This window comes from Lycorma delicatula, chromosome 4, assembly GCF_047948215.1.
Source record: "Lycorma delicatula isolate Av1 chromosome 4, ASM4794821v1, whole genome shotgun sequence".
Classification (NCBI taxonomy): Eukaryota; Metazoa; Arthropoda; class Insecta; order Hemiptera; family Fulgoridae; genus Lycorma; species Lycorma delicatula.
The window spans coordinates 81,035,909-81,157,804 of record NC_134458.1 but is presented as its reverse complement, the minus strand read 5'-3'; the positions used below and the strand labels follow the sequence as shown (position 1 = coordinate 81,157,804).

Here is a 121,896-nt window from a genome sequence, read left to right as displayed (position 1 = left end):
TAAAAACTCAAATCTACTATTTTATTTCTGAAAGTATATCTGTATAAAAATTCTTCTTCTTTAATATTTAATCCCTTCAGATATTTTTCATTTTCTTAAACAGTTATAGTTTTTAATTTTTAACATATCATTAAAAATTCTTTTTTTAACCAGTTGTCCTGCATTCTTTTTTTGAACTGTTAAACTTTAATATTCTTTTTCTTAAAGAGTCAGTTATTTTTTTAAACTTCTTAATGTGATCTTAAGATATTTTGATTATTTTTACATCTAGGTACTAAAATCTTTCTTATAAATTTCCTTTATTTTTTCCATTATTAGATTCTTTGACTTTCATCATCATTTCTGAAGCATTGGTATTTTTCATTTTTCCCTAGCAACACAAATTTCAAACCATCCTTTCACAGATGACCACCCCATGCCCTTGAGAATCATGAATTAATTTTTCAACTGTCGTTTACACACATAATTATATGATTTAATTTTTTATTTACCCTTAGCTAAATTGTAAATAATAATTTTTATGTTTATATCCATAATTTTATGTTTACATTTCTTTATATTATTTCATGGTCAAATATAATAACAGCAACTTTTATTTTCAAAATATTTTAGATTTCTTGTTTCATATAATATTTTAATAGATAAATATCTTGTGAACCCTTTCTATACATTTTTTTTTCTTAATAATTAATATTTTTATTGTCTTCATTTCAATTCTTTGAATATTTATGGATTTATCAACCCATTCTCGGTTTGCTATTCTTAAATAGTAGGCATACACATAATAATAATTATTATCTCAACCTTCCAATCAAATTAAAGTTTTAATTTCTTAGAAGAAAGTTGTAAACATATAATTTCATTATGTTAACGCTTAAAACTGTTTGCTGAAATACAACATTAATATGTACATAAAAAAAAGTGTTACTAACACTTAATATACTAATTACTAACTACTAATGTTAATATTTATAGAATTTAATGAATGGGTTTTTCCATGTTGTTACTAAATATTTAAATATAAATTAAGGTTTAGTGTAACTGCTGATGATTTTATTTGAAACCAACAAAGTATTCAAAGAGTTAATTATTATCTTACTGTTTGAGATTATGATATGATAATATAATTATTAATTATATTATAAGAAACTCCTTGAGAAGTAATGTTTTAACTTTTTTCATCTTTGGATTAACTTTTTATAAAATATTTATAATAGAATCTTTTAATAAAGTCATTGTTTTAAAATTAAGAAAACAAATATCAGTTCATATGTCCACTGAAAAGTTTTTTTCTCTTTGATTCTTTTCTTTTAGTTACCACTTTGAGAAAGAATGGTAACAAAAAACAAAATCTCTGCTTTTCATCTGGAAGGCTCTGACCCAGTTATTTTTTGTAAGGCAAAGAATTCATTTTTTTCTTAGGCTTGTTTTACTAAATTTAATACAGAATAAATATAGATATATTTATATTTATAAACAGATAAAATACACATTTTATGCAGAAAATAGTTTTATCCTACCCAATCCCATTAGTGTAGCTGTACAATATATTGACCAAATGTTATTTTGAATATGCTGCTAGGTGAGTTGTACAATTTATCTGTAAATTTAGAGATATTTTTTTTAAATTTTATTGACAGATGCTGGTAAAATATTCTGCCGTACACTCGTATCTTCATTCAGTCAAGTATATTACGTTTTGTTATTCTAAGAAAAGAACTCTCAGAGTAATTTATTTATTTTTAATGGTATCATTTTATTGCTTAAAATTCTAATAAAAGTTCATTATTCCCTAATTATGTATATTACATCATCATTTGAAGACTAAGTTAAGAAAAAGGATTCAAGTGGCAATGCATGAAGCAGTGTGTGGAAACTTCTAGAATGATAGAGATGACAAAACATGAAACAAAATAAACTTTTGATTAAGAGCTCACCGAGTAGGTATTGGATTCTTATTTGTACCATATTTGTTTAATCATTTAAAACTCAAACAAATCATAAAATTAAAATTCAAATGATTCATAAAATAAAAATTATCAGGAAGTTCAAAAAAAAGTTAAATCCATTTTTACATTCCAGCCTTTAAACACAATTTATCCACCCTATCCAGCAAACTCATAGTGAAATTGATATCGGTAATTATTTCTGTGGTAATTCATGCAAATGCATTACCCAGGGTAAAAAAAAAATGAGAACAAACCCTGATTTGAAAGTTTAGTTTTAAGAATATAGCACTCCAGTTGATTCTGCAACTTATTTCCAGTCTTATTTTGCAGTTCTTCAGGATCTTTATCCACCGGCACAAGCCTATGCCGGTGGATACCACTTGTTCCGTTCCACATTGAGCCATCCGGTGCTGCAATCTAGTGGGTGCTAGCGCTTACCGAAGAGTTCCGCTTGTACTAGCATTCAGCGCTCGAATCTGATTCAAGGCGGTCACGTCATACTCTTAGTCCGGATGGACTCCATTCTTTGTTCAGATGAATGTTAGCTTTAATGTTTTATTTAATTTTATATTTTTTATTTTTATATGTCAAGTTATACATTATGTTACAATTCATTTCATTAACTGTCAAAATGACAATTCATTAAACCATTATTCAATAACAACAAGGTGTTGTCTTTATTCATCACCTATGAACATACAGTCCAGCCTCGCTCTAAAATCTACCACCACTAATATTCTGGTAGATCTTGAAGCAGTTTGTTGTTAATTTACTGGTTCACTTAGATTATAAAAACAAAGAAAGAAGATGAATCAACCTGGTTGTTATTAGTACGGCTGCAACTATAAGACTGCAAAAGGAAGAGGGCTAAAAAATTAGCTAACTTTTACTCTTTTCATCTAATACATAATTATGGTATTATTCAGATCACATGGCAGTAAGAACATTCAGTGAACCGATGGTGAAAAATTCCCTTTGCTTCTTCAAATTTCCCACCTAATCTTCATATCATTTCATATTTTATGATTTTTACCTGTATTTCCAATTTTATTTTTTTATTTTTCAGATTCTAATTTAATTGAATGGTAAATAAAGCACATAAAATTAGAATTGAGTATATCTGTATGGATTTAATGAATTTATATAGGAGCACAGCTAAATGATATAATATTTGGAGAAGCGTATATTATAAAAGATGTACAGTTATGTAAGTAAGCAAAGCTTATGGAAAAATCAAGCATTTACATTTTCCCCTTTAACACATTTGTAAATTTTATAAATAATTGAGATATTTACTAGTAGCATTATAACTAAACCTAAAAATCCATCTTACCTTAACACCATTAATAAACTATTATTCAGTATTCAGTAAATAAAAAATAAAACAATATAACATAAATTCATTATCCAAATCGGAAATGATGCTAATGATTACCACTTTTGTAATATATTGAAAAAATTTCTTTATACTAATAATAGTAATTGTAGTCATAAGAAAGATGAGAAAAAGAAGAAATTTCCTGAGACATTTTCCTCAAACATTGTTCTTCAGGTCAAATTATGAATATCAGAAATTTATATAATTGTGTCAAATTAGTTAATTTTCAGTGATAAATGTATTACTTAAAGTTCAATGTATCAACAAATCAGGTTTAATGTTATCAGGAAAAATGAACATTTTGTTCAGGGAATTGTAAGATAATTACAATATATATATATATATATATATATAAACTTAGTAATAAGAAATAATAACAAATAAAAATAAAAAAAGCATATGTTAAACCATGTAAAGAACGTTAGGATAGATTAGAAAGTGATAGACTAGAGTGATTAATTAGAAAGATTAAAAGCGATTAGCTTAAGAATAGGTTTAAAGCTCAGGTATTTAATATTGTAAATTTACATTCCAACTTCTTTAACAAAGGATGAAGGTATAGAAAATATACATTAAGAAATAGAGGATTAAATAAAACATAAAAAATAAGTAATTTATTTTTATGTTTACAGGAGACTTGAGTATCAAAGCCGGAAAAAATGGGAAATAATTAGGAAATACAGGCTAACCTCAAAAAATAAAAGAGAACTAGAGTAATAGAATTTTAGACAAAGAATAAACTAATAACATCTAAAAATCCATATTTAAAAATCATAGAAGATGATATAGATGTGTGTGGTCAGAAAATACATAAAAGGATCAGATGGTCTATATAATGGTTAGGCAGAGATAAACCAAATTACAAATTGTAAAATGTAATCAGAAGTACATATCAATTCTGATAACAATTTAGTAATGATTTCAGAAAAGTAAAAAAAAAATTGAGAAAAACAGATGAAATACAGTCATACTAAAAGAAAATTATGTAAAGTTAAAAAAAAAATTTGAACCAAATATATGTTCAGATCTGGAAGTTTTTATATCATAATTGTACAATAATAAAAATAAATAATACTGAATTAGAAAAAAAATTTGGGGGAAATGAATCCAAAACATAATTTCAGAAGCCTAGGTAAAGAAATGATGTAAGAGAAACGAGTGGCTGAATGTGAAGAAGCTCAATAAAATCTGATAAAATACAAGAGGGAAAAAGAAATTGATGATGATTTCAAAAATGATTCTGCAATTTGAATTCAACAAAAATTTTAACAAAACTAAATCTGTAAAAAATGATGACTTAACACCTAAATTATTATGCTGCCTAAGATGTAGGATTAAATAGGCTGCATACATTATTACACAAAATTTATTAGCCTTGACTCATATCATCAATAAACACATTTTTTAAATATACAAAAACAAAAATTTAATCTGCTTCCAAATTACTGGAATATGAAAAGGAATAGAACAAGAAGTAGAAGCTGTAAATTATGAAGACAAATTCTCTTTGAAAAAGCATGGGAACACAAGAAACAATTTTATCACTCTGATTAATTTTACTAGGGAGACTAAGAAAAACGAAACTACTCAGATTTATTGAAAAGGTGTTTCATACTTTTGAATGAATGTAATGTTTTTTGATTGTAAAAAAGTAGGATTAAAATAAACAAAGCTTTATTTATGATTTTTATAATATGAAATTTTAGAATAGAGAATAAAGAATATTTATTAATAAATAATAGAAAAATAAACAAAAAATTCTAAAACAGGAGCAAGAGTGCAGTGATTTACTCTGTCTCCCCTTTATTTCTAAATCGATGTGGAAGAAGCAATTAAAAAACCAAAAGAATGAAAAACTGAGACCATAAAAAGAAGTAAAATGTTTAAGATACACCGATGATGTTTTAGTTAAAACTGGAAATGAGTTAAAATAAATGAATTATAAACAGATTGTAAGTACAGAAATTCAAACTCAGGATTACACTGAATAAAAAATTGTGACAAAATAGGGGTTAACATTAAGGTAGGGGAACCCAATGTACCAGAAACTGAAGAATTTTGTTATTTACAAATTATGCACAAATTAATGAAGAAAATAACTTAAACATTGATTTAGGTTATAGAGATTGATTAGAAAAATTTTAAAACATTTATACAGAGTGAAGCATTTTATGACAACCGAGTACGATTATGGAAGTCATAAAAACTAACAGTAGAGTTTGTTTTGAGATTTGATGCTACAAAAGAATGTTGAAAATTTTGATGAGTTGGTAGAGTATGAAATGGAAAGATTTTGAGAGATTGTTTAAGTTTATGGGAGAAATTTATAAAAAGGAAAAGATGACTGTTGGACACATACTAAGATATTCAGGATCAGTGAACTATATTATAAAAGAAAGTATAGAAGGTAAAACGATAAATAAAAACAAGATTTTAATTTATGAAAAACATAATTATATGATGCTGAAAGAAGAGAGAAGTATTTGGGCTAAGGGACTGACACAGAATAGAAAATAATGAACTGCATTAAACCGATCAAACGATTGAAACCTACCAGTCCATAATCTGTAACATTTTTTGTGTAATAAATTAGATAATATGTATCATTCATTTTCATAAATGTATGTAAAACATGTTCAAATTTTGAGAAAGATCATACTAAATTTAAAAATTTTAAGAAAGATGAAACCAGAACAAGGAAAGAAAAGTTGAAGTAGAAGTGGAGAAAGATGAGCTCTGATTTGCATAAAAGTCTACTGTATTTTCTATAATTTTTCTACGTGTACATGGAATTGACATAAGAGTTAAAGAAAAAATCTAACAGTACATTACTTATTCGAATAGAAAAAATAAATATGTTTAAGATTCATTGATAATACTGTTCTTTTGTCAGAGCCAGAAACAATTTAAAAAAATACTGAAGAGCAAAGATTAACTGCTAGGATGGAAATTAACCTTGGAACGTAAAAAACAGAGTAGTATAATGAAGAATTAAGTGTTAGGAAGCAGAACACAGCATACCAAATGTTCTTTTTTATAGTCAGAAAATTACAATGGATTGACAAAGTAGGGTTATGTCAATAGTGGACTAGTACAAATAGGAAGGGTTTCATGCAGAAAGAAATCTGCTAGTATCAATTGTAGTTGATCTGGTAATTCTTGAAAGTATTTATGTTAATAGTAATGCTTTGTGACAGAAAAATGTGAGAAATAATAAAAACAGTACATAAAAGAATGAAGGCCTTTGAAACATGGTATTGCAGAAGGATGTTGAAAATTAAGTGATCTGCAAAATCTAATTGAAGAGGTTTTTAAGACAAACAGGAGATGTTGGAAATTTGTGGCAGAATCTTTTAAAAATATAAAAACAGTTGGTGGGTCATGTACGAAGGCATGCTTTTAGTTAATTTGAAATGAAAGACTTTTGGAAAGTAAAAATCATAGATTAGGACAAACACTGGAATATATTAAACAGAAATCTAAGGAAGTAGGATGTGGTAAATAAATCAAAATTAAAAAATTAGCACAGAACATAAAGGAATGTAGAATTGCAGAAAACCAGCCAATAAATGGTCAAATACTTGTACATACATCATACTGCACAAATGTGCATGTAAGTATTTATTTGCATAAAAATTTATAAGTATTTATTCACAAAATAGCAAAATACATTTTACTTGTATAAGTGGATGTATCAGGCTAATGATTAACTAAGTGCTTCAATGAGGGAGGCCATTAGATTTCCTTGCTGAAATAGTTGCATTTCAATATTACTTACTTTAAGTTTTGTCTCCTAATTATTTGATGCAGATTCCTATATCTACCACAATAAACCCAGGTAATAACACAGCTAACATACACATCCTTCAATCATTGGTGAGTGAATGAATTTATTAGTTATCATTGTCTCAAAGATTTATCATATCTAATAATACTCTTCTTTGCTTACTGCGATCTCTGTGTCAGTTGTTGATTATATTTCCTTGTGAAAGTGACATTCTTGGTACATTTTGAGTCAAACTTTGTTCTGAAAGACCTAATTGTCTCATTTAATAAAAAATATTTGTAATTCTAGCCGATATCTTAGTTTGTTGATCTATCTAAAATGAAGTGAGCAAAGAAATTTTATTTTTCCTGATTACGTCATGTTTTTACTCATCTCCCAAGTTTTACTGAACAGCAAGGTGCAGTCATTGTTTTACATAATTTCAGCATAAGCATTTTTCTGAATTTATTCTAAAACACCCCGTTTATCATCATACATATTACTTCAAATTTTCTAATTTTTTTTTATATCAAAATCATCCCACAAGATAAATCATATCACAAATAATAAAGTAACTCATCTGTTACAACACAAATTTATATATTATTTTTTGATCTTGCTGTAAATTATTTGCATTCCTTCAAAGTACAATGAACACGATTTCACAAAGATTCTTATGATCGCTCAATCTAATAATTAAACCTTTTGACCTTCAGAAAACACCATTTGATGGCTAGTGATCATCATCATCAAAGCTTACTGAAATAAATTTTTTTAAAGATGTAAAATTAAGGTTAAAAACAAATTTGGATGTGGTCACCATATGACTTCCTTGCACGCCTGTTTAAATTACACATACACATTTTTTTTAAATGAAAAGTACATAAAATTTTATTTCATTAATAACTTCTGATATTTTTTCATATTTTTTTTTTTTTTTATTGTTATTGATTTATTATTTATCATAATTTTTTTTACAATCAGAAGTTATTAATTATTAATAAATCAATGAATTTTAATTAAAAAAAAGTTAAAAAACAGGAGGTGAGATCGGATTCGAACTGATGTGCCTTCCTCCTTTTGTAATCCAAATATTTAATTAATTAAAATTTCATTTGACTATAGCTTTGGAACCATTAAAAATAAGTAACAGTAACATTGTTGAAAAGTTCTCAATGATGGCTTATTACTACAATTAAGAAAAAGTCCAAAATCGAAATTGTTTTGGATTTTGGGTGTTTTTGGACACTTTTCGGTTTAGTCGATTGCAATCAAAAGGGAAGGTGGACAAATAGATGTTACAACAGTTAAATTCAAAATTTCAACATCCTACAGCTAATTGTTTTTGATTTACGTGAGATACATACATACATAAGTACAGACGTCATACCGAAACTAGTCAAAATAGATTCAGGGATGGTCAAAATGTATATTTCCGCTGAAATCTGAAAACCAAAATTTTTCACAATCAAAATACTTCCTTCACTTCAAACAAGGAAGTAAAAATAGGCATAAAGTAGAAAGTTGTTCCATGTTTATATATATTTTTTTCAATTTAAAACTGAATAGCTTTATAAAAATAACTATGAAAATTATTACAGCAGGATTTTATTTGTTTTTATGGCTTACTACATCAAAAAAACCCAGCAAAATGCCAAAAGGTAAGTTAAAACAAAATCAATAAACTTTATCAATAAATGTAGTATCACATATTAGCAAAAATCCTGTTTCATGCTGGAAAACTAAGTCCATTACAACTGTTGTTGTGAAGATGAATGGTAAAATGAAGTGAAAAGTAAAGAATCGATTAGTTTTTTCAGTAGTTTATTATAGCTTATACAGTAAGCAGTTATATCAGTCAGTCTTATATTTTGAGAATTAGAATTTACATATTAGACATATCATCTGTTATTGTTTGTGCTAATATTCTCCTTTTATCTTATTAGTCAGATTTATAGAGCTCAGTCTAATACGTTAAAAGATTGCAGTTTATTAGTCCTTTGGTTTATTAGTTCTGGATATGACAAAAAACTACATTCCAATATATAACCATATGATCTAACAATGATTGAAATGTCTCTGAGAATATCATCCTATAAATTGAAGGGTTGAAGTAAGGCCAAATTTCAATAGCATTAGCCATATAAAATAAAACTGGTTCCTGTAGATCATGAGTTAATTACTAAAAAAAATATATATATATCCTGTTGGAATTTATTAGTGGATAATGACACCTAAGTGAAAATTCCACTTAACATTTATTTATTTTTTATTTTTTAAATCATCTTTGGATTCCTATACATAACATTTAATTTTTACATTAACTAATGGTTTAATTAATTATTACATGTATATTTAACTTACCTTTAATAAACAGTATTATGTTTACTTATTTTCTTTATTACGGTTTATTTACTTACTGTTTAATTAATTAATTCATTTTAAAATCATTACGGAATTATTAATTTGAATGTTTAAGTCGTTTGAAATTATATCATAGTCATTCTTTAAATTTGATAAAAACATGTGTAAAGTCTATTTACGTAGTTTTCTTGTGAGCTTTTTGGGGTAGAATATTCAATCTGGGCTAATTTTAAAACTGACAAAATATTCCTCATATTATTTTTCCTAACAAGTATGTTGCAATCTGTTCAACTAGTGAACCATAAGCAACCCCCCACAGGCCAGTGCGATGATGATTTGTATGGCATGTAAATGAGGTGTAGTCTTGTACAAACTCAGACCAATCATTTCTACTATAATATCATTCTCACCATAATTTGAAATAAATGAACAGATACTAGTTATACTAATTATAAATTTAAACATAGTGGGAAATTCTAATTATAACTAAAATGATAAGCCAGATAATAAGAAACAACTTTCTTAAATACTTGATGAAGGTTGACAAAGATATTAATACTTATTTTTCTGAAACCAATTAAGAAACAAAAAGTGAAAAATATTTTCAAATTATCAGTAGACAAATTTTATTAAAAAAATTCTCTATTTAAATGATGTAGAAAAACTCTTAACCATGTATTATGATATTTATAATGTATATTTTCAGTTTGACCTTGAGAATCTGTTCTTTTGAAGTCTGTTAAAAAGAAGCCATTTCTACAACTGCTTCACACAATAAGTGAAAGGTTAGTCAAAAGATATAACAAATTTAAAGTTAATAATATTAATTTTACTTCATATAAAATTAATTACAGAAAAAATGTATTAAAAAAATAAAATAATAAATAAAACTGAAGAATTACAGTTTAAAATTTGTATAATTTTATTTTTTTCTAAATGATAATTGTTTCATACTGTATAGCTGCTGCACCACTTTCATAAATGATTTAAAAAACATATATAGAAAAATTTTTAGATAATAAGTGTATTTGGTGGAGGAAATGGACAGCAAACACCAGCAAAACTGGAAAAAAAGAATAAAACAAATTAATAAACACTGTTAGCAGTAGCGCTGATAAATTCTAATTAATAATAATTTGTAAACATTTATTTATAAGTCAATATGGAGTAAAAAATAAAAAGAAGTTAACATTTACCTTAAAATAGTACAGTGGATTCAAAGCATCTTCTAAAAAAAAATTATGGAAGCACAAAAAAAGTCTTAAAAACAAGCTACAATATATAATAGTTTTACTACAAAGGGCACTATTTTGCCCCATGGCAAATGTTTATGTAAACCCAAGTTGGCTAAAACTCAACTCTGTTGTATTTTAGCAAGCTGTTGAATTAAAATATATATTATAGATTTAGTTGAAGTAAAATACAACATAACGTTTTTATTCCAAATTATGAGACATTCAATAATTAGAAACCAACTCTGCTTTCCAACATAATCTCTGGTTACTTGTCCCAGGGATTAGTAGGCACTTGTCTGAACTTTCTGTGAGCTTTCTTAATCCAGTAGTAAAGAATTGTTCACCTTGGTGTGTCATGCTTGTATTCACCCGTTCATTGTTGCCGAACTTGGTGGGAAAAAAAAAATCGAATGGTGTGAGGTTAGGACTGTAAGGTGGATATGGCAATGCCTCCTAATCTAACTTTTAAATAACTTCTCGTGTCTTTTAAGCAGTATGAGGGTGGGTGTTATCATGCAGAAGAATTGCACCTTTTAAGAGGAAATCAGGAGGATGTTTCCTCATTATTGCGGGTTTTAATTTATTTTTTAACATGTCACAGTAGTATTCATTGTTGATCGTAAGTTTTTCTTCAAATAATTGCAAGAAATTAGGCCTTTATAGTCCCAAGAAAACCATTAGCATCACTTTGCCGGCTGACATGTAAGAAGTTTTTCCTGCAAGCAAACTCAGATGTTTCTATTCAACATTCTGACGTTTGGATTCCAGCTTAAAATTATGAGTCCAAGTTTTATCACCAGTTATTATATGATCTAAAAAGGTTATTATAAGATCATTATCTTCTGCTAAAAACTGTTGTCTATATAAATGTGAATTCAGTTGTCTTTGCAACTTTGGGATGACTGTCTCCAAACCCACTTGGAACATGTTTTGTGTTTATTCAGCTTTATCATGGGTAAGGAATAGATAGCACTGATACTCGCACTACAAATTTCAGCAATTTTCCAAATTTTTATGTGTCATATAATAAATAAGATATTAATGCAATTTTGCATTAATATCAGTGATGAAAATCTTTGACACTTGTTTTGCTCGATTTAAACTACTCAAACCACTTACAAAAATTTCTACAGTTAATACACTCTTTACCATCTGTGAATGAATTTCAGTGTTTTCAATATTGAAAATTCTTTTCAAATGGCTGATATTTTTTATGTCACAGGTGCCAACTTGAACACTGGACAGTTACAGCTTATTCTATTAAATAGGGATATGAACAGGAGGGTGGCAACTGGAATCGTCACAAGGTGGGTGTCTTCCCCTATGGGGGTTGGGATGTCTCTTTAATGGCAACCTTTGTACGACCCTCATACACAGAGGTACATAATCTTTCTGTATGGTTAAAAACTTCCATGTTTTGTGGATCTATAGTTAAGTTTTGTTTTGAGTGGAATTGGTCAAATATATAAAGCTAAATATAAGTAAATGGTTTAGACAAGAACTGTCATGAATTTGATTCCCAGCAAGGGTCTAGAAGTTTTCTTTTACTGTTTCATACATTTCAGCTTCTGCTTTAAAATATGTATATATCATGTTCAGGGTCATAATTATGAAATATATTTCAATAATTATTCCCTAAAAAATATGTGTATGTACATATGGGTATAAAATACATGTTGAAATTTTAAAAGAATACAAATAATGGTAAACAACAAAAGAAAATAAAAAAGATAAACATAGTAAAAAATTATAACAAAATATAAAATAATGGAGAAGGTGCATCAAATAAATGATTTATGTCATGTCTATTGAAACTTAGTCATCCACATACTGATGAAGAAAACTGATGTAAAAACAAATCTAAATTAATTTAAAACTAAGCATTAAGTTTAAATAATGCAAAATATTACAAATTACAAAAAAAAATATATATATTTTTAAAAAAGTATTACACATTTACCTGCCAGCCATTTCACAAAAATACGGTATATATTCTTCAATTGAATTTACAAAACGAGTTAATGCACAGTACTCTAAATGACGGCAATGGCCTTGCTCATTCTTATTAGGTAGTTGACAACTGCTGCTTGATACATCGGTCTAAAAGAAAATATTTATTAAAATTAATAATAAAAAATTATACAACTGCATCCTTAAACTAATGATACTGCAGTAGACTGAACACCTCAGGAAGAAGTGTCCTAGAAAAGAAGGATGTGAAGTATGGATAAAAGGCCAACAGCTTATAAATAAACAAGCCTATTATAAAATTGAAAACCTCATCCACTTATTTCATCATTCATTTACTCATTACTAAAATAAAACTGAAATCAACTTTAATGCTAATATTAGGTATAATAACATATCATTCAGTCATTCTATGATTACTCTATTAGCTAATAATATGACATTCAACAAATGTAGTTACATTTCATACAATAAATAATGGCTAAAATCTTTTCTTTTTTTAAATTCCATAAATAATTTTATTAGTTTTAACTCTTCATATATAAGTTGTTAGACACTTTTAACAACTTTTATATATATGTATATATATATATATATATATATATATATATATATATATTATATTCAGAATGTATCACAAAGTTCTGCCGGGACTTTCATAACTACTCCACTTATGAAAATAATCAAAAACCCTCATATAAACATATATTTTAAAATGCTTCATTTGTGAGTTATGGCTAGTGAAAGATTTTGCTTGGATATCAGCTACCCTGGTGAAATGAGGTTGTACTGACATTTTTATGACGTTTATTAAGAGCCAGAATTAGTGATTTCTTATGGTTTCTGACCTGAAAAATTGAATAAATTAGGTCCCACAACCATACGTACAATAGTTTTTGAGAAATCTGGGGTAAAAACCCCTGTTTTTTTATGTGTGATGTACAATAACTTTCTTAAATGGATAACAACACTTAAGATTTTAAAAAAAAACTTGTAGAATGTTTAATTCTGAACAAAATGGTTAATAGTCCACACCAATTACACTTCAAGAAAAAAAATTGTTACCTGGACTTTTATAAATGGAAATGGTAAAGGAGCTTATAATAAACATAAAAAAAGATAAACACATGAGCGGAGGTGGTAGAGGGTTGATTTGGGGGTGAAAAGGGATGGAAAATGGTATGATTGTGATTTCTGGCAAACGTTGATGTCAAAAAAAAGTATCCAATACAAAAGTTGTAGATCTTGCAAAAATCTACAACTTTTGTAGAGGTCACTTTTTAACATAACCTCAATATTTCTGAGAAAAATGCGTAAAATCTTTTTTTTGTTTTTTATTTTTCATCTCTGCAAAAATAATTTAATTTTGGCGAAGCTTGGTGAAAATATATATTTCTGTGTCTTAAATAACCACAAATTTTTTTAGATAAAAAATCAAGAAGTTTCCGAGATATTAATTTTTTCCAGTCTAAAACATTTTTTAAAAAATTCTACTTAGAAAAATCATTGTACAGAATACTGCCGCCAGTGCTCATTTTTTTCATTTTGACATATTCTTTTTAGTAAAATAAAAAACTAATCTATAATCACAATTCAAAAACATATTTAAATATGTATAAAAAACAAAAAATGACTTGCAACACTGAATTTTTCAGTAACTGTTGATAATTTGTTTGAATTTAAAAAAAATTCAAATACTGATTACACCATTCAGTTGTATAGAAAAAAGTACATAAGAAACTGTGTATCATTGTTTGACCTGAAACTTTATTTTTATACAGTATTGCTACAAACATTTAAGTTGAATAATTTTGTGTACTGAAGGATCTAAACAAAAGAGGCGAGTAGGCGTGCAGCTTGTGCAGTGAATTTTTGAAGCTCTAATAGCCTATCTTAGACAGGATTAGGACCCCGGTCTCTCTTTCAGTTCTTGATTTCATTCCAGAGCAGCTGGAATGAAATCCATCTTTTTTTTTTTTTTTTTTTTTTTTTTGAGATTAAAACCAATCTCTCTGACCCTCTCAATTCTGTGACAAACTATTAAATTTCTCCAAACCCCTAATAGTGATAATTTAACACACCCACTCATGAATATATAAGTCAAATATTATTAAATATCAAATTATTATATCTGATTAATAACAATCTGTACAGAATAATTAGTTTATACATATTTATAAAAATATTTATAAAGCAATAACTTCATAAAAAGCAGTCTCTAGGATCGTGGTTATTACTGTCAACTAAATTCAGTTTTTCAATGTATGTCAATGTAAATAAATATTTATTAAATTTTAATAATTCATTTACAAGGGTCTCGATATTAGTTTATTTTGTACTTCCCAAAGGATTTCCCAAGTGCTTAGTTTCAGATATGTTTATTATATCAGAAAACTTTGAGTTTTCTTTTTACCTATCATGAGTTTCATACAGTCAACTGGAGGATCTGATAATCTATACAACCTGATAATAATAATAATGTTTTTTATTTTGTTCTAATAAGAAAACTTAGAAGTTTTCTTCATTAAATAAATATATTCTTAAATATTTTTCTTAACATGCTCACAAATTTAGATTCCTACTCCCCTTTTTAACAAACGTCTTGAACTTCCTTCCCTATCAAAGTGTCCCACTATTTACAGATGACCCATTACATCTAATAATTGTTTTTGTATGACAGAACAATGTTCTATTTGGAAATCAAAGATACATTTTGTATTTACTATATATCGACTATATCTTCGATTTGGTGAATGTTGTACTTATCGCAACCTGATATTATTAAATAAAATAATCAAGAATTAACAAAAAAAGTAATAAATTACCTGATTAAAACCGACTGTATAATTTCCATGATTAGGAATGTCAATAAAGAGAGGATTATTTTCATCGACTTTATTTAACCAGCTAAGAGATTCTAACTGAATAGTGTGTACATCTGAAAACAGAAACACAATCATGAAAATATACAAATACAGAATAATTAAAACACTATCAGTTCAATTACACTAATCCAAAACAAAATATGTTTGTTTCACATTAGTGGAATTTCTGGATTACAAGAGTACATCATGCTATACTTACCACTCAGTGCATATTTTTTTTAAGGTGTTTTTATTTAACTTTAAGGGTGGACTTTGATATAAACTTGTACATAAACACCATTATTGGGTAAGCAGTTAGGTTTAAACAAAGATACAGTCATTTACAACAGTATTCTTTTAATTGCTGATTAAATTATGTTTTGTAAGACAGTGCTATGACTGCCTATTGTGGTTAACTGCTAAAGTAATAGTGTGCTTTTCCACATGTGTGTGCATATGCGTGCATGCGCACATGGAAAAGTTAAACATTATAAGCAAATTGTTGTTGCGCAAGTTATTTATGTTATATCTATTAATGGCTAGTAACCTTATGAGACTAAAAGTAATATTAAGATATGTAATGTCAATTTATAATTCATTAAACAAATTCAACCATCACACAATTCACATTATAAATATACTTTATTTATAAGAAAATAAAATTTATATTTTAATTTTTGTCCCAGAAAATTTTATTAAACTATATTATGTAAATCACAAAAATGCTATGACAAAACCAAAGCAAACATAATCCCTTTTTGAAAGTTCAAAAACGTCTCTGTGAAAAGTTGTATATAATTCTATTTGCCTTCACTTTCATCAGTTTAGACATTTTTTCTAAAATGAATAATTAGCAAGTAAATTATAAAAAAGGTTTACGCTGAAGGGAAGAAATGGATTTAATTTTTTGTGCTATTATAGTTTTCTGTTTTTGTGAAGAGCATACTGAGCAAATAAATGAAAATATGTATTTTTTTCAGTAGAGGTGGTCTGCTGATAAATTTTAATGAAGATATTTCAGTGAAGATGTATAGAAATGTGTAGTAAGCAATATACAAAAATTTCAATAATGTAATTTGCTATGTCTAGTTAAAATAAGTTCTTTCTTCAACTATTGTTAAAACAGATTATTTTGTTACGTGTAATCCCACACAATCAGTAAATTAAATGCAAATTGAGATAATGAACACAAACTGAAATAAACAACGGCAGTGAAGCAAGTTATTTTTGCTTTAGTTTAGTAAAAAATACAAAAACAACATGAAAATAAAATGTGTAGCAGTTATATATAATGTTAATTGTCAAATATACCATTTTAAAAATGAAAATTACATTATTCATGTATCTACAGTATAATAAAATATCAATATAAATTTCAGTCTTTTTTCTAAACTTCACTTATAGGAACCAATTGGCTTTATGATTTAAATAGTTCAAAGATAATGATTTAATTAATTCAAAACATGATTTACTTGGTAGTTTATAAATGAAAAATAAAGCTATAAAAATACATGTTCTCTGTTTAAATTTCATAATTCAACCATTTTAAACTGTATAAATTTATGCCTAAAATAATTCTGAAAATTCAATGAAAATAATATAAAAGAATCATTTAGATTTCACCCAGTGATTCTTGAGTTTTATGTAAACACAGTGGTAAAAAAAGCATATTACATGCATTCCGTTGTATATTTATAAATAATATAAATATATTTATACATTCTTTTTTTTTTTTTGAGAAAAACATTGATTAGATTACCAGGTTCATTTGATGTTGGTGGAGGTTCAGGTGCTGGAGTTGAAATTGCTTCTTCATGCACTACTCCTGCACTTTCTATAAATATAAAAAAACAAAAATTTAACATTCATTTGTAAAATATAATTATATTCATTACATAAAAATCAAAGTGACATTATTAGTTTACATAAAAGTTAACATATCCATACACAAGTTTACTTTTTATTAATTATTTTCCTCATTCTAGTATTTTTATTTTATTCATAACTACACTACCCAGAAAAACAGTTAATTAATATTTTTTTAAAAAGGAAAATAAAATTACACAAAATAAATTCAATGGAAATTATTAAAAAAAATGTAAATAGAGCTTATATGTTTTCCCAATAAAAACACTTTATGATTGTTGTAAACATAATCATACAGCAATTTTTAATACAATAAAATTAAACTATTAAACAAAGCATAAATTTAAACTAAAAACAAAGATAAATCTAAAAATTATTTTTAAAAAATGACACAATTAAAATTAAATATTTAAATCAAATTCTGTTATGTGAAAAACAATATTTTTCAGATCCTAATTTGTATTGAATGCATGTTAGAATGTGTAGAAAGCATGGTAGTGAGTTTGTCTGCTACCACAAAGATCCTGGCTTCAATTCCTGGATAGGGTTGGTAAAATTTATAACAAATCAACTGTCACTAATAATCTTAAAACTTGATATAACTTAAAGAAAAAAAAGAACAAAAAGTAAATAGATGCTTAGGCATTTATTAATAGCTTAAAATCCCTTAAGATAAATATTAAAAAAAAAAAAAAAACTATAAAGAAAGATGAAATTCCACATGAATAGAACTAGGAAAACGAGCTAAGGAAAAGTAGTAGACAAAATAATTGAAAAAAATGACAAATTTTTGTTAATATCATTTTTCTCAAAAATTTAAAAATACAATGTTACAAAATGATTTTCAAAGTAGTAATTATTTATAACAGAATAGTATCTAAACTTCAAAATACAGTTGGGAAATTCTTGACTAAATGCTGGGAACTTTGGATATTGCAGGCCTTGATCTTAAGTTTTAATACTCTTATAAAATCATTTTCTGTGGTTCAAATCCTAGAAAGATAAGTTACTTTTATATGGATTCAAATATTAGACAGTGGATATGGATATACTTTGGTGGTTGGGGTTTAATTTACCATACACCTCAGGATTGGCCAACCTCAGTCTGTATAAGACTGCACCTGATTTGAATCATTGGGCCATGGGATTGCTCATTGTTCAACTTGTGACTAGAAGGAAAAATAATAGGAATATAAAAAAAAAATAAATGAGATCAAAAAACATTGATAAACATTGATTAAAATTTTAGCCAATTTTAATAAAACTTAAAATTCATGTATTTCTAAATTTTATAACAATAAAATATATCTTTAAATATTTTATGTGTACCTATGTAAATTATATAATTATAATTAAATACAGTGTTAAATGTTTATATGTGGCCTAACATGAGATAAAAATTACTCAAAAAAGTATGCATAGTTGCAGAGTTATAAGAGGTTTAACAGGGAAAGGGAGAAGTGAAATAATCTCCTATTGTTTTCATTGTGCTGAATATTGGTTGTACATTAACATGACATGCAAAAGTTTCAAAAATGAAAATTAAATTAAGCCTTACAGCGACTCCTTCACTCTGCTCACTAAAGGGACTGATTGTAAAATGTACATCAACCATACCATTTTAATACCATTTTTATATCAGATTTTTTTAAATGCATCTCTGATGTAAGAAAGACCAGATACTAAAAAACAACAAACTGTTACATATTATGTCAACATTTTTCATTCAGTAAGAGAAATTATCTGAGAAAAAATAGATTTTATGAAAGGAAAAAATGTTGACACCTCAAAACCATCTTGAATCTGAGAATTGTTTTAAAAGTGTATATTGTAATGTACTTTTGTATAGTAGTGAAATTTTTTATGGTAATCAATTTAGAGTAGAATTAATTTGAAGTATGGTACATTTAAAGAAGTAGGATGAAAATTAAGTGGGCTAAAATTACAAACATAGAAGTTCTCAAGAAAAGGGTTGATGAGAAAAAATGTATATGTAAGGCATTTAACAAAAGATGACAAACAGTAAGTAAAGACTATTTGAGTACAGAAAAGGCAAAGGTGTATGATGTTTTAAGTATATTGACCAGATAATAAAAGGTGTGGAATACAAGATGAAACAACAGAAACTGAAAGCTGCTGCCACCAATCTTTGAATTTATCCATAAAGAAGACACAATGAAAATGCAATACACAATATAAGTTTTTTTAATTTATTGTTTTGATTTCAACAAAACACAAAATTCTACAGTCTGACAATTAAGAAGTGAGACAAGAAATCATAAAATTAATTAAAAACAAAAAAATAACTATATTTTATTTTAAGTATATCCCATTTGACTTGATGCCACATTCCAGTGATAGATTGTTCCATAGAGAAATACATGATGAATGATTCCTTTTCATCATAGAAACTCACAAGTGCTGTCTTTGGCTTCTGAAAAAAAACCTTCTTGTCTTTTGGTGATCGTGGTGACTTCTACACAGCATTGTCATGTTTTGTTATTGAATTGCACCACCAAAATTAAAAACCTTTTTGTCGCTATAAGAAGTTTGAAAAATGCCTCTTTTATATTGTTGCAGATGTACTATTAACATCAAAATTATCTACAATTATTCTTAAAGTTGCACAACAATTTTTTGAGTGTGTTTTTTACTTTGCCAGTTAAGTTCAGAATTTGTATACAGGCTGATTTAAGCACAATTAAAGAATGGTTTCCCACTACTGTGATGTTTTTTCCAGTATGTTTAACTTAAAGCCATGCAGTGTTGCCAAATTGTAGATTAAGGATATTCCTATGAATTGCATATGTCAATCACAAGATAAGATTTGTATCTTGATCAGTATAAAATCTAAAATCTACCTCAACGAAAATATAATTTATACATTACGTTTTTTTTGGTATTTACATTAATGTAAATATGTAATTTACGATACAGCACAGTACTTTGTGTATAAAAAAATAAATAAATGTTTTGTATGGTGAGATTTTTTCAATCATTAAGTTGTATAATCTTTGCTGATATAATCATACATACTTTAATCAGTTACATCAATCTCAGAAGCTTTTTCATAATTAGCATTTTTGTAATTTTCTATAATGTGGTTCTTAAACATATACCATAAGATTGCAATCATTAACCTAGTTTGAAAAACCCTGGATGTTTAGTTAAGTGAGTTTACTAAACCATGGTGGTTGTATATTGTTTTCTCTTTGAACAAACATGTTTTTAACTCCTGTTTTATTGCATGTATTATTTTATTTTTTCAAATCTTTTCTTTCTTAAAAATTATCTAATGTGTATATACTTCAGTTTCTAATAAAACTTTCATCCCCAAATTACCTCTTATCATATTTATTGAATATGTTATTCCCTTTCAAAATACTAAACCTCTAGTTTTTCTTATTGGTAAATAGTATTATTTTTTTATTATATAATCTCCATCCTTTTTATCTCTTCTAGATACTTTCTCATTCATTACTCATTGTTCCATCTAACGTTTCTCATTTTCTTCCACTTTGAAACTTTAAACAACGAGAATCTTTCAATACAACGAATATAAATTCAAAATTGTCTTACAATAAAGGTCATCATATACACTGACTGTTGCAGTTATTATAAGACTGAACAAGAATATCATTTTTCATTTTCCAAAATCTGCTTATTTGTGGCATTAATGTGATGATAGATGTTTTAGAGATTAAAGCTTGCTCTGTAAAAAAAAAAATAAAAGTATGAAACTATCTGAAATAAAAATAACTTTTAATTTTATTAAATTTTGAAAGGTACAAAATACTTTGAAGCACACCCTTCACCAAAAATTCCTTTAAGTCTTATATTAATTACATTTTATGATGAATAGCAGGCACAATTTTACACAATAAGCACCTAAACCGCTCAACCTTTGGATAGGAAACAAAATCCTTATTACAGACAAAGAGGATTGTTAATCCAGTGAACCCTAATAAAGAAACAGCTGTCTTACTGGCTATTTGAAAGTAGCGAAATGATGCCATACGAAGCTGGTGGCAGACCCACTCATCCAAAAAATAAGGAATAAGGAAAGGCATACAGTAAAGAAGAAAATAAGGAAGAGAACTATCAACCAACACAGGAGCTGTCCCTCTGATAAGAACAGTTCACTGCTTTGCCCAGCATCAACATAAGTTAAAATAAATGTAATGCAAAGTTTACCTCAATGAAAATAATCTTTATTTAAATAAAAAACCATACATCAGTTAAAGCAAAGAAGCAAAAGGTGTAAAAAGCCAATAACAAAAGCAATTAGGAAAAAGCAACAGCCTAATAACAAGAAATGCAAATAAAAAAAAAAAAAAAATAGGATTAATTAAAATTACACCGTATCTACTTGAGCAATGTACATTTCTACTTTTAAGAATATGATACTGAGAAAAACGTTAAATGATAACTTGAGAATAAAAACATAATTGTTAAATTTGTAAATGAAATAGCAATTTTTAAAAATATTCAATTCAAAATTAAATAATTTATACTTAAGTAAATATTTTATCTTACCAACAGACAGTTTGTTAAATTACAGGACTATGTTGGTGTTACATTCCTATCATTGCTGTTATTACTTCCTCTTTGCACTCTTTCATCAGTTTTGATTTGACATAAAATATCATTATCACTAACATCAAAAGCACTTTAAATGAAATACTTTTTATAAAATTTCTCAACCAATTCTTTAGAAGGTTTCACTCCACACTTACACAATCACCACATAAACTAAAAAAAGAAAAATGGTTTCCATAATTTTTGTCAAAGTTGACATTTCATGGTATTTTTTTATCCAATTCAATTAATAACTCTTCATTTTGCTTTTAAATGGTCAGTTTAACATTAATCAAGTGCTTGTAACACTAACATCAAATATCCCAAAAAATGAATGCGAGATACATTTTCCAGAAGACGACTTCTTAATGCGATACAGCCAAAAATATCCATTCATTTTTGTAGCAGCGGTCCAGACTTCATTTTCTATATATATTTTTTCCTATTCTTGAACTGACCATTTATCTATCGAACCCCTAATTTTTTTGTTTGTGTATATATTATAAATCCATACAGAATAGCTTCATCCTTAGGAAACGTCTCTCTTTTATTTATAAGAATGAAATGGTGATAACATTTTCCTATTTGCCTATATTTTTGGGATAACATATCTTTTTTTTTATACACTGTTGTTCAAATATGAATAGTTTTTTTTTATTTTGAATTTATCAACAATCATTGGAAATAGTATTTAAGAGTTGCAAGAGTTTAAACATTAATATCTTTAACATCGATATACACCTCAGATAAGTATCTGATTTTTTAAGATCATTTTGGTAAAAATTGTGAATGGATTATTAAAGTTAAAGTAAATAAAATATAACTTTGTTTTCTTTATTTCATACATATTTAAAAATTGAATAAAGTAGATCAATTTTACCAAGCAATTTCTAATCAAAATCTGGAAATTTTAAGTGATCTTTTTTTATTTTTGTAGAAGACTTTTTTTGTGATTACAATGAAATTTTTTCAGATAATTTTAGTGAAACATTTTTAAAATGAAAAATTACACTGCCTACATAGATGATTTGAATATATTTCTCACTCTTTAGTCATCGTTGTTGCTTAGCATTGGATTTTTATAATGTAATGATGATTCAGTATTTTAAAAACTACATTCATTTACATGAAACAATTTCAACAAAAATGTTGTGATGTGGTCTTTAATGAAAATCATGTAGATATTACTACATTTTTATTAGTTACAAAAAATGGTGCTGATCTGTTACATAGATTCTGAAGTAATTTTGATATTCAAAGTATTTTTGTATGAAATTCAAGGAAATTAACTGAAGATCTGAGGTAAAAAAAATAATATGTACTCCTGCATTCCAGTATTTGTGGAGAGCCTCAATGAGTCTCTTTATTTACTTCTTTATTCCTCTTTTCTTTGTCAAATTATAGGTTTTTTGAACAGTTTTTTTTCATTTTATATAATGTGATTATGAAGCACCTTACTTATACAATATTTTTAAATTCTACAGTAAATAAAGTTGACAAATTTTTTATCAAGGATAAAAAATATTAATACAGATCAATATCTTTTGTTAGATATGAGATCATACTTCACGGATAAGATTTACTCATAATATCAGTTTAAGTTTCTAAGCAAAGATTTTTAATTTTTCTTAAATTTTTCTGTTATTTTTCATAAAGCAAATTTTAGAGAATTTAAAGAAAGAAACATAGATCAAGTCATTAAAATATAGACAATATCAGGTTGGGAAATGAAATCTACACACCAAAAATAGAAATCAGAAATGCATTATAATAAAACAGACTGATACACCATGCAACTTGAAGTTAATTTTTATTAAAAAAAGGTAAATAAAAATGTAGTCAAGCAATCAAAAAAGAAAAAACCAACACCAGCAAAAAGAAAATATGAAAAAATAAAATATATTATTTTGTTAAACATTTTTTAAACAAAAACATTTTTTATCAAATAAAATAAAATTATTTTATTTTAAAACAACAGACTTTTAAAATGACAAACCGAATAAAATTTTATAAATATCCTGTTTTTATCAATGTGAATTCACTGAAGGCAGTTACTGAAAATATTCACAACAGCGGCAGTTAAGTGTGTCAAAAATGTTTTTAAAGTGTATTTTATAAAATTTTGTTTGATTTATCAATTAAAAAGTTTTTTTATTTTAAATAAATTTTATTGCTGACCATCAGAACAAAAACACAGCAGATTATTATTTTACATTATGCATTTTTTCTATAATAGTGGACAAACAGATGAATTTAAAAAAAACTCATTTCAACGTTGTATTTTTGTAAAAAAAAATGTATACATAATGTTATTTTTAAAACTGACAGTTAAGATTTTTTTAAATAATGAACATTTCTAATTGAAAATGCTTTTTGCTAAAAGAATAAAGGAATTTCAAAAATAAAAAAAGTATTGAAAGTTTTTATGAGAGTTGCATAGACATGAAAAAAAAGAAGTTTTTTCAAAAGATATCAAAACGATAACAAATTATAAAAACACCAGAAATAAATAAAAAACTATTAAAACAAATGGTTTGTAATATATTTAATCTTGTTCTAATGTTATCAGTTAAAACAAAAATAACATAACAAAAACAAAAATAACATGTTTCTATAATTTTAGAGACTGGGCGTGAAATGCTACAAAAAAGGTTCATCTCGCCACTTTAAATAATTCTGAAAAGGGATGCTAAGAAAAATATATTACATCTCAGAAACTATTATTCATAAATATTTAGTAAATTTTGTGTAATGATTTTTATCATAAGACACAATGTGAACCAGGGAAGGTAATAATACAATACATCAATTAAATATAATTTTTTAAATTTGTAAAGAGCTTAGATTTTACTAACAAACACTAAAGAATATAAAGAATGCTTTTAAATTAAACTATGCCATACTAAGAAGTTATTCAAAAGCATACAAAGCCAATTACTGGCTGAGAATAATTTTTTTATGGTAGCAGTGTTTTTGTCCATCATGGTTTACAATGAAACTTATGCAAATTATTAATTTTTAATGACAAAAAAGCTTTTAAACAAGTGTATTTCAATATGATGGTTAGAAAATCACATCATATCATCTTTGGCATGTTCCAGGTCTGTTGCTGCTATTGTCCTAACATCAGCTGCTGTTATTAATAGTGGTTTTGTGTTAGGAAAAAATATATATATCATACATTGTGTGTGGTCAAAATATGTCTAAGAATTGAATTGTGTTCAGAAGTGAATTGAAATCCAATACACTTTTCTACCACATCAAAATTACAACATGTTTTCCTAATTCAATAAATCCACTAGCAATAACATCAGACTAGGAATAACCATCTAGCGTGTGTTGGTGTAAAGCATCAGCACACTTCAATGAAGATGGTTGAAAAGTGACGGAGACAAGTATATATGAGATTTTAAAACATTACATTAAAATAAATTTAGTTTGTTTAGTCACTAAAAATTAATAATATTGCATAATTTTTTCATGTTGTCACTGACTTAATTCAGCATCTGTCTTTTTTCTTAACAAAACAATAAGACATGTCTACAGTGGAATTTGCATTAAACAGAAATTAATCTGTAATGAATTTTTAATTATTTCAAGAATACAAACAAAAATCTAGCAAGCTTATAAACATAATAATTAAATAAATATACAAGAAAAAAAAGGGTTTAAAATTTAAGTTTTATGCAAATGCCAAGAAAATTCAACAACATATTGATTTATAATTTTTAATAAATGATTTATCTAATGAATGTAAGTAGGAAAATGTTTTCAGTCTATTGAATTGAACTGAGGGGAGGATAAACTATTATAAACTAATTTATATCCTATTTTAAAATAAAACTAAGAATTTATACTTACTTAGGCTTATGACATCATCTTCTTTCCTATCACCATTGAGTACACTTGAAAAAGAATACTTTCTCTTAATAGAAGGGAAAAAAAGTGATGATTTTGGAACAGAATAACTTTTACCAATAATTCCCGTACGTAAGTACGTATTTAATGTAGAACTTGGCTGATTATTGCTAATAAGAGATGATGCTGAAAATTGTAAATTCAAGTATAAATAAAAAAAAAAATAATGTACTGAATTTGATCATAATGTAAAAAAATTACTATTCTGACTAACAAAATTATATTCAATATATTTATTAAATACACAAAGTAGGAAAAAAAATCATCAAAACACAAGCTGTGTACACAGTATTTCAACCACCAGCAATTTAGAAAATTGAGTCAAGACTAATTTTTCAGTAAATATTTAGAAATTTGTAAAAGATTTAAAAATATATATAATATAAAAAAGTATGAAGCTTAAAAGAATGAACATGTTTGGTTTCAAGTTTCTTTTTTAGAATTGAAAATAAAACTGCAATTTTAAATTGAAAATGGTTACTGTACAGCTTAAACCAATAAAAATCACTATTTGTAAATCTGTTACAGAGAGATTTAGTTCTTTGTTTTTCTATACACTTCTTTTTGAAAAGTGGAAACAATGTTGTCATATTTTGTAATTTGGCAGGGGAGGTAGTGTCAAACATCTTTATTTTAGATGCATTTTTTTTTAAACAAACCACCAAATCAGTTACTTTTAACGACTAACTTTAGACAGTAATTTTGTATTATTTCAGTAAAATCTAGATAGTAAATACAGTAAATCTAGATACTAAATATTCAGTAAATCATTAAATACTATTTGTCACATGTAAAACATAATCAAAGCAACAATTTATACATTATTAGTGTGGTTAGTTCCCTCCACCCCTCCTCTATGAATCATGAGACCTTGCCGTTGGTGAGGGGGGCTTGAGTGCTCAGGGATACAGAGTAGCTGGACCGAAGGTGCAACCATATCGGAGAGGTATCTGTTGAGAGCCAGACTAAGGAATGATTCCTGAAAGAGGGCAGCAGCTCTTTCAGTAGTTGTTAGGGGCGTGAGTCAGGACGACTTAAACGGCCGTATCAACATCACTCAGTCCTCTGAGTACTGCGCAGCTGAAAGCAATGGAAAACTACAGCTGTTTTTTTTTTTTCCAAGAAAATGTGGCTCTGCATTTTCAAAAGCAATAATGGAGGCGCCTTCCTTGGTAAAATATTCCGGAGGTAAAATAGTCCCCCGTTCGGATCTCCGGGTGGGGACTACTAAGGAAGGGGTCACCAGAAAATTAAAAAATAACATTCTACGAGTCGGAGCGTGGAATGTTAGAAGCTTGAAAAAGGTTGGTAGGCTAGAAAATTTAAAAAGGGAAATGGGTAGGACAAATGTGGATATAGTAGGAATTAGTGAGGTTCGGTGGGAAGAGGAAGGCGACTTTTGGTCAGGTGATTTTAGAGTAATTAACTCAGCGCCAAATAATGGGCAGGCAGGAGTAGGTTTCGTGATGAACAAGAAGATAGGGAGGAGAGTGGAGTATTTCAAAACGCATAGCGATAGAATCATTGTAATAAGGATAAAATCAAAACCTAAACCGACAACGATTGTTAACGTCTATATGCCTACAAGCGCCCATGATGATGATGAGGTAGAGTGTGTATACGAAGAGATTGATGAAGCAATTAAACACGTAAAAGGAGATGAAAATTTAATAATAGTTGGAGATTGGAATGCAAGCATTGGAAAAGGCAAGGAAGGAAATATAGTGGGTGAATACGGGCTGGGCAAAAGGAATGAAAGAGGGGACCGACTTATAGAATTTTGCACAAAGTATAATTTAGTAATTGCCAACACCCAATTTAAAAATCATAATAGAAGAATATACACTTGGAAAAAGCCAGGCGATACTGCAAGGTATCAGATAGATTATATCATGGTTAAGCAAAGATTTAGAAATCAACTCGTTGACTCCAAAACTTACCCTGGAGCAGACATTGATAGCGACCATAATTTGGTGATAATGAAATGTATATTGGGGTCTAAAAACCTGAAGAAAAGGTGTCAGATGAAGCGGTGGAATTTAGAGAAGCTTGAGGAAGAGGAGGTAAAGAAGATTTTTGAGGAGGACATCGCAAGAGGTCTGAGTAAAAAAGATAAGGTAGAAAATGTAGAAGAAGAATGGGAGAATGTTAAAAAGGAAATTCTTAAATCAGCAGAAGCAAACTTAGGCGGAATAAAGAGAACCGGTAGAAAACCTTGGGTTTCAGATGATATATTGCAGCTGATGGATGAACGTAGAAAATATAAGAATGCTAGTGATGAAGAAAGTAAAAGGAACTATAGGAAATTAAGAAATGCTATAAACAGGAAGTGCAAACTGGTGAAAGAAGAGTGGATTAAAGAAAAGTGTTCAGAAGTGGAAAGAGAAATGAACATTGGTAAAATAGACGGAGCATACAGGAAAGTTAAGGAAAATTTTGGGGTACATAAATTAAAATCTAATAATGTGTTAAACAAAGATGGTACACCAATATATAATACGAAAGGTAAAGTCGATAGATGGGTGGAATATATTGAAGAGTTATACGGAGGAAATGAATTAGAAAATGGTGTTATAGAGGAAGAAGAGGAAGTTGAGGAGGATGAAATGGGAGAAACAATACTGAGATCTGAATTTAAGAGAGCATTAAAAGATTTAAATGGCAGAAAGGCTCCTGGAATAGACGGAATACCTCACCTGCGCAGTGCAGGTGAGGAAGCGATCGATAGATTATACAAACTGGTGTGTAATATTTATGAAAATGGGGAATTTCCATCAGACTTCAAAAAAAGTGTTATAATTATGATACCAAAGAAAGCAGGGGCAGATAAATGTGAAGAATACAGAACAATTAGTTTAACTAGTCATGCATCAAAAATCTTAACTAGAATTTTATACAGAAGAATTGAGAGGTGAGTGGAAGAAGTGTTAGGAGAAGACCAATTTGGTTTCAGGAAAAGTATAGGGACAAGGGAAGCAATTTTAGGCCTCAGATTAATAGTAGAAGGAAGATTAAAGAAAAACAAACCAACATACTTGGCGTTTATAGACCTAGAAAAGGCTTTTGATAACGTAGACTGGAATAAAATGTTCAGCATTTTAAAATAATTAGGGTTCAAATACAGAGATAGAAGAACAATTGCTAACATGTACAGGAACCAAACAGCAACAATAACAATTGAAGAACATAAGAAAGAAGCCCTAATAAGAAAGGGAGTCCGACAAGGATGTTCCCTATCTCCGTTACTTTTTAATCTTTACATGGAACTAGCAGTTAATGATGTTAAAGAACAATTTAGATTCGGAGTAACAGTACAAGGTGAAAAGATAAAGATGCTACGATTTGCTGATGATATAGTAATTCTAGCCGAGAGTAAAAAGGATTTAGAAGAAACAATGAACAGCATAGATGATGTCCTACGCAAGAACTATCGCATGAAAATAAACAAGAACAAAACAAAAGTAATGAAATGTAGTAGAAATAACAAAGAATGTCACCGCTGAATGTGAAAATAGGAGGAGAAAAGATTATGAAGGTAGAAGAATTTTGTTATTTGGGAAGTAAAATTACTAAAGATGGACGAAGCAGGAGCGATATAAAATGCCAAATAGCACAAGCTAAACGAGCCTTCAGTAAGAAATATAATTTGTTTACATCAAAAATTAATTTAAATGTCAGGAAAAGATTTTTGAAAGTGTATGTTTGGAGTGTCGCTTTATATGGAAGTGAAACTTGGACAATCGGAGTATCTGAGAAGAAAAGATTAGAAGCTTTTGAAATGTGGTGCTATAGGAGAATGTTAAAAATCAGATGGGTGGATAAAGTGACAAATGAAGAGGTATTGCGGCAAATAGATGAAGAAAGAAGCATTTGGAAAAATATAGTTAAAAGAAGAGACAGACTTATAGGCCACATACTAAGGCATCCTGGAATAGTCGCTTTAATATTGGAAGGACAGGTAGAAGGAAAAAATTGTGTAGGCAGGCCACGTTTGGAGTATGTAAAACAAATTGTTGGGGATGTAGGATGTAGAGGGTATACTGAAATGAAACGACTAGCACTAGATAGGGAATCTTGGAGAGCTGCATCAAACCAGTCAAATGACTGAAGACAAAAAAAAAAAGTTCCCTCCACCATGATGCAGTATTCAAAAATAAACAAAACAAAAGCTAAAATCATGAAGAAATACAGATCTGTGTCTTCAGATTTCTTCATCACATGTCTGTGTAATTGTTTGATTTATTAATCGGTTATATAAACTGCAATGATGATTTACCATGACATAGCATTGTAGATAGTTATATGCAAGATATTTATCTGCATCAGGTTAATCAGTTGATTAAAACAGATACAAATCGAAAGTTTCAGAAAATTTTTTTAATGATTAATTTTTCATGAATTTTAAGCAACATCAATTGCTTTGCTATGATCAGTAACCACTAAAATTCAGTGAAAGAGCATTCAAGGATTTTTAATTAATTATACATGATTTACTACATAAACTAATAGCATATATGTAAAAATATGGAAATTTTATAGAAAGTGAGAAATGTCATGTATGGCTGGGATCTAATCCAAAACCTTCTATGTGAAAGGCAAAGAGATACTAGTACTTCACCATGGAGGTTAGGTTTGGTTATCAATATGACTCCACTTAAAATAAAAAATTACACTTAAAAACACAAATTAAAAAGATATAGTTTTTTAAATGTGCATCTGTGTACATAAGAAATGATTACTGATCAACTGTATGGAAGGAAATTAAATTTGAAAAAATAAATAACATTTTTAAAGAAAAAAAAATAAGCCACCAAGTATTCTAGAGTAACAGCTTAATTTTCATTATTAAAAAAAATATTAGGAATAAACTATCAGTCCCTTTTATGCTTGACATATCTGAATACTTATTATTATTATTATTATTTTTTTTTACACATTTTTCACTGTTTTCAAGTTATTATGGAAATTCTGTTTTTTCCATCATGATGGTGGCTGAAATACTGTCAATGCAGTAAAATGGAAACAAAAATTTATGTCTTGGCGGACTTTTTTTGCCTTGGGTATTTCTTAGCCAAAGTTTGAGTTTTATATATCAAACTTCATACTGACTGTCAGAATAATAACTTTCAAGTTAGAGTAAATATCAGTACAAATATGTATTACGAGCATAAAACACCAACCATCTGTTGGGTAATATCCTGATGGTGGCAATAGCGAGTCAAATGGTAGCTGCATTGCTGGTCCAGGAACAAATGAAGCAGATAATGGAGTTCCTGCACCTGGTACACCAACACTACTTGCAGGTAAAAATGCTGTAATATAATTTGTATTATTTATTGCATACATATTTATAAAACTATCTTTTTATGTAATATATTACAAGCATAAAACACCAACCAGCTGCTGGGTAATATCCTGGTGGTGGCAATGGTGCTGGTAGAATTGGTGCATACGGTCGTGAAAAAGTTGATATTACCATTGGTTTAGCACCAAATGAAGCAGAAAATGGAGTACTGAAACCTCCTGCACCTGATTGTCCAGCAATGCTATTCGCAGGTCCAGCAGGTAAAAATGCTGTAATACAATTTTTATTATTTATTGAATACAATATACACAAAACAATTTTTTTACGTATTATTTATTTTGTTAAAAAACTTTTTTCAATAAATCAATTAGTAAAAATTAGTATTAGAAAAAAGAAACAAAGTTTTAATTAAAATTTTATTAAAATTAAAAATGCTGACTACAGCATACAAATTGCTTTTTTTGTACGCAAAAATCATGTGATCAAAGGTTGACTTTCATTTTCAATCATTTCTTACGAAAGATAATAAACTATGTGATCCATCCAGATAAGAGGCAGTTCCTTTATGGATTGACCATATTTTCTCTTCTTTACTCCTTTCTTATCCATTATTAGTCCTTCCTTGGATGAGTGCTACAGGAACTGGGTCAGTTGCTGTTTTGATTCCTTATTTGGTGCCACGCTGGCACCCTCTAGTACTCGGCAGGATAGACACTTTTTCATTGGGGCTTAGTGAGGTAGCAACCAAACTTCTGTTGTGAAAATTTCCAACAACTCTGTTCATCCCATTCTCACCGATTAAGCACGTTATACAGAATTACGGTGAAATTTCAATCTAGAATGTAGAATTGACAGTGTGTTTTAAATCACAATGTGACAGAGATAGTAAATTACTCATATTTTTGAAAGCTGTTGGATTGTTGTTAGAAATTTAGTTTACATACAATATTTTTTTACAGAAGAATCTCTTTACACTCTCACCTTTATTTTATATTATACAGTGAAACCTCTACAAAACATAACCTCCAAAAAATGGAAACCTCCTCAAAACATACGGTTTCTCAAGTCCCGATATATTTTTATAGAAATTAATCTCTTCAAGACAGAAAACTCTGCAATACAGAAACCGAAAGGAAACATAGATTTTACTTTTAATTTTATGTATTAATCTTGTCCCATAAGATGGAAAGGAAATTAAAAAAAAAGATTGTACATTCCCACGATTTGCAAATTATAAATCCAGTAATCATTATTATAATACAGTACTGTAAATATTGTTTATCTAATTATATGCCATCATATTCTTGTAACAAACTTGGTTCAAACTCAAAACAAGGAGAAGATACAGAAAACAAAACTAACAGTTTCAGAAAAGCACCAGGCTTTTCCGTAACCTGTTGCACCTAAGCAACAGGGTATGCTCACATCGCTGGAAGAATTCACGATTCATATAAACAGCAATGATTTGTGACAGAATATGTTAACCACTAGAAATAATATTGAAAACGAAAGTTCCAAGAGTAAATTATTGAAACAGAACACTGTACTTGATTATTTTAGAAAATGATTTTATTTTAGAATGAGTTTAGATCATGCTGTGTTTTAAGCTAAGTATATGTCTTCTAATTAAATGTAACTTTTAAATTAAAAATTACTAACAATTTTTGAAAATTGGTGGTTAATGTTCTCTATACGCAGTATAATTTCCGGATTATTCCAAAAGATTATCCTTGTCTAACTTCATTTTACATTTGTATAATTCGTAGCACAGGACCTCACAATAAATTAGCTTGATTTTTAAAAACTCTCCAAGACAGAAACCTCTTCAAAACAGAATTCTTACTTGGTCCCGTCAGATTCCGTTTTGGGGAGGTTTTACTGTATTCTCCTTTTTTTAATCATTTTAATCATATTCTTTCTTTTTTGTTCCTTTTTTTATGATTGAAATGGATTTTTTTTATTCCTTTCATGTTGAGTGACAGATACTTTGGCAATATTTTGTTATTTTTCTCTTTCTGGGAGGTCCCTTTATAATCCCTAAATGTATTTGTGTGATGTTATCTGATGCCGGAAATTTAAAAATGATCTATTTATTTTTATTTAAATTTTATGTCATTTAGTTTGTGTTATAGAAATAATGTTTAACCAGCACAAGAATAGAGCTGCGGTATGAGGCATGCGGAGGGATGTAGCAGTCCCCTTCATCTATCTGTCTCTCTCACACACACGTATGTAATATCCACAATAAAAACTTTGTGATCAACAACTTTGGTTTACTGCTTTATTACTTTAATATTTCATTATTTTTGATCAACACATGTTCTGATAATAAATATATATGCCTGTATTATAAATATAAGAAATGTTGAATTATCTGAATGAATAAAAAAATTACACGTTAATATAAACTAAAATACATTTTCGTTTTCTTCTGTTATGTTACAATAAACAAATTCATTAAATATCACATACAGTTCATTTGGAATATTAATATGTATGCATAAATACCAAAATAATAAACTAAAACTGTAGTAACAAATACCAGCTAGTGACTAATGTCATAACTGGTTTATATCATACATACATACATACAATTGTTTGGATAAATAACAATAAAAATGACATGATAATGAGTAGGCCTATTAATACTATTAACAAATACAGGCCTTTGGTACAGAAGTAAACTATTCAGTTCATTTTCAACTGCATACAGTTTACATTTGCGATTTACGTAGTTTTAATAAGAAAACAGATTTTTTGCAGTTTGATGTGATTCATTGTTTGGGTATAAAACAAATTTCTGTTTCATTTCTGTCAAATTTCTGTTTCATTTTGTAAAAATGTATTTGTTTATTTTCTTTTTTTTTTATTATAGCCTCTTTGAAAAATGCCTCCATAAAAAAAGACACTACTATACTTAGCACCAGAAGTGTTATTTCCCAGGTAATTAAAATGTATGATGAAGAAGCTAAAAACAACAAACTTCCTTTACCGCTAAAAAAGGCCTCAAAAAGAGCAGCTAATTATTCAGGTGTTTCAAAACAAAAAAAAAATTATAAAATACAAGCTGAATCTAATAAAAGTGAGCAGCCTTCTACGCCACATCCTCATTCTCACAATGTGACTGTGGATGATTTTGATAGGTGCATAATTTGAAATACTATTTCAGACTATTAACTGCAAGAACAAAGATTTCCATCTTGTAAATAACTTTTGTTAATTGTTAGGGAAAAAATACATTTTCCATGGGGGAAAGAAAGTTTAAGAAAGGTACTGCATGAAATGGGATTTAAGCAAAAAAACATGCAATGAAAAGAGAAAAGTTCTTATTGAAAGCCAAGGTAGTGTAAATCTAATGTAATGCTGAATCAAATTTTATATGGATAAAAGTTGGGATAAAACTTGATGTTATGAAAATGCTGGCAAAGCGTTGACATTCCAGGTATCTTAACTCACAATAGGGGAGACAATCATTTGGTTATTATTACAATGGATCAATGTTATTATTACAATGGGTTTTTACAGAATTTGGCACTCCTATTTAAATCAGGTTCAACACTGGGTGGCTATCACATTAGATGAACACTACAAATTTTGAAAAGAGGGTCTGTGAGAAGCTAATAATGAACTTACCTCCAAATTGAGTTGTGGTATTGGACAATGTGCCATATGACAATATACATGTAGATATGGCACCCACCAAGAGTTTGCTGAAGTAAAATATGATCTAATGGTTAGAAAATAAAATTATTGCATGTAATTTGAAAATGAGAAAAGTTGATTTGTTTAAATTAACTGATAAACACAAACCTGAAAAAAAGTTCAAAATTGACAAATTATTGCAGCAGCATGGACATGAAGTTCTGTAGCTTCCTCCTTATATGTGTGATCTGAATGTCATTGAATTGGCATGGGCTAAGGTGAAATGATTGGTACGAGATCATATCATCACTATTGATTTAAATCTAACTGAATTACAAGAGGTAACTAATAATGCAATGATGAGTGTGACAAAGGATGACTGGGAAGGTTACATAAAACACACAATAAAAGTAGAGAAAGAATGCTGGGGAAAAAATGGCACTTTAGAAGCTACAATAGATTCTATTATAATCAATAATGGTTAAGACTGTGAAGAAGATTCTAATATGAGTGATTACAGTGCATCATGTGAAGAAGCAGATTCAGATCTTGCATCACCCTTGGTTGATTAAAGTTTTTCATGTTCTGTTATAATGCTAAAATTCAGTTTGTTTTTAATAACCTGAAATACTGCAAATGTGTTAATAAGCTAAACTCTGTAAACTAACAAAAAATTTAACTCAATTATAGAATGTTCTTTTATAAGAAATTTATTTTGTGAACTGTGAATATTTAGGCTACTGATTTTGCAAAGGTAAGCGACTGATTAAATTTGTTAACGTTACTGATTTCAAAAGTCATTATTTTTATTTCAACTAACAATGTCATAAAATTTTATTTAGTAATGCTTAAAATTTTTTTTAAGTAATTAAATACGTAAATGTATTTCATGTGTTATAATAATTATGTAAATACAAATAAATTTTTTAAATGAAGAAATTCAAATTTAATTTAAATAATGGTTGCTATACAGTAATTAGTATATAATAGCAGTCGGTTTTGAATTATTACTATTGGATAATGTTTTCAGTTGTGATATTAGCTCGCCACTACTGAATTCTTTAGAGCTCTATTCACATTGTGGGCGAACATTACTGTATCTACTACTTTCTTTTCCATTGAAATCAAAATTGGTAAAGAAAAGAGCTGAGGTATCTGAGGATGGATTCAGAACTGCTATTTCTAATAAAATCTATTCTAACATAACACATTAGGTGTAAGGTATTACTAATCATTACACTATTAAACCCTTTCCTGCAAGTTATACTGCATTATACTGAAATTTTTAATCTATTTTGTGTAACTTTAGCGGATTCTTGTTTAGATTTAATTATTTCCTACTAGCTTTTTTAAAATGTGTATATATATATATACATATTGTTGAAATCTTGTGAACCAAATTTTGGAAGTGTATCAAACTATAGTGTTAGTTCTAGTGTAAATGAATATGAGATAGAATAACTGACAGGAAAAAATAATATATGAACTTCTAAAAAAAAAAAAAAAATAAAACTATAATCTCCATGAATGAGAAGGGCTGTTTGTAAAGAATTAGAAGAGGTTAAAATGAAATGGATACTCATTTTATTGTACAGAGTTGAGTACACAACAAAAGATATTTATCTAAATTGTATTACCCATATTTCTGGATTACCTATTGTCTAATATTGGATTATTTTATTGTTTTTTGAAGATAATTCATATTTTCAAAACTTTAATCATGTAAATGTAATTTAATAATAATGTTAAGTTTCAGTAAACTGACATCATTGAAGTATATTTTCTTAATGTCAAATTAAGCACACAATTTTGTAATATTCTATAGAAAAATAGAAGTAAAAATAATAAAGAATTAATTAATACCAAAATTTGAATAAGATGGTGAAGAAGTTGATGATGCTTTCTCAGGATCAACAGCAGAACTTGTTTCATTTGGTTTAACAACAACTAACGAAGTCAGAGGAGTCACAAAAGAATACTGAAAAAGTAACATAAAATAGAGGTATTTAAATAAAACAATAAATGTCATATTTGCAAAGGCTAAAAACCTTTTTAACTGAATAAAACGTAAATTTATTTATTTATTAGGACTGGTACCATCTGAATAGTCAAGTGATACTATGGGCATCTCTTTATAGAAACTACATATATATATGATTAAATTGATCATAATTTTAAATAACTTTTATTATATGTAGAACTCTCACTTGTGCAAATTAAAAAAAAAAAAATTGGTTTCAAGAAGTTTTTTCATATTTTCTATCCTTTAATTTTTCAAATTTATTAAAAGACAATTTTATAAATTGTCTTTCATAAATAAAGTTATAAAGGTTTATAAAATTAAAAACACTCCTAATTAAAATTTGTTTTTAATAAATCATATCAACACACCAACCAGAAAAATGGATATCTTAATCATGAAAAAAGGATTTCCATTTATTCAGGATTGTGTATCTTGACAAAGACTAGAGAAATATACACATTTTTTAAGAATATTTAAAATACATTTTTTGTTTTGTTTTAAATATCTTATTCATGAAAATCCAATGTTTGTAAATGTTATGGAATTATAATTACAATAAATCTAAAATAACCCTTTCTGCTGTTGTTTTTTTCTAAGTGAATTTAGAAAAGTATTTAAAATCTTTATTTATGTTCAATCCTTATACCTCACCTCGTAGACAGGGTTTAATAATTCTTTGTAATTTATACAAAAAAAAATCCTTTTGTGATCTCATTTCAAGAATTTTCAAGATAATTTAAATAAACATTGACATTTGAAGTATTTTCACGTGAAAATTTAAGAAAGTTGGTTAAATCTGATGTTAAAAAAAAGTGCATTTTCAATCTCGTTGATTCCAAACAGCCTTGGGTCATACTCTTTAGCTGTTTTTGAACATCATTTCTTTTCACTTCTTTTATTTATTTTTAGATACTAGTTTTTAACATTTGTATTTCTTTCAAATATATTTTTTTTAGGTTAACCCATTTTTTTTTTTTAAATACAAGTTAAACTTAAAAAAAATTATAAAATCAACTAAGAAAATCCTACTCTTAAATACTTTTTCAATCTTTACATTTTCTATTTGAAATTGGCACCAAATTAAATAAATTAAAAAGATTGTTAATTTATAAAATTATAAATTGTTCATAATTTGGCACCAAATAGAAAACTCAAAATATCATAAAAATCTGAAAAAAATATTATTTCTTACTATTTGGTTTAATTTTGACTACAAATTCAACTAGTTTTTTTGAACAATTCTTTGCAGATTCTATAATCTTCCAACTAACTTTCATAAATTGTTTAATAACATGGTTTTATGATTATTCATAATAAACATTACTTAATTTTAACTTTTGTAATTATTTTTTAAGTACATTTTTATAAAAAGAACCTATATTATATTGACCAGGTGGGCTAAACGTCAGTTTACCCAAATACTAATAAAAAAATGTATTCTCTTATTACATGTTTAATATACTTCAGAGGAAGTATTCAAAGATCTGTACTTATGTTCTTATGCATTTGTGATAGTGTTTGAAGCTGGATTAAAATATTTTTTTCCAATAAAGTTTTCCCCATTTAATAAAATCAACTGAATTTTCAATCAATAGCTTCACACAATTCAGGTCATTTGGATTTGAAGAAAATACCATGTCTTTCATGATTCTCCATAACAAAAAAAATTGCAAGGGCCAAATCACATTGTGATTGCCATTTAATTATTGCTCTGGGGATCCTATCTGATCACAAAAAGTTTGACTGAGGTGACAGTTTTTAATTTGAAGACAATAGGAGAAGGTGTATCAACTTTTTTAAGCATGTAGATAACTGATGTCAAAAACAAGATTAATAGCTTGGTAATAACATAATATAAAATTTCAAGATGAGTTTAACTGTTAAACTTCTGTAGAAGAAATAAGGTCATAACAATCCTTTTTTGTGTTCTCACATAAAATCACCAAACACTTGAATTCTAGGTACATTAAAGTTCTCCATAATTGGGAAAACATAATAACAGTTAGGTAAACACAACTGTCACAATACATCACAATATATCAGTGAGGTATAGAAATGAGGTTCTAAACTGTGGCCACTTGTAGGACTGTTTGATTTTGGATTATCTCCTATGGCTATAATGTTTTCAAATTTTATGCTCTGCTGATGCTGAACAGTAATACTGATAAGTCCATAGTGGAGAATTAGGAAATCTTGCTTGTAATTTACCAGCAGGATTAGAAAAAAATAAGGACCTTTCATGGTTTAGTATTATTTTTTTCTTTAAACATTTCTTAATTAAAAGTTGAATAATGTTCACAACAGAAATTTGTATTCAACTATAAAGGAAATGTAAAACTGAAGAGAAACAATATCAATCAACAGTAAAAAAAGTTGGTGGTTCTTCTTTTATAAACATCCACCTGGAGTAAGGACAGAAGTTGTATGGGAACTTCATAATTTCAAGATTTAAAGCAGCCTAAGTATTTTGATCTTTACAGCTGGTTAAACTGCACACATAACATAACCTACATTATTGCTTTTATTCTTTTCATCTTCGCAATTAGGTAAAATTGGATTTTACTGTGGTTAAAAGCTCAAGATCAGGGTACTTGCAGCACGTATTTGAATATTAAACTTCATAAACTAACTTTTTCTTCCCAATCAAACAGGAAAAAAAAGAATTAGATAATATAGTCCTTAATACATTTTGATTTAAACGTGAGTAGTAAAAATGTTTGTTTTCAATTACAAGGCCAACCCTGATTTTTAAAGAGCAAAATGTAGAAAAATAATATGCTATAGCGTGTAGTGTATATTTTGATAACTTTTTTTTAAATACATGAAATGTATTTTCCAAATTTTTGCTTCTGTTACAGTGTTATATTTTACTTCACACTACTACTCAGTTGTTTTGATTAAATTAGCATTGAATATAAAGTGACAAAGAAAAAAAGATACAATATATCATTACATTTGATAATTCTCCCAGAAAAATTCTAAATAATATACCTTAAGAGCTAATCTAAGGGCTTCTTTTTTCTCATCTGAAATGCTTTCAGCCTTCTTTTCATCTTTTTCTTCGCCAGGGGGGGGTGGATATCCAAATCCATAATTTTTATTTACATTGTTGTCTTCATTAAGTGATGTGTCTTTATCAAGAAGCTGTTTTATTGTTAAATAAGCCCAGAGTTTCTCAAGATGACCTGCAAAAATGCAATTAAAACAACAAATATATATACACACACACATATAAGTTTTTGCCCTTTCAAATTACGTAAAAAAAAACCTAACAATACATTTTCTCCATTTATTATCCTAATTTCATCTAACAATCTTTTTCCAGATACTTTTCACTATTAATTTTTACTATTTTCTAATTAAAAATAAATTTACTATTCTTTCAATTATAATACTTTGAGATTGGTTTTTCTTTACAATTGCGATCTACATTGAACATCATGGACAATTTTCTCAATTTCTTCTGGAAAAATTATCTAGAAATTACAATCTGTTCTGCCACATCCTTTCCTTCATTTCTAAATCCATATTTCTTATCACAGTGTTGGAAGATAGAGAAAGTAAGCAATTGTTTTTCCATTCAAGAGATTGAAAATTCAAAGCCAGGCCAGGTTAGTTTTATTTTAATTTTAATATAATTAGCTCTTTGTTATTATCTTTCAACTACCATTCTCTTATTGGGTTCTGCTAAAATATACAATCTGGTTTGAAATCCAGGAAACAAACTTCAAAAGGGACACAGCTGCCTAACATGGATGGATATTACATTTTATTTACGTTGCACCATGGTTTATCAATTTTTTTATTGTTAATTTTCAATTATGTTTTTAAATTTCTACTATTCCACAATAAAAATTAACTAAAAAATTATTGTTTACGTAGAATTTCAGTTAAATATGTCAAAATAGTCATATTATTATTATTATTATAATAATACTAAAAACAAAAAGATTATTACTTGGAAGAGATTAGAATTCATAATTTTATGTTGTTTACCCTTCTTTAATGTTATGTTTTTCGTATAATTTTTCTCTTTATTGGTTTTTATTTGACTGTTTACTAGTTTATTGCTAAATTTATTTTCCTTCATTTAACCCATTACAGGAAAAGTAAGGTTTTTCATCTTTTTTCTTTTCTTTTCTTATATCAGCTTTTTTTTTTTTAGTTAATAATTGCTTTTTCCAACATTTGAGACAAGATAATCCCCTTATCATAAATCAGTATAGCATTATTTCATCAGAAATCACATTTGATTTGATAAGTAATTCTTTCTTTTTTTTATTTTGTAGCAATTGTCTGCACAGGTGGATGGTTGGTCACTTGCAATAGATATTGTTCCCTTCAATCTTTCTCTCTATTTATGATCCCCTCCTTCATTCCTTTTCTACCAACCAAGCAGTTTAATTTTTTTCACATCACAGACTGAATGTAAGATGAAAGCTGCAATTTTCATTCTACATATATATATATATACAAAAAAATAACTCCACAACCAGGTAAATCAAATTCTTAATTTTTGTAATTATTAATTTTGCCTGCCTTCTTAATATAATTAGAAAAAATTATAGGAATGCCTCATAATTATCATTGCTGTAATTTATTTTTGTGGCATTTGATTTATACATGACTGGTTTTTATTTAATACAAGTAAAGGACTGTTATGATTACTTTAAAAGGTTTTTTTTTCATTAAAAAATATGCATAGTTTAAAATATTTTTTTAAATAATATGTAATTTTAATTTCTTCTTATTTCTTGATAATGGACGAGCAAACTTCCTACATAAATTTAGAGCATTTTCATAACTAATATTAGAAAGAAAATAGAATATCACTTAATATTTCATTTTTACTTATTAACTTATTTTTATTTACTTATTTCTAAATTTTAAATAAAAACTATTTTTTATAATTTTAGTGTAAAGCAGGTTCAAGTCTTAGCTGAGTTATACTATATATGAATTTTATGGAGTCAAGGATTTGTTTAAAATTGGTCAGTTGATGAAATTTACTTTATAAGATTACCCCAAACTTAATTATTTAAAAAAAATTAAAATGTTACTTTTATTTAGTTATACATATTATATATTTTTTTACTTCATTTATATTTTTCAGTTCAGTTTAGTTTAACATTATTTTAATTTTAAATTCTATACATAAGATCAATCCAAGATTTTGTTTTCTTTTCTTAAAAGTATATAGTTTTTAAATATCACTTATTTAAAATAATAGTTTAGTTTGTACAATTGCCAGTCTCTGTGGTGGAATAGTCACATCTCTGCGATCAAGAAGAGATTTTCTTGATCAAGAAAAAAGTTAAGCATGGCATTTTTTCACATGCTAACTCACTTTTGCCGAGGCAACCGCACAGTTTGTAAAGTTAGACAAATCACATTATACACAAGGTATTAAAATGTTAAAAATTTGTTGGTACCTAAATGTACTGAATTGGAAACACCATTGAACATTTTTTTTTAATTTCTGAAAAATACTGTACTTTCTTTGGCAACTATATATATATAGTTGCCTTATGCTATTATTTAACAACCTTACAACTATACTAATTCCTTAGTTATTTATTTATTCTTTTTCTGAGAAATTTTAACACCAGTTTTAGAGAAATTTTATTGTAAATGTTTTGTTTTTGATTTTATACACTATATAATACAGAAATACAAATTATTATACAAACCAAATGTATGGTTGGCTTCTTTAGGATGATGAGGGATAATTATAATACATCTTTGTATCATGTTGTAATCTGTATTATCTACAGTTTTTCCAGAATTAAATTCATATGTAAGATTATCATGAACAGGAATTGAATCACTTAATTTACCAGCAATAACAATCTCAGAACCATTAAATAAAATTGGAAAATGTCTTGTTGTCAATGTGCCATTTTCAACCTGTAATAATAATAATAATAATAATTAAAAAAAATCATGTTATTGGCTGATTAATAATCATATTGTTGCTGATAAGCTTTTAATACCTGTGATTAGCTGTGGTAATGCTATTATCATTTACCATAAACTGTATGTAATATCGTTTAACTTTAGTGATACTACTGAAACCAGTTTATAAAATAATGCTGTTTGATAAAAAAATTTTCAATATACACTTATTATGTAAAGATTTAACTAAAATTAATGCCTTGTCTTAGTTTTCAAAATGATCATTACCAACATTTATACAATTTGTCATAGTAATTAACAGCTTCAAAATATTTTTGTCATACTTCTCTGTTCCTAATCCATTTAACCGTTGTTTGAGAGCGTCTTTCAAATAGTCATCACTTTACCTATTGCTTACCACCAAAATATCTTTGAAATTTTGTAACAATGTTAGCTTTAATTGGTATTTTAGGAGAAAATATATCATCTGGATTTTCTCAGCAAACAATGTACTACAAAAATAGATGTACATTATTTTGCAAGAATACCTTGTTCCAACTATTCTCATTTTGGATAACACATTGAGCAGTTTACAGTAGGTTTGTGTAGTAATTATTGTTCCTTGTGAAATAAAATCAATCAACAGTAAATCAATATGTTTATAGATCCACAACCATCAACTTTTTAAATTCTGCTAGTGGTACACAGACTGATATGATTATACTTTCACGGTTTTTATGATGACTGAGGAAAGTGAATCAAAATTACAGGTATTTTACTTCAAGAATGCCATATGAACCACTATTTCATCTCTAGTAAGAAGTGAATTGAGAAGTTCTGTATAGTATGTTAAAAATGCACAACCTTTTTATATTTGCTAGTGGATGTTTAGTTTATGTGCATGATAATGTGTATAAATGTTGATGGGATTTTACTAGAACTGCTCTGAAAGAATCTATTTCAAATCTAAGATTCCAACTCGATGATTTATTTGATTCTATCATCAATATATTTCTTCTAGTTGCAGAATAGATGATCCTGAAAGATTGAGAGTCACCCAGAATGCTATTTGTCATGAATATTCATATTATTGTTTCAAAATATTTCATATCGTTCTCTAACATTTCTTTCATTTATTAACACTGTAAATAACAACAGGACGACTATAAATTTCAGACATTATCATGATCTGAAAGTCCAAGAAAAGTATTGGTGTTCAAAATTTAATTAGCAGCAAAATTAATGTCTTATTCTTATGCAACAAATTAAAAAAAAGAAAATTAAGATGGACTGAACCAAAACTGAAAGTGTGCTGCATACCGGTTTATGCATAATCAGTTAACAGTACTGCAATGCTAAGAGCTGAGCTGCATGTTTCCTGTTGTAGAGAATGAGTCAATAAATTTGAATATAGAAAATACATGAAAAGATATGTGTATAACATTTTTTTTTTTGTCTGCGACACACTTAAAATTGATGGTAGGTGACTTTACAAGAGACAGAAAATATTCGCAATACAAGATTACCACCCGAAGCTTATTAGATAAGCTCTTTATTGATTATTACTACTCTTAGGAACAATAACAGGGTCTCTTGTAGATCAGATAATTTAAATATTTCACAAAGATTGGGACAGATATTGTTAAACAACAAATTGATATCCCCCTGTTGAGAAACAGTAAATTGTAATCAACTGTTAATAGATTTCGGTAGGGTGTGTAGAGACTACCCCCATTCAGTAGGGTAGTAATGGGCTGAAAGACACAATAAAAATCAATTCACTCTTCTATCACTCTTTATCACACTCTTCAATCACATTTTAAATGCATGTCTTCCTGATGTCATAAAATCTATCAGCAGAAAACGCCAAAATATCTATCAGCAGAAAACTGTACCATAATTTGCCATGTACAACTGAAAAATTTCCTATGTGTATAAAACTCTTTTCAATTAAAACTTTGGTTCAGTTCACTTTTAGAGAAAAACTGTCATTTTAAATAACTTACTATTAACAAAATTGAATATAAAATGAAGCCCTCAAAAAACAATAATGAAAAATAATGATATTAATAAAAATAGCCTATTACCTGTCCAGGAAGATAAGAAAATTTAACATCAGCCATTAATGGTGAAGAAATTTCTTTATAGAAATTACTTAATTGTAATTTTGCATCAGATGCTTCATAGATATTTCTTGCAAAACCATAATTTCTTAGTGACAATCGTCTTAAAAATTGTAAATCAGCACCATCACCAAATGCAAGACTGTATATTGGAGCACTGAAAAAGAAGTACTAATGAAGGCATTTCATTCTGTATCACAAGTGTTAAAAATGGTTAATATATATTATTTAACTAATCACTTAACCAGATGAATAAGTGATTATTAACCAATTGATAAACCTGTAATAATTTTGTTACATACAGTTTCATCTGGGTAATTCTTCAGTCATAATCAAATAGTATATGATCCTGAGAGAAAAAGAAACTAGTTATGAGACCTAATAAACTTTTCCAGACAGTAAATTGGAGATGAGGTTCAATCAGGCTTCAAGATTAATAAATTATATATGTCACTAGCTTGTGTAGTTACTGCGCTTTTAAAGCATTAGTATTTCTGCAATATTTACTTTTGTGTTAACCCCCTTACTAAGGAAGTTTTTTCCCAAAAATTAAATTAAATAATCTTATTTTTTCTTAAGAAGTATGATTTACATATTTTTATTACTATAAATTTATGTAATTTTTTTTTTAATAAAACAGTCCATTTTAATATTCAACTCTTCTGTATATCATTAATTTTTGATTCTATTTTATACCGATTGCATTATTAGAAAAAAGGTTTCAGTGCACAACTGTTTAAAAAAAATTCTTATAAACATTACGAATACATCTATCTATGTATTTTATCTCTAATACTGAATAGATTTTATAAAAGAAAATTAAACAATGAGAAATTTCTTCTAACTTAACCATAAAATAAACAGCTACCTTTATATATAAAATGTTAATTGATTTTTGTATTTTTCAATTTTAAAATTATCTTTAAATTAATATTATGAATAAATAAAAATAAGCATATTGTTAATGAAATGGCACCAAAAATTTGTTGAAAAGAAATTTGTAGCACGAGAATGAAAACAAATAAGCTTGCTAAAACCACACCAATTTCCTGTGTATAAATAAATAAAGATTACATTAATACATTTAAAAATATTTATTTACCATTTCAAAATATGAAAACTGTTTTTTTCACATTTAAATAAAAAAGAAATATAATTTTATATACAGTAAAAATATTAAAAAAAACAAAAACAATGTCTTTATAGATAGCTAAGGGTGTATATGGGAGGGATGACATATTTTATAAATTATTATTAGGTAGCAGCACATGTCAGGGACTTAGAAGTGTTATTTCTGTAAACTACAACGTATAGTTTAATCAAGAAACAAAAGGATAAAAAAAATAGCAGTTGCAGGAATGAAGTCAAATTAATTGCTAATGGAAGATTCTACCAGCTAAAGTCGAATAAACCAGCGAAAGAAGTAACTTACAATAAAAACATGAAATTTAAATAATATTATAATAAACAGTAAATAAATGAATAAATATTAGTAATATAACTAATAAATTTATTAGTAACTAATCAGAAATAAATAGTAAATAATCTTTTTTCTATTAATAGTATAAACACCCTGAAATATCAACACAAACATCACTTTTCTTGCAAAACATTTGTATGATTAATACAAGTTTCAATTGTGCAACAAATGATTGGCAAGTGGATGAAGAACAAGTTATAGTGATATAATTGCTAGTAGTTTTAAACAAACAAAAAACTACAAAATAATATAATGATATAATGAACAAACTAAGGTCAATTATTATTTCAATTGGAAAGAAATAAAAACTTAGTATTAGGTCAGTGATGCATTTTTAATATAAGTATTATTTAGATTAAGTTAGAAAATGCGAATGAATTAGATTAGTCATTGAATTGTATTATACATGATAGTCAATGAATTGGATTAGTCATTGAAGAGAAGCTGTAAATTTTTCTTAACTGAAGAAAGCTTGTATGCTAAAGGGAAACCAAACTATTCTGATGTTATTTGGATTTAATGTGAATAAAAAGCTTGTTACTAAAAAAAAATAATAATAATAAAAATTAACAAAACTAATGGAACTTTGATTTCACAAAAATCTTTCAGAGCTATTGTGAAGCTCAATGATGTTGTAGATTGTAATGTCACTTATTTCATCCATATAGAACTAAATAGAAAAAAAAAACACCTTTACTTATAGTTTTCATTAGATATGTTAAATATAAACAGATACTCGGCCGCATACTGAAGTGAATTTCCTAACCATATCATTAACAACAATGTAACCTACAATTACATTGATGAATGAGCTGCATAAAAGGTTCCAAAAACATCTTCCAGAAGTTCAATACAAAATTTTGTAAAATAAGTCCCATTCTTTTAAAAAAGTTTAATTATATTTTTATCAAAGAAATTTTATTATAAATGGGGTTCAGTTCCATCTAAACAATTAATAATTTTGTTTAAAATTAAATTGTTTTCATATAATTTAAATAATTTAATATAATCCATAGGTCAGGTTATATCAGTTATATAATTGCCACTCACAGAACGATTGTAATAACACAGCCGACTGTTACATATGTATAAAACAATACACATTTTATTAAAAATAAAATGAAATAATATCAGCTTACTTAATTTCATTTATACTTGATGTAATATTAACAATCTCATTTGGATTTGAAACTTCAACATTTGGTTCACCATCAGTCAGAAAAACAATAATCGGTTGAGGTATTTTTGATTTATCACTCTCAGACGCAGTAAATTTAGTTTGTCCTTCATTAGAAATTTTAATACCTTCTCTTAAACCTCCTATTATGTTAGTAGCTAAAAATTAAATAAAAAAATGTTTTACATAAAGATGAAATATTTATAACAACTAAAATATTTAAAAAAATAATTCATAAAAATCAACAGATTATACAAGTAAAATCAATAAAATTTAAAAAATATATTAAATAAAATTTGCCTGTTGGACAGTTATTATTAAAGTAAAAGATTCTAACATACATTTTTAACTTTATTAATAAATTAATCTACTAATAATTAACAGCTGATATGAAGAGAGTGTATGAGTCTATAAACAGGAAGTTGTAGGAAGAAATTAGGCAACTGGATACTGAGAAAAGATACAGTGGTTTAATTAAGGAATGTACCAAGGTTGAAGTTGTAAAGTCAGGATCATTTGAAAATACTGTTTTAATATAAGGAATAGAATAAAACGGTGAATTATTCTATCCCCAGTACAGTTTAATTTCAATAAACCATCTCAAGATTATGTATTTATTATTGTTTTATGGAAAACACAACATCGTACAATAGTGAAAGAACAGTCTCGGAAACAAATGTTAGACTTAAAAATTGAGGAAAGAGTTAAGAAACTTATATGAAGCTGCTGAGAAATAGGCTGGAAATGGTGAGTGATGTCAGGAGTATGTTGCATAAGAAATTGAAAGATGTTATATATTTAAGCTGCTAGTAGTAGAGGTTTAGAGACAGAAACCTTTCAATTTCTCTTATGCTTGGCAATAATTACTCTAACTCCTGTTTAAGAAAGATAGTAGCCACCATTTGAAAAAGAAAATTTTATCAAAAAAAATTATTATACATACATTTTTATTTCACATAACTTTTTCTTCCTAGTACACATAATTTTCCTTCCTAATGCAAGAAACCATACTTACTAAAATTATAAAAATCAGTAAATGTAAAACAGATAAAATTATAATAAAATTAATTTTTCGATAAAATGAAATTGATGGAATGAGAAAAGAACTGGAAGTTATATAAAGCCATTTAATGTTTGGAATGGTATTATGAAGAAATATGTTAAAATAAATAAGGAAAAGTGTGATATGAAAAGAGCTTTTTGGAAGAGATAGCAAAATGAAAGATATCTGATATCCTTAATCAGAGATTACAGATTTTATGCGTACATAAAGTTATATCTATGAGGACAGATAAAGGGAACTATTGAAAAAAGAAAGGAATCAATCATGCTATGAAGTATTTGTTATAGAAAAAGAAGGTACCAAAAAAGGCCAAGTTTATTATGTGTAAGATGTATAATCTGCCTTTAATAACAAATGAAGCAGAACATGAAAGTATAAAGGGATTAGAATAAGCTTCCGGCTGGAGAAGCATTCTCCTAAGAGCTTTAAAAGGGAAATGAAGAACTGAATTTGAGAGAAATACAGATATAAGAATGGTCTTAAGCAGAACAGTTGAGGAAATGAGATTGCATGAGTATGGACATATTAAAAGAATGGGGAGGGAAGATTTACCAAGGGTGATAGAAGAAGAAGAACTAGAGATAAATGGAAGAAGACCCAGAGGACATCCAAGGGTAAGATGTAAAGAGGAAAGTAAGAAAAAACATGAAGAGAAGTGAACATACCATGCAACTGAATATAGGAGATGAAAGAGCCTAGCATTTACAGAGACTCGGAGGTAGTTACAAAAAGGTAGGATGTGTTACATATCAGTAAACTAATTTATTAATAAGTACATAACAGTATTCATAACTAAACTAAAAAATTAATGAAGAATGAAGTACTCATGTCATGATCATTCACATACATTTTCATACATTACACAGTCATGAGATCCCATATGGATCTACAGAGTCTGACGTACTGAAAGTGAAAGGACTACATGAAAAAATCTAATTCCTCTCAATTGACCACTATATATATGTTTTCAGCAAATAATAACTCAATGTACTATATTTGTACTATATTGTACAATTGTACTATATTTACTATCTTAACAAAGTAATATAATTAATTTTTATGGCCCTAGGATGTGATGTCCTCCAAATGGCGCATATTTTTTCTTACTATTAAAGCCAAACAATAGAAATATATCATATACAATAGGATATGTATTGCAGATGTAAGCATCTTTTTGGTTATTAACCTTAATTGTATTATTTCTTACTTAAAATTGGTTACAATTTACCTGTTGCTATGAGATTCTTGCTGGTTGGTTGCTGTGGGATTGATTTTTATTTATGTTTGCTCTGATTCTTGCTAAATGAAATATGTAACTGGCTCAATTTTTATAAATAAATAAAGTACTTGCATAAAAAACACGATAAGCTTTTTTTTTTGTTTTTGTCTTCAGTCATTTGACTGGTTTGATGCAGCTCTCCAAGATTCCCTATCTAGTGCTAGTCGTTTCATTTCAGTATACCCTCTACATCCTTCATCCCTAACAATTTGTTTTACATATTCCAAACGTGGCCTGCCTACACAATTTTTTCCTTCTACCTGTCCTTCCATTATTAAAGCGACTATTCCAGGATGCCTTAGTATGTGGCCTATAAGTCTGTCTCTTCTTTTAACTATATTTTTCCAAATGCTTCTTTCTTCATCTATTTGCCGCAATACCTCTTCATTTGTCACTTTATCCACCCATCTGATTTTTAACATTCTCCTATAGCACCACATTTCAAAAGCTTCTAATCTTTTCTTCTCAGATACTCCCATTGTCCAAGTTTCACTTCCATATAAAGCGACACTCCAAACATAAACTTTCAAAAATCTTTTCCTGACATTTAAATTAATTTTTGATGTAAACAAATTATATTTCTTACTGAAGGCTCGTTTCGCTTGTGCTATTTGGCATTTTATAACGCTCCTGCTTCATCCATCTTTAGTAATTCTACTTCCCAAATAACAAAATTCTTCTACCTCCATAATCTTTTCTCCTCCTATTTTCACATTCAGAGGTCCATCTTTGTTATTTCTACTACATTTCATTACTTTTGTTTTGTTCTTGTTTATTTTCATGCGATAGTTCTTGCGTAGGACTTCATCCATGCCGTTCATTGTTTCTTCTAAATCCTTTTTACTCTCGGCTAGAATTACTATATCATCAGAAATCGTAGCATCTTTATCTTTTCACCTTGTAATGTTACTCCGAATCTAAATTGTTCTTCAACATCATTAACTGCTAGTTCCATATAAAGATTAAAAAGTAACGGAGATAGGGAACATCCTTGTCGGACTCCCTTTCTTATTACAGCTTCTTTCTTATGTTCTTCAATTATTACGGTTGCTGTTTGGTTCCTGTACATGTTAGCAATTGTTCTTCTATCTCTGTATTTGAACCCTAATTTTTTTAAAGCGCTGAACATTTTAATCTAGTCTACGTTATCGAATGCCTTATCTAGGTCTGTAAATGCCAAGTATGTCGGTTTGTTTTTCTTTAATCTTCCTTCTACTATTAATCTGAGGCCTAAAATTGCTTCCCTTGTCCCTATACTTTTCCTGAAACCAAATTGGTCATCTCCTAACACTTCTTCCACTCTCCTCTCAATTCTTCTGTATAGAATTCTAGTTAAGATTTTTGATGCATGACTAGTTAAACTAATTGTTCTGTATTCTTCACATTTATCTGCCTCTGCTTTCTTTGGTATCATGACTATAACACTTATTTTGAAGTCTGACGGAAATTCCCCTTTTTCATAAATATTACACACCAGTTTGTATAATCTATCAATCGCTTCCTCACCTGCACTGAGCAGTAATTCTACAGGTATTCCGTCTATTCCAGGAGCCTTTCTGCCATTTAAATCTTTTAATGCTCTCTTAAATTCAGATCTCGGTATTGTTTCTCCCATTTCATCCTCCTCAACTTCCTTTTCTTCTTCTATAACACCATTTTCTAATTCATTTCCTCCGTATAACTCTTCAATATATTCCACCCATCTATCGACTTTACCTTTCGTATTATATATTGGTCTACCATCTTTGTTTAACACATTATTCGATTTTAATTTATGTACCCCAAAATTTTCCTTAACTTTCCTGTATGCTCCGTCTATTTTACCAATGTTCATTTCTCTTTCCACTTCTGAACACTTTTCTTTAATCCACTCTTCTTTCGCCAGTTTGCACTTCCTGTTTATAGCATTTCTTAATTGCCGATAGTTCCTTTTACTTTCTTCATCACTAGCATTCTTATATTTTCTACGTTCATCCATCAGCTGCAATATATCGATAAGCTTATAGCGATAAGCTTTATTGAATAATAATTATTTATAGAAAACTTTTTATGAAAATATAACTTTTTTTTTTATAAAATTAAAAAAAATACTGTACATCAAAAACATAAAAGAAAATTAAGATATGTGAAAAATATAAAATGTTTTGAGATAGGCTACATGATAATAATTACTATAAAATAATAACTATATAAATACTAATAAATACTATAATAAATACTAATAAATAAAATTGAAAGATTATTTATTTTTTAATTAATTTCCATAAAAAATCAGTTTTGACAGTAGAAAACTGAATGTACTAAGCACTTATTATGCACTCTTGGAATGTCACTAGGTATACTTTCTCCAAATTTGGTGAAACATTGTTTAAAACATGCAAAACAAAACTCTTTTTAATAATAAAAACTCAATTTAAGCAATAAAATCTGATGTTAGTTCCTAAAAGTTATAAAGGGGTCAAAAATCAATGTGGCAATCAATTTGTTAACCTCAAAAGTTCACAATAATTTTTTCAAGAAAAATCATTATGTTACAGATGATCAAGTGAAAGTAACAGTCATCAATCCAGTAATAGTTACTGGAAATTTCACTGACAGCATGTGATAACTTGCTTACGTAGTAGAAAAAATGTATTGATTTAAATTGAGACAACATAGAAAAATAAGAATGAATTTTAAACTTATTTTTCAAATCTAAAAAATAAGTACTTAGGTTTACAATTAATAAATTATAATCTTATATTTTTTTTTTTTTAAATGCGTTTTCTTAGTTTTGATAAATAAGTGTGTATAATACTTTTCAGCCAATTCTATAGGCTGAAATTATTCTTTAAAAATTACAATTAAGAAATTATAATTATTCTTTAATTACGATAATCGCATAGAATAAAAACTTTAAAATGTAACTCATATTATATGGCACATTAGCTAAGACAAATGTGAAAATAATGTAGTAATTATAAACTTCTGTAAAATAGTCTATGGAAATTCTTGTCTAATAAGAGCTGAGGTAATAGAGTTATCAAAGCTTGGTAACCTTATGCTCCATTTTAAAATTAATAAAAATTAGACTAAGGAATTTTTTTAATGATATATTCTGACATATCATTAAGATATTAATTTTAATTAAATATTAATTTTTTTAATGAAAAGCTTTTATTATTTTCTTGATTTTAAGATCTGCAAAAATATCTAAATTTATCATTTTTTTAAACTCAGTCAGTAATTTTGGTGGGTTGACCCATCCTGAGAATTTTGAGCAAAAGAAACAAAGATGTTTACGAGTGTTCTAATAGAGGTTTATATATCCATTCATTTAAAACTGCTGCTGTAATGCTATAGATCTCGCATATTTGGAAATCACATTCATCTATATTTTCCTCTAATGACGTCAATTCCAACAGTATTGAAATTTTATACAAGATTATCTTTCTTAGTGAATAATAAAATTAAATAAGTTTATTTTTAGTTTTGATTTATAAGGGTAAAATAGTTTAAAATCTAATTTAATCTTAAAGGGTAACATCTAATATTTAGTTGTATTTCACACAAATTGCTTATTGAAAAGAAATTCTTCAAAATTTAAATATATTATTCATAAATAGATACTGTACTGATCACAAGACCTATTCAAGAAATATATTTAAAAATTAAAAAATAATTTGTTATTTTCTTTACAACATGGGAACATTTTAGTACATAAAACTGAATATTTGTAGGCGTGGATTACTTGTGAAAAATATTTTTGTTACAAGGTTCAGCATTTTCTGAAAAAAATTGTAACTTTACTTTTCAATAGCCAACTCCATGGCTATCTCTGTCTTTCATCCAGAGGTTCTGGGTTTGAGTCTCAATCAGATAAATCATTTTTTCACATACTTCAAAAAAATTAATTTCAGTATCATCCATTGCCAGTTGTTACAAGGTGCTAACCAGAATAAAACAGTATATATAAGAGTTAATTCCTAGTAAGTTTTCTCTCCTTAAGTCATTTAAAGACATTCAACACATCTAATCATTATTCCATGGGAAAAGAATAGATAATTTTATCAAAAATATTACAATATTAATAAAAAGAATCTTACACATTTTGTTGACAGTTCAATAGAAAATTTATGCATCATAATTCTATGCACATGTTTATATTATGAATTTTTAATCTAAAAAATATTTTTAAAGAACACATAAATAGTAATGAATCATTAAGTATTTTTAATATTAAGTTTAAGTATTTTATTATTAAGTAATTTTAATATTTACTGCTAATGAGGATATAATGTGTAACTTACCATCAGTAGAAAATATCTTTTCAATAAATTCTTTAGCACTATTAATATTCTCTGGACTTGCTAATACTATTTCATTTCCAGTTCTGTTTTTAACAATACTAGAAATTTCTCCATCATTAAGATCATATGCACTATAATCCCCTTTCTTAAACAAATACTGTGTCTTGGTAGGCGACCAAGTCTAAAAAAAAAAAAACAAAGTAAAAATTCAGTATTTTACGTGATAAAACAAAATAAAAAAAAACTTTGCGTAGAAATAGTGAAACACCATTGTATAAAAATAATTAATAAAAAAGTAATAAAAACACTACTCTTCTTCAGAGATTACTTACTGTTTTTGTGGCATTAGATATAGTGTTTGTGTTTGGATTAATTTTTGAAGGATCTTTGTTGAAGTGTTAAAAGAAACAAGTTAAATTATGTTAATTCATTTAGAATTTTTTTTATGTTTGTAAATTTTAAGATGCTCAAAAAACAATAACAAAGATTCAATGTGAAAACACTCAGTGATACCGGTGACAGTCTTTGATGAAGATTAATTTAGAGTGAAGTCAAGTTCAGACTCAAGAAAAGTTTTTATATCTTTTGCCTTAAATTAAGGTACACTGAAATCAATTTAAACGGTTTTTTGAAATTTTATGTCATGTTATGTTACGAATAACAAAATATAAACTAAAATTAAATAATCATTGATAAATTCTTTTTTTTCTATATCTGATGATAATTTGACAAAAAACTAATTACTAAGATTTTAGAAATAAAAAAAACTTTTTTTTTTAAAAACAATAATTTTTTGTTGGACATCTTTTCAAATGGAAAAATACAGACAACACTAAGAGACAATAGGTACAACTCTCCCAGATGTGATGAGTTAATTGTATGCATGAGAACTACACTTCTGACAGCAGATAGTTTGAGCTTGTACTTAGAATGTTAGATAACTCATCACACCCTATTCAATGTAACATCCAAAGAAAAAAATCCCAAAGAAACCAATGTCTTTTGATGGATTCTTTCAGTAGCTTTAAATGTACATATTGACTTGTAAGTATATGTAACATTCCATACAGCTATTAAGAACACCTTTCTACCAAGAGTTAAATTACTTTTAATATAATCTCACTTTGTCCCGTAAAAACTATTTTTTTTTTAACTTGAATCTTATTTGTTTTGAATATAAAAAAATTATTTTAATCCTTTAAGGGGTACCATATTAATATACCAAAAGAATGGTTTAATTAAAATGTAAGTGTTAATGACAAATACTTTTTTGCTTGCAACTCGCTTATCTTTTAATAAATTTATAAAATTGTTTTACAGAAACAATAAATAATGTCCTATATTTCTCCTTTTAATGTGGGCTGTTTCACACTATTCACAGACTATTTCACCATTTCACATTATGTCGAACCCACTGTATATATATGTTCAACTATCATCCACCCAAAAATTAAAAATTAATTAAATTTATTTATAAACCTTTTTGAAAAGTGCTGGGATAATTTCAGTTTTTTTTAATTCTTGTAACTTTTAATGTAGTTAAAATATGAAAAGTCAGGAAAATGTTAACTTAAACTTTATTTTTATAAAAAATTGTAAATATTAATAATTTTCAAACCTATTTAAACTTAAAAAAACTGTTATAAAAGTATTTTTGTAATGCTTTGTACTAGAACACACTGGTCTACCCATACTTTATTAAGGTCTAACTTGCTCAAATAATAAATCTTTTTTCTCTACTTACATATTTGAAAAGTTTGTTTAATATAGATGTTAAAACATGTTTTATTCATCATTTAAATCTGAAAAAGAAAACAGAGGAAAAAAGAGGAGGAGGAAATAAATAATAAATAAATAAAGGAAATAAATAGATATAAATCTTCCTGGAGCATTGTGTAATGACTGTATTAAATGGGAACTAAAATCACAATAACAGGCTCTTCTAGTTAATTCCCAAAGAATAGTACAAAGAATGTACACAATATTTAAATATAGATATATCAATTCGTAGACCATATGTGTACAAACAATATGGTAACATCAAATTAATTTTATTAAGAATTTTTTTTTGATTACTTATTAATATATTTACTAAACTAAGAAATACTATTTTATAATAGACTAGATTTCATGTTACCATAACGACAGCAGGCAGTATAGCAGGATGTTTCCTTTCATTCGGAGGGTTCTAACCTATTTAAGACTTTCTTTCTTCTCATTTAACAAATAATTTATCTTCTGCCATTAACAGAAACTGTGATTTGAGAAAAACTTACAATCGGGTAAATAAATAAATAAATAAATAATAATATTAACTGTCCAGCAAAAACAAAGAAATAATAAAAAAATATTAATCTTAAGGCCCATCAGTGAATAGAAAACATAGATTGAAGATTTTATTTTTATAATAAAATTACTAATAATACTTTTGTAGTACTAATATGTGTCGGTTACGGAAAATACATGATGTTTGATGCAGCATGTTCTGGTTAATAAAAATATTCATCAAATGCAAAACTCATCATTCTGCATTTGAATGTTAATAAATTAAAAATAATTAAATTACAGCAACTTTATAGTAATTTATGATACTTACAATAACATCAGAGGAGAATAATATAATGCTGAAATAGTCATTCCCATGTAAGTCGTTAAGTATCTTTATCATGGCCTCTTTAAGTTGTTCCATTTTTCGTCCATGCATAGAACCACTGATGTCTAAAATGAAAACTACATGTTTTGACAATGAAGGTGCAGATGAATCAGGTGTAAAGAAATGTACGAAATATCCTTCATCAAGCTGTAAGTAAAAAATAATATTCTAATTAATATTATTACAGTGTAATTAAAAAATATATTTAAAATTGATATTGTTTTTGAATTAAGAGTATTTAAAATTTTAAGGAAAAATAGCTCAAAAATATAAAAAAAAGATAATACAGTCCTGATTATTTTATTAAACAGGATTTAAATAGTAACCATCAAGTTAAAGGAGAAATCCCGAAGTATAATAATCCAGAGATACAAAACAAAGCTATTAACATTTGGCAATGATATTTTCATGTAAGAACAGAAAATTCAAGACTCCAGGGTGAGTCAATTAAGTAATAAGTCTGAACCTTTGAATTTCTTGAGAGATTTTATTAAGAATTTGTGGAAGTTAGATGAAGCCCATTTTCACCTGAATGGATTCATCAATACGCAAAAATGTTTATACCTGGTTCCAGCAAAATTTCTCTGTTATACCACTGACAGATACAAAGCATCAAAGTTATCATATAGCGTTTTGTACCCTTATTTTTCAGAGAATGACAGGAATTTTATGATCATTATAATGTCTATCCAGTACATGCCATGACAGAGAAACCATTATTATGCCCTAGCTGTAGCATTTACCAAAACTGGTTTCAAGATGGAGCAAAATTAAAATGAATATTAATGAGATCAATTTGAAAATACGTTGTATTTTCAAGGGCTCAGTCCTAATCTGACAGAGTTTGATTTATTTTAATGAAATCACTAAAAGCAAGATGTTACATTCCAACATGTTATAACAGAACTGAAAACCAAAATACAAGAGATAATTACCAAAATTCTATTGAAATGTTACGTCAAACAATTCATATCCTTAAAAAACTGCAGGAATATTTTCATAGAGATGGGCACTCATGTATATATATATAATTTTATTTCTAAGAAAGAGATAACAGTAACCAAATCCTCAGTGAGATATTCTGTACTATCTATTATCACAGAGAGTGTACTTAAAACTGTATTTTCTCTGTCATAAATCACGACTCAAACCTTCCAGCTTATCTGAGTCATCATTTATAATAAAAAATTTGACATCCAAATTCATTAATTTAAAAGATGGTAAAATTAATGACAAAATATATAAGGGATAAAATATGTACTATGATATACACATAATTGAAGATATTGGATATAAAAATTTTATATTAACAATATTGTAATCTGATGGAATTAGAAGTTTGTTTAACAACAGTAACCTGCAAGAGAAATCTGAACAATTGCGACTGAAAATGATCCTATTTGATCAAAATGTAAAAATGAATAAAAAACGTTATATTTCTAAACGTAGTGAAATATTACCAGTATCTGAGATGATTTTTCTCTGTTGACATCATATTCAACTACAAATTGCCCTTGTAAACCTTCTGAAGCAATACTCATTTGTTCTTCTTTAGTTGGAGACCAAATGATGATGGCTTTATTTGGTGTTGCTGGATCACGTTCAATTTGAACTGTTGGGTTATCTACAAAATTAAAAATTATCTTAATTTATATGGTTATTTCAATTAAAGATATACAAACTCTTGATCAGTGTACTAAAATGATAAACTCAAAATATTGCTGTATCAACTAACATTAAATGCATAAATCATATTAGTTTTTGTTTTATAATTTTTAAAAATAATTTTTTTATTCATTTGTCCTATTGGAGTAATGACAGCATACGCAGTGTTATAAACACCTAAGATAAACATACACCAGACTACACTTCATTTACACTCATACATATTATCCTCATTCATCCTCTGAAATATTATCTGAACAATAATTACCGGAGGCTAAACAGGAAAAAGAAAGATAAAGGTACACCAATCAAAGTTTCTCTTTCTGAAGATAATGGTGGTGAGCATTTAATTTCTATATTTAACAGAATAAAGTTTTCATTTATAGTGAAAGCTAGCTAAGTACCAGTTACATTTCAGAGGACTTTGTATGTTGATGTGCTCCAATATAATGGCTCATAAAAGAAGATAATGGGAAACCACTTCACTCTTAATTTTTCCTAATAGATCATTGGATGTTTATTATCCTGATGAGAAAACATATCCATTTTCAGGCTGACTTTTGGCTTATGTCAAATTACTTTCAATTACATGGATATGTAAACTGTTAAAAGCAACGTACAGGTATTATTTTTATTAAGATGTAATATATTATTTGTCATTTTATTAGTTAAAAATTAATTTTAGGATTCTTGATTCCCCAATAATATTTGCTTTATATATATATATATATATATATATCATGAGAGATTGAGACAGATACTGAAAAATAACAAATCCTTTTTTGAGGAAAACTATTATTCAACCATCCAAAATACAGTTATACACATCATCAACAAATGCATATAGTTTTTGCATTTTTAGGAAATACAATTTATTAAAATGATTTTACACATAATTTTAAAAATTCTTTCTTACATTGTAAAACATAAATAAATTCCTTTATATAATAATAAGCACAGCCTCAGTTTCTTTTAATAAATAAAAAGGAGAATCTCAGAGAAACTTTTTCTAATTATGTCTTAGATGTTAATATATATTCATATATATATATATATATATATATATTGTTACTACATACAGGCCTAACTTAATATCGGCGGATGACAATGGTGGCAGCTCAGATGTCTGTGGGAGCACAGTATACGTACGCACTGGTACAAGCGTCACTCCTGCTGTACAGATGACCAGCAGTTCTCCCACCATAGTGGGAGAAGTTCTCCCACCATAGTGGTGCTGCGGCCCCACAACTCTCAGGCTCCAATAAAACAGCATGCACGAGAGTGAATTTTTAAATTCATCATTGACCACCACCTGGAGAAGATCAAGAAGAAGAAGCAGGAGATGGAAGAAAACAGAAGAAGTTCCCTGGCTGCCTCAATGTGGGACCTCCTGGCAGATGCCAACATCCACACTGGAGCAACAGGCCTGCCCGGCCCACCGAGGGAGCCACTGAACATGGACGCTACCTTTGCGCTCCAGCTCGCCGGGCTTCAATCGCCCTGGTCGGTGGACTCAGCAGCAGGAGCCAGCCCAGTGTGGGATCACTCAGGGAGAACCGCCTCAACTGTGCCAGCAAAAGACGACTGATGCCAACCCGACACTGTGGGGCTTTGGGGGCCACCACTGCCATGCTGTAGTAGAAACCCAACTGCGGCTGAGGGGAAGTCCGGTCTGATTTCAATGGATCAGTTGCAACTCCATGACTTCACCGGAGACCAGCTTTCAAACCTAACAGCTCTTCTCAGGGCTAAAACAAAAAACGACCCTTTTCAGAGTCACCACAAGGTTATAAATTACAAGCCTTTAAAGCCCTTCTAAGGGCTGCTACAAGGTTATTAAGTGCCACGTGCTGTCGAAGCCATTCGGCAACTATATATATATATTTTAAAATATACAATAATATTATATTTTAACATAATAAATTGAAAATAACCTTCTTCTTCATTTTCAACAACTTCATTTTTCGTTCGGAAATGAGGAACTTTAAGTTTACTAATAGCCACTGGTTCTTCAATTTTAACTCTCACTGTTAAATTTTTAACGATCTGGAAAAAAAAATTTGTATATAACATAAAAGTTTACTGCACTGACCTAATAAGTTATAATACTGTGGATGGAGTTATAATATTTGCAAATATTTCAACCATTTTTTGTTAATTTTTTAAGGAAATAAATTATTCATTGAAGTTTAATCACTGTTATTACAGAATCCTTATAAGTACATTTTCCTAGTTCATTTTACTTTCCTAGGGATTATAGCTACAATACCTATATTAACAGGGAAGTATGGTGATCATGTCAAAAATGAGGTATTGGACTCTGTAAATCTTGTGTTTTAGGATCCAGCTAGTTAATCTAGACTAAAAAACATATGTTTCTATGTATGTACATATGTATATATGTGTCACACTGCTTTATATATCAGGGTTGACCAAACTGGATTTTCTTCAATCTGGCTCAAATATTTCTATATATGGGACAGTGATTATATTTATTTTTTTCAAACATTTGTTAATGGAATGGGGGATATTGCAAAAAAAACTGATTTCAATTTTCTTTAGAGACATTTTAGAGAAAACTTTAATAAAGTAAATTAATTACTTACAATGCACAAGTAAGTAATAAAAAAAAACTTTTTTAAATTATCAAACCCCACCACTCAAAATTAAAATTATGTTTTTTTTATTCTTTTGCTCTATCTCCCTTTAGTTTAAATATTTTTCAAAAATTTTTTGAAAGTTTATAGTTAATGTATAGAGCTATCAAGAAATGTCTACAGTTTCTTTCAATTACATACCTGGGACCTAAAATGCAGATAAGTTTTTGAAAATTCTCTTTTTCTTATTTTTTATATCCGGGAGTCATACAATACTTTGTCAGCCTTTTTGTTCTATATTTATACTTTAAATACTTTAAGTATATTAATACTTTAAATCTATTTAAGTTGAGTTTGTAATACTGTTATTGTTTGTTGAATAAGTTTTTTGTTAAAGAATATAACAAAATTGAAAATACATTTTATACCAGAATTTTTTGTAATTGTAGTTTTTTATTCTCGATTAGTAAATTAATTATAACCATTGCTATTTAAATCCCAATGTTATACTTTTAAGTAGTTTTACTTTGTTTTTTAATTGAAAATTTAAAGATAACCAATTTAAATATAAATGCTTCAAGGCCAACGTCAAAAAAACTTTAAAAATAAATATTCAATGAAAGTGATATATGATATATATATATATATATATATATATTTATATGAAAGTGACCAACACTTTAAATTTCAAATTTTTATTAAATGTAAAGTCAAACAACCAATGAAAATATCTGAGAAACATTTAAATAAATATAACTACTCATTTTATTTTAATGATATTCAAATCATGATAAAATGAAGCTTTTGAAAACAAAAACCGCATAAATCTAAAAGAAAAATCTGTCTTTCAACACAGTACATTACATGAGATTCCAGAAAATCTTTTACTGTTTTGTTAATAGTAAACATGCAGCTGTTGATGGTGTTCAATAACTTCTGATGGTGATATTACTTCAAAACAGTAGCAGATGTTGGCTTCTTTTTTTTCTTTTTTTGCTTGATATGAATTTATTCACCACAGAAGCTTGTACATGGGAATATGGAATTTTGTAGTGTTGAAAAATCCCATGCCTAACCAAGATTTGAACCTGGAACCCCAGGATGAAAGGCTGAGATGCTACCACTCAACCATAGAGATCAGTAGTCTAGTTAATCAAATACAATACAATGACTTGAGGATTCCATCAAAAATAGAGAAGTAAGAAAGATTTGCTGCTCTAGCAGTCAGCTCTGCCAAAAAATATATCCCTCGAGGAGTAATAAAATCATGCATTCCCTGCTGAAATGAAAAATGCCAAGAACTGTACAATGCTTACAAAAGTACAAGAGACCAGGCAATAGGCAAGTAATTGCTAGAATCCCCAAACAACGCTAGAACAGTTAGATGGAAAGAAATGCTGGAGAGCCTCAACTTTAAGCATAGCAGCAGGAAAGCATGGAATTTATTGCACAAGCTGGAAACTAAACAAAAGACACCCGTCACTACTACTAACACCCCTAGGTCAGAAGCCACAGCCAAAAGAATTAAGAACCTATCAAAGATCATTATTGATAAGAGACATAAGAGAGAAGTGAGGTATGCAATTGGTTAAATTTGTAAAAGTCATCAACAGCTCCTCCCCATTATGGAGCATATCACAATGGAAGAATTCAATACTGAAATCAATTTAACAAAATGTAGAAAAGCAGCTGGATCAGACAACATATATCCTGAGTTTATTAAACATATCAGTCCAAACATGAAATGATGGCTTTTAAATCTTTATGATATCCTGTGAAGGGGTAAGTTACCAAAACTTTTCAAGAAAACTAAAGTAATTGCCATTTCTAAGTCTGGGAAGCACATCACTCAACTTGAAAGATACAGACCAATAGCACTTTTAAACATATGTTTCAAGATTTTAGAAAGAATAATACTTGTGCATCTAACACCCATTGTCAGTAATGGTATACCAATGGAATAGGCTGGTTTTATGCTAGGAAGAAGTTGCTGCAATCAGGTCCTTTCGCTTAAAACCTATATAGAGAAAGGATTTCAACAAAGACTTAAAACATCTGCTGTATTTATTGATTTAAGTTCAGCCTATGATACAGTCTGGAAAGGAGGATGCTACTCAAGGTGTATCAGTTTGTCCCTTGAAAATCATTCCTTAATTTACTGAATGAGATGCCTAGTCTATCTAAATCTATCGAGTGATAGACTTTTCCAAGTACATCACAACGGAAAGTCAAGCATTTTCTACAGCCTACAAAATGGCCTACCACAAGGATTCATACTGGCACCTCTATTGTTTAATATTTATATCTGAGATATACCACCAACTAGATATCGAAAATTCATGTATGCAGACGATACTGCATCAGTATCCAAAGCTCGAACTTAGCCCAAACTGAGGCTATACTGACAAAAGACCTTATAGTACAGTCAGTAAATATTTTTTTAAAAATGGGGACACCAGCTGAATCCAAATAAAACTGAAGTCACGGCATTCCATCTTAACAACAAGGAAGCTCAAAGAACTCTTCCCATTAACTATGAAGGAGTCACACTGAAACATAACCCTCACCCAAAATACCTTGGTGTCACATTTGACAGAACACTAACCTTTAAACAACACCTTGAAAAATTATTGGCTAAAATTAAAACTAGAGCCAGCCTGATTCAGAAGCTGGCCAATTCTTCTTGGGGAAGCTACTGCCGAAACTCTAAGAATCTGTGCACTAGCCCTTGTACATTCAGCCGCAGAATATTGTGCTCGTTTGGATTAATAGCTGCCACATCAAGCTCGTTGACACACGTCTGAACCAGACTATGTGAGCCATAACCAGAACCATTAGAACAACTCCGCTCCAGTGGCTGCCATTGCTGAGTAATATCACACCCCCAAACGACTGGCAGCCCTCAAATCACATTTGGAAAAATATAATGCTAACCTATCTCTACCTAGTCATGCTGATATGTATTTTCTCAAACAGCACTGGAGACTGAAGTCCAGACATCCACCTGTAGCAGCTGCTGATCAGGTCAATGACCTCAACACAAAGAATCACTGGACATCACTATGGCAAGGTCAGAATATCACTAACTCCAATGTTATGACAGATCCAACTCTGAGGGTACCAGGATTTACTCTTCCCAGAAGACAGTGATGTAACAACAACAGGATTCGCATAAATCATGGTATCTGTAATAAGAGCTGGGGAAAGCCCACGATGCGACCGATGTGGAGCTGAAGAGAAAACGATCGCCCACCTGGCCCTGGTTTGTCCAAATACATCTTTTAGAAGCTTGCTACAAGACATCCATATTCTTACCCCCGAGGCATTGGAATGGCAGACCCACTGTGTCCTGTGTTTGTGACAAAAAGGTGCAATAGACATACATAATATTGTTAAATTATTGTAAAAATTGTGATGCTTGTAAGTTCATTCGAATATATATATATATATATAAAATTATATTATATACATATAAAAACTAAATAAGTTAGAAAATTATCCAAATTAATAGAAAATTTTCAACAAATCATTTGTGGTTTGTCTTGATAAAATCCTACACCTTGGACGAAACGTCAATGTTTTCTGTTTTTGTTTTTTTGTTTGTTTGGTTGTTGACCTAATGAATTGCATTAGAAAATTTTCTATTAATCTGGATAATTTTCTAACTTATTTAGTTTTTTTATATTTGTCTAACCAAAGAAAGTTTAGTTATTTTTAGATATATATATATATATATATATATATTGTTCTCCATATGTAAAAATTAGTTCAATCCTTTCTTCCAGATTGTAAGTCATTTTAGTGACACACATTTACTAAAGGCAAAAAATGAAAGGCCAAATGCCAATTTTAACTGCAGAATACAACAATTTAAATAAAACATGATGCTGAAATAAATACAATTAATACTTTTTGCCATTAATTATACAATATGAAAGAAAAAAATTTGCAAAAATTTGCCATAGAAACTAAGATCTCAATAATTGGCAGAAAATTATAACCTCTTATAACAAGGTAATCAATTTTTCATCAAAGTTGCCAGCAAAGAAGTAGTGTGTTATTGGTTTTTTGTGTTTAACTGATGTTATAATGTTGTGTTTAATTATGTTGGGAGAAATCTAAATCCCACATTTTTAAGAAGAACAGACAATTTCAGACCTAATGCTTTGGGTCAGTAACACTGTATAACCTAAAAAACCATATTTTTAATCATAACTTCAATACCAGTGAACCAATTTTTATTTTACTTGTACCAAATTACTTGTCATTTAAAGAGCCTTCCAGTGAGGTGTCACAAGCTACATCATCTCATTTAAAAAAATTAAGTTTTAACCTTTGAAAATTTAGAAAATATTTAAGGGCAAAATTTTGTGTTGTTAATTTAAAAAATAATTTTCAGTTTTAATCCACAGATTATGATTATTTCAAATGGTTTAAGAAGTAATACCACATGATTTTATAATTATTTTTGTTGGACTGAAATTTAAAAAACGTACTACCCCAAATGGTTTTTCGCACCTACCAAGCGAAGGGGTGGGCGGATTAAAATTTTCTTTTCACCAAAATTCATTATTTTTGTTTGGGTTGTCAATTAATGTAATTAAATGTTATCATTGCCATTTAAGATTTTTAAGTTGGTGTAGGTATAACAAAGAGGGTGGGTTCCACTCCTTTAAAAATAATTTTACAAAGGTTCCATGCCTGTAAACAGAAATACAATGAGATGATAGCTGTTGAATAATAAATGTGGTAACTTTTCAAATGATAACCTGGTATAACATGTAAATTAAGTTTTAGAATTTTTACACTTTTAGTTTTATATAAAACAGAAAATACTATAAACTCAAATGAAATATAATTCATTTTCAAAGAAATTGATTAAATTAGGGAAAAACAATATATTGAACCACACATCATAGACATAATATTCTATTTCACCATAAACTAATGTTTCTTAACCATCTGAAAATAGGTGCTATCAACAACAATGTTATCTGTAACACACTACTTGAAAAGGAATTAAATTAACGTTACTTAACGATTTTGTTAAAGCTCATTTTATACACTTTGAAAATAAGTCATACTTTTTCAACTGCTTTTGCAAAAAGGTACTCATGACTTTATTGTAGGAAATGTAAGTTAAATCGGACATAAACTCAAAATACTATAATGTATATTTACCTGCCCAGGGTTAACATTAACAGTGTGTACATAACTTCCAAGTGTTCGAGTTAAAAGCTCTTCATATGTTAATTTAAATGTAACTTTGCCTTCAGCTTCAACATTCACAGATACTTGAAAGCGATTTGAATCTCTTACACTGAAACAATAGTCATTAATTAATATAAAAAAAATTAATCTTCAATTTTAAAGAACCTTAAAATAATTTTGAAAGAATTCATTCCTGTTTCAGTATTTATTAAACTATATTTAACTTGTGAATCTTCTGTATTCTACTAAAAGAATCAATCCAGATATGATTTTAAAGATATATTTCGGTGCTTTTTTTATGATTACAATAATAAATTAAATAATAAAACACATCAAAAAATAAGAAAATATTAAAGTAATGAACACTTATGTGATATCTGTTATTTTCAAGAATTTTTGTTACATCTAATATAAATTACAATAATAACCAAACTAATGTTTTTCATCAGTAAGTCAACTGCTTCTAACTTTAGCCAAGCTTTAAAGAAAGATATCCATTCTTTCATAATCCAACTAGCAGCTTACCTTCTGGATACATTGAGGGCAAATTGAGATTAGAATCCTGCTAATGGTCATTTATTGTATATTAAAATATATACTCAAAAACTGTAACATTATCTACTGTATAGAACTCATTTTTTGGGTTCTCAATAAATTACAAAGATGTGTAAAATAAGGAGAATCAAATGAAGATTACAAATGGTATATTCTAATTAAAAATACCAGTAGAGTGTGTTACAACATAGATTCCATAAAACTAAAACAATGTGCCTTATTAAAATTATTAAGAGAATGTAATGCAGTTTAGATTATCATTTAAAGATACTTCACTTTGACAAATGCTATTTAAATTTTTAACAAGCAGAAAATATACCTAATCTCAAAATTATAAAAATAAGATATCTATTTTTCACCAAGATTTTCAATGAAAAGTTTATTATTAAATTTTTGTTACAATATTATTATCAGTATAGCATCCTATCTACAACCAACGTCATATTGATATTAACAGTAATTATTTATAAATTATAACTATTTTGAATACTATCTATAACAATTTAAAGTTTATCAATATAGGACAGTACAAAAGTCACATTTCTAAATAGCCAAATAAATGATTAATTATTTCATGTACATAATATATTTAATGAACATATTTATTGATGTATACCATTATAAAACAAATAAACTAATTTATAAATACATATTATTAAAATAAAAATATTAAAAACTAGCAAAATTTAATAAAAAAATACAATTTGCTATGTTTTTATCAGATGGTCAGCAATAAACATTAAACTATAAATTAAATCAAACTTAACAAATATTATCTTTTCAAAATTAATGTCAGCATTTTCAGTTCACTTTTATTTCAATCTTCAGTGACTGCTATTCTCACCCTGGCTGGCCAAAATTGCTGATAGTTTTTTTTGTTTTTTTGTTAATGCAGATATGCATTTAGAATGTGGTTGAAAAGTATGGATTTTAATTAGGTCTGACCATTTAATATATTTTTGCAATGTATTTTGTTATTCAAAATTTATGAATATTTTAAGTTGTAGTATAGAATAAAAAATTAACAGTGTGCATCTATGAAAGATTCACTAATGTTAGCAATAACGTTGATGTTTTAGACAAACAACAAAAATGGAACAAATTATGAAATATAAAAAAATACAATAAACAATGTAGTTGAACAGAAAACATTTTAATCAAACATCATACTTTTTGACTGCATTCTAAATATGAGCCTATGTAACTCAATAAAACTATCAGGAACAAACATCAGCTGACGCTAGAATGAGATCAGCAGCACTAATCATAAAAGTCATCAATAAAGTACTTGAAAATATTAAGACATGAATTTTGGAAACTTAATATTTATTTATTAAATTTGCTTCTGCTTGTTATTTAGAAGGTTTGTAGTTTTAAGTGAAAAATATTACACTGAAAAAAGTTGCATAGACTTTTTGGAGAACTCAAAAGTTGCTAAATTCTGTTTATTTACTGAAATTTTTATTTATTTAAAGATATTTTAAACTGCATACATGATAAAATTCTTTCAAGTCTAGTAATCACGTTGTACAACAACACTATATGATAAATAACGTACGTGATAATAATGTGCAGTAGCACATCTATCCACTATCTTACAGTGGAGGGAATAGTGAACTGTATCAGGATGTCATAGATAGCATGAAGACAGTCCAGCTACCCATTCCCACCCTATGCTTCAACTGGATTAAATCAATATGTAGGTTCGAACAACTAGGTATTCTGAAAAACTCTGAAAAGTATTCAGACTTGACTAAGTAGTGTAGTATTGAAATGTTGGCTTTTAAATCAGCTGGTTTTAGGCAGAGATGTGCCATTTTTCCAATTCAATCTACCACTTTGTTAGAGAGAGATGAATGGAAGAGTTTATAAATAGTTGTAATAAGAAACTTTGAATATTTCTTGTTATTGAAATTGTAAGTAATTAGCTACTGTCCAAAAGCAAGAACAGAATAAGCGTTAACTGTTTAACTGCTGTCTCTCAATTATGAAATCAAAAAGGGACAACCGTATTGCTTCAGGCTTTTGGAAAAGGAATTACTAGGAAAAGAACCATAAAGACGAGCAGAGAAAATAAATTCCTGATATTATTAATGCATTACCAAATCTGACCGCATTTTGAATGCTTATATCTTTAATCAAACCTTTTTTTTCCCTGTTTTAGCCTCCCGGAATTACCATTCAGGTATTACTTCAGAGGGTGAAAGAGGATGATATGTATGAGTGTAGTCTTGTACAATCTCAGTTCGACCATTCCTGAGATGCGTGGTTAATTGAAACCCAACCACCACAGAACACCAGTATCTACAATCCAGTATTCAAATCCATATAAAAATTAACCGCCTTTACTAGGAATTGAACATTGGAACTCTTGACTTCGAAATCAGCTGATTTGGGAAGACGTGTTCACTACTAGATCAACCCAGTGGGTTAATCAAACAAACCTAAACTCATTAGTTGTAACTACTCATCCCAACCATATATCTATAAAAATAGGTTTTTAACAACTTTATCCTATAGTTGTTATTGGAGTAGCGCAAACAGTGTTTTCCTTGTGGTACGGGAGGTTAAAATTTTGAGATTTGATAATTTTAATTTATAAAAAAGAATCAATATTATATTACATAAAAGCAATATTTATTATTTAACTTACCTCTGTTCAATATGTGCTGCAGATTGACCTGCTGCAACTGCTTCATTATAAATTTGTTTTGCTTTTTCTTTCTCTTTTACATAAGCTTCATATTCTTTGTCTTTTATTATCCTGAAAAAAAAAGAAGCGATGAACTATAAAGCATGTAAATAAATAAAAAAATTTCCTAAAAAAAATTCTATTTAGGTACGTCAAATGGCCAAACATAAATTATAACGTAATGATTTGCTTTCAGGGCCATAACACAAAAAAGCCTATGAAAGCTATGAACTGGTTGGAGCGAAAAAAAGAATGGAGAAGAAATTCTATACAGAAATTCTAACTGTAATTCTATACAGTTTCTTACAACTTTTTTAATCTTTTGTATTTTTAAGAAATTATATTTTTTTATAATACACAATAACTTAACTCAATTTTCCCACAATATATTTTTTGTAGTTTTTTAAATGATTTTTTTTTTATAAAACAGTTAGATACAGTTTTAATTTCTTTCAAATAATTTTTGTAAATTCTGATTATTTTATTAGCAAATTTCTACTCATTAAATTTTGTATAACATATTACTGCTTTTGTTTTTTTCATTTACATTGTATGTATGTTCTGAGTATCTCTTTGATTTCACTGAAATACATTCCTTTTTTATATTTTTATTAAGTGTGATACTCACTAAACATTATAACTGTATGTCTAGTAAATATGAAGAACCTTTTTTAATTTTCCAATTATCCATATTCAGCCTTGCAAACATCAATCCAGATAATCAGTATTCCACTGTATCTACAATGAAGTAGGCTACAACAATTTATTAAGTGAATAGAAGACTGAATAATTGTTGTACCTATGATGATTTTCATTTATAATAAAAATGTTTGTCATTAAGAGAAAGATTATAGCACTACAGACAACTATTAAATATAATTATGATTTTTACAAAATGATTATGTAGTACTTTAAGTGACGATAGTACTTTTTAATCATTATACTATTTTTAATATAATTTATATAATAATAAAATGGTAAGCAATAGTAGAACTAAATATTTTAATTTAAGTGTGTAAATAGTGCACTTAAATTTAATATTTTTGTTCACATAATTATTTTATCTGTTTAATTTATATTTTCCCTCAATGTACATGTCTGGGTATGAAAAAATACTGTTCTATACACTTGCTTCACATTTTGGAATTGGTCATTCTACTTTCATATTTAATTAAATACTTATCTTCATGAAGGCTGGAATGGCTATATGAGGAGATGTGGAGGCCATCACGATAATAAAAAAAAATTGTATGTAAATATATAAACACACACGAGTATATATATATATATATATATACACACACATACATACATATGTATAGTGTTTCTAAAGGTTACAGTAAATGACAACTGATTCAAAACAGTGGTTGAAGACAATAGATATATGCTCCAATTGTATCTTGTGATAAAAATATTCCCTCCAATTTATCTTTAGCTGCTTCCATATTCATTGCCCAAAGGCATTTTATTGCACATGTAAACCAATTTTAAAAAAATTGAATTTTTAATAGTTATTTTGACTTCAAGATTTCAAGAAAAATAAAGTAAAAAGGTATTTAATTTTAGAGTGCCGATATAAGTTTATACTATTAGGCAGATGAAATTTCAAATCTGGATCCAACTGAAACTATGCACCAATAAACTAATTATCATTGCTATTAAAAATGTATATTAATAAAAAAAAACAAAAAAAACATGTTAAAATAAGCAACAGCAAAAGTAGGTAAAGTAACGATAATTTGCCAATGACTGAAGTCATTTTTATTGAACTATTTCTGGTATATTGTCAGGTAAAGTTTAACTAGATAGTAATTAATACCTACAACATTTTTAATTTCCCTAATGTTACATAACTTCTTATGGAACTATGTTTTATCCAGTCAATAAATTTAGATTAAATTGTTTTCATCTTGACTACTCAGATATAAACTGCACAAAAACATGTAAGTTTCAAACATATTATTAATCTAAATTACACTTCACCGGTGTTTCTGCTGATAATAAAGTATATATCTGGCTCACATGCCCTCAGTATTATCATTATAAACCAGTTATCTACTATTAAAAAATAATAAATACATAAGTACTGACATTACAAAACCAGATATGAATGCAGTTTCCGGTAAAACAAGAGAAAAATGAACTTCTTGTGATACATTTGCTGGGTTGGCAACATTGCTTGATACAAGAGTTTTAGCGTAACGATGTTGAATATCACTATTATATTCTATATATTTTATTATTGGTTTAATTGTAGGTCCATCATCTTTCTGAAAAAAAAAATTAAATAAGAAATTAATATACAGTCTTATAATTTGTTAATTTATAATAGTGTTATTTAACGGTGGTGAAAGATTAAACACTGGTCTCACAAGGAAGTGGAAGAAATTTCAAGGCATGTCCTACAATGAAAATGAAGGCGAAAATTCACATAAACATGAGTCTGGAAAATGCTTCTGTTTCACTTATAGCTTGTGAAAAATTTTATCCTGATTTCTGCTGAAACGGTAAAATAAAATTATACTGAAATTTTTCAACTTAAATTAAGTGGTAAGTTTGATGGTTTCTTAAGGTTTTCGAGCTGAAGAATTGAATAAAACAGGTTCCTAAATTGTACCTACAGTAATTTTTGAGAAAATTATTATAAAACACAAAAAACATTTTTGTGATAACAGCAATTTTTTATGTTTAATATACAATAACTTCATTAAACTACCAATAAAAAAATAAAATTTTGCATAAAAATTTATAGAAAAATTCATTTTGAGAAAATCTATGTAAGTAACATTGACTAAACATGAAGAAGAGTTCAAGAACTCTTTTATCTTTTTGTGATTTCTGGACTCAAAGATTATGTATTATGTACTTGTACTAATTAAATGATTCAATTACATTAGCATATCATTTAGGTTATGTATGTTTGCAATTTATTTCAGTAGTGGAGGACAATAAACCTAATTTTTTTTCTGTATAATTTTACTTTATATTTTGAGATTGGGATAACCAATTTTTAATGAATTTTGACTTCTGAATAAGGATTATTAGTGCCAATTCATTTTTGTTATAACTGGTAAAGGGAAGAAATAGTTTCCAGGTTTCACATCACAAAACTTTACTCAGCCTGGATGTTATGCAACATTTTGCTTACATTTTTTCAAATTTTTATCCGTTAAACCAACTATTTATCTGATTTTATTTAAAACTATTAGAAGAGGTCATTTTTATTACCTTAATTCTATGAAAATACTGGATTGTACATTAATATTTCTTGTAATTAATATTGTTATGAAATCTGATCATGAAAAGAGATTAACTTTAAGAGAAATAAAAAATTTCCTTTCGCATAACACTTGTTTTAACATAACTTCAAAATGAATGTATATTTTTCATGACATGAGGCCAGCTGCCTATTTCGGTGGATCATATTCTTGCAGTCTGCTATAATAAAAAATCAAATATTCCAGTACTGGAAAATTTATGAGTGCATCTCTGAATTTCACCCAATAACCAAACTAACTTTCGCGAAAGGTAAACTAAATGCTAAACATAAAATTGCTAATGAGGGAATTGAATAAAATCTCTGAAACTATATTCTTGAATAATAAATTTACATATTGCACATAGAATGTAAGTGATTAATAATATTTATTTAATGTTATACTTGTATACCAGTATTCCATTCTTCTCATAGTAAAACTTTGTAAAAAAGAATCATAAATAATATAAACAAAAATATAAGATCTTTAGCAACAATTTTTTATTAAAATTTTTCTTAAAAGCTTTTACTACTTCTTCATCCTTGAAAAATTTTGTTGTTGACATGTTCTCTTTCAGATGTATTTTAGCAAAAATTTAAAAAGAAACCAAAACTAAAAAGGACAAAATTTTGTTTGAAATTTTATATAAAAAAAGGTATTTTTAAATTACTACAAGGAACTTGATTTCTTTCATGATGAGAAATGTACAATACATCAAAATTATGTTTACAACAATGAACGGATGTGCAAAGTTCACTAGCTAAAGACTAAGCTAAGATGCTCAGTGTTCTTCAATATTCACATTTGAACTAAACATAACCCTAACCCTACTTTTCCCAATACAGTCTCGAAAGTGAGGCCCGTCACATTCCACTATCTGGAAGGTAACTACAAAATAATTTTCAAGCACAAACTATATTTTTACTATCTTTGCAGTGTAAAAAATGTTATGTGAAAATAAATTTGGAATTTATTTATTTCTAAAACTTTCCTTTTGTTGGAAATATTTTTATAAGAGTTGCAATTAAGAACAATAGTTCAAGTGGTAGATACTGGCATGCACATAATAACTTTACAGGTTTTATTCCTGTTTCCAACTAACAATTAGGTTACGCTAAATAATGTTTTTTTAGATTTTTTTTTTTAAATTCAAGGACATAAAAAGTAAATAAATAATTTGTTAATAAAAATTAGCAATACTAAATAATCTTTCTTGTAATTTTATTTTTTGTAAATACATTAAACATTAAAAAATAATTATAGTAATTGTATATTATAGTATGAGGAAATCACATTATATTTGTGTAATTTAACTTATGGAGTTTGCAATTATACAATTAATAAAGTAATATAATTAAAATCTTAATTAATATAGGATTTCAATAATTAAATTTTTCCTTGATATTTAATTTTGATGTTGGAACTAAGATGTAAACATAATTCTTATTCTAAAGAGAAAAAAAAAATTTTTTTCTTGTTATTAAATCAACTTGGTTCTCAGAGCACAAACTGAGGACATACTATACTCCTTTTAAAGATTTAAACTTTTCAAAATAAAGAAAATAAATTTAGAATTTTCAAAACTTCAAATTAAAGTTGCTCTTAAATCAAATCTATTTGTTAATTTTTTGCCACAGCTCCGAATATAGTCATTTACATTTTTATTATGTTTAGTTTATGTATTTTTTTTCTTGAAAGAATTTGGGGTACAGAGGTTTATAATAAAAAAATAAATAAAAAAGTGAATGAAGTTACATTATATATAATAGACTGAAACTACTAACGTAAAAAAAAGACAACACACACCCACCATATTTAAATTTTATTTTTACGTAAGTAATTATTTTTATCATATATAGTCACATATTAAGTGGGCTCAGTGTACATACCATTATGTTTCCACAGGAAATGGTTATATTAATTAGTTATCACTGATATGCCTGTACATTATCTGCAATTAATAGGCTTGGTATAATGCTATGTACCGATATGACTTGGTGAAAAAGGTTACAAGAAACTACTTCACTCTACCTAGTATGGAATGAAATGTTTGTTTTTTTCTTCCAGGAAGGCTACACCACTTTCAGGAGGGATACTTTGTCATGTCAGATTGACTACAGCACAACACAGAAATATATATTCTTATGATCAAATCATGACGCAATGATAATGAAGTATTTAAATCTGCAAAACCTTCTTAAATGACAAAAAAAACCGAATTTAAAATGTTGAAAAACCTATGAAATAATAGGTAATCAATTATCATAAAAAAAAGTTCAGTACATCTTAGATTTTCAATTATATGAATATGGTAATACAAAAATAATAAGGAGAATAATTTCTGTAATTTCAATGTAATATCAGTAATTCTTATATCCTTTTTCCTCAAAAAAAAGTAAAACAAAAGTTTTAATTATATTAAATTACAGTATGCAACACTGCATATCAAGGGAAAAAAAGAAAATTATTTTAAAATTACGAGTTAGATTATAATATACCTAAAAATTCATATAATTATTGATGTATTTCTTCATAAATAAATAATTATATCTTATATCATCAGATTAATAATTATTTATAACTTATTGGTTATATTTTTCATATACAAACTTGGAGATTTATTTTGTCTAACCTTGATTTGTTTAACCTTGGATTTAAAAATATGAGTTACCTAGAAGGTTACATGATGACCATCAATTTTTTTCCAAGGGGGATGATTTTTTTTTAAAGTTTCACGATTCTATAATTATTTAATAATAATTCATTCCATAATTATACAATTTACTACTATAAATAAACACTTTATTTATTCAGTACGTATTTAATTATATACAATTTGCAAATCCTTGGATTAATAGAAAAAAGAAATTATCTCTGAATTAGCATAAAGGATCAAGGAAGCCATGCTAAAACTTTCAGCTCATCAGAAAAAACCCCATAATTAACTAAAAAAAGATGAGAATAAAGTTGTTGATTTTAGTTCATAAAAATGATCATTTTTATGAAAAATTAACTAGTTCTATGACACTTTCTTAATAAAATGTCTCACTCCAAAACTCTTTAAAATTAGTAAATTATAATGTAATAATCTTTATATGTGACTGTAGATCAAAATGGGTGTATTTGTGTTGCTACAAGATTGTACAAAATTGTTAAAATTTCTTAATTGGTGTGCTGGTACCCAAAGTCCAACTGAGATATCTACAACTTAGTTGTAGATATCTCAGTAGATATCACATAGTTTCTTAGTTCACTAGAAAAAAACAACATTGTTTACTATGTATTCTAATTTCAGTGTTGCAAGATTCAGTGAAAAAAAATAATATTGTAGCGAATATTTAAAGAAATAAAATCAGCACAAAAGATAAAAATTTAAAAGGAAATTGTTTTAACACATATTATTTACAGATTTTAAATAAGAATTTAGAAAATTCATTTTACATTAAATTCTAATTCGGAAATTGTAGACATATTGTACAAAATATATATATTTTATTTCTATCAAAAAATTTGTTTATATCTTTTCATAAGCTTAAACTTTGAAATTCACTAAAAATCTTCAGGGCAGATGGGGAAAATGGGGAAAAAATCAAAATAATGAAAAAAAAAATGGGGAAATACAAGGATTACAAAACTTCAGAGTTTATGTTATAGAGACTTGGATCCCTAAAATTTAAACTTTAGATTTAGGTTATTTGAATACAAAACTAAATGCATAGTTTTCTGTACAATTTATTGTAATCTAATGCACATCTTAATAATTAAATAACAAATTGATGTAAAATCTATTCATTATTTATAAACAAATAATTCTTCTGCAGTCTGGTAATGTATTTGAAATTTACAAAACACAGGACATTACTATCATCCTTTCACAAAATAATTAAAAAAAAAAAATGCAGTAGATTTGTATGTTTATATATTAAGAGAGATTAAGAGTTCCAGCTTTATCTGATAAACATATCAGTTCCAAGTTAAGATTTACTACAGCTATCAGACAGGACTTTCTGAACAGGTCTATAAGGAGAGCTGTTTGTATAAAAATGTTAGAGGATAGTAACTCAAATAAGTCTCCCACAATGTTAGAACTGATCTGGCGGGTATCCAGCCAAATCTCAAAAAACACTGAACCAGTCTCCACAGGAAAGTGGTAGTACCTCTGTTACCAATATGGAAGGAGTAGTAGTAGTACTTCTGCTGTGGAGGTTCCAGGTTTAAATTCCAGTCAGGCTTGACATATACAACACTTAAAAATTCATTTCTCATCCAGAAAGAAGAAAATTGAACTATCTGTAACAGGGTGTTAGCCTAATGTGAGTGAATAAATAAACACTGGGAAACAGAAGATTAAAGATATGAAAAACGGGTTGAAAGAAAGGAATTATCTAACTAAAGAAAAGTCATCAAATAAAAAAAAAAAACAATTTATCCCGTGTGAATTAATAAACTTGTTTTTCCCCGATTTAAATTTATGCTGTAACATATTAACTATGAATCTTTTGAATTTCAGAACAGATTCATGATGCATTAAATAAAATCCTCACTCACCTCTTATCAAAAAATAAATAAAGAGAATGTGGTATTATTATTAATCTGAACATATCTATGATAAGAGCATTTAAAGCTAGAAATTTCTATTCCTTTTCTCATTATATAAAAAAGGAATTTTAAAAAAGTTAATGGATGAATTTGAAAAAGGAATACTAATTTGAGAAGAGAAAATTATGGCTGTTCTTTTAATGGAAACAAACAAATGTTTAAAAAAAATAATAATGAATTGCAGCATTGATTCATTGCTTACAGAGAGATTCTATTTAAAAATAAAGCAAGTGTAATGAAATGTAACAGATAATAAAGGGTAAAATATTAAGAAAGAGCAATATAATAAATTGAATTTACATAATATTGTATAAAAAATGGACTAAATATAGAAGTTACTAAAAGGTTGGATTTGGATAAATCAGATCTTTCAAACAAGAAAGAAGCTTGGTAGTATTAAATAAACAAGTAAATATATAAGTAATGAAACACTTCGTGAAATAATAACACACGGATATTAAGGAAAACAAGAAGGAAAAGAATCGAGGCTTTTGGAATATGATGTTACAGCAGCAAGGTGTCAAGACAGTTATAAGTTGATTAATCTTAAAAATAAAGATATGTTAAAATGAATATAGGAAGAGATAATAATTCTTGTAAAATGATAAAACATGGGTCGTTTAGCCATATGTTTTGAAATTCAGGTTAAGTTAATTTGACAGTAGAGGGATAAGCTAACAATGGAAATTATTAAAGAAATCAAAGACTAGAAAGTTAACTTATAATGTATTACATAATAAATTGTTAAAATTAAAATAGGTAAAAATAATTTTCATGAAAAAATAAGCTTGTACAATTTATACTTTACTGAATACAATAGTAAAAAAAGTCTAGGAAAAATTATACATTTAACCTTAACAACAAGAAGCAATCACCAAAACAATAAAAAAAAGAAGAAGTACAGGAAATGAGAAGCATTATAACATTAAGATGATAGCAAATGATTACCGTCTGAATATGTGTATATGTGTGTAGGCCACGAAATTATAAGATTTTAAAAATAGCAATCCATAAAACACATATACATTACAAAGACACTGTTTAGAATATAATTTATATAATAAAATTATGAATGTCACTGACAATTTACAATTCTTTACGTGCTACTGTCAGAAATTTGTTTTTTGAAGAAAGTTGCTACACAAAAAAAACTTTTTATATATGTCTATCTGGTAAAAAGAAACTGAATTATTATCTATAAAGTTTAGAAAGCTCAGTCAACCGGTAGAGTGAGAATGGATCGCTGGATCTGCAAGGAGGCACAACATCAACAGAAATAATTAACGTGTGTGAGTATGCTGTATAACGAACGTGTTTGTTTCCTTTAATGATATTTTTATTATATACTTATTTCTGATGTCCATTTTTGTAATACTTTAATTTGCTATTTTTTTTGCATTCTATTTATTATTTTTGGGTTTTTATATTTTCATTTCTTTATTTAATTTAAGAAAAGGGGAAAGTAGGAAGAAAAGAAGAATAAAACTTTTTTAACTTATTTGTTCTATCCCATCCAAGTCATTTGTGTAGTCACTATCTGATGACAGGTTCAACAGCACCATCGCCACTTTTTTTTATCATTATTACCTACTATAAATAATGATAACAATTCATGTTAACAATTCTGTCTCATCATAATTCTATAGCATTTTTAAGGCGTATTCCCAGCAGTGCTTCTAATATTCAGATGACAATTCTATTTTATTGTATTCTGCCTACATGACATATTTTTCCACAACCTGACTTTCCGTTTCCACTGAAATGCTCAATTGGTTTGAAACAGATTGTAATCTTAATACGACGTGACCAAAATCCTGTAAATACATATTTTTTTAAAGAAGTAATCTTCATAGTGTAGCTTATTTAATCACATTAATTTGTAAAGTTAAATTTTTAACAAATCTGTGAACATGAAATATTTCTGCTTTGTAGCCAGCCATTCTCACAGTTATTGATTTTTTTTTGTAATTTTGTGTAAATCTTAAGTTATGATATAGAACATTGACAGTTACAAAAACTTTGTCACCAATTTTTCGTAGCTTTCAGCATTAATGTTTTTCCAGTATTTTCCTTGCTTCTAGGTCAATTTAAAAATCAAAAATACATTTGGGATCTCTCCTGTAGCAATACAAGCATGATCTTTTAGGTACAGGATTTTGTACTCAAATATAGTCGTCAGTCCAACCATAACTATAATTTGAAACAAGTGATTTACTTGTTTCAAATTATATTATGATTTGCCAACAAGATTTTGCTGTTATTTTCATACTTCTTTCATCTAAAATTCAGAATTTTCCACAAAATTTGTGCATGTAATTTATCTTCAGATAAAAATATTCTGTTTTTAAAAATAATAACTTCTTTAATGTTGGTAACATTTTGTGCTGTAAATGAAAGTTGAGCTCAATATTTCTAAATACAATTTTTTTTAAAAATGACCAGTATTAATTAACTTTCTTCCTCGTTCTTTTACAAGATCTTCCAGGAGAACAGAAATTTTCATTTTCTCTCCATTTTATTTTTCTGTTACTAATGTACCACAGAGATCAGCTACACGAACTTGAAATTCTGAACATAACATTTCTGGATTTTCTTCAGTTATTTTGTTGTAAAGATTCTTTATTATACATTTTCTTTGACTCTTTTAAAGCCACTCCTAGTTCTAATCTGCAGTTAGATTTTGGCTAAGACATTGTGAAAAAAGTGTGAATAAAAAGGAAGCATAAAAAAATGAATAAAGGTAATAAATATTGAGAAATATTGTTTATAATATATGAAAATGAAGAGTGAAAAATTAACAGCACGAGTATAACAAAGCGATTGGCTTCTTCCTTCCCGTCCTGTCACTATACACTATCCCCTTCAGTAAAAAATACTAGCAGTGTCAACAATACATCAGACATTCCAGGTAGAGTTATTGCTTATCAATGTGGTTAGCTTTCTAAACTTTGATGAAAAATACTTTTTATATACTACTAAAACACAATTACTTCTTACACATAACGCAATCAAGATAAAATATATTTATGTAAACATTACTCATTATTGGTTTTACTATCTGATGCTTATTTTTGTCAGTTGATCAAAATATCTAAGTAACAGGAATTAGCAAAGGGTATTGCCTACGTTTCATACAAGTACTCTGATTATTTTGAATCTCAACACACTCAGCTTTTTCTGATAATGAAGCTCAATCTTTTTACCAGTTTAAAAATATTTGGATTTAAGGTAATCAAATTATAGTGGGATTTTCACAGTATAAGAATGGGAAAAAAATATGGAAGAGGAAGAAGAAGATAGTTTTTAATGATAATTGAAAAAAAAAGAAAAACAAAAGCTATTGAAAAACTGGAAGATGTTCAAGAAAAAAAAAATAGATAGATTTCTAGTTAATATTAGCCCCAACAGCATGCAAAGGAGCATTGTTATGGGCAGTTATTGATTATCAGGAAAATGTTAAAACATGATGAATAAATTTTAAACTTGCCAAAATAAAATGAAATAATTTATGAATGACTAATACAAAAAATAATTAGCAACCACTGAATCAAACCCTTAACTAGTCATTAATTATTTGTTTACTAATTGATTACAATTAGCAATTATGAAGAAATACTCTGAGTTATAAAAATAAAGCGGTTGAAACCACTACAATATTCTCAAATTCATAATCATATTGTATAATATGATATATTAAGTGGATATCCATAATAATATGGATATTAAGTGATATAACCATAATGGCTGTAGTGGACCTGACATGAGGTCAAAATCACTTTGAACAATGAGTTTTTTCCAAGAATGACAAGCATTCCAAATCAGAGTTAAAAGGGAAGGTGAGAAGCAAAGTAGCTCCCTGTTGCATTCTTCACAGATTACAGATTATTTAAAGTATTTTCAAATGGCCGGGAATCAGTTACGAACGATCCACACAATGGAAGACCATCAATATCAAAAAATGACGGCAATGTTGAGCGAATCAGACTTCATACGGTACGACTGGCGATTAACCGTCAGAATGACTGCAGAACAATTGAATTTGAACCATACCACAGTCCATCAAATTTTGGCAAATGTACCAGACATGAAAAAATTTGTGCAAAATTGATCCCAAAAATCTCACTGTTGAACAGAAAAACAACAGGGTAGAAGTGTGCCGCGATCTTCTAGGGCGAATTGAAACTGATCCTGACTTTCTAAAAAATGTTATTACTTGCGATGAATCTTGGATATTTGAGTACGACCAAGAAACAAAACACCAGAGCAAGGAGTGACACACTTCAAACTCACCACGTCCCAAAAAGCAAAAATCAGAACCATGCTAATTTGTTTCTTCGATGGTAATAGCATTGTCCATAAGGAGTTTTTGCCTAAAGGACAGATTGTAAATCAATATGTTTGCCAAGAAATTCTTGAAAGACAGCACAAAAGAGTTGCCCATGTGAGACCAGCCATCAAAGACAACTGGATGCTGCATCATGACAATGCACCTTGTCACTATGCACTCTCAATTAATGAGTTTTTGGCAAAGAAAAAACTTTCCTATAGTTCCTCAACCACCTTATTCACCTGACTTGAGTCCCTGCAACTTTTTCCTGTTCCCGACTTTAAAAAAACACCTCAAAAGACACCATTTTGGTAAAAAAAATGTAACCAACCTTCTGAAGGATATTCTGGTTTCTGAGTTCCAACACTGCTATGAAAAGTGCGAAAACTGTTTGAAGCATTGCGTGGCTTCCCAAGGGAACTATTTTGAAGGTGATAGAGTCCATGTATAGTTAGATTGTAAATAAAAAGTTTTTCTCAACCAGTCCCTCATATATAAGTTTTCAGACCTCATATATATAGATACAGTTTCATATCAATATCAAGCCCATTAAAATACAAATCATATCTGGATATGATATGAAAGGCTGTATCTAACATGAAGGCTGACCCTTCATTCTGTTCACCACAAGGACTGGCTGTATGTCTATAGTGAACATCATAAGTACGAGAAAAAGCAACTCTCATTGAAACTTCGTGGATCTCTATTTCTTTACAACTATCTCAGCAACACGAAAGACTTGGGCAAGTAGATTAAAACAGCATATTTCCATTATAAAGCAATGTATTACATTCAATTATATAATTAGTGCAAACACAAATTAGAGATAATATTTTATGAGATAATAAAAAATATCAAAATTTTCTTTTGTACAGCTAGTTAGTAAACTGTGTAACAGAATATAAAGAACAAAAGACAACTGTTTCCCAAGTATTGAAAAGTGGCTGTACTCACAGTTATAATATAGTTTTTGCCTACCATTAAACATTAGTACCTTACTATTGACCTAACCTAACTCATAAGAATGGTATACTAGTATGAAATCAGCAGCTGGAAACAAACCGGTTTTTTAAATTTTTTTCTAAGAAGTGTGGTTCTTTTAAAAAAGAAAAAATGAAATTAAAACAAGTTTATGTTACTTCTCTTACATTGCAATCAAAGCGTAAACCCGAAGGTTACTCGTTATAACTTGATACTTTTGATTCATAATAATCTATATTATAATCTGATTCACTAAGTTACCACCAATCTCTTTAAATAACGTCCAACTCTGAAACATCTTCTACTGTAATTTCTCTTCTTTTATTATACAGAACAAAATATAATCAAAGTGTTTAACACAAGTAAAAGAAATAATCATTGAACTTTTTTAAATTTACTGATCGCCTACAGCAGAACAACAAATCCGACTGGCGACTCAGAACCTGAAAATAATAATATAAAGCAATGCTACTGCACTTACTAATCGAACAAATTTTACATAAAATAAGCATTTTTAAAAGTATGTTGAAGAAACCTAAAATTTAGAGTCTTAATTTGTATTTGATTTACAAAAAAAGGTTAACAGATTAAAATGATAATAATTATAATACTGATAATAACTGATAATAATACTGATAAATACTGATAATAATGATAATAACATAATATTAATAACTAATATATCAGAATAGCAGTAGCGCCAATGTATTACTTTTTACGTAACAACTTTTGAGCACACACACATACACACACAACCCGTTTTTTCTAAAATATGTCTAAGTATATAAATTTGTTTAAATTAAAAAGTACGCTTTTTAAACTGTTTTCGTTGTAAGACTGTATTTTTTGTTTACATTATGAAACAAGGACAGATATCATATCACTTGGCAGTAAGAATGTGCAGAAGGGTATGGTTAATACCTCTGCGCTAAATCCACCGGGTTAATCTAGTGGTGAACATCCCTTCCCAAATTAGCTGATTTGGAAGTCGAGAATTCCAGCGTTCAAGTCCTAGTAAAGGCAGTTACTTTTATACGGATTTGAATACTAGATCGTGAATACCGGTGTTCTTTGGTGGTTGGGTTTCAATTAACCACACATCTCAGGAATGGTCGAACTAAGACTGTACAAGACTACAGTTCATTTACACTCATACATATCATCCTCTGAAGTAACACTTGAACGGTAATTCCCGGAGGTTAAACTGAAAAAAACCTCTGCGCTATTGGTTAGCTAACTGGAAATCTTAAGCCGTTCTATTTTTCATTTTTACTCATTTTTTTCTATAATAAGTATATCCACAACAAAGTTATATTCACAGCATTTATTAAAGATAAGTTAGTAATCAATTTACCTTTTTTATTTTTATATCACACTTAATTTTTTTTAATCTATAGTTTTTATAATTACAATGAAAATTATTTCCTGAGATCATGTAACAGAGGTGTAATATTTTATAAAGTAACAGATCATTTAAGTTTTTTAGTGTTATTTGAAACTGTAAATAATCAGAGTTACAGTTAAATATGTATTAATTACTGCTGCTATTTGTTCGTTTCTCAATTCTAAACGAAATTTTCTTAGTACTTTTAATATTTTTTACATTAAATTACACAAATTTTTTACATTATTCCGATACGTGAACTTTAAAAAAAAGGTAGGAAAAAACTGCGTTGAAACATAGAAGATAAAACATTGTAATTTAATATTGATTACAGTGAACCGGATTCGATTGATCTGGTAAAGAGTTTGTAAGGGTTTATTTTCCTTGTTAAGAATTTGAAACTATTGACAAAACCAGAACACAGGTGTATTTAGAACGATTTCATTGAAAACCTAATCAACTTAGAGATTAAATAATAATGGGTTATTCTGCACTATTATTTGACCGACATTAATTCTAATTAAATTTTTAATTAACATTATTTAAACTATTATACGAAATTTGAACGCGAAATTACGTGTTACAAATAATTTATTTAGTTTCACCATTTAGAAATTTGGGCAGTATAAGATAAGAAATGAGTCGTATTGCAGCCGATAATGTATGTTGACCGCCTTAATTTTCAGTTACGTTCTGTTGCTAGGGTAAATACTTCTACTTAGTGTAATGTCTGCTCCGGTTGTGATGAAACGTTAGTTAATTTTATACAATTAGCCTCGGTGACCCTAAATTAAATGATTTCTAATGCTCATCGTGTTCTGCTGGAAAGATAGTATGTTTTAAGTCGCAACCAGAACAAAAGTTACCATATTTCCATACTCATAATTTTCAACTTTACGGGGGTCTAAAGAAAAAAAAACCGCGACACAATGTAATTTTACACATATTCAAACTGACGTAATACTGTAATCAATCGGAGTTACTTGCAGGAAGTTTATATAGTAAAACTTCTGGATTTTGCCATCAAGAAATCTTTGGATTTTCTGATGGAATAAATAAAAGGACAATTTAAAATTTTCATATTCATATTTAGACTGTATATGAGTGTATTAATTTGTGTTTTACGCGTGCATTTATTACATTAATGTACTAGTTAGCCAAACCTTTGTTAAGTGTGTGCACTGAAAAACCCATAAGCTAAATAAATACAATTTCTTTTTAGAAAATACTGATCGGGGACAGGAGTACTTTTTTGAGACAGATGAGACTAAAAGTGGAAACTAATGAAAGGGACGAGTAACTGAGGGCGATTGAATTTTTGACCGATAAGAACTGCAAACCTTGTTTTCTTGTCGTGGTATCGTTTAACGAGCAAGAAACACTAATTCAAATTTTTAAAAGAATACTTACATAAAAGAATATATACTTATATAAAATAACTTACTAATACTTAAATAAAAGAATGTTTCCCAAAACGACTATTAAATCATTGCTGAGGGGAACATTTTTGTCTTCAATCTGAAGGATTATATTTATCAATAAATCGCTCACACGATTTTGTAAATCCGGACATCACGGCATATAAACAAAACATTGAACGCGTACAAAGGAACAGTATAAGGAGATAGAGTATTATACAATACACTATTTATATGGAAATCTCGCGGAATTTATGTTTAATAGATAGCACGGGCCGTTATCAGAAAAGGTCTTGACATATACTCAGCCGTAATTAGCAAACCACACAGCGGCGAGGCAGCAAGAAACAAACAAACGTAACGACGTCAAGACATACCCTTATTACAAGTAATTTTTGACAATAGTATCATCATCTAAAAAAAGTCAAGTATCTTTAACGACTTTTTACTAGTTCTTTACAGTCTAAATATCAGCCGTAAAAATGAAAATCGAAGTTGTTCAAGAATACGGTATTCAACGATGTGTAAGTAGAATAAATTTCTAATCGTGACAACGCATCTTCCGCTGTTAACTACTGCTTTACTACATTAACAGTTCTTTACAGATTTCCAGGAAGTCATTATCGATTATAACTAAGCTATCAATAAGTAACGATTATATCGTTACACTGTAAACGACCTTATGTATTAATGTGTCATCAGATAATTTAAAAATAAATTTTAATTAGACGAACGTAAATTGTTTTAAGAAGTCGTAAAATATCAAGATAACACCAATTAACTCAACACATTAATATTATAGATACATAACTTGTTTATAAAAAATACATTTTTTAATTATTAGTATTTTTTTTTCATCACTACCGTATAATTGTAACAAGATAAAGATAAGAATCTTTTTCTAAACATACTGTAAATCAGGTCATGCGTAGATATCTTCAAAGCCTTGCTTTATAGTTACATTGTTCGTTGGTCAAATGTTTACAATCTCTATAAAGCCTCCACCTACTTTATAAAAGCTTAATAAAATTATTTTGCAGTAAGAAACCTTTTCTTTCTAAGTGACGTTTTTTTTATTTATAAATTGGATTTTTAAAACTGGTTTTACAAAATTTCAAAATAGTACTTAATCCAAACCAATTTCATATTTCTTCAAAGGCACTTTATAAACCCCACCTCTTAAAATTAAAATGTACGTTTTTCGCTCTTTTTTCGGTTTTAATATTTAAATTCCTTTTTTGATATTTTATACTTCATACAAAGGGCTATCAAAAAAGTCTAAAATTTTCCAAAATTATAAAACCCGGAACTTAAACAAAGAAAAAGGTTTTAAAAATGTTTACATTTTTGTTTTAGCCTTTACTGGAGGTGTTATATTTAGAAAAAAACTACGCAAGAGAATCTGTACGCTTAACCTACATATAAATATTTTTAGAATTTTTTTATTTCTTTTATTTATTCCCCACTCAAAAGAAACAATATTGTGTTGTTTTTTTTTGGTTCTAACTCTTAATTTCTATTACAAAAAAACGTCTTTGTCACTTAAGGAGAGTTAAGATTTAAGTAGTTGTAGGGGGACTACATTATTCCGTCGAACCAAAATAAGAAGCAATTTTTTTTTATTACTATCATAAACGTTATACTTTATTTTTTCAATATTTTTAAACAATTCTTTAAAAAAAAAGTTTTTTTTAAGGATTATACTTCGTTATATACAACATTTTCCTAAACTTTTCCCCACAGAATAAGGGAGATCGCAAAATCAAAAATTTTTTCATTTGAAAATTTTGATGATTAAATCTTATTCTGGAGTAATAATTATAATCAATAAAAATAGCCCAATCGATACGGGGACCGCAAAATTAAAAAAAAATTGTTAGTTTCATATTTTGACGTTTATTATGGAAATAAAAATAAGATTTTTAATGATTGAATTGCAAAGACTTTCCAGGGAAGCCGTAAAGGTTTAAAAATGAAAAAGCTGTGCAAGATATGAGATTTGGCTGATGTATGGGGAAAGTAAAAAAGTCATATTTGCTTTGTTCTGCTTTGCACAATATCTTAACTTTTTTAAATAATTTTTTTTTTATCAGCGGGTAAGTTATCTCAACATTTATTGCTAAAAACGTTTATAGTAATAAAATTTACCAAAATCTGAAGAAATATAGAAATTTTTCATAGTTTTTTTTTTAAATAGATTTGGTCTAATGGTTGATAAATCTTTTGTCTCTGGAGGGACAGTTTAATTGAATAACCATCTGGTATCCCTACAGTTGAAAAGGGAGGACTAGAGACTACAACACTCTACAGGTATCCGATAAGTTTCCGTACATACAAAAATAAACACTTTTTTATGGAAATCATTTTTATTTATATAATATTAAACACAAAACCACTGTTTTGAAAACACATTTCGTTAGGTGTCCTCCACAGCTGAAGAACATATAACCCCATAAGTTTCCACATATAGGAAAAATAATCTTTTTTTTTTTTTTGAAGGCCATGGTGTATACGAAAATATAGATAACATAAATCATTTCTATCACCTCAACTGTGCTTAATTCAGCTGGAGGGTATGTTTGTAATGGAGTTGGTGACACGTTCCTTGAGAAGATGTTTTTGTATCTTTTCCTGTACACCATGGTCTTCATAAAAAAAAAAAACTATTTTTCCTATGTATGGCTCTACGGGACACCTGTAGAATTTCTAGACCGGGGGAAAAACTGGCCAAATTTAAATTGCTGTACTGTGTGAGAGTTTCTCGATCAGATTTTAGTTTTTATTCAACTATTATCGATAAATAGAGTCGCTTGGCATCGATTGTTCTATGAAAGTGAATCCAGATATAATTTATATATAGATGACTATATTGGTATTAAAACAGTAATTTCAGGTATGATCTCGCGACTTCAGGAAGGCTCAGTATTTGTGTAAACTTAACTGCTGAATAAGAAAAATTTATCCCCAACCTATTTTATTTCTAATGCGGTTAATGCATAAAAGCATATTGTTAAACAGACGAAAATGGTGGACACGTTTGACTGTGGCCTAATAGTTGGTATCTTTTTATTTTATATTTAGACAGTATAAATTTTTAATTTAATGTTATTTAACTAATATTATAATCGGTAAGCATTCCTTGAAATAGATTTTGAATATATACACAGTAAGGTGATACGGAAGAGTCAGAAAGGTACATAACAGTGCTAAAAAATATTGTTTATCAAAATTTTAAAAATTATTATTATTTCTTTTCTTATTTCATTTATTTATTTAATTTTTTTTTTTTAATATATAATTTCTTCTAGGTGACAACTGAATATAGTTTAACACTCAAAATGGCTATCTACTTTTGGAGTTTATTTAAACATATTTTTTAACCGTTTCTGAGTGTAATCATGTTTACTAAGTTTTATCTTCATTTTTACTATCTTTTAAGCTCTTCATTTGTAATTAGAAATATAATCTTCGTTAAAGTTTTAAAAAAATTATTTTAAAACAGTTTTAGGGTTTAAGAGCTGACCAAAAAAAAATATTTATTAGGTAAATGAGGTGATAGAAACAATAATGGCAATTGAGTCAAGATACTCGTATAATAATTTTTATCGTTACATACTGGAAATTTAAACGGTAAGGTTACCGTGTAAATAAATAGATTTAATAATATTCTAAACCAATTTTTAAGGTTTCAATGTCTTTTTCAAGTTTAAACTTCACTACACTATGTTGTTTATTGAGACTTATATATATATATATATATATATATATATCATTATCGACTCGTGTATTGGATTAAATAAATAAAAGAACATTTACTCGACTTAAAACAAAAATTCTACGTAAAATTAAATCCATAATTGGAAAAACTGCGATTATCGAGGTACGACTTCACTCGAATATGAATATATATTTATATACACGTGCCTTAATTTGTCTATGACGCTGCCAGTTTAAGCTTTAGAATCCATACGATATTTTTTAATGGTATTTCATTAACCATGTCAATTCTCAGTCCCGCCGATTGCGACATGCGATCGACAAAGTTCGTTTTTTAGATGTAAAAAATGTTCGTCAGACTGAAATTTATACACAACTAGTTGAAATGTATACAGTATATGTGATGAACAGGTTAAATGCGCAGAAATGATGTAGGTTATTCAATGTAGGGAGAACAAAAGTGCACAATTAAGTAAGATCTGCACGCTTATGGTGATCACCAAAAAATTGAAAACTGCAATTTATGCATACAGTTGATTAAACAAGATATTCATAATTGATGAAATGCATGATGCTGTGAACCCTTAACAAAGTTATGGTGTGCTGTACAGAACCGTAAAGATGGCTTGCTCATTATTCCACAATAATGCGCGTCCTTACGTCGCTTAAAACACGGCAGAAAAATTACAAAAATTTCGATAGGGAGTACTGGACTTCCTACCCGAGGTACAGTCCCGATATGATGCTATCTGACTTTTATCTTTCCCTGAAATTAAAGGAACCTTTTGTGCGGAAAAGGCATGCGTGGTTAATGTCTACCAAACTGTTACTGTTTACGGAACAGGCGGTAAAACTCTTTAACCACGACATTATCAAGTTCACACTCTGATGTCAAAACGTTTTTTGATTTCAATGAGAACGTTTAATAATAATTAAGACAGTGACCCAAACTGTGCGTTGCGGCCTCTTCATAGGGGCGCCGCGATATATTGTAAAAGATTCACAATCAATTGAACATTGAAGACATTTATAATTATTAATTGAATGTTAATAAAGTAAAAACATAACGAAGATATACGAGTTTTATTTATTTTTATCTCTTACTTACGACTAGTCATACTTTTACTTAGGGTAGGACGCCATGGAAAAGTTTTAACAGAAAAAGGGCGCCGCGACTCAGAAAATTTTGGGAACCACTGAATTACGATATATGTAAGTCGTACAAACAAGAATTCCGAGTTAAAATAAATTATCGATTTATGATAAAACGATTCTAACTTTAAGAAAGATACCTTCGTAAAAGGGGTAACGCAATAATTGTATATTTTACAGATATAAAAAAAAAATTGTTCTTGTCAAACGGCATAAACTAAAGAAAATATTTAAAACCTAAAGAGTACATGAAAAGGTAAAAATTTAATAAAAAAAAAATTTACACGAATCGGAAAGCATTAGACAAATAGGAGTTGCGCACAAAAACTGATCGATTTGACTCTAATGAAGTGGAGTAAGGCAATGGTGTTACATATCCACGACAATGAATAACATCCACGTTGAAATTATAGAAAAAAATGTTTTGGAAGAAGATGAAAGGATCAATGTAGGATTATTTTTAAGAAATGAAGCACAACGTATTCAACTGATGATTTCAAAATTAGAAGAGAATATGACGAAATATGAAATGAAAATTAACGTTAAAATAAAATTTTGAGGATAAAAGACAATAAATCAACGAATTTTTGCTCAAAAGTTGGGGAACTGAACATTTAAAACAAAGTGAAAATAAAATAAAAACAGAAGTGAAAAGTTAGGTATGAAATTTACTTCAATACGGATGTGAAACATGGACCCGAGGAAAAAGAAGACTGCAGGCATCTAAAATACGGTCGTGGAAAAGAGTGAAGAAGAAATAAACGGATAGTAAAAGTGGAAAATGAAGAAATAATGAGAATAAACGAGAGTACATGTTTAAGCAACACAATTCAGAGTAAAAAGCTAATCGGCAAGGATAAATTATGAGAAAAACGATAATTATGATTCTATTAATTAAGATCAATAGAAGATGGAAAGAAAAGAGTAATAATTACAAACGATCCCGGAAACGGGTGCTATCGACATCTCGAAATTTTTACCGAGGGCGTAGTATAAACTAACATGCTGGAAGAGACCTTAGGAAAATAACTTTATGATATTTGAAAATCCCTTTTTAAAATTATGTAATTTTAACATTCTATATGAGGTACAAAGTTTTATCTCATCTCGAAATTTTTCATGTAATTAAACTTTTTTTCTATCATCTAAGTTATTTTTTTTTTTTATTAAAATACTTTTACTCAAACGAAAACTTAGTAAAACGTATCTGGTTATTAGTTTCAATGCACAAATCATATACACACTGGCTATTCCGACCGAAACTAAACAATAAAAAAGCCTGTAATAATTGCATAACTTTTTTATTTTGTAAATAAAATTTTAACGGGTACTGGGAGAGTCCGGTAGTGTGTTTGCATTGGGACGGATATTAAATTATTTTAGTGATTTTATTAACAAAATACGTATTTAATTTGAAATTACAAAAAATAATTTTTTTTAATTTTTGGGGTTCCCTTACCTAAGGGGAAGCATTCGGGTAAAATTAATTTTTAAGAAAATAATCCCTAAGTGGTGATAATAAATTAAAATAAAAAAAGGAGTGCGTCGGTGCGTGGACATTCGACGGAAGCGAAGCTTCTTACGCGAACTATTAACGGTGCAAAATAACGTATATGCAATATGGATTACAGTAAGCGTAACAAACAATTAACCTGCGTTTTTTCGTATTGTTAGGTAAAGATTCTGAACCGTACAGATTCCTCACAAAACTCAACCATGTCTAGGTTAAAATGCGCTTTGATTTTCAATAAGTCGGTTGGAAATAGTAGTAGTTACGATTTACACAAAGTTAAATTAACAAGGAATAGAAAGAGTTACACTACTCATCTTCAACGTTGTATGATACAAAGAATACATTGGTTATTAAAATTAAAATAACAAATATAAGCGTAATCAAAAACCGTTCACAAAAGAGTAACAGTATCGTTCTTTGAACACGATTCTTCTATGAAATTTGTTATCAGCTAGCATGTGACGCTTTTCGTGAAGCTCATGTTTTCTCAGTTGACTCCCCATCTCGAAACCTGCGTTAAGAAGCTTAGCTTCAAAAAGAACTTTTTAAAATCGTTTAAAAAATACAAAGAAACAGACATAATTCTAAATAAACAAACATAACTTTCTAGAAAGGAGTGAAACTTTTTGACTAATTTTTTTTTCTTTTTAAGAAATACAAGAGGTATAAAAATTAAGATTTTTATATACTAAATGCATTGAATAACTTGCGAGATTGATTTAAATTTAAAATAATCTTTTTAAAAATTAAAAATATATTTTTTGTTACCACAGACCATTGGAGCGAGACGGATGAACAATTTGTATAGCGGTTTGAAAGCCTATCGATGTAGTAAATATAGATGCAAAAAATCCCATTAAGACCTTTTTTGAAGCAAGACATAGCTAAAAAAATAAAAATATATAAAACCATGTTTTGGGGAGTGCGTGAATATCAAATTAAAATATTTGGTAATTTGTGATCTCGATAAAAAGAAACTTCAAATTTTTTAAGAAACATTTTTACATTTTTTGCAAAATTTAATACATTTCCCCCCCCCCCGAAGGTAACACCTGTCTACTTAGTTTGAAGAAAATCGGTCAACGGGATCCAGAAATATAAGACCAAATACACGCCAACATAAAAATACGCACAAACGTCCGCTTGATAAAAATAGATATTTTGGATTTAGGAGCATTAGAATAATTTTCTTTTTTTTAATTATTTACAGTTTATTTAAATCTATTTTTTTGTTGAATTTTTTAAAATGTTTCTTTAAAACACAGAAATTTAAAAAAAAAAAAAACATTTTTTTACCGATGTGCATACTTTCCCGTATAATTATAGCTGCTATTTCAACATATATCGCTATAGCCGAAAAGTAAAGAAGTATAATAATAAACGATTACGCTATAGAGGAAGGTGACTTATTTAAATACTTTAAAATAGCCGTTTTAGAAGAAATACTTGATCGAAACGTGCACAACTTGACCGAAATGAAAAAAAAAATATTTTGGTAGATTATTTCCAATCATCTAATCAGAAATCACAGGACAAAACTTAATCAATCAAGACAAAACCATGTTGTGTAAATAGAGGTGGCAGTTTTCATGATTAGTGATAATTAAGTTATCACTCGCATCATTTCCATCTGATAGTTGATGTATCTTGTTTTAAACCTGTATTCTGGCATTTAGGTATTTTTCGATTATTAAAAACATTTTTGTTATATTAAACGCAAAGTCCCAAAGAATATTTCAATTACGTTATTTGGTCTTATATAATAAAAAATATGTATGAATTTTAAACATTAACACATTGCGCTTTGGCATTTATGAAGCCGGTAGTATTTTTTCTTAACAGTAGATAGACGGTAATCGCTACGTGTTCAAATGATTAGAAGTTTCTTCTGGGAAAAATCTAATAAATGCAATAAATATTGCATTCCCTTGATTTCCTTAGAAATTCAACAATTACAATTCTTATTATGAGTAAGGAATGCGTTAATACAGAACGTGCGAAACAAGGTTTCTAATTATATACGATATACAGAGCGATCCAAAAGTCGCGCACATCAAAAATTAAAGTGTCTATAAATAGTGTATAGTTGACAAAGTTCCATCGACTACCGCAGTACCACGGGCATTAATAACAACAAACCTAGACGCCATTGTGATGTGTACCATAGACAGTACCACGGGCATTAATAACAACAAACCTAGACGCCATTGTGATGTGTACTGAATACACGACGCTTGCAGTAGTGCTTTGTTTATCGTTCGGTAAACATATCGTTTTCCCAAGAACGAGTTTTCATTGTTAACATTATTTTTCCAGTCGTTCTTACGCACGTGTTGTAGAAGAATATCGTAGAAAATATCCGGATGTGGCAATGCCTAAAAATTCGATCATAACGAGATTAATCGCCCGTTTTAAAGATGCGGATCAGTTGCAGACAAGAAAAGTACCGGGAGACCGGCAATATGACTGATGCTAAACCGGCTGAAATTAAGAATGTGATGCAGCAGCGTTCGCCTTCAAGAAACTTGAGGAGACTTATCGGCGCACTCTCAGATTTCATATGGAAGTGCTCAAAAAGCGATTACACTTTTGTGCATAATCACGTTCGCAGTGTTCAGAAATTTGAGCCGGATAAAGAAGAGCACGTAAAGAAAAACACGGTAAAAAGGTTCGTACATGCATTACCGAACGGGACAGCCATTTTGAGCATATGTTGTGAAAATAAATAAATTGTTAAATATTGTCTTATTTTTTTATTACTTTGATGTGCGCGACTATATATAAACTAGTTGTTACCCGCGGCTTCGCTTGCGTGGATTTTGGATTTGTACCTAAATAATTTTTCAAAAGAAACGTTAAATTTTGCAAAAATTCTATCAAAATTGAAAGTTGATGTTTTAGTGAGCATTTTGGCAAACTGGACTATATACCAAGGCGAGGATTTTGATCTTGCAATATGATTTTTTTTTTTGCGAATAATAATAAATTTAAATATTAGGTATGTAGATTAAATTTAATAAAGTAATCGAATCGTATGATACGATCGATTTAATTATAATCGACTAATAAAACAAAATCTTTTTAATCATATATATAAAATTAAGTTTGTACGTTATCTTTTATCGTACGATTTTATATTTTTTGAATTTTTTGATATCCGATATAATCTGGTATCGAATACAATTTGATTTCTCGAGCATAAACATTTACGACTTTGAATCGCACCCTATTATTACACAGACAATGAAAACATTACCAAACGGAAAAATATTGAGTATGCTTCAAACTAAAACTTGCATGCACGCAAAAATAAATTGAATGATAAAGTAGCAATATTTCGCATCGAATTTGAACGGTAAAATAATATAGAAAGTGAACAGTAGTCTCCTGGAATACAATGATTATTCATTACGTACTGTTGAAATTTTAATACAAAATGCTGGCCGTCCCCTTGTTCCCTCAAATTGGATTTTAAAAAAATGATGAAATATATTTCAATTTGTTTTATCAATTTTCACTAGTGTGAAATCTTTCCGTTCCTGAGATATAGATTTTTCATTAAAAAAATTTTCTTTTTATGAAAATAAATTCCCCCGCCCTTTTCACCCGCTTATAGACGAAGTGTCCCAAAATGCTACTTTGAAGAATTATTTTTTCTTCGAAGACGATTTTAATGTATTTTTACTTTAATTTTGTCATTATAACTAATAAATATCGGATCATTTAAGTCCAATTTTTGATGTACTTAAATTACAGTTCTGATACTAAAAATATTCTCGCTCAAAAATTTAAAAACTTAAAGTAAAGAAATAATACAATATTCTGAAAATTATACAGCTATGTATACAAATGTATACAATAATAGAGCATTCTGAAAAGCCTTAACTTTATACTCGATGATAGTCTCTTTCTCTTCGCTCTTTTTCATTATTTTTATCGAAACGTCTTGTTTTTTCGTTTTTATGAACTTTTTCATTTAATAATATAAGAAACGTTTGTTATTTACCTAACAATATTTAAACTAAAATTAAACTAAAAAAAAATTTAAATGAAATAACCTAAAAAAATAAAATAAAATTGGCTTCAAGAAGAAAAAACAAACAATTTTTTTAATTGTAAGTATTTGTTTTGTAGAATATGACGGAAAATTAAGGTTTAGTAAGTTATTAGTAGTAGTTTACTTTTAATTTGGCGTCCGATTAAAAAAAACCCGAAATTTAAACATAAATTCTTTTACTCTATTTTTCTCATTAAAATTTATTCTTCGATTTAATTTTCACGGGTGTGATTTACAATCAATTAAATTAGTGAATAAATATAGAAATAAATTTTATACATTGTTTTTTATTACAAAATAAAATAATTTACAATATAATTTACCGCTTCATGTTTAGTTATTTCAGTCATTTATGCGTAGATTTTTTCTTCTAAGCTTAATTGTGTTTACTGATCTCTGTAATGGAACGGTAGAGTCTTTGCCTTCTATTCGGAAGTTCTGGATTCACGACTCCAGTCGGCATGGCATTTTTTTTAACACGTTACAAAAAAAAAAAATCATTTCATTATCATCTATCAGCAGCTGTTATAAAATACCAAACAGAATAAAATGGAATACTAGTATAGAGAAATTAAATGCTATTAATATTTTTCTCTCCTTCAAACCAATTATAGACATTCAATATACTCGTGTTTCTATTCATTATTCCGAAGGAACAGATTGCGGATATTTAAATAACAACAATTTTTTTTTTTTTTGACTGATGATTGATTTAATTCACCAAAAAGGTTTAAAAAGAAGAAAATATACGAAAATTAAAATTTTTAGCGTATGAAAAATGTTATGTCTGACCGTGATTTGAACCCACGTGCTCCGGATGAAAGGTCAAGAAGCTACTACTCCACCACGCGATCAGCAATTTAAGACGATAAAATTTTTCAGAAATTAACGACGGATTAGACGTAAATCTTACAAATCTACTTTTATAAAATATTTATTTAAGAATCGGTTGAACATATTTTGGATTTAGTATTTAATGAAGATTTTTTAAATGAAATTTGAAGATTTATAATTTTCATTACTTGTTTAGAAAGAATTTTTTATTATTTTAAATCTATAATGCGAGTTACAAATAAATCTTTTCATTACAATGTCCCATTATATTTCTTTGGGAGAGAGAGTTGGGTTGAAGTAAATGGCCAAGGGTGCAAAGATTGCTAATTAAAACAATAAATAATTCCTTATTTTATACAGGTAATTCTGAATTTAATTCTACGAAATTATATATAATTTAACGGTAACAAATAAACATTGTTTTTTAAGGTTAAAAAATAGTCCGTTGTTTTTAATATAAAAATTATCAAAGTAATAGGAGAAATTCGTTCTCTAAAAGTCAATCGATTGGTTATTCATATTTAATTATAATAATAGTAATATATATATATATATATATGTGTGTGTATAATATTTTACCTTATCTGAAGGAGTAGTTTCTGCCTCAGCAAAAACGAATGATGATAAAAACAATACAAAAATTATTATCAACCCACGATTCATGTTGCACGTTCTGTAGACAACTGACAACTGGTGTTGGCTGACCAGTATTACTAGTTTAAAAGCTATATATATATATATATATATATATATATATATATATATATAGATAAGTGCTCATCTTTCCTTATGGGTAAAACTAAATTACATTTATGACGTCACATCTTTTTTTGACCTTGAACCTTCTCAGAAACGACTGATATAAACACGAAAATATACACATTAAACAACTATTGAACTAGTGGAAAATTAACATACTAATACTTCTAAGAATATATATATACGTTATTCATAAATAAATTTAATAACCTTTTATTTTTTTTCAAATGAATTACTATTAAGAAATATATACAAGTATTATAATAAGACAAAATTATTTTAATTTCTATAAAATAATTTTGTCTTGAGATAATTCATTTTAAAGAAAAAAAAATCCCAGCAGTTTTTTCTTTAATTTGTCTATCAAAGTAAACGGTAATTAAAATCTATAAATAACCGCGTGTGTGTGTGTAAATATATAATTTTTTATTTTACTGTTAACATTTAGGAGATATTTTATACAAAATTTATTTTTTCATAATATAACAAATTTATGACATATTTCAAACTTAATCCGAAATACGTGAAATTAATTTTTTAATGAACTTAAACGTATTCCGTTTCACTTACTATTGATTCTATATCAAAGTCATCCTAATCTCTTCCTTTCCTAGATATTATCTATTAGCATCCCCCGTCGCGGCTTCGCCCGCGCTATACGTGCATAGAAATTAAAAGATTGGGAATAGTTTTTTAGTAATTATCTTTAGGCTGTTGCCCTCAGAGTTATCGCTGTTTATAGCTTACCGGATTAAAAAGAATGTTTAGATAAAGGATGTCTTCCCAAAATAATTTTTTTTAATGAAATCAGGAAGATGTTGACGTTGTCCAAGAACTAATTTTCCTCCAACACAGCGAAGTTCAGGTGTTGCATCATTCCATTTCTTTGGCATTACAACGGTTACATATTTTAATCGTGTTACCTGTTTGGATATCTTTCAAATGCAGATGTTTAATTTCAAAGCGATAATCAAAAGCTGACTTGAGATCTAACATATTTCTAAAAGGTTGAACTAGATTTTGTGCCGAGCGTACATGTACTTTTCAATTCATTGAAACGCTATGGCATAGATTCACGTCGTCTACGATCATAAATTCTAGTAGACCTGTACTTCTTTCTTTTTCTTGTTTAGCCTCCGGTAATTACCGTTCAGATAATATTTCAGAGGATGAATGAGGATGATATGTACGAGTGTAAATGAAGTGTGGTCTTTTACAGTCTCAGTTCGACCATTACTGAGATGTGTGATTAATTGAAACCGAACTACCAAAGAACACCGGTATCCACGATCTAGTATTCAAATCTGTGTAAAAATAACTGACTTTACTAGGACTTGAACGCTGGAACTCTCGACTTTCAAATCAGCTGATTTGGGAAGACGCGTTCACCACTAGACCAACCCCATGGGTTAAGTAGACCTGTAATATATTCAGTTAGCTTTAGAGTGAAGAATAAACAAACGTTACGTTTGCGTTAGTGATTTCGTCAAGTTTCTAACAAGTCACGTTCCTTGTATTGTAAGCGCGGCCGTATCTACAAACAACAACAATAATTAACCATATTAGTCACCGAGTAATTTATTTATTTAAAATAAATGTATAATTCTTTTAAAATATAATAGTGCGTGGTTATTGAATATTAACGTCGCATAGTTTCTTTTACATGCATCAGAATTTACTGGAAATGCTTGTGAATCGGCCACCTGAACACTCGTACGCGCAGTTTGTTTACTTCAACTCTAAAGCAAACTGAATTTGGTATAGAATTTCTTCTTCCTGCCTATAAACTCGCCGACCTAATTATGAAAATATTAATACCTAATCGAAAGTCGAATCTATGTCAATTATGTGTGTGGATTACCCTGATGGAACCTTTTAGTTCAGGTTATAAAAATATATAGTGTGGTAATTATATAGTTTTAGAAACTCGCCTCCGACTTTGATGAAATTTGGGATATACCTTATTTAGGACCTAAGTTATTCGTTACAATTGAAATTATTCGTCGGAAACGCTTTTCAATAGACTTACGTTCCTCGTAAGTTACACAAAACCGTCACCAAAAATTTCATAATTCAGCAGTGTACAAATTTTCTCGCGGATCGTCGCCATAGTAGTAAGATTAAATTTAGAAAAATAAATAAAAACGTTCTAAGTCGACATCGATATCGAAATTCAATATTATTCAATATTCGTAAAATCATAAAAACTTAGTTAAATATGTAAGTAGTCGTCATTCCGTTTAATTTTATTATCACAGTAATTTGTTTGTACTTATATTATAATACAAAGTGATATTTTATAAACAATGACATTATTTAATAAATCGCATAATAACTGTCTCAATAAATAGATATTGACATAGACAACGATATTAAATTTATTAAAAGAAATTCTAGGTTACTTAATTATAAGTTTTTTTTTTTTTTTTTTTTTTTTACGAGTATGTTTATATAGTAGTGAAAGTGGTGAGGTTTGAACTCTGGTAAACATTCCGGGAATCATAGTTATCATATAACTACAGTTAAAATTTCGAAATGATTGGTTCGTTAGTTTTCGCGGTTATCGGGAAAAACGAAAAAGACCTTGTCTCTTTATAGTAGCGAGATTATCTAATTTATTATCTACTTCTAAATATTATCCAGGCCATTTCAATTCCTTTCGTTATACCAGTCGTATTATATAATTGGAAGTTTGTATAAGGTAAAAATTTGAGGATGGAAATTTTGGGAATTATTTTATCTCAAAGCAGTTTTATACAGATCTACGCAATTTAATTTCATTATTACATATCTTTAAAAAAACGTTATTACCTGTAAGGTGAAATCAGATTTGAAGAAGCGTCTTGTGAAATGTTATGTTTGGAGTAGGGATGTGAAGAATGGAGACAAAATGCAAAAGAAAGGCAGGAGGCATTTGAAGTAGGAGTAGGGAGAAGATTGAAGAAAATTATGGATTAAGTTAAAATTGAAGAAATAATGAGAGATAACGAGAATAGAAACTTTATTGGAATAATTGAGAATAAGGACGCTAATTGGATGATAAAAACATGAGAAGATTGTTTAAAACAGTGCTAGAAGGATTAGTAGAAAATGCAAAATAAAAAATTGGAAGAGCGTAAAGATTGTAAACAATTTAAGAGAGAAAGAGGGTTATCAAGCTCCCAGTCTTTATTAAGAGTACATAGAAATAAGAAAAATTAAGTTAGATGTGGTATGTATTTTGCATTTATAGCCAATAACACGGACACAAAACAATGTTTTATATACAAAAAGAAAATAAATTAAAGATGACAGTGCCAATTACTTTCAAGATTAAAGTAGTCTTTTTACTACATCTGAATTAAATAAAATATACATTAATAAATCATAGAATAATTTATCAGAACGTGAATCATCATAACCTTCTCTTTTTTTTCCTGTTTAGCCTCCGGTAACTATCGTTTAGATAATACTTCAGAGGATGATATGTGTGAGTGTGAATGAAGTGTAGTCTTGTACATTCTCAGTTCGACCATACCTGAGATGTGTGGTTAATTGAAACCCAACCACCAAAGAACACCGGTATCCACGATCTAGTATTCAAATTCGTGTAAAAATAACTGGCTTTACTAGGACTTGAACGCTGGAACTCTCGGCTTCCAAATCAGCTGATTTGGGAAGACGCGTTCACCACTAGACCAACCCGGTGGGCTGAATCATCATAACCTAAACAATTTTTTTTTCACTGTGATTTAGAAATGCAGTTTATTACCAATGCAGTTTATCAAAATAATAATTTTAAATAAACAAATACGCATAAAGTTTAAATAGGTTATGTTTATAACCTATGAGAAATTACAATACATAATATTAATGACAAATAACAAAATATGCGAATAAATTTATAAATATCGCTACAATATTAATGACTCTATGAATCTTATACATATTAAATAATTAGAGTAATGAGTTTATTACCTTGATAACTACTATTTAGCAGGCAAAACAAATATCAGTTTGATAAAACTGTCTTTCCATTTAAACAATTTTATAGGTATAGAAAGGTCATATAAATTACAGAAAATAAACAATATCCAATAAGCACAAAATTTTTCAGAGACACTACAATAAACTAATAAGAGGCACAATTAAAAAATGAAACTAGATACTTAGCACCAAAACAGAACAACTGTTAAGGCAAAATAAAGTATACGAGAGACAGCAGAAAACCCATTGTTAACAGAATGTAGCGAGGATCTGTTTGGCTGTGAAGTAGTGGGGATATCAAACTGCAGCTGTCTATTTAGATTCAGATATCACGTGCATTCCAGCGGGAACAGCGTTCTTTTAAAACACGAAAAGGCGTTGAACATTGAAGATAAAAATAATATATATTTGTTTATTCAATAGCAAATTTTAAAATTATTATGTTACGAAATAAGTTCTCATTATTGTTATATGTTGTAAATATACGCGTGTTTGAAAATGAATATCGGGGTTTTAAAGCTATGTAATACTTTTCAATTTTCACGATTAATTACGATTAGTAAAAGAGCAACTCAAACGGTTTTAGCTGTGTGCCAGCTCATAAACTGTTTCCTGTATCTTCTGCTTGAAAGCGGTAGTAGCAAAGATGGCGTCCTCCGCCAACAGAAAGCGTTCTCTGTTTTGCACTTTGTAAAGTGTGAATCTATAATTACTGTTCAATTTGAAGTTCCGCTGGGATCCCCCGAGTAACAACAGCATTCGTAGATGGTATAAACAATTTAAACCATTGGCTGTATTTGTAAAGGGAAAATTACAGGACGACCGCATGTGTACGAAAACGATAACGTGTAAGAGAATCTTTTGGGCGTAGTCCTACCGTTAGGAAGGCTAGCCGCGAATTATCAGTTCCAGTGACGTCAGTATGGAGGGTTTTAAGAAAACGCTTACAACTGTGGCCATAACGTTTACAGCTGTTACAGGTCTAAAGCCTACAGATTATGGTCTGCGTGCTAGCTTCGCAAATGAAATGATGCAACGTGACGATGAAAATTTTCTTTATCGTATTGTATTCAGCGACTAATCAACGTTTCATGTTAACGGAAAAATAAGCACTCATAATTTGCGTATCTGGGGATCAGAAAAACCTCACAAATTATTGCAACAGTGTGAACGAAATTCCCCAAAACTGAATGTTTTTTTGTGGCGTATCCTGTCGGCAAGTTTACGGGCCGTTTTTTTCGCGGAAGCAAGTGTGTCTGGAATGAACTATCTTGATATGCTAAAACTATGGCTCTTTCCTCAACTGCTGTACAAACCGCAGAACTTTATTTGGCAACAAGATGGTGCGTCTCCTTACTGTCATAACGCTGTACGTCAGTGGTTGAATGAAATTCTCTCCGACCGCTGGATCGGTTACCGGGGACCAGATGACAAGGTTTGTTTGCTGTGACCTTCACGATCGCTCGATTTGACCCCGTACGATTTTGTTTTTAGTTTATAAAGGCTCAAATATGCCACCGTTATCAGCTGACCTACGCAATTTGAGACAAAGTATTTTAGCAGCTGTCGCGCATTAATTACACCAGACTTGCTGATTAAAGAATGGGATGAACTGCCCTATCGACTGAATATGTGCCGTGTGACGAATGGTGCTCAAATTAAACACTTACAGGAAAAACTGTTTGATTTATGATATATGGATATTGCAATACCTAACGGTGGACTCGGAGGTTGATAGTGAAGTAAGTCTGTTTCCATGGGGAGAATATCCTTTAGACTATTTTAAGTCAATAAATAAACACAATGTGTATGATCATAAGTTCTTTCTAGATGACCGGCTGATTAAGACAAGGATCTGCTCAACAGTTAGAATTTTTCCTGTTATCTCTGTGTCAGTAGAATTTCACCCAGAACTAGAATATTTTTCCTTTTAATATTGATCCTAAAAGTTATTAATTTATTTAGTAAGACCCAAATTGTGAACAAAATCCTTCATCTTTGGGTGGCTATAGATTCTAATCTTCAAAGGCTGGTGAAGTAATTGTATCAATTTTTTCTAAATGCTAGGTGGATAAGATTTTATTGTCTTGTAACACAGATTGAAGTCTTAAAATAGGAGTATCCTGTCCATGAAACACAGGTCTTATGTCGATGGCAGATTAATGAACTGAATAGCATATTTTTTTTAACTACAGATATTTTGCAAACAAAAAATTGAAATGATTTTGTTTTTTACACTATATCATTCAAATACCAAACAGCATAGATGAATGAATTCCTTTGTATCACTGTATTAAATTTTCTGCACAAGATATACAGAAGACATGCAAAGCCCATGTTTGTTTTTTTTATTTCTAAGTTCATTTTAAAATATGCTAATCAAATTTTGCTTTGCCTCATTATCAACCACTTATACTGTTTGGTATAAGTTTGTTATAGTGTCCAAAGTATTTGCTCAGCCTTCTGTTCAGATTAGAAATTTTTAATATCATGAAAACAAAACTCACATAACAGAATGCAAACCAAAACCAATTACATATAAGAGGGGGCCAGTGAGTTTGCTAAATAACAGTTAACTTACCAGGTTAGCAATGCTGTTGGTGGAAAGCACCCCATCTTTAATAGCCCACTGAGCTGGTCTAGTGGTTAACTCATCATTGCAAATCATCTGATTTTGAGGTTGAGAGTTTTAAGGTTCAAATCCTTGTAAAAGGAGTTACTTTAATATGGGTTTGAATAGTAAATTGTGGATACTGGTGTTGTTTGGTAGTTGGGTGTCAATTAACCACACATCTCAGGAATGGTCGACCTGAGGCTGTACAAAACTACACTTCATTTACATTCATACATATGATCCTCATTCATCCTCTGAAGTAATATCTTACAGTGGTTCTGGAACCTAAACATAAAAAGAGAGAGCCCATCTTTAATGTTACATAAAATAAAACTTGTACTAGAATATGGCAAATACAGATTTAAAATGCTTACATGATTAATATAATGTGTTAATAGTGAATCCAGCAACTCTTTTACTACTATAAATAGGGTAACAGCAACAATATCTAAAATATAGTATTGGGCAAAATCGTTATAAATAATTATTGAGAAAATCAACTTAAAACTAGTGCCAATGATTCATCTTCAGACACATAAAATGCTCCATGTAGTAAAACTCTTCACAATTCTATTTTAATTAATAAATAAGGCTAATTAATTATACTTGTTTATATTTACCAAAACTGTTTAAACTCAAATGCAGTATTTTATGAAATGTTTTGCCATTTATGATGGATGTCAAAAATTAAAACTGTCTTTAAAAAAAAACCTTCACTTATTTTGTAAAATAAATCTGATCATGAGGTTTTACATTGTTTTTCTATAACCTAATTAAATTTAAAATTATACTCACTCATGTCATCTAGTTGTTGATTGTGTTAATCTTAATCTGATCATCATTTTGACTTTTGAAATTAGCCATTTCATCTTATTTTTTGTTATACATTCATCACATGTACAATTTTGTAAGCATTACTTTAGTGTGTTCCAGCATTAATTAAAATATTGCAGTTTTCTGTACCTGAAACAAACTTGAAACACTCTGGAGAAAAATTAGTATAAAAATAATAAATAAATTAATACAAATTAACAAATTATTAATATTTTAATTCTTTTGGAATCCATTTTTCCTTTTTTATTCCTCATCACTCCATTTTTTTCATCATTGATTAGTTAAAATATTACAATCATCGATACCTGAAACACACTTAGATATTCTGAAACAAAATTAGTAAAATATGAAGACAATTGTTAAAAATACAGTTTGATGTACTTGAAATATACATACATAATAAATAAAACATTACTTCAGAAAATTCCCTACAGGTTAACATGGCTTAACAGCATGCACTTAATCTAATCTTAAATAAATAAAAAAACATATTTAAAATAATATCTCACTTTATAATTGGGCCTACTGTGGGTGGGATATGGAACGCGAACGCGACTTAACATACTTAATTCTAACTTAAAATATATAATGAACCTGTAAAAAAACACGACATATATTACATATTTAAAAAACAATTACAACCTACTGAGGGGCCTACTGGGGTAACACGATTTTTCCTTAATTCTAACATGCTAATTTACTCTAACATGCACATGTTTACAAAACAAAACAAAAATAAAGAATTACCTGACAAAGAAACTTAATCCTACTGGAAAAGGAGCACCAGATACAAGGTAAGTAATCCTCCCTTTAATTGTTATTATAAAACTAATTAGTTAAGCCACATTAACGCTGTTCACTCTTAACCTATGTAAGTAATCGTTGTCGTACCTGCAACAAAAGATAAAAAGAACAATGTTAGTATTATATGTGTACTCTTAGTAACAAAAATTTATTTATTTAGTAGCATTAAGAAAAAACATACTATCTAATTAATAGCTATTCTATAACAACGTTATAATTCAATTTCATGACTTAAAAGAGTGGAAAAAAGCGACTTTAAAGAGCTTGTGTATCTATTTATTTATTAATCTGAGAAAGCAAGACCATTTATCCCTAATACATAATTAAAAGGAACATTTTTAATCATTATAATAGAAGTAATAATTAAACCGAAACTTAACAGTTCAAGAAACTCATTATATAAAGAACTCAAACTAACTTATTGGCAAAATTAGCAAGTAAATATTCAGATAAAAGTTTACAATTGCTCACTAAATACTATCAGGGAGATTTACAAGCAGCCTATGAGTGCCTAAGTAAAAGTGGATTAGAATTAAATAATGTGCCAGAGCAGTGCATATAGTTAATGATATCTTTCCATACAGAAGGTTTGAGATATGCATCATACGATATGCACCATACGTCATAAGTTGTCAACTGATGTTGACAACTTATACAGTAATGTAGTAGCATGTTTTATTGTTTAAGAAGGTTTGCCAGAATGATCAATAAAAAAAATCAAATATTGCACTAAGTTTATCGTGATCTAATTACATTAATAAACACGGTTTTGTTAAATGAAAGTTTTATTGGTTTTCTGATGTAACTTTTTATGCTGAATTAAAAAATGCAATCAAAATTTTTCCACCATCTACTGTTATAACATTTTTTGAAGTATACTTTTTATGTATTTCTAAGTAATATTTCTACAAATTTTTAAGTGGAATTCTATGTATTTGTTTAGGTATAACTTACGTACATTAAAGAATATTTTAAATGATTTCTAATTGAGAGTGGATACAAATATATAATGAAGGCAACAGCTGCATTTACATGATTGATTCATGTAGGTTCTAACACATCAGTACAGAGCAGTCTTCAGAGTGATTCAATTAACACACCAATATTGTTTAAACATTCACTGTGTATGCACATACAGTGGTTTTATTGTCTTTTGTGATTTACAGGTACTGTGTCAAGTGTGTTGCGTTAAGAGAATAAATATACCAAGAAGTGTGCAAATGACCCAAACTTCTGTTACAAGTGTGGGGATTCGATGCTTGAAGAACAACTATTAAGTTTAACTACGTTAATTAAAAAATGTTATGAAGTAAATTCTGGTATTAAAGTTGGAGATCAAGGTAAGAATTGATCCCATCACATCTACTGTTAAACCTGTGTGAAACATCTCACTGTCTGGGCTAGGGATAATTGGCACATGAGTTTTGCCATATCAATATGTGGTATGAACTACAAGATCGTTGGACTTTTATTTCTGTATTACAAAAATAAAAGAATAGCTAGTAAATCCAAACATACACCATCTGATATTAGGAGAGCACCTCATGGTGACGATTTACCAGTACCGCATCCTCCAACACATTTAACTTTAGAAGATTAATCAGAATATGAGGTAATCACTGGAAGTCTGACAAGAGGAGCAAGAAGGTCCTGCTTTTGAAGCAGAATCCTCTAGCCCTGAATCTTATTAGGTATCTCAAAGTGAATTATGATCTTGTTCGGAATTTAAATTTGTGAAAGAAACAAGCCAAGCTTTTGGGATCTAGGCTGGAATCTTCTCCAAACTGACATGAAATGTGTTTATTTCATTATTATCAGGAAGAATTTCAAGATTGACATTCTGAAAAAAAATAGTTTAGTGTTCTGTAACAATATTTGTGCCGTGATGGATACACTGCATAACGAACACAACTTTACAGAAAGAAGATTGTTCATAGATTCTTTGAAAATTAGTTTAAAAACTGTTTTTGCACAACGGCAAAAATTATCCTTCTGCGCCATTAGCAAATGCAACTAACATGAAAGAAACATAAGAATATATGAAAATCCAATTAGAAAAAATTCACTAGTTCTAGTGAACTGCCCCATTTACAAATTAGCAGATTCCCAAGTACCATTAAACTATATGTTGCAGTTTAATTTATTGTGTTTTTAATGGTTTGCAAATCAGCTGCATTAAATTTTGCTGCTTTCTGTGCAAATGAAGCAGCAGGGGCAAAACAAATCATTATAAATAAGGAATTAATAACCAAAGCATGAAGCATTTATGCCTGGACAGAAAAGTGTTGTACATCCCTTACTAGATAACTTGAAAATTATTTTCTACATCCATTCCACATAAAATTTTCAAAAACTTTGTTAAGGTAATGCATAAAAATGGTACTGGGTTTCATTATTCTAAATAAAAATGTCCTCGCTTGAGCGATACTTAAATCAAGGAAGGAATTTTTGTGGGTTCCTGATAAAGTATGTTTATTAGAGATGGACCATTCGAACTGTTAAGTAAAGTCAAAAAGTCTTTGTGGAGATCAGTTAAAAGTGTTGTCCAAAACCTTTTAGTAGATTATAAATTTCTGAACTATTTTGGACATTGTGGGTAAAATACTACAGATGTACAAACATATGTGTGTAATATGTCCCTAAAACTTATTTCTTGGATTCGCACCTGGATTTCTTTTTGTACAATCTCTGCACAATCAGTGACAAACACAAGGAATGCTTCCACAAGCAAATTTAAGTCATGGAAAACAGGTACCAGCAACAGTAGAGTGTAAAAATGGTTGCAAACTTGATAGACACTAAATAGGAAAATTGTAGATGCAAAAAAAAAAAGGAAAATGATAACTACCACCTTTTAGATAAGTTGAATACTGTCCTCCAAATTCTCCTAATGTTCTAATTAAAAAGAATTCTTTTTGAATATAAAAGAATCATTTAAATGCCAGAAGCGTTTTAAATCTGTATTTGCCATATTCTAGTACAAGTTTTATTTTATGTAACATTAAAGATGGGCTCTCTCTTTTTATGTTTAGGTTCCAGAACCACTGTAAGATATTACTTCAGAGGATGAATGAGGATCATATGTATGAATGTAAATGAAGTGTAGTTTTGTACAGCCTCAGGTCGACCATTCCTGAGATGTGTGGTTAATTGACACCCAACTACCAAACAACACCAGTATCCACAATTTACTATTCAAACCCATATTAAAGTAACTCCTTTTACAAGGATTTGAACCTTAAAACTCTCAACCTCAAAATCAGATGATTTGCAATGATGAGTTAACCACTAGACCAGCTCAGTGGGCTATTAAAGATGGGGTGCTTTCCACCAACAGCATTGCTAACCTGGTAAGTTAACTGTTATTTAGCAAACTCACTGGCCCCCTCTTATATGTAATTGGTTTTGGTTTGCATTCTGTTATGTGAGTTTTGTTTTCGTGATATTAAAAATTTCTAATCTGAACAGAAGGCTGAGCAAATACTTTGGACACTATAACAAACTTATACCAAACAGTATAAGTGGTTGATAATGAGGCAAAGCAAAATTTGATTAGCATATTTTAAAATGAACTTAGAAATAAAAAAAACAAACATGGGCTTTGCATGTCTTCTGTATATCTTGTGCAGAAAATTTAATACAGTGATACAAAGGAATTCATTCATCTATGCTGTTTGGTATTTGAATGATATAGTGTAAAAAACAAAATCATTTCAATTTTTTGTTTGCAAAATATCTGTAGTTAAAAAAAATATGCTATTCAGTTCATTAATCTGCCATCGACATAAGACCTGTGTTTCATGGACAGGATACTCCTATTTTAAGACTTCAATCTGTGTTTCAAGACAATAAAATCTTATCCACCTAGCATTTAGAAAAAATTGATACAATTACTTCACCAGCCTTTGAAGATTAGAATCTATAGCCACCCAAAGATGAAGGATTTTGTTCACAATTTGGGTCTTACTAAATAAATTAATAACTTTTAGGATCAATATTAAAAGGAAAAATATTCTAGTTCTGGGTGAAATTCTACTGACACAGAGATAACAGGAAAAATTCTAACTGTTGAGCAGATCCTTGTCTTAATCAGCCGGTCATCTAGAAAGAACTTATGATCATACACATTGTGTTTATTTATTGACTTAAAATAGTCTAAAGGATATTCTCCCCATGGAAACAGACTTACTTCACTATCAACCTCCGAGCCCACCGTTAGGTATTGCAATATCCATATAAAGAGATTTACCTTAACTGTTTTACCCCACATTGACTAAAAGCAAATAAAATATACTGAACATTGTGGACTATAATGTGAAACTAAGAGGTATTTTTTGGGCCAGCAAAGAAGGTGTTCTAAATTTCCATGCTTATTGTATAAATGAGATAATAAATCCAGGGAAGAACACAGGGTGATTACAAAATGGCTGTTCCCAAATAAAAAAAATTAGTGCCAGAAATGGAAAAGGCAGTAAGTAAAAATAAACAAATATAATGGACTAGATGACAGGAAGGGAAAACCTGATAGAATTTTGCTTTCTACAACTGGTCTTAATCTAAAAATATTGAAAATGAACCTAATTTGTTAATTTATTTAATATTAAATTTAATATATTAAGCCCGGAACATTAAGTTCATAAAATAAGCATTAAATACAGTTAGATAAACATAAATACAGTTAAATAAACAATTTGTTTGGAGTTTTAATGGCAATACTTTCACAGTGAGGCACTTCACTGCACTTGTAAAACTTGGAATAAGACTTTGTAATTTTCACAGCATCTTAAAGAATCCACTAAACATCTGATTGTTTTGTAAGGCATGGTATCATATGAGGGGCAATGACAGTTTAGAGAGTTTTGGCAGGAAAATTTTAATTGGTTTATAAAAATGCAGAATACATCGTGTAAATGATCGTTTGTTTATTATAATGTTTATATGTTAGTGAAATAGACCATAAGGTCTATTCCAATATAAACTGGTTTTTCAGAAACAGTCATCTAGCCTGTTAACATAGGCTTATTTGTTAATAATAGATTTGTGAAGATTTTTGTTATGTGGAACATTTTATGTGTTGCAAGGTGAGTCAAGTGTACTAGTTTTAATTTAATTTTTTTTAATAGTTTGTAAATATTTTGCACAAGGGATTTTTATGCAAAAAAAATATCAACATTTTTTCTGTCTGGCCATTTTAGGCGCAACAGATTGTGAGATGAATTAAATGACAGTTCTCCTTTTTTCAAATCTGTTTCTAATATCTCTTTTCAATAAGTTACTCAGTTTATTTTAATAAGTGCACCAATTCAATAGTCCTACAAATAAGTTTGGAGAAGAATACTAGTAATCCAAGTAGAAAGTTCTTTTCTGTTTTACGAGATCTCTAGTTACAACAAAGACCAACTGTTCACTAACTTTGAAATTTCTGATAGGGTTTACTTTATTCTTTTTAGACATAAATTGCACAAAGAGAGACAAAACATTAAAATCAGAAACTCTAGCTCCAGAACAACATACAGGAAAAACTAATACGATAAAGAATAAAAAATTATCAAATTATGAGAAAATGTTTTGGTGCGAGTAGAATTATGGATAGAATCTGTAATGAAAAACTAAACCAGTTTTGACATCTTAAAAAAAATGCAATGTGAGGAGTTAGCTAAATAATTCAAGCAAAACAGAAAAGCAGCAAAGGTAGAGGGATAATTGGAGAAAGGCGGTAATGCAAAAAATCATTTCAAATATAAACAGATGAAGTAAGTATTGTGTTTCAAAATTTTTACTTTAAGGAGAATTAAAGTTAAATACTCCAGTTTTGTTTGTGCTTTTTCCATCTAGTTTATTGGAAAAATAATATTGTTAAATTAAATTTTATTATACTCTATCTCAAGATGATCTAAGTCCAGTTATATATTTTAGCTATTTAATATTTGTTGTTTATTAGTCTCAGGCTGAGTTTCCCTAGAGTACCCACCATTAATTGAATCCTAACAAAAACAGTAAATTTTTAACATTGAAAAAATTTTAATCTGTTTAAAATTGCCTAACCCTTCACTAGATTTGAAGCTTGATATCATCTGGTGGATGAATTCTGTCTTTATAGCTGCTGAAAATAGGTAAGAATAAGTGTGCTATATCTGTAATAATAAATGTTAAAATATTTAATATCTATTAATAAGTATTAAAACTAATTGTGCTGATCGTCAAACTTACAGTTAAATAAACTGGTTTTATTTGAAACAATTTCTCAATTAAAAAAAAAATATGCCAGCTTTCATTATTTGAAATAATTTTTTAACTTTTTATTTTCATTTAGATTAAAACAGAATTTGTATAAAGTGATAATTCTGGAAAAACTCTGTATATTACTCATCCTCTAAGCGATTATTTACTATTTTTTTTTTTAACCTCTGGGACCACGGTTAGTTATTGTTTCAGAGGATGAGATGAATGACAACTACCATGTGAAAATGCCATGCCTGATCGGGATTCGAACCAGAAACCTCCGAATGAAAGGCAGTGACACTACCACGAGCGTCATGGAGGCCGGCAAAGCGATTATTTACTTAAATGAAACTAACTTTACTAACAATAACATGGGTATGATGGTTAGTACAATCTTTTCAAAATTTTTTGATTAAATTATATTCTCTACAGACGAAAAATAATTAAATCAATTAAGTTCAAGATGATCAAGTGATTTAAACTGATATAAATTCTTTCTCAAGGATCTTAAAAATGGTCATTTTTTAAAAAAATTTATAAGATTTAATGCAGACATTTGTTGAAAACCTTATTCAACAGGTTTTTTTCCACAGGGGTAGGGAAAAGCTTTACCAGCTGCCATCAGGCCTGGTCTGACGGCAGTGCAGGGTTCACACCTGTTAAAAAACCTCCCACTTCTTTCCATAGGAACTGAACTTGGCCGTGAGGCATGAACATGGTTTCTATGTGACAGGTGCGGGATACATATACTGCCCGCTTCTGAGCGGCAGGATCTGACATTCACCAGGAGTCACTGGCAGGTGACAACTTGGGTGGGCTCCTGCTGCCCACTCCTGGAGACTGGCTGTCACCCACTACCCATCTGCCAGCTTACCCTTGATGATGTCCGTGCATTCTACCACAGCCCAGCTCCTCCTAGACCTGAGCATGCAGCCATAACATTGTCAGGATCTAGATGTCCCAGTGTTTGTTAACATTCTGCCTGCGATTGCTCCCAGTGGTGGCAGTTAAAGGCAGTATGTTAAATGGAATCAACCTGTCCACAGTAGACACAAAGGTCTGACAGTTTGGAAAGCTGCTAATGAACAATAATTTTTCAATCTGTAAAACTATTAAAAACAGTACAGTAAGAAGATACATTTTGCACAAAAAAAGACTCATAGATTGATGAAATTTGATCACTAGATTGAGTAGTAAAAATACTAGAGTAAAACTCAAAATGATTCGATAATTTATATACATTGTAAATAATTTTTTGATTAATTTTTTTTTTAATCATTTTATAATCATATTAACTCTTAGATCAACAGATCATGAGATAACTTAATTGTAATAAGTGGTAATGATTTAAATCCTATTTTAAAACTTTTTTCTTACTTAGTTTTGTCGGAACTAAGGGTCCTACAGAACTGAAAACCAGCTTATCAGTAACAATACTGAACACTTGCCAATCCGGTGAGTTGAGTGCAGATTTTTCTTTCCTTTTTATCCAGCTATCTGTTGGAAGTAAGCCTTTCAGAAACAACCTACTCTTGTTTGTAACCTTCCATTGCTTCTAAATACTCTTGAAATATCCCTAACTTCCTTTTCTATGCCCTTTATAAGTTTACTGAGCCATCACCTCTGTGATCTTCATCCAGACTTGTATTTCCTCTTACACAAATTCTTTCAGTTATGCTCCTTCTCTACTTGTTGGATTCCCTTGGTAACAAAAATTAATTTTGTAATTTCCTCTCTCCCAAAATATATGAAGTAATAATAATGAAATGCATGAATAATAATAATAATTAATAATGAACTTTGAATTCTACATAGATTGTTTATTACTGTAATTTATTAGAAAAAAAATTCATAATATAATAAGAAAGTTTTCTTTTAATACTTTATACAATCAATTCAGTATTTCTCTATGAGGTTTATTTAAACTCATCAAAGAATTCTTTTGTAATTTGATAAAATATGCTACTGATGGTGAAGTGCAATATATGAACTGAAGAACAATCGCATGAAAAAATAAAAGAATAGTGTAGACAAAGAAAACTTAAGAAGAAGCACCCAAACATTAATATTTTTTGTTATTAACATCACACTTTGTATAAATATTATAAATAAAGAGTAAGAAATATAATGTATTATAATAAAGAATCGTTCAATATGTAGAGAGAAACATCTTTAGTTAAAAGTATATCTAAATAGATTCGTTCTTAGTTGAGGTCAAATGGAATATATTGGCTAGTTCTTCAACGTGATCATGGTCGACAGATGGTTCGCGTATGACCCATGGATATTTTGCTGTGAAATGTTGCAGGACAACGGCTTTAGGCCACTTATGAGCCTGTCTAGGTCTCCCATTTGTAGGCAGGCTGCAGAGGCACCTGCTAAGGAGGGTGGTCCAGTTGAATTTGGGAGTCAGTGCCTGAGGAAGAAGATGGTGGATCTTATGAGGTATGGATCTGACACTCCTCAACAAGGAGGAAGTAATTGTCCTGTGCAAGAGATTCTGGCGGGAGGAGTGGTTTACTCATGTGAGTGAACCCAATGCCACCAGTGCTCTGGGGAGTGATGTGGTCCATGTGTTGGATTTTAATGTTAATAGTAGTGGGTACTCTAAGGTGGTGTTTGGTACCTGCAGGGTACTTAGACATTTAGAGTCTGAAGGTAAGCTGAGAGCAAGTCGTTCTAGCAGAGAATACCAGGCCTGAGGTATTGCTTGGTGATGGGATGGAAATGAATGAGCGGCATAGTTTCGTCGTGGTAGTAGATTCCACCAAGAGGGAAGACTCCGCAAAGTTGAGTGTTATTGAGCATTGCTTAAGATTAACGCAGTGACAAAGCTTGACTTGGCAATCAATGCAGTCGGTAATGCAGCGGTAAGTGCCTTCGGAAGGTTGCTGAGTATGTCATGAGGAGAGCTGATTGGAGGTACTCATTCCGGCTGGTGGCGGATAGTGCTGCTAACCAGACAGCCACGGGTGGAGACAAGGGGAGTGTTCAATGAGTGGATATGGTGCCAACCCAAAGTAGAACTCTAGTGGTTAGAGCAGAGGGTCGTTCTTATGCGGTGGCCATTGTGGGGGCTTTGTTGGGCAAACACAGAGTTAAAATCTGCTGGATCTGCCGTAGGGTCTCCTGCAGATCATCGGAAGAGCGCTGCTTTCGTTGTGGTGAATCATGCCATCTTGCAGCTAAATGCAACCTGGTCGACCGCTGGAAGCAGTGTTATAACTGTGGACGGGAGGGGCACCTGAGTAGGGATTGCAGTGAAGCTCAAGGAGTTTCACTGCAATCCCAAGTATCTAAAGCAGCTCTGGAAGGTACACTGCCTCTGTATAAATGGGATGAAGTGGGAAGAGGGAAGATGGCTTCTCCCCTATGCTAGTATTGTGGGGTCGTAGACTCCCCAGAACATGTTATGCTAGGGTGTGGCGTTCAGTAATGGATGAGTTTGGGGAGTTAAGGGTGGGAATGTAGTCCCTAAGATGCTTGCCTTGGAAGTAGCGTGGCGGGGTAAAACATACTTGAAGCTATTGTGTGTGGAAGAGAGGCAGAGAACGGCGAGTAGGAGTACTTCGCATGGGTCGTAGTTGATGTAGTGCTCTTTTCTGGTCAGGGCTTGTGTTTTATTGTTGTGTATTTCATTACTATTCATAGTATTGTATATATGTAGATATATGTAGTTGGGCGAGATTAGTTTTTGTATGTATTAAGTGTATTGATTTTTATGTATGCAGGTGATGTTGCATCTTTGGTATTTATGTATTTATATATATTTATATATATATAAAATATATTGTGGTGTGTAAGATTGTTTCAGTGTATAAAATTGCACTGAGCAACTAATTGCAATTATGTGGCTGATAATGTCAGTATGGCCGTTTTGCGTAGGTGGTGACTTCTCACTGGGTGGGGATTGACTAATGCTTCAAAAGTGGGTACGGCCCTTGGTCAGTACAATTGCAAAAAGAAAAAAAGAAAATACATCTGTGTTACTTTCAAAATCATAAAATCATTAGTTGGGAGCATCTATGTAAACAGTTAAAACTGTGAATAATAAATACTCTTGTTTATATAACTGTAATAATTATATTACATAATTATTCAATAAGTTTTCTTGAAAAGTGCATTTTTGAATAAAAAACTCGGCGATAAGATTAATGTTTTAAAGGGTTAAAAATCACCTAAAATTTATTACCAACTTATTAAGTAAGTAATACAGTTATTAATTGTGCAAATTTTTACAAGTGAGTTTAACAGTTCGAAAGTGGCCAAAATTTTAATAAATATTTAAAGTTAAAAGTGGCTGGAAGTTTCAAAATAAATTAATTTGATAATTAACATGAGGGGATTTTATGATCAATCACAGTTTCAGCTGCAATTGCGAAATCATAGATCAATGAAACCATTCAAGGAGACAGACAAATTATAGAAAAATGTTTTGATGGAATTAGTAAGATATGGTTAGTAAAGATAATCCACATAAGAAACGTCCCTCTGCTCTAACCACTAGAGTCCTACTTTGGGTTGGCACCATATCCATTCGTTGAACACTACCCTTGCCTCCACCCGTGGCTGTTGGCTTAGCAGCACTATCCATCACCAGCCGGAAAGAGTACCTCCGATCGGCAACCTTCTGAAGGCACTTTTTTTCCTGCCGCATTACCGACCGCATTGATTTCAAAGTCAAGCTTTATCACCGTGTTAATCTTAAGCAATGCTCAATAATACTCAAGCTTTGCAAAGTTTTCCCCCTTGGTGGAATCTATCTATCATCATTCATCTCTATCCCATCATCAAGCAATACTTCAGGCTTTGTATTCTCTGCTAGAACCAGACCCGCTCTCAGCTTACCTTCAGACTCTAACTGTCTAAGAACCCTGCAAGCATCAAACACCACCTTGGAGCTGAAGTTTAGAACAAAAATGGATCAAAAGAGTAATTTTCATTTGATCATACAATAAAATGCTAAAATTCATTGAAATTTACATTGAACTACCACTGTAAAACATGAGTGAGATTTCATTACAGCATTACATTAAATTGACTTAAATAAACCAGATTTCATATATGGAGGGAAATTAAACAACACTATCTGATTGATACAGGTTTATTATATGTATGAATTTTATAATAAAGAGAAGGAAAAATAGTCAAGATAGTATGAGCTAGATTAAAAAAATTAAAGAACTGAACCATCAGAATTTTTAGCTAAGTATAAACTGGTGATAGCAAGAGATCCCAGTGCTTTGCTGCTTTTGGTAGGCTTGACAAAGATGATCTGCTGAAGACAATATTGACCAGTGAAATATCATGGCAAGAAGTGGCTGCCTTGACAGAGGGTATCCTCAAAACCAAGATGGCACAGGAATTATTGCACGAGGGCTAGCCTTCACATGGCAGATTGTGAGGCGATAGCCTGTACAAGGAAATGGTTGGAGACTTTTTTGGGGTCATCACTACTGTCAAGGTGTGCAGGACTCTCCAACCCATCGGCTTGGGGCCGACAATGACCTCTGCTTTTTTCCAGCAGATCTGTAGCATTGCTGACATTGGATGTAGACAGTGATCTCCCCCCCTCATTGTGGTGCTGTAGATTGACCCTGGACTCTTACTGGACCAGTTACACCACGGGTAAATAGACGTAGAGAGGAAGTACCACTGTGAACGGAGGATCCATCGATCATGTGTTTTGCGGAGCATATGGGGTGAGCGTGATAGGGATAGCCTATGCATGGAGGTGGTTAGGGGCCCTTAGGTCGCTGCCACTGGTGATATGTGTAGGACTCCCAACACTGCCTGTGTCCCACGGGAGAAACAGCATAACCTGGGTAATGCCAATAGGCAGGTATCAGAGCACGTTGTCTTAGGGGGAGGTTGTTTAGCGAGTCCTCATCTCTAATGGGAACCTCACACACCCAGTGGTGTGGGCTGCTACATGTCTGGTCGCAAATTTTCCTTCTGCACAAAAAATGTATAAACTGGTAATCAAAAGGATTTCTTTTTAAAATTCATAAAAGAAGTTTTATATATATTTGTGAAATCCATCTACTAGACTATTTGAGAGATTTCAAAACTAAATTATGGAATGGAAATTACATCTATGAAAAAAGTGGGATAATAAAAAGACAAAAAAAAAGGATGATATGAAAAAAATTGGGACAAATATAAGATCATAACTATCACAAAAAATGAACAGATAAAATTAATAGAGAAAATAATTTTAAGCAAGAAAGTGACTTCAAATGGAAATATGTCTAAAGAAAATTACATATTTTACTTTCACGTTTGAAATTTTTTTCACTTAACTTTAGCAATGTAACTGATAAGCATGATGAACACTTTCCTCAGGATATGTCAGAGATGGAAGGAAACATGCTTCCAGGGAAAATGATGCCTAAAAATTCTTGCTGATTACTACTGGAGAATGAAAAGGGATATTCCTGAGGATGATTCAGAAGAAAACTAAAGAAAAACAGATATTAGGTAAGGTAATATCATACTTTTAGGCTATATAATTTGTTAATCAGGTTTTCTTTAAATTTGCATTAGTAAATACCCTGTCCCTCCAATTTAATTTTGGTTTGCAGATTTGAAATCACACAAATAGTAATATGCACCGTAACTAATGCATGAAATTGGTTAACATTTTTTTTTTAGAATGGAGGGAATCAGCAGGTTGTTGATTATTTGTTTTTAATTTGTGCCAACTTCAAAAAGTTAAATTTTTCTTTAAATTGAACAATATTGTGTTTATTAAAAATTTTATTTGAATTTTTTGATTGTTTTTTTATATAACCACTAGAAGATGGGTGGGTGTATGTATTTAAATGATTTATAGAAGTAAATTTGATGTAAAATCAAGTTTGTAATACTTCTACTGATTGCTAGGATAGAAATTATTTGAACTGTACAAAAAAACACATGGTATTAAAACAATTTTTTGTAATGTAATTTATGGTAATATTTTTTAACACTACATAATGGTGAAGAGAACAAATTGTGTTTTTTTTAATCAGGAAGAGTAAATATAATTCTCTGTTTATTTAAACCAATGTGCAACTTTTTTTTGTAATGATTAAATAATAATTATAAAATAAAATAATAAATAAATAAATAATCTTCTGACTTTGTTAGGGAGAATGAATAAGGTGAAAAATATCTATTATTAAATTTCACAATATTAGGATATAATTTATTCTGATAAAAAATTAACTTTTGTTGCTCTTATGCTAAGCGGTTTATTATACTTTTTTTTTAATTTACAGCCCTGTTTGCTATGGTTTTAACTTTTGTTGATTAACTTTAGAGAGAGGAATCTGAAACAATGAGCATCAAATTTTCACCAGATTACAGTTAAATTATTTAATATTTTATGAGTTCTTGTATGAGACAAGTGCACTGTTCTGCGATCATATGTAAGTACAATATTACTTAAATTTAGCAGAAAAAAAAGTTTTATTTTTCAGTAAAATTTTTAATAGTATTGCAAAAGAGAAAGTTTCTCTTTGAAACACTTCTCGATCTCAGTCATCTGTTACAAATAAGTAAGTAATTTCTCCATGTTTGTGTACAATAATTGTACACTAGAAACATTATGCTTATTAGTGTAAATCTTTTTTTCTGCCCAGCATTATGAAGTAATGACCAAGATTGCTAGCAGTTTTAGTGGAAATTCTTGTTAGATTTAGAGTCCTTTTTCATCTTTATCTTAATTGAAATCGTGCAGCTATGTACAACTCTAAATGTATACATAATTATGAATTTGTAATTTTCAGAATTCCTAATTCTCTTGAAACTTCAAATAAATTGAAACAACAATAAATATGCACAAAAGAAGAAGTATAATGCATTATATTCCAAATTAAAACTAGTATTTATTCCTGGTTTGTAAAATATAACTTTTCAAATAGAATATTTTTTATTATAATATCAGAGTAAAATTTATTTTCTTGATGGTGTGGCTGAGACCAGTCTGATGGTGTGGCTTAGACCCAGTCTAAATTAACCCTCCTGTTGCCAAGCTTTTTGACACCTTTATTTTACCAAGCGGGGTATTTTGACTACCCCAATACAATTTTGTGATTTAGTGAAATATTTGTTTTTAGATTCTGTTACTTTCAAGGAATAGCTTTATTTAGTATTGGAATAGAGTATTTCAAATAATTAAAAGTATTTAAACTGATCATAGATGCAAAGTACAATAAATTTTATATCATTCACAAAGGAAATTCAATATTGGTCACCTGTAAAATTAAAAATGTATACATTTTGGCTGTCATTAGAGTAAACTAGTATTTGGCTTCAAAGTAACAAATAACATTTTTGAACTGTTCATTCAGGTACATTGTTTACACAACATGCACTTCACAATAACAGTTTCTTGTTTTATGATCTTCGTTTCTCTTGCAATCTTGACATCACTGCGATGTTGGTAACTTGGAACTCTGGGGTTGGATCATTGCTGTCGGAATTTCAGTAACACATGCTTTCAGTGCATCTTGTACATCCTTATGAAGACAGTGGATATTTCTAGCTCTTTCCTCCATGTTGCCTTTACTGAGTTCACATGCCAGCTCAGTCATGAAGAGTTTCTGTCGGCTCCAACTATTCTCCTGCCACTCAGGAAATCTTTGTGTGTACAGAATATATGCATTCAGCGCTGCAATATCTATCATCTCCATGTATAGTCTTAGTGGCCACCCCCTGGTTCCATTAACACTGCTGTATTCTCTTGTCATTTTGTCTCCATTATCTATGGCACCTTTAGTTTTGTTGAAATGGAGTATTATTTCAGGTTTGTATTCACTTTCTTCATCACTCACTTGCCTCTCATGATGCTGAGTAGGATTACCGACTAGCCCCTTTTTTGGAATATAGGAAACCACAGTCAAGTCTGTGAAGTCTCTCTTTTTCTTTCTTTGCAACGTTAGAGTTTCATTTCCAATTTTATATACTGGAACTAAGAAACCTAAAAATTGTATAAAGATTTTGGTAGATTTTATAAGAATGGGTACCCATTACCTATTGTAATGGGTACCAAGATTCGATTTCCAGAAAATTTTGACATATCTTCGTTTTACATCCCCCAGACCCCAAAACCAACGACAGTTCAAAAGGTTATTAATATATATATAAAGTTTATATAATATTTAAATATATATACTATATTAATATATATATATATTTCACTTTCTTGTGGACATGATAACTGCAGTAATTTTGCGCCAGTCTCTTTCAAATTGATACATAAAATATAATGACCCAAAATCTCGGTCAAGTTCGTTAATGGGCAAATCAGACCATTGGGAGGGACTTTTTTGAAAAAATAAAATATCGCTCCAACATCTTATTAAGTAAAATATCCAATTTGTTTAAAGTTCCTACTATTCTTTGGATAAGGGCTTAAGACTTATCTAAGTAAAAATTTTTGATATCAAAAACTGGCCCAAGGGGTGGAAAAAATGAGATTTTGAAGACAAAAAAAAATCATACTTCCTTTAATAGGCACAGTATCGAATAGGTTTAAAGTGGTTATTACTCCTCTAAACATGACATATAACTAACCTTTGTCTGAAACAACTTTTGATATCACCAACCCTTCGGCAAGGGATGACCAAAATGTTGCTGGAATTGTAAGAAGATGGCGCTTGTCATATGCTAAACATGCAAAACTTTATTTTACATGCAACCATTGTTGTATTAATTAAATTTGAAGTTTTTCATAACATTTAAGGTAAAAATCTTTTTTATCCCCTACTTAGCACTCTGGTGAAATCTACCTCCACCTTCCAACATGCTGAAAGGGTTTTATTTTCACTAATGGATCACTTCTAATAATTAGGTATTTTTTAAGTTTCTAAACAAATTTTATGGTTTTTAAATTCAGGAATTAACTTTTTTTTTTTATTATAGCATTTATTATTTTC

The 121,896-nt window shown here is 29.0% G+C and overlaps 1 protein-coding gene across 5 annotated transcripts; it reads right to left on the bottom strand.

Moving 5' to 3' along the window:
• Positions 1–10,264: 10,264 nt before the first annotated feature.
• On the bottom strand, positions 10,265–97,493 carry LOC142323592 (inter-alpha-trypsin inhibitor heavy chain H3-like). 5 transcript variants are annotated; one of them, XM_075363421.1, is made up of 19 exons: positions 97,354–97,493; positions 71,627–71,805; positions 69,497–69,607; positions 66,259–66,397; positions 60,415–60,526; positions 58,276–58,439; positions 56,759–56,962; positions 54,163–54,343; positions 47,494–47,689; positions 44,839–45,031; positions 42,547–42,763; positions 39,848–40,041; positions 36,697–36,811; positions 31,284–31,460; positions 25,830–26,012; positions 17,284–17,358; positions 15,486–15,598; positions 12,653–12,792; positions 10,265–10,520 (listed from the first exon to the last, which is right to left on the bottom strand). In XM_075363421.1, the coding sequence occupies exons 1-19, from the start codon at positions 97,435–97,437 to the stop codon at positions 10,469–10,471; spliced, it is 2,829 nt and encodes a 942-aa protein (XP_075219536.1). In that variant the 5' UTR covers positions 97,438–97,493; the 3' UTR covers positions 10,265–10,468. The 5 variants fall into 5 exon arrangements, with proteins under 5 accessions (XP_075219536.1, XP_075219538.1, XP_075219539.1 ...); XM_075363423.1 differs by lacking the exon at positions 25,830–26,012; XM_075363424.1 differs by lacking the exons at positions 25,830–26,012; positions 31,284–31,460 and adding an exon at positions 31,067–31,198.
• Between the last annotated feature and the right edge of the window lie 24,403 nt (positions 97,494–121,896).

Excerpts from the sequence above, each read along its gene's own strand:
- LOC142323592 (XM_075363421.1), bottom strand. The coding sequence starts at position 97,437 with ATGAATCGTGGGTTGATAATAATTTTTGTATTGTTTTTATCATCATTC. Across the intron at positions 56,963-58,275 it reads AAAAATCATCTCAGATACTG|CTTGATGAAGGATATTTCGT; the intron begins GTAATATTTCAC and ends TTTTACTTACAG. Across the intron at positions 31,461-36,696 it reads ACCATCTTATTCAAATTTTG|CATTTTTACCTGCTGGACCT; the intron begins GTATTAATTAAT and ends ATTGTATTACAG.